General features: G+C 40.6%; 6 protein-coding genes across 20 annotated transcripts in view; 1 reads left to right on the top strand and 5 right to left on the bottom strand.

Moving 5' to 3' along the window:
- LOC131444301 (DNA (cytosine-5)-methyltransferase 3A-like) overlaps positions 1–46,060 on the bottom strand; it is a 56,465-nt gene extending 10,405 nt beyond the window's left edge. Inside the window, exons 1-19 of one of the 5 annotated variants that reach the window (XM_058614492.1) lie at positions 46,040–46,060; positions 45,849–45,938; positions 40,106–40,339; positions 32,096–32,203; positions 24,633–24,966; positions 18,775–18,821; positions 16,876–17,022; positions 10,173–10,568; positions 8,416–8,574; positions 8,081–8,188; positions 7,404–7,560; positions 7,133–7,279; positions 5,711–5,755; positions 5,278–5,357; positions 5,047–5,159; positions 2,897–3,080; positions 2,723–2,807; positions 1,454–1,599; positions 12–102 (exon numbers count right to left, since the gene is read on the bottom strand). In XM_058614492.1, coding sequence (XP_058470475.1) covers positions 12–102; positions 1,454–1,599; positions 2,723–2,807; positions 2,897–3,080; positions 5,047–5,159; positions 5,278–5,357; positions 5,711–5,755; positions 7,133–7,279; positions 7,404–7,560; positions 8,081–8,188; positions 8,416–8,574; positions 10,173–10,568; positions 16,876–17,022; positions 18,775–18,821; positions 24,633–24,966; positions 32,096–32,203; positions 40,106–40,339; positions 45,849–45,893 — 2,626 coding nt within the window. In that variant the 5' untranslated portion in view covers positions 45,894–45,938; positions 46,040–46,060. Of the gene's footprint in view, positions 1–11; positions 103–1,453; positions 1,600–2,722; positions 2,808–2,896; positions 3,081–5,046; positions 5,160–5,277; positions 5,358–5,710; positions 5,756–7,132; positions 7,280–7,403; positions 7,561–8,080; positions 8,189–8,415; positions 8,575–10,172; positions 10,569–16,875; positions 17,023–18,774; positions 18,822–24,632; positions 24,967–32,095; positions 32,204–40,105; positions 40,340–42,140; positions 42,310–45,848; positions 45,939–46,039 lie in introns of those variants that run through there. The other 4 variants (XM_058614493.1, XM_058614494.1, XM_058614496.1 and 1 more) reach the window with 4 other exon arrangements.
- Positions 46,061–47,686: 1,626 nt separating this feature from the next.
- Positions 47,687–85,677, bottom strand: dtnbb (dystrobrevin, beta b). Of its 9 annotated transcripts, none has more exons than XM_058615183.1 (21): positions 85,336–85,677; positions 82,871–82,913; positions 81,669–81,736; positions 80,550–80,630; positions 80,226–80,439; positions 76,273–76,358; positions 73,874–74,028; positions 73,641–73,746; positions 71,765–71,931; positions 70,260–70,384; positions 63,832–63,906; positions 60,283–60,373; positions 57,596–57,678; positions 56,146–56,259; positions 54,725–54,821; positions 54,430–54,450; positions 52,961–53,120; positions 52,695–52,784; positions 52,431–52,484; positions 52,074–52,097; positions 47,687–51,583 (listed from the first exon to the last, which is right to left on the bottom strand). In XM_058615183.1, exons 3-20 carry the CDS (start codon positions 81,733–81,735, stop codon positions 52,084–52,086), a joined length of 1,800 nt encoding a protein of 599 aa, XP_058471166.1. In that variant the 5' UTR covers position 81,736; positions 82,871–82,913; positions 85,336–85,677; the 3' UTR covers positions 47,687–51,583; positions 52,074–52,083. The 9 variants fall into 9 exon arrangements, with proteins under 9 accessions (XP_058471166.1, XP_058471165.1, XP_058471163.1 ...); XM_058615182.1 differs by having other exon boundaries at positions 57,596–57,684; positions 73,641–73,743; XM_058615180.1 differs by having other exon boundaries at positions 57,596–57,684; positions 85,336–85,676.
- Positions 85,678–90,390: 4,713 nt separating this feature from the next.
- On the bottom strand, positions 90,391–102,753 carry asxl2 (ASXL transcriptional regulator 2). The gene is made up of 12 exons (XM_058615909.1): positions 102,686–102,753; positions 100,471–100,553; positions 99,457–99,565; positions 99,071–99,212; positions 97,047–97,165; positions 96,421–96,541; positions 95,096–95,155; positions 94,418–94,578; positions 94,179–94,275; positions 93,952–94,057; positions 92,801–93,521; positions 90,391–92,608 (listed from the first exon to the last, which is right to left on the bottom strand). Exons 1-12 carry the CDS (start codon positions 102,740–102,742, stop codon positions 90,830–90,832), a joined length of 3,555 nt encoding a protein of 1,184 aa, XP_058471892.1. The 5' UTR covers positions 102,743–102,753; the 3' UTR covers positions 90,391–90,829.
- Positions 102,754–103,427: 674 nt separating this feature from the next.
- Positions 103,428–134,475, bottom strand: LOC131445284 (kinesin-like protein KIF3B). 3 transcript variants are annotated; one of them, XM_058616249.1, is made up of 10 exons: positions 134,396–134,475; positions 109,303–109,489; positions 107,857–109,201; positions 107,665–107,766; positions 107,384–107,506; positions 107,092–107,210; positions 106,500–106,616; positions 105,517–105,631; positions 105,009–105,187; positions 103,428–104,290 (listed from the first exon to the last, which is right to left on the bottom strand). In XM_058616249.1, exons 2-10 carry the CDS (start codon positions 109,431–109,433, stop codon positions 104,140–104,142), a joined length of 2,382 nt encoding a protein of 793 aa, XP_058472232.1. In that variant the 5' UTR covers positions 109,434–109,489; positions 134,396–134,475; the 3' UTR covers positions 103,428–104,139. The 3 variants fall into 3 exon arrangements, with proteins under 3 accessions (XP_058472232.1, XP_058472234.1, XP_058472235.1); XM_058616251.1 differs by lacking the exon at positions 134,396–134,475 and having other exon boundaries at positions 107,857–109,198; positions 109,303–109,597; XM_058616252.1 differs by lacking the exon at positions 134,396–134,475 and having other exon boundaries at positions 107,857–109,394.
- Positions 110,566–121,002, bottom strand: hadhab (hydroxyacyl-CoA dehydrogenase trifunctional multienzyme complex subunit alpha b). The gene is made up of 20 exons (XM_058616253.1): positions 120,849–121,002; positions 119,798–119,839; positions 119,610–119,680; positions 119,390–119,523; positions 119,142–119,280; positions 118,940–119,059; positions 117,884–117,986; positions 117,674–117,796; positions 117,478–117,596; positions 117,329–117,385; positions 116,488–116,597; positions 116,255–116,389; positions 114,768–114,939; positions 114,585–114,671; positions 114,352–114,492; positions 112,603–112,671; positions 112,307–112,502; positions 112,090–112,204; positions 111,389–111,534; positions 110,566–111,277 (listed from the first exon to the last, which is right to left on the bottom strand). Exons 1-20 carry the CDS (start codon positions 120,913–120,915, stop codon positions 111,132–111,134), a joined length of 2,292 nt encoding a protein of 763 aa, XP_058472236.1. The 5' UTR covers positions 120,916–121,002; the 3' UTR covers positions 110,566–111,131.
- On the top strand, positions 122,345–143,727 carry rps6ka5 (ribosomal protein S6 kinase, polypeptide 5). The gene is made up of 18 exons (XM_058616248.1): positions 122,345–122,618; positions 122,705–122,856; positions 126,163–126,234; positions 126,332–126,550; positions 126,653–126,768; positions 127,156–127,257; positions 127,477–127,560; positions 127,687–127,790; positions 127,883–128,033; positions 128,224–128,385; positions 129,969–130,094; positions 131,580–131,713; positions 132,765–132,858; positions 134,384–134,554; positions 135,843–136,034; positions 136,991–137,150; positions 138,828–138,991; positions 139,658–143,727. Exons 2-18 carry the CDS (start codon positions 122,787–122,789, stop codon positions 139,952–139,954), a joined length of 2,418 nt encoding a protein of 805 aa, XP_058472231.1. The 5' UTR covers positions 122,345–122,618; positions 122,705–122,786; the 3' UTR covers positions 139,955–143,727.
- The last annotated feature ends 452 nt before the right edge of the window (positions 143,728–144,179 follow it).

The following is a 144,179-nucleotide window of genomic DNA, read 5'->3' as shown; positions in this document are numbered from 1 at the left end:
TGCGGACGTACCAAAAAGACCTTTCCTGGCAGGATTGACTATAGAAAGGTCGTTGCACGGGCTTCCTCCTATAACTAGGTCAAAAGGACCCCACTCCTGTATCTGTGCGGAGATAAGATACAGAGTGAGAAACAGGGAGATAAAGACAGAGGCAGTGCAGATAACAATATGTGGTAACACCGAGGGGGAACTTGAGCTGGATTTCATACTGTGTTTATTAAAAACGAAGCAATTAAAGTGGAATCTCGTGGCGAGGTCGCATATTGAAACCACATTGAAGCACCCCCTCCTCCACACTCCACCCTTTTACAAGCACACAGGAGAACCTGCCACAGCCTCTCTACAGCTAGTGTGTGCTTTGTCTGCTGTGGGCTGTCGTGGAAATCAAGGTTGTTATTATTATAGTTAACGGAAGAAAACACTGAAACTGAATTGTGTGTTTATAAAACTGACTCAAATGAACTGAAATTGTAGTGAAAATGTGCTTCGTTTTCGTCTTTGTAAATTAATTTCATACATAGTCCGTTTGGGTTCATGTGAAGTGTGTTTCTTTTGTTTTTAGACAGCATTTTCATTCATTCGTAATAAAATGCTTTTAATTTGTCATTGTAAACAAGGCTAACATTTGTTAAGTAGTTAATTGGGTTGAGTTGGTTCAACTAAGTGAATCTTTTATTGTGTTTTTTAATTTCGCTCATGTTTTTCCTCAGATTGACCTCCTGAGAATCCTCAAACAATGTGATGTGTCTCATGAGGGTTATTCATTATAATTATTTACGTTATGTTTATGTGTGTCTTTAGTCTAGACTTTAGACTTTTTTACCTAAGTGCACACTTACTATATCCAACCTCCAGCAGTATGATGCACATTTTCTTGTAGACCGTTATATTTGATTCAGGGATGGTTGTTCATTTGTCCTAATAAACCTTCACCTGGCATCTTTTGCTGGGTTTTTTTTATGACAATACACACAGATAAAAGCTAATAAAAAAGAGGGAAACATCCAGTGAGCAGGACAAAAACACCTCATAGATGTCAGAGGTCAGAGGAGAATAACCAGACTGGTGTGAAACGATGAGAAACAGTAACTCAAACCGCCGCTCATTAAAACAAGGTTTGCCCGTTGGAGCAGATGTTCTTCAGCAGCAGAAGAGCAAAACAAACACTGCTCCTCCTAATATAGAGGCTATAATGTGAGTGTAGATTAGGATAAAGCCGCATAAATGAGGTTTCGGGCCTTCACACATGTTATTGTAGGACTTGTTTGGCTGTCAAGTGAAACGTTTTTAATTATAGCTTCGTATTTCGTATGATCATAGGTGACAGGTCTTTTTACTCAGCGTCGGGCCTTTCTTCAGATCTCGTGTCAGCTTTAGCGCTCAGCAGAATAACACCGACGTGTCACAGTCAGACCACTCCCCTCAATAAAGGAAACGCGGTCGCTCGACTTACGTGTTTGCGCGTGACGTTCCTCACGTCGCCGACGTACATGATGCGACCCTGATGCCGGACGATGCCCACAGTGATGGAGTCTTCACACACTTCGGAGGCTATGTAACGATCGACGTGGATGCCAAGCTCTTTCAGCACCAGCAGCCCTGAACAAGACGGGAAGCAAGGTCAGTGCACAGGGGGAATGAAAACAAAAAAACAAGCAGAGAAAGTCCACTTATGCTGCTTTTCCACTACATGGTCCCAGCACGACTCGACTCGACTGGCCTCAGCTTATCCATTAGCGATAGTACCTGGTACTTTTTTTTAGTACCTGCTCAGGCAAGGTTCCAAATGAGCTGAGCTGATACTATGCGTGACGTCAGACTGCCGGCCACTGATTGGTCCGAGTGTCGTTACTGGAAGAGTCATGAGCAAGACGTCCGACACAAGAATCAAACGCTGAACAAACTGAACAATGCTGAACTGTAGAACCGTTGAAGAGGAGTCTGGTGTATTTAGGGACAGCACTGCTGAAAGGCTGCAATCGTGAGCGACGAGCAGCGTCACAACCCCCGTTCAGTGACCGTGCCGGTCATGCAGGAAGTACTGAACTCATCTTTTTAATGAAATGATTCTAATTATTCAGTACATCGATAACAACTGCTTTACAAGTCACTAGTTTGTGTGTGTGTCGCATGTAAAACAAAGTCATAGCAGTTTCATGCAGCCGTGCAGTGATGACTCCGCCCACATTGAGGAGGTACTATATTGTAATGGAAAAAAACAAACAAACCGAGGCGAGACGGTACTATGTTGTGGAAAAGCACCATTAGACTGATGTACAGCTCTGTCGCTGTCTCTGACTTAAATAAAATAAGAATGGGTTTTGAGCAGCGCCCCAGTGAGGAGACATGAAGTAATGACGCCCGGTGAGTGAACCTGGCAGGAACTGTTTACTTTAGAGCGCCTACATTTGTTAATTAAAACATCGATATTTGCCTTCTCATATAGATAAAAAGGATGACGACATATGACTAAATCCATATTAAAATATTGAGTTGCACGATAATCTCCAACGGGTCGGGCAAAGTCCGCTGCAGACTTTACACAGGAGGCAGATTTATTCCCAATTAGATCATTTACTCTCTCATCTTCCTCACATATACAGTCATGAGATTATAGTTTGGTGTCATTTTGGGAAGTTTTGTGTTTACAGAAAACTTTTAAAGAAAAAAATAAAGGAATCCACATCGTTTCTATGTGGATAATACTTTTTCTTTGTCTGACCTGTTGCTATGCCGTCAAATAGCGACAGGACACGTATGGGCTTCCTCTTCTCCGCCATGACTGGGGGGTAAAGCTTTGGTGAATCCTGAAACACAACGGAGAGTGAAATTAGAGGTACGGGAGAAGAAAATGGTCAACATTGACACACTTAGCGGCTAAAGGCGCGTCACTTACGAAATCCTGGTCATGATTATTTGCAAAGAAGTGCTGGAGACGACAGGGCCAGTCAGTGCGACGCTCCAACAGACCAAGCGCGCCCTCCTTACCGCACATGTAGCAGTTCCACGGATCCTCTTTGATGGCGGCGTGTGCTGCTCCCTGGCCGACGAGGAGGTCGACACACTCCACACAGAAACACCTGAACAAAGAGAGAGGCAGCAGATCCTATTATCTGTGCAGACACATGTGTAAAGCATGGAAAAACACATATAAGTAGTTAAAATGTGTAAAACTTGATTGTTTGATATGTTGTTTTTCATTAACTCAGACGCAAGGTTATTATAGTTAACGAAAACTAACGAAATAACGAAAACTAAAATTGAAAAGACCTTTTTCGTTAACTGAAAGAAAAATTTAAAACGAGAGAAAAAAATGATGTAAACTGAATTTTTGGGTTCATATGAAGTGTATTTATGTTTTACAAGGTGTCATAAAATAATTTCTAGATCTTGAGATCATGTTGTTCTAATGTAAGCTGCGATGCACACGTGTAAATGGTAAACTTAATATGTTTTGTGAAAAGATACTGCATTAAATGTAATACAAAGGGTAATAATTGAGATTAGACCCTGAATTAAATTGAGTTTGACACCCCTGATGTAGGCTATAGTCGATAAATCTGCACAAACTTCAACTATGCAATGTTTTAGAAACTAAGATTGTTCATCGCAGCTGCAGTAACCTCACAGAAGTGTCTAATGCAAGCAGAGAATATCTCCGACTTTATACTTAAACGTAGACAGCGCGATAAACAACTTCATCATTGTTGCTTCTCCATCAAAAGTCAGAAACAGGCCACGCAGTTGCAGCACCAGTCTTTGCTTTACTCCCGCAGGGGCCTAGTTTAAACTGTTTTGAATGGGAGACGGCGAGTTTTCATCCAAATGTCATCATCGACAGAGCAAACCATTGTTTACAGACTGTACCAGCGTCAGTCTAACAATGCTCAATCTGTTTTCAGTGGTATTCTTTAGATCTTAATCTTAATAGTCTGGCTGTGTGAGGATTTCTCTTCAGACTCCCCCCAACTCACATACAACCACAATTAATATAATATTTGTGATCAGCTGTGTCTCCGCAATTATTTATAGTAGGTTGTCACATAGTGACGGGACAATATACAATATTATCTCTAAATGTGATTAAAAGCACAAGTTGAATTTCTCTTATTGTGTTGATCATGAATGAAGAAAAACAAAATCCCTTCTAGCCACAATGGGGACAGCTGTGCCTTTCCTCATGACTTATTATTTATTTATTCATTAATTCATTCATTCATTGTCTGTGATTGTATTGAATTACAAATAAATCTTTCACTAAAACATACAGTATATATCCCATCTGCGATGTCTCAGACCACAAAAATTATATTAAAACCCTTTTTTTCAGTTATCACATGACAAATGTTAGGGCCAGGATAATTGCGACATAAAATTTTAAAATCGCCCCATGCCTACTGTATAATGTTAGAGTGTTTGGAAGCTTAATTATTGTAATTACCATGGTTTCAAGCATTTTTAGGGCTATATTTAATGCTTTTTTACAACTGTGGTATGAATACACACACATATATACTGTATATATACTCAAAAAGATTGTTTTGCTATTTCTATGACATTAAAAGCGATGGAATTTTGCCATAAACAACCAACATTATGTTTTACAGGAAATACAGTCAGTATATCAAGCATTTTTAAGCACTTTATCCAAAATTCAAGCACTTCTCAAGCACTTGAAGTCTATTTTCTAATGCTTTTCCAGCACCTTGCAGCTGTGGTATGAATATATACAAACTCAAAAAGATTATTTCACTCTTTCCATCACATTAAAAGAGACGGAATTTCGCCATAAACAACCCAAAATTGTCATACCGAAATACTGTATTTCAAGCATTTGTTAAGCACTTCATCCAAAATACAAGCACATTAAAATTTGATTTTACACTAAAAAGCATGGATCAGCCCTGTCCCGCAAAAACAACTACAACATTCGACTTTATGGCGTTGATCACGTCTTGTGGAATAAAAGATGCTTGAAAATAACACATGATTTACATGACCCCTCCCCCCCCCCGTGACACAGCAGAAACCCAGCAGGAGACTCACCGACAACAGTTGTTGTTTCCACACATGAGCACCTCTCGTCCCCCGCAGCAGATCGTGCAGTATGACTGATAACCATCATCGTCGTATTGATATGCACATTCTAGGAAGCAGTTCTGCGAGGAACAACATGATTTCACAGGGTCACATCTGGTGCCGGCGCTTGAAATATGTTCAGTTTAGGATCAACTTGGAAAGGAAGTGTGAGTCGAGTTGACCTTTAGCTCAACTTACCTTACAGCTCTGGCACATTCCTCCAGCAAACAGTGGGTGCTCCAGGCCAACATTCAGACTTCCACAGGAGATACAGATGTCTGCAGAAAACGAAGTGCAATAATGTCAGAGTTGCACAGGCAGAGGTCAGAGAGGTGTGAACACGCTGCTGCTACACATTTCAATTAAATTATTTAAACAGCTGTGACACGGGTCTAGACCGACTGAGTATGTTTGGAGAGGAAAAAAAACACTCAAGAGAGTCAGGAGTCTGGCATCCCAGAAATGTTACTCCTTTCTCTTTGTTCTCTTATTGTTTGATTGACTCAGATGCACACAGGCCTCACTTTGCTTGTCAACAACAAGGCCAAGTACAAAGCGTCTGGGTGTTCATCCCAGGAGAGGCCCCCTAGCGCTGCCGCAAGCCACAGCACACAGAGGACACAGCACTTACCTTCTATGCTGCGGCACTTTTGTCTCACTTCATGAACAAGCCGCTCTGGAAATATGAAAAAAAAAAGAAAGGTTGAGCAGGATGAAGACTCAAAATCAAAACAAAATCAGGACGATTAAATAGCCTTAAATAGTCTTTACAACACAATCTCTGCTTTAACGTCAGACTAACAGTTCATCTTTGTAATTAAAAGAAGCAAAAACAAAAACGGGATTCACAAAGACGGAACTGAAAATAATTGTGATTCAACTGTTAATAATGTACATCCAAAACTAGATTAGTATCAACTGATCGAGAATGTAAAAACAAACAAAAAGTTTCAGTCACTTAAAAGTTGGATTGTATGTTATAAGGGCACACAATTTTAAAGATATCTTCATTTACACTTAAATCTTTCTTATTTAAATTAAAATATGTATCACTAACACTATGTTGAATTTTAACATGACTTTATCTGTAGCTGAAAATATTAAGAAAAGGAGGCATTTTAACAATAACAAACTATGTATATATATAGTTCCTATGAAATTTAAACTACAACCTCATAATCAGAAAACATTAATATCATATAACAGTTTACAAACATCGGGCAGATCATTTATGTAAATTCAGTAACACTTTAGATTAGGGAACACATTCACTTTTAACTAGGTGCTCACTAACATGCATAAATAGCACACTAGCCCTTTATTAATAATTATTAAGCACGTATTAACACCTTATTCAACCTCTATTACGACATGAATTAAGATTTTCCCTGATTAAGGTGTTAATACGTGCTTAATAATTACTGATAAAGGTCTGGTATGCTACTTATATGCACGTTAGTAAGCAACTAGTTAATGGTGAATATGTGTTCCCTAATCTAAAGTGTTACCGTAAATTCAAACCAACAAAAGGCCCTAAAATTGAGCCCTGTGGTACACCAAATTCTATGATGGACGTTCTAATGTCATTAATATTATATGATATTATCCAGTCTGACTTTCACTTCATCGTGACGGTTGGTTTTATGTGTAGAAAAACAACAACATTTAGGTGACTATAATACAGTTTTACAGGATATTAAGGGCTAACTCCCCGTTTTCACTTTTTAAATCACACGAGTATTAGTGCCAGTTTTGTGATTAAATTAAGTGGGTACTATTTAGGTAATACACTGCACTGATGAATGACTCACTACCACCATGTCTTGGAGCAATTTAGCTGAAGCACACTTGAGATTAAGCACAAACAAACATCTATTCATTGTCTTAATAAGGCTTTTTGTCTAGCCACATTACTCACTTTCATCTTAAACCTGTCACTCTAATGGACCTCATGTCCATCCACGCACTCTCACACCACTCCCGCCCTTCCCAAGGGAGGGAATAAAGAGTTCACGGCCCCCGTGTAACCTCATTTGCAGAGCACCACTCGTACCTCGTGTCCTCTCGTCGATGATGTCCTTGACCTTGGGTTTCTCTACTGTGCTTTTGCGAGGCTTTTTGGCTGGAGGGGGCGTGTAGGCTGCCGCTTCTGGCTCCACCCACATCTCAGGGTAAACCTCTTTGTATGGGTTGCGCTCCTCTGGGGTAAACAGAATATCAGTCAGTTAATATTATAGGCAACATTATTAATGACGTATTTAAAAACATGTTAGTAGTTTTTTTGAGCTTGTAGAGGAATCAGCGCAATATCAGCTTCCCCTTACCCTCTGGTGGCTCTAAGGCCTTTGGTCCAGTGGGCTGAAATCCTGTCATGGCCCAGTCAATCATCTGCTTGTTGAGCATTTCCACTGATTTGGAGGTTTCTGTCTCATCACTGTCAGGACAGGCCATGAAGACTTTGCCTGCCCGGCTGCTGGCCACCTAAGAAAACAGCAGGTTTATTTATGTGAGACACAAAAACCATCTGCTGATTCAGTGCGATCAGTGTGTTGGCTCCATCACAGAGGTATCGCCGAAAGAGTATCACGATTACACTTTTACTGATTTGCTAGGCAGACGGTTGTCAGGATTATTAATTTCTTTAATATAAAACTATAATGCGTAGCTTTTAAATATAAACTAATTTAAATGTCTGTAAATTAGGGCACGTCTCTCTCTGTATGTCGCAGTATAGCGGTGTTTAGATCTTTTGACACCTGGCACACCGAGAGTGATTTGTTTTATGTAAAGCAAGAAATATGACTGAAAAACACAAATAAGCGCCCATGAAGAGTTTCAGAAGTGAATTCTAGTGAATTGTTTCCCCCCCATTTCTTTAAATATGTCTTTAAACAACTCTACAATGCTATTAAACAAATGTGCGTAGCCAATCATTTCATAAAACCCTAAACATAATTCAAACTGAAAACAATATTTTGAATCACACTGCTCTCACACTCACCTGTAACACTTCATAGATGGCTTTTTTATACATGGGCTGCTTGTTGTAAGTAGGCTGGTGAAAGGCGATGTTAAAGGAACTTAAAGGCATGAGTTTCTCTACACAGACCTGCAAACATGAACACAAAATGTAATCAATATTCACTGCTGTGGGACATTTAAATATAGGAGTTCTGCGAGATATAGGGAGTGAGATTTATGACTTTTGTGGAAAACAGCAATCGCTTAAACCTATAAAACAATAAAGGGTATTATAAAATTGTGGGTGTCACTGTAAACAGAGAGAAAAAAAAAAATCACCTCATATTAATGTTAATGCTGGCTCTTAACACTCACCACTGAGAATTTTCCATCTCCAAACCACATGACCCATCGAGTTCCCTCCGCCGCTCTGCTCCGTCCCGTCATATACCATGACACGATGCGGCCTGGCCACCACGAGAAGCCTCGCAGCTTCCCCCAAACCAGGTCTCCGATGCCAAAACCACGACTGTCCTGCAGCCAAAATAAAAGACAAGTCATTCACTCTGCATTAACCACCGGACAAAGTTGTGAAAACACACAGGCTGCCTTGTGTTTTAAGGTTTTCGAGATAATGAAAGGCTTACAAATCTTGCATAAACATTTAAAAACATGATACATCTCACACACCCACACACTCACATGCGTACTTATAAATAAGTCCAGAAAGTAGCAGTGATTTCCATTATCCATTTATTATTCTATTTGGCTTAGAAAATATCAGAAAAAAGTGAAAATTGATTATCACAATTTCAGCAAAGGGGAAATTTAATCTTCAAATTGCTTCAAAAACCCAATATTTATCTAGTATAAGCAGCATTTGCTCAATATTAAGAAGTTACAAGGAGTTTAATGTTTTTGACAAATTGTTTCTGCTCTAACCTACAGTTAATATAAACAAAAAACAATAAAAACTCCCAAATTGTTCGACATAACTTGCCGTTTCCTCTTTAAACTTCCCATTATAAACACAACGTACTCATCAGAGTCTGTTTATTGATTCTGGAGATTACAGCTAAAGGTTTTATAAGTAGTTATGTAAAGCCTGGGCAAATTCACCGCACTCACAGCAATAAATTGTTTCAACGAGGGGGAAATGAATCAGCAAGACACCTGTTTTTCATGCAGCTGCATTACATCAAATGTACAGTAATGTACAGCAGATGTCCTCTGTATCACATTATGGCCATTACCACAGACTCTGAGGTGCATATTTGGCAAACGTCTACGCAAACTCTGACTGAAAGCTGCATCACACCACAGGTGAATGATTTCCCCAAATCACAAATGGCTATTTGACTCAACTCCAAGGATTAACCCCGATTTTAAGCGTAATCTCTTTTCTAGTGGACATTTCCGTTGTATCACCCTGAGTCTACAACCAGACGTCAGTGTACAAGTACAAAAATCACTATTACATAATAATTGATATTATCGCATCAACTGATCAAAAATGTAATATATATATATATATATATATATATGTGTGAGGTGGGTTAAAATATGTATCATTAACAGTATCATTTTTAACATACTACTCTCTGTAGAAAAAGCGACATTTTAACAACAACAACCTATGTTTATATAAAGTTCCTATAAAATTTAAACACCATTATAATCAGAAAACCTTAATATCACAGTATGACACAGTTTAAAAAAAATTGGGCAGATCATATGTAAATTCAAACCAACGTAGGCCCTAGAATTGACCCCTGTGGTACACCAAATTCTATGATGGACTTTCTAATATCATCATTATTATCATTATAATAAGAGAAACTCCAGTCTGGCTTTCACTTCATTGTGACGGGAAGTAGTACATTATAGAATATTAAGTGCACTTTAAATACTTAATAATGACAAATTTACTTTAAAAAAAACAAAAAAAAAAAAAAAAAACATATTCCAGTGTTATGGAGAGGGATCATCCACTAGTTTCACTAAATCCTCTAAAATGTAATGCATTCCTCTGGGCTCACGCATCATCGTGCTGACAGACAGACAGACAGACAGACAGACAGACACACGGGTAAAAACATAACGTCATTGAACGATGTTGAATTTAAACCTACCTCGTACTCAGACTCGGTGTCTGCAGACTTGGGGCACGTCTTGTCTCCACCTATGATGGCGACAGGCTCAGGAGTCGTGGCCACAGTTGGGGAAGCTGGGTCAGTCGGCTGCTGCTGCTGCTGCTGCTGAGGCAACTGCTGATGTTGTTGTTGTTGCTGTGGCAGTGACAGCTGAGATTGCTGTTGATACTGAGGCTGAGACTGAGTGTGTGTCTGAGGCGACGGTGGTGGCAGTGGCGGTGGTGGATGATGCTGCTTCGGCTGCTGCTGCTGCTGCTGCTTTGAAGGCTGCGGGTGCTTTATTATTGAGACCTCTTCTTTCTCGGCCTCCATTTCATTCTCCTCAAGATCCTTCATTGCGCTCATCGCTGACATCAGTTTGGCCTTTTTCTCTGCCTGAAACACAGACGGGGCTTTTACAATGACGTGTGCAATCTCTGACACTGAGCCATGATGTTACTTTTCAGAATATCAAAACAGCGGTGAAAACAGATCAGGAAATATGTCAGAGAAGAAAGAAAGAAAGCATCAGTGCAATCTTTAACTCCCATTACAGTGTTTGATACCCTGTGCTGTGGACACAACTTTATGTCCATCACAGGGCCACATAAAGACACACTCAAACCCTACAGTCCAGTCCAGTTAGCCTAATCCCCAAATCTGCACTGTGGGATGAAATCGGAGAACCCGGAGAAAACACACGCGCGCACACAGGGAGAACATGCTAACTAGCATGCTAACTTGTAAAGGTAAACCACTGCAAACCACTACACCATGTGGCTCTAAAACTTTGTTCTAAGGGATTTGGAATTTATAGTGTAAGGCAATCACTCTTTAACGGGTAAATTACATGATAAATTACACTGCTAAATGACATGTAATAATGCATAAATCACATACACCATCAAGAAGTGGCACTAAAGTGGCAAAAGCTTCCTCATTGGTCAGTATGGAAATATTGATCACATTCTGCATGAATGGTCCTGCAGCTGATCCTCTCAGTCTTTTTGTATTCCAGTGCGTACCACATTACAGCTGGAAAATCAAAGTAAAAGAAGCACTCAAACGTCTCCTTCCCTGTTTTCACTCAGAGAACAGAAAGGATGCGGGACACTAACAGATGCACAGCTTCATACTGAAGAGTCCTGGCATTTTACTGACTGCAGAGAAGCATTTAGAGCATTAAAAAGCATATTATTTATGGCGATTTTCAAAATTCAACCCCGAGACAGCAGCAGATCTGCAAAGACATCATAAAAAAAATGAAATGTTCCACATTATATCCTTAAGCCTGAATTAAAAATATGTGCTATGTATACATATGCATAGAATTGCAGTTTGGTGACCCAAGTGCCATGCTCACTTCCTGCCACGTTTCTGGCCATTCACTACTGTCAGTGAAATCGTAGTGAGCTGAACACCACGAGGTGCACCACGACTCTGCTGCATACGTGCAGGATCTTGACAGTGGGAGCCTGAGCACTTTTTGTAAACACGCCTTTATCGTGCCCATCCATCAGCAGCGGTGTATACAGTAACTCTATAGTGTCCATAGCTGCAAGGGGGGAGTTCACTGGGTTTGTGGTACCTGACACTGAACTGCTAGGTCGATCAGAGAGGACGAGACACAGCCGGGACTTAAGCCTCTCACAGTAAATCCCCAACAGCTGCACTCATTCTGATCTCTTTCTGCCAAACACACAACATTAGGACTTGCATGCTTACTTTCTTCTTCCTCTCTCATTCTCTTTTTCCCCTTTATACACACACACACACACACACACACACACGTAGCAGCAGCCCCATATGTAAACACGTGTTAGTCATAGTATAGGCTCCACGTGAGAGCAGCGCTGCCCAGCTGTGCTTACTTTCTCAGGTTCTCAGGTCTCTCACACACACTGTAAATGCACAGAACGACGGCGGCGAAGAAGAGGAGAAAAGGGGGCAAGTAGGAGAGAGACTGAGAGACAGTATAGCACAAATCCTCCTTCTTCTCTCCCAGAGTGACTAGTAAACAATAGCGCCTTTACAGGGAGGAGGTGCCTCGACGGCATGGGGTGGGGTATCTGTGCAGAAGAGTAGAAACATGTGCCGTTCAATCAAGAGGCTCTGCTGTGGTTTATAAATATCTGTACTGTAGTGCTGGATGGATGGTTCAAAGCCAGTGGCCATATGTGTTGGGCCTCTTGGCTCCAGCGCAAGCACACTGGAGTTAGTGTTCGACAGCCTGCTTGGATGTGTGGTTCCAGATGGTAAACTGCAAAAACTAACAAATGTCATTTACACTACTAAATGTGTTATGCGTATGGGGAGATCCGATTTGAAGTTATATTGCTGAGCAGGGGGGGTTGCAGTCTCAGTAAATGAGGTGATAAGAGTAAACTGCAAAGCAAGATTTTATACATTTAGTCCAGCGCCAGTTATCAAAATGTATACGGAACACAATAAGGCAGCCGAGCCATTGCTACTGCGTTTTTTTTCAGCGTGTTTTGGGTCAGCCTCGGTCTCCAGGGTTCCTGCTTCACGGAGCCAATAAGAAAGTGACGCTGAAAATGCCAGTGGGGGGAGGAGAGAAAAGTACAGTGGCTATAGGGAACCAGATATTTGTGTCTGGACGTCTTCCCAGTTGTAAATGCCCCCTTTTGGGGGCCTCACAGTGTGTGTGCAGCTCTACCAGCAAGACAGGCCCTCCGAGTCTAAAGGGGGAAAGTAGAAAAAAGGAGGTAGCAGAGACACAATGCGGTCTTTATCATTTACGCACGCCTGCCTGTCACTGACAGCACAGAAATACCACCACTTATATCTGCTGTCACGCTGTGCTGAAGACAAATACCAAAAATGACAGCAGACAAACTGTGGATGTATGAGCACCGGGAGGAAATTGTGCTTAAACAACCTCACAACTAACTTTTTCCTCTTGGAACAAATACGTATGTATGAAGGTAATGGAAAAAAAAACTTGAGTTACTGTACTTATAGTAATCACAGAATGTTTTTTTTAAAGGGTAAAGTGAAAACAGAAGCTCTGAAGCTCTGTAGAGACATGTTGGGTGCACAATAAGAGCTAACTTAGAGACGATGCAGCATGATACCCCGAGGGCTCAGGGGGTGAGAGATATAGGTCTCAGGGGAGTGCAAATGATACTTTAATATCCAATCTGGGCTGCACTTGTTAACAAAAAGGTCGCCTTTACTGCACACTTTCAGTTATTTATAATACAACAAGTGTCTATTATAAAGTTGTTAACTTTACAAGGGACATTTCATAGTCTCAAAGGGCCAAAGAATCAAAAGTCCAGTTGTTGTGCATAAGGTGTAAATGTGTGGACAAAGAAAGGGCAAGAAGCCTCAGACAAACTCGAGCACGAGAGAGCAAAGACGTTTAAGTAGCAGGAAAAGGTGCTACTCATTGTGCCATCACACGTGAAAAAAAAACACCCTTCAACGAACGTCACTTCCTCACGCGATGTGACAGCGAGCCTTTTGATGCAACACAAAAGAGTTTGACCTTTGAATGTGGCAGTTTCTCGTGTGCAACAGGCAAGAGAGAGACACAGCGGGGGCTGCTTTCTGTGCCTGTCTGGTGGATTATGCAGTGAAATAAGTCTTCAGTGCAAAGGGAGACGACGGACACACAGCAGAAATGTCCCAAGAGTCGCGACAGGTGTGGTTAACTCGAGATCCACCGGATCAAGGAAAGACTGAAAACGCACAAGTGGCAGGTTCTGTGGTGCAGCGATGTGGCCCTCTGAATTCATTAGCCCCGATTTTAACACAGATCCCTACAAAGGCAGTGCATTTCATGAGTGGCCTTGGGGGGTCACAGCAAAAGAGGCCATCTGGTTCTCATTGTGTTGCATCCTTTTTAGAGATAATTAGGAATATTACAAAGTCAACGATGAATACATAAACAGAATTCCCCATAAATCCACAAGTGGGCTTGTTAAGAAATGCCCCCCCCCCCCCCCGAGGAGGTGGCGGGGCTCACTGCACAGAACGACTCTTTTCAAGTTATCAAGTTACTGTTCTTACAGTAAATTTATGTGCCGAGTCAAAAAGAACAAAGTGCACGGTGCTTGCAAGGAAAGGGCTTTGAGGCCTGCATGGCCACTTCACCTTTTTCCCGGTTCAATGTTATGCAAGGTAGAATCTGCACTGAAAAAACAACGTCTTTAAGAGGCACATGTACTTGATCTATAAAGAAAAGAATGGTTCTTTGACATTTCTAGGCACTGTTATGAAACAGGAAATAGTTTCAGCACACATTCACCCCAAGGGAAAACTTTTTTTTCATGCAAAGTAACTTTTTCCCAAACACGGCTAAAGCCTGTTCACTCTTCCTTTTTTTTTTTTTTTTTTTTTTTTTTTTAAAGAGATGGTTTCCCTTTAAGCCGTGCGGAGCAGATGGTTCACAACAACTCTCGTGGAAATACCTGAAGTCAGCATATTCCCCTTGCTTAAGCTGGCTAATAAGACATGCACACTATCCCCCCTGTGTTATCAAACAAACAATGCAGTGCACATACCCATACACGCCAGCGCGCAACCCTCATAATCCAGTGTTTGGCTTGAGTTTTTTTTCACCCCCACACTCGGGGCAGAAGAGATCGCTTAAAAAAAAGAAAGCATGAACATTTCTTTGTCTAGGAATTCAGGGTCAGGTGATTGCCGACAGGAATCCTGGTTGGCTAGAGAGGACTTGCAAAATGTTGGCAGTGAGCCAAGAGGCTGTCTTGCAAGCAGGGCTGGAAATTTGCTGCAAACCTCATTTTCACCCTCATATCCATAGCACAGAGTCCATTTCCATAGTTGGGGGAGGGGTCGGGAGAAGAATAGGGGAGGAAACAAGCGAGGGAGAGACGGAGAAGTCCACTGTAACATTTAAAAGAAAAAAGAGAGAGCGCGAGAGAGAGAGAGGTCCTGGAGAAAGTGCAAGACGGCAGTAACCCTTTTCAGCCACCGTGTCCTCTTCCTGTTGCAGGAGCGCGCAACAGCAACATGTTCTGTGGCAGGAGTACAAGCAGAAGCCAAATAAGGTGATGCCTCACGTTACTCCTCAGGAAATGAGCTTTGATGCCAAAACAAAGTCTTTCTGCTAATGAGATCAAGGTTGCAAATCCCCTTAAAACTCAGCTTATTAAGAGGAGAATGTAAACTGCCACATATTTTTTTACGACATCTCCACGTGTGGAAATCCGGCGTGCCCCGCTAATTTGGCAATATTTCCTCCTTGGAGACATTTATATGACTGATCCCCCAGCTCTCGCCTGATGAGAGCAGAAAAAAATGGAAGAGCCCATGTTTATAGTACAGGGGACTCCTCATTATGCAAGAGATGAAGGTGCACTAAAGCTCATGCTGCTTTACACACCTAATGAGTAGTAAGTAATGAGTAATCTGGAGGGCAGGGTTGCTTTATTCCACATTAGAAATCAGAATGTTTGATTTAAAAAAAACATTCTGGAACTTTTAATCACAACACATGGTCTTCTATTACATTTTCCAGACGTCCAAATGTGATTTAATTTGAGATTTAAGGTTTCCTACTGTCTTTGAGATTCACTTCACTTAAACTTTGATGAAACTCCATCTGAGGATCATATGAGACACCTGAAAAGCTCAAAGTAAAACTCAAAGTAATGATCATGGTGACCAGACTCCCATTTGAAAAGTATGTTTACGGTCTCAATTTTTTAAGCTACAGTGGCCATATATTATTTTAAACTATATGCACAAGAAAAGCGTCATTAGAACTACATTTTACAATGTAACAGCAGAGACGTGCAATTACCCTGGGTCAAAAAGACACAGAGAACCTAGAACAATTTGAGAGTTTCAAGTACAAATTCCTGTTTCATTGCTTTATGACACATGGCTGTTGTCATGACATTGTTTCCTGAGCATTTAGGTTTAGTAGGGATGAGCTGATAGGATATTCAGTATCATTATTGGTCTGATATTGGTCAAAATCACTGGCTCAGATATCAGCAAAAGAAAAACGCAACCTTCAATGAGTTTTTCCTTCAAACTCATGGATCTGCAACTCAAACTGTAATGCAAAACTGGTTGTGAAATTTTAAAACTCCAAGCATTAGTATGTAGCAAAAGTAATGGTTCTATACCACTGCAGGGTAAGAGGGAAATTACCAGGGGGTGCCCCTAGTAACACAAAGGTTATGTCATATGCCATATTACCACAGGGCTCCCACTTAAATTCTAACTGTGGACTCATGTCATACTTCATTTTCGCTCTCACTCGCTCACTCCCCCTACTTCCTGTCTCGCCACACTGTCAAATATCAAATAAAGGCAAAAACTGAACCTCAGAAGCTTAAGCCATGTTTGACATCAAAACCTCTCAGAATTATGCAAACCTTAATTTACGGCAACAGTTTTATCCAGGAAACATGAATCACGTCAAGGCGATAAGACACATGTGTTCACCACAGCTGCGTGTGATTTCTCCTCTGCTAATACAATAGACAAGAAACAAAGCCAGGAAACACATGAGCCAACTGAGTCAACGGCCCTGGATACTCCACTGAAATAAATGGTACCTCCATGAGATATCAAATGACCCATCAAATACACTTGGCCGTAAATACACCACAAGCGCCAATCTTTCGACCCTGGCAGGTTAAGTCCACAGCTGTCACTCACTCTGCGGTCTCTGGTGGCTGGACAGTGCTGCGGTACTCACCTCCATCTTCCACTTGGCCAGCCACTCCTCTCTGGTCCGCTTGCTAATGTAATAAGGGTCACCAGCCTGGAAGGTTATTCTGGGCATGGGCCTCTGACGAAGGCTGATCTCCCAACCAACTCCCCTTCGCGGCCTGCCTCGACCTCCCTGTTTCAGGTGTTACAAAAAAAAAAAAAGTTAGCTACTTAATTTTGATCCTTCCTTTATGAATTTCACTCATAAGGGACCATCCAGATTTGTGGGAAATCTGTGCATCCAATTTGTCGCTGGAGCCTGTGCGACAACTTGAAGTGATGCGATTGTCTAATTTCTTAAAAATAAGATGACTCTGATGTTTGTGCAATTAGCCTTGTGATTGGTCAGGCAGCATGAAGTGATGCCACGGTGGCAACAGTCTCAAGGTCAGCAGCACCAAGTGATACGACGAGCCCCCCAAGTGTATTTGATATTTCAATTCTATACACCATTAGGTACCATTTCTTTCAAAGGCAAGAGAACCAAGCAGTCTTTCTGGACTCTACCAAGTGCAGAAACAGTTAACTTTTCACCACACATTTGTGAAAAAGCCTGCGAAAACAGGAAATATACTTGAAGTGTAATGTATAGTATGCAGGATTTGACCGTTATATCTTTTAAATACACAATTTAAGTTGTAAAAAGAGAGGTGAGAGTGTAGAGGGAGCATATGTGTGTGTGTGTGTGTTGCCCTCAGTCAAACAGACACACAGTATACATCATGAGAAGACAGAGAGAAAAACATAGGGGCAGCCATGTATCCCACCCTCCTGTGTTATTGGCTGTGGGCTGTACACCCACTGCCCAAAGGTTGCAGTCCAGAAACTTTCTGGACACAGAGAGATAAGAAGGAAATAAGAAAAAAGCAGTCAGAGGGCAGGGTCTCTGCTGATAAACATGGCGCTGCACACCTCTACAGGGTCGTCAATAAAGTTTGTTTAGTTAATAATTGATAGGGATAATTTTTATGAACCTATAAATGAACCAACTTCGAGAAAAATCCTGCATAGTATGCATTAAGAAAACAGTCATAACATATAAAATTTAAGGGAAAAAACACTTCATTCAATAGAAAACAAGCAGCTGATTGGGTTAGCTTAGCATAAAGACTGCAAACAGAGGGAAACAGCTAACAGTGAAAGCAACACAATCCACCTACTAGCAACACCAAAGCTTACAAAATAAAACATTATCTCATATTTATACCATCTTCTTTTTAGAGGATAATATGTAATTATCAAAGCAAACTTGATTCTAAAAACGTGGGAGACCACAGACAACAAAGCAATAACTGAATTTCAATGTTTTAATCCTGACAGACTGGACAATTGGATTTCCCCTTGTTCCTTGTCTTTGTATTAAGCTAGGCTTACAAACAAACAAACTAACTCCACATTATCATTTACAGACACATGTGAGAATGGAAAAAAATATAAAAATCTTCTCATAAAATGTATAAAAAGAAAGCAAATTGCAATGCTTCCTAAATGTACCAGAGTATTGAAAAAATGAAACCAAGCTAGCTGTTTGTAGCCTGAGCTAAAATAAGCTAATATAAACTATGCTAAAACTAAGGTAAGGAAATATAGCTACAGTCATACAAGACAAACACACATGTCCTACAATATTAAGACACAAGTAGGACATTACTATAACATCACAGGGCGGACTCTTTGTCCCATTAAAGAGTTTATGGTTTTGCTCAATCTGCACCGTGACCATCTATCATGGTGGCAAAGCAGAGGATTCACAGTCTGTGACAGGAAAGATGCTTTGTCACCAGAAAGGCAGCTGGAAAGTGTGGAAGTCACTTCCAGAGTTAAATTTAGAGTGAGAGGAAGAAAAAAAAAAAAAAAGAAGACACCAACAGAGCAGAAATCTTACCTCCGTCTTGACCGCATCACCTCCGTCCTCGTCCTTGTGCTCCACATCTAGAGAGAAGACAGCAACACAATGGACGGCCTGAATCATTTACAGGAGAGTGGAAATCGGTCACATGGCTTACTCCAGTGTCTATACTGTATGATAAACATGAGTGGCTTCTCATTCATCACATCTATTACCCCAGAGTGTTAAAGTCTGCCCTCATAGCATTACATTAAGTCTGATCAAATCAAGTTAATAAATCAGCAGGCACTGGAAAGCTCCTTTCTCATTAGGTTTTGAGCTTGATGGGTGTATAGAGGAGACAATGTTTACTTTGGAAAAAGACAAACTTCTGATCATGAGATACACAAAGACTATTGCTATTAGCACGACCCACAAGGCAGCAACATACGCCTTCATTTTTGTGACACTGGGACCAGTTTATAATCTCCAAAGCCTCAACTGCATCAAGACATGGACCTCAGCTTGCTGCTGCTGGGTTATGTAGAAGTGGACAGTCTAGAAACATGTATTTTTATGTTATTTTAAATAAGAAACTGTGTTAGAGCCTTGGTCACAACTCAAATGTATCTAATGTATGTGCTAAACTGCTGGGTTGTAAATTAATTATCTTACCCAAGTACAGATTTAGGTATTTCTGTCTTGATTGATTGATTGATTGATTTCTGTGAATTGTGGAGTTTTTGACTAGACAACAATTATTGTGACAGAAAGAATTGCACTTTGCAATAATACTGGGATAATGTCCAATGACTGTAACAATATATGTAGGAGCCATGTCTCATTTTTATTTGTGTTTCCCCCAACCTCTAGGGGGGTTGTATGTTATTTCTTATATTCTGTGCTCGGTTTTAAGTTTCTTTTTGATTTGTTTAATGGAAATAGAAATATAAGCGAACACTGGAAGAAAATAAATCGCTGATATCATTTCAGACAAGGGACGAATCTGGTCATGATTTATACCCGAGTGCAGGTAAAAACAATACTTTGATTTGATTTGTATACATAAACTTTCAGATGATGTGCATAGATATGAACGCATGGACATCCCACACAATCAACTAACTGTGAGTGTTTTCAGAAACTTGTGGCTTAAAACGATCACATGCTTGATCAGCAGATTAAAACTCTTGATGAGCATGCAAAGACATTTTGAGCACTTTACAATCGGAACAAGTGCTGAGAATCATGTGATACTACTGAAAGCAGGGATTTTAATGTTAGTGTCTGTAGAAACTTATGAATTCTAAGATATTTCTTTTGCGATACGCTTCTGTTTCATAAAGTTTTTATGAAAGACCTGTAATTAATGGACCATTTGCAAAAAAACATACTTAACTAGTTTAAAATAAAGATTTCATTAAATTATAATTTAACTGTTGTTTTTAGCTCCAAGGATGATTTAACAATAGATCTGTGTGATTCAAATTCTTTCAGCATACGTCCTCTCCTGAAATAGGTAACACAGAAAAGAAAACAGCCGCCGTGTCACCACCGCCAGGGTAAAGATCATCGAAATAGCACAGGAAACTTTTGAGAAACATGCGCTCAAAACCGCAGTCCTATAAAAATGTCTTAAACACAATAAAAGCTGCAGTTGGGATTTCCCATTAACTTAGCCATGATTTAAGATGTGGGGGTCTGTAACAACAAGGGCATGTTATTCATTCTTCAGCAGCTTTGTTTGCTTGAGTTCAACGAAGCAGTGCGGGGTTAGCCAGGGAGCATGGATACTACCCAACCGAAACATGATTCATCAAAACGTCAGGCGGCAGCGGAGAAACAGATAAGGACGCCAATGTCAGCTTCCTCCCAGGAGCTCGAATCAACGCCTCGGGCATTCCTTTCGAACCGAGGAAGTTGAAAGAAAGGTGTTTATCAAAGTGGCCAGACGAGGTGATACGAGTGTACGCGCATCATCCAATCAGCTGTGGCCTGAATTAGCACGATAGCACAGCCCGAGTAAACACGACTACCAGCTTAGTTCGAAGCCCGAAACACTATCAAAACACTTGAGAGGCTTAGGACAACTTTTGATTGCGCGTTTCCTGCACAGCCAACATTGGCCCGTCAGTGAAGTGTCCTCCAGACCTGTCCAAATAATAGTGGGCTCTCTCAGCAGCCTCTTGAAGTTGGTTTCAACTCCCTCCCTCTCTACTTTTCCATCCCTCTCTCCTGGTCTCATCGCCCTCATCGAGAATAAGTGACCATGCAACAAATCGGTGAGGCGGAGCCGACCGCCAAGGTCACTGGGTTTGTGATGGGAGCTGGCTAATGTTGCCCACAGAGAGTATACCTCTCCAGTTTGAGCAAGGTCCAGTTCTCCTATTGCGAGAGTTTAGTTCCACTGCAGCCGGAGCTAAAAATCCTTCCTGTGCCCTCCAGATGGATGAGAGCGACCATTTTTAGCAGACGATCGATCCGGCGCACTGCCCTACACCACAGTCGCTCCTCTCTAATATGAGCTAAAAGTATCAACACTCTCTTTATTCACAACATGTTTTGCAACACTATTCATTCCCTCCTATTTGTACATCCCAGTTCCAGTAGGATTTGCTATTTCGGGAACTTAAAAAGGGAAAGTAAATCTACCACACGACTGCTTTCCAACAGTCAATAGTGTAAGAATTAGTGACATCTAGTGGTGAGAGTGCAGACTTTAAGAAGTAGATGACTCCTCTACTCACCCCCTCTCTTTTCCAAACATGTCAGGGAACTACGGTGGCCTTCACATACCAGAAAGTATGTTACGTAAAAGTGCAGTGGTTCCCAACCTTTTTTTTCTTAAAGCCCCCCTTGCTTGTGTCCAAGTTAGACATCATAATGTCTAACTTGCGTTATTATTTAGTAGTGGGATATATACTGGAGTAGCCTAGTAGTCTGCAAATATAGAAAGAACAATTCGAAAACATTTCGACAATATTTATTGTCACTTTTATACAATTATAGATATAATAGATATGTAACACTGAACATATGTATTATTTTCTTCTCTCTTAAAGGGAAAGAAGGGCTGCATATAAAAATAAATTGATGGAATTAAATGTAATAATAATCTTAATAATCATAATTACTTAAGTTTTGAGAAATAAAATAAAGTATAGCAGCAGCTGGAGTTTTTTTTTTGACATTTTTTTTTCGTTTTAACAGTCTAATTTTAAACAGATTGCTCATATTGGGCTCTGAGAGTGCTTATTTTCTGTGACCTAAAATCAGATTTGAGTGGGTGTGTTTGGTCAAAAACTGTAATGGGGAAGTTTTCCATAAAAAAAGATCTGACACTTGTTCTAATTGTAACTAAAAATGTGTCAAAGGTGGTGTTCTACTGCTGCAATCCCCCCCCCCCCCCGTTGTGGGCCTAATAAAGGATTATCTTATTTTAGCTGAAAAGAAACCAATCCAACAAAAATAGAAAAGCACCAGAGGGTGAGATACCGTTTGGCTTTCCTGGATTCAACTCCAAAAACTCTTTGTCCCACGCAATTTCTGCAACGAATCAGCAGGGTTATTTTCTCTGACTTGGAAAAGCCCCCCCAAAGACTTTATGCATGTTTTCACTGGCTGAGTAATTACTAACTATTAGTTGAGGAATGCTCCTTTAACAGGCTTTGTAACTGTTTCTAAAACTTAAAGATCATACAGTCACATCTGTCTTTAATTCTCCGTTCATTAAAATCCAAGCAATCTGTGCAAAATCTGAGTATTAATGGTCCAATGTGTATATATGTAGTGATATAGAGTTTGTCATGTTCTCATAGACTGTAGCTCAGAAAGTGGGACGGAAATAGCAGGGGGCGACTCTGCTATTTAAAAATAACTCCGTTTGAATGTCGATGAGAAAATTAGCTTCTAATGCTCACTTGATCTGTAACGTCAGTACACATTTTCCTGAGGAGTTAATGGCCCAGATCACTACTTTCTTACTCTTCTGCAATAGAACATGATGTCGATTTTGTAGATTATAATCCCATTTCAGAGAAAGGAAAAGATGATAAAGCATTGCGCGCATAATATCATATAGAATAGGAGTGGGAATCACAGGATACGTCACGATACGATACATGGTCCCTGAAACCGATAATATCAAAATACAAAGATTTTGTGATAATCAATATATGAATTTGTGTTTTGTTTAAATAATAAATAAAATGGAAAATGGAAAAAAACGGATAATCTCTCATTTTTTTCCAATTTCTAATATTGTGCAAGAATTTGTGTGCGTAAACGAGCGTTTCCCACGTCGTCCAGTTTTATATCCAACGCAAGTTACGCGACCCGAAAGTGACACGAGATGTTCATAGTTTGGAACTCCCGTGATCAATGACATTTAAAAAGAAACGTTTAACAGAAACACGTGCAAGACATATTTTGAATCATAAGCAACGTAGACAACAAGCTACGACCCCGCTATCATCCAGAAAAAGACGTCTTTCGCGCTGGAGAAGCTACATCGATCTCTACGTGTGGTCATCAGTGAGACCAGAGCGCAGGGACTGTCTACAAAGTGCAACACCCGAGGTTTAAAAATATTCAGTAACTTCACCATAATACAGAGTAGTGTTGTCAAACTTTCTGTAAAGTTTACTGTGACCTTGAGGTCATGTAACTTGCTCTTGATGGAAAAATCAAAACTGGAAGAAACGGGAAACCTTTATGTTTTTTTTTTCTTTTTTTATCTGAGCACAATATCGGAAATTGGGGGGAAAAATAACTTTTTTAACTTTTCATTTTATTTTGAAAATCAAATGGATATCTGTTTTTCTTTTTCATTATACATTTCCTTTTGAAAAAAAATGAATGACACACGGATCCATCAGGACTTGTGTTTGCATGTGAGGTAACAGATCCTCGAGGCACAGAACAGGTGAGTTCAGAAAGCAGACCCAGTTTGTAAAGAGTTCCGGGCACGCCGCCATCCACCTGGCACTCCCCTGACAGGGAGGCGGCCACAACGGAGACCTGGCAGCTCCAAAACAGAGCGGCGTTGCCAGGAGACAAGTCACTCCTCCCCTAGATTTATTTACTGCGCTCCTCATCAAGGTCATAGCCAGTGTCTTTGCGGCTGAGCGAGGAGCGAGGGAGACGCGTGGCTGCGAGAGCGAGAGATAGAGTGAAAAGGAGAGTGGGAGTGGGTCGGCTGAGCGATATGGTTAATCTCCATCCTGGACTAAAAAGTACCTGTCATCACCGCTCACTCCCAACGACGCTACCTCTGATTTATATCATCTCTATATGCTAATTTTATCTACGTCTGCTCTGCGGCTGGTACATTATGATTATTATACTAATAATAATAATAACATTACATGTGATGAAATTATAATAATAAATGTGGGCGGCTTGCACTGAAGCGCGTTATGGACTTTTATGTTATCATGCAAAGTTGCTTGTCGTTTAAATAATGATATTGATATCAGGGGCAAACTGTTGCTGCATTGAGAACTGGAATAAGAACTGACTCCATTTTTTTTATAAAGGTTCTTATTATTTATGTATTATTAATTTGTCTGATGTTTATCGTTGAAGTGTATAATTTTGCAGAAATAAGTAGATTATTTTTCAGCTCTCATCTGCAGATTAATTGACTGACCAATTCAAGCAAAAATCTAAAATGTGACTATCAACAGTATAAAAATGTCTATTCTTTTTTGTTCCCAGAGCTGTGCAGAGAGATAAATGAATGCAAAACCTCTGCGGCCCGACTCAATCTGACATCCATTTCCAGTTCATTACTCAAACATCTTGTACCAGTCACATGCACATGACTTTTTTCCCTTGCTGGACCCGCGCAGCGCAGATCAAAAGATAGCTCGACGAGCAAGAAAGAAGCCAAAGCAATCAAAACAAAAACTCACATTTCGTTGGCCGTTCCAGTTTCCGCCTCCCTCTCTTCTTGTGCGGCGTCATCAGGCTTTCGTTCTTGTCTCTCCCCGAGTCTGGCTCTTCCCGACCGGACAGGAATCCGTTCTCCCGGGAAGGACTCAGGCTCCGACCCTGGGAGCCGTCCTCTGCTCGGCAGGAGGAAGGGCCTCTGGGGATCCCGTTCTCCACTTCCCTCCTCTCCTGTTTGGGGAAGCAGGCATCAGACGTCCTGTCCCTGTGCCCGCCCACATCTCCGTTGTGGACTTGTGCCATGGACGGCCTCCCGACTCCAGCGTAGCTGTCTTTGAAAGAGCCACAGCTCTCAGCCTGCCCCGGCACAGAGAGAGTGAAAGCGTTAACACGCCTGCGATCTATCAGCTTTACGGATCGCTATCGCCGTAGCAGTTTGTTTCAGTTTGACGTTGCAAAGGTTTTACAGCAGATATGACACATGTACCGCTGAACAGAGCGGAGTTGTCTGTGCAATAAATAAACCCACATTCAGGATTCGACACATCACACGGCACACTCGAATAAAAGGTCATCAGAGTGAGGAACAATGAAAACAGCTGGCATTTCAGATTCTTCAGACTTTACACGAGCCTAATTTCATCCCTTAAAAGAGGAACCGTTAAAGGGGCTATACGCAAGATATGCAACTAGAGTTGACAGATCCATGAAGGGCTTCACTCATACCTAAACATAAACAGCAGGGGTCACCTGGGGGCCACCGAGTGTCCAGTGTGGTCCCTAGGGGCCGGTCAAGTGAAAAAAAACAACAACCAACTGTTCAGTTGATATGAGCTGAAAATTATATCAGATTATTCCATCATGATATCACAATAACACCATTTGTGACAATATTCCACCAAATTTCTAACATAGACTACATATAAAAACAGTTTAAAACTGTGAATATAATATATAATAATATACAGTATTTCATTTTAACTTGCTTCCTTAATCACTGAGGACACACCATGATAGTTGACATTTCTTACATACAGCTCCTTTAAATATAAACAAATGCCTGTTAAGATTTAAAAACACACAGGAAGTCAGCGTTTCCCCAGCAGAAGTCATTTAAGGTCACCGTTCCTGTAGGACCCTTATGTTCTTATGTTACGACCAGGCCTAGGGGGAAAACCTGATCATGAGCAACATGAATAATGAGACTCCCTCTTCCCAACTCCCAAGGAACCCGCCAGCAACAAGCGAAACAAACCAGTTTAAAGGTTTATTAAAACCAAGCACAAAGATGTCTGCAGGCAGTCTGGCTGTGAGTGGTTCAAGGAAGTCCAGTGCAGGACCAATCAGTTCCCAGGATCCACCGAGACTCACACATCCACACTCAAAACATGCACACCTGCAACCCATCTCACACTCAAATACAGACACATACACACAAAAGGAAAAAGCTGTCACAATGCTGGGGTCATAACACTTACAATAAACAAACTAATGTTATTTATCTTATTTAGATATTTAGTTCTGTTCTGATGTTTAGTCCAACGTAGATTCCAAATAATTGCTCAGTTGTTACTATATTGACTGCTGTCATTAAAACAAACACATGAACACCATGATTTCTTTAATTTAACTCAAACTCACTTATTTTAAAAGTTTCATTTTAAATAAACACATTTTAAAACGAAAATTTTAAAATAAGTGAGTTTGAGACCCCTAACTGGCCCCAAACTGACCAACAGTGTAGAATATTTTTATGAAAATAACAATAACATATGCTTGTCTAGTGTTTTAACGACTATCGTGTACATGTTATTTTGATTGAATGTTTTGATTCCGTCTGTTTTTGTGATCTACAGATTCATTTTGCACCACAAACGAGTTTGTTGTTGTTGACTTGAACTATATATCTAAACAAACATGTTTTTTTTTTATATCATTTTTAGTTTGTAATCACTGAGCAGTTTCACTTGACCGGCCCCCTCCTGACCAGACTAAAAGTTCATTGGCCCCCCGGTCATTTTGAGTTTATTCCCCCCCCCCCCTCCCCCCCCAGAAAACACTGAAAACCAAGGGGGAAACACTGGAAGTGAATTGTTTAATTTCCAGACCGACAAAGACAACGAAACACAAGCCATCAGGTAGAGATGTTCCGATACCGTTTTTTTCCTTCCGATACCGATACTTGTGCTGTGGGTATCGGCCGATACAGAGTACCGATACCGAAACTAGTGTGTCATTAAAAAAAAAAATATATCATACACACGTACACTTCTTTTTACCAGTGATATGATTTTTTGTTTTTCAGCTTGTACGTTTGTTTTGACTCTGGTCCAAACACCACAGCACTGGCAGAGCTTCTTGTTTCCATGACGACTGACCGGGAAAGGACGCGCATGCGTGACATCATTTTTACATGACTCCAGATTGCTAAAATGAGTCTCTGAAGTAACGCTAAACTTTAAAAACAGAGGCATACATACGCAGGACACAGGTATGCTGGTTAGTTGTAGCGCTGCTCTTTTCGTTTAATAAACGGGCCGCTCCAGTTTGACTGTAGGCGCGCTAACGGAGCTAGTGCAGCTAACAACGCTAACGGAGCTAACTGGTAAATACTGCCAAACCGCCGACATGATGAGCTAACGTTAGCTCCTTGTCTACAGGTGTCGGGTGATCAGTTCTTCTTCACATCTCTAAAACAGCACAGCGCAACTGTTTTAAGAGCGGCGAAGAAGAACCGTGTCAGAGCTAACGGAGCTCTAATAAATAACGTGGTATCGGATCGGTGCATGGACTCCAGTTCTTGCCGATACCGATGCCAACATTTTCGGCAGTATGGGAGGCATTTCCGATACTGGTATTGGAATCGGAACAACTCTACCATCAGGATGACTGAAAACACAAAAACCGGATTGTTTAGCAGACTTAAGGGTTCTGGTTCCTTCCTTTGATGGACGCAGCCCACAAATCATGTCACGTCGTTCTGTTTTTTTTGTTCACAAAGACCAGGCAGCGGCACAATTAGAACACCAACAACAACAAAGTCCCTGAAAAAGTTACACACTGCAGCTTTTACGCCTCCTCTTTCATTTTTCTGCATCTGGACAGAATCAAAACATGCTTCTCGGCCTCTCGCACGTATTAGCCAGTGAATTACGGCGCTCTACATTGGGCGCCGTTAAATTACAGCTGTAGACTTCAAAAGGCGCGCCCGTAAAAAGTTGCTGTACGGCCGTTAACATGCGTGGTGAGCAATTGTTTTACATTACAGTTCATCAGGTACACCACCACTACCAGGCTTTCTGTTGTCGTGCACTCATCATTACAGCAGCATGGAAATATGGGAGGAATGTTGGCTGTTTGACAACTGAGAGGCTTTGTTTTTTTTTTTCCCCTCTCGTTCTGTCCAGTTTGGAACGCCCAGCAAAACTATTTCATTCTATGAGTGAAGTCAAAGAGAGCTGGACACATGTGAAGCTGCAAGATCCTCAAAAGACAAAGCACTGACAATCTGGGGGGGGGGGCAGATCTGTCACTTTCTCAGACGCTCACCGGTCCATGACAGAGAATAAAGTGGAGCACGTCTTTCCAGATCTGACTGTCAACGCCAACGCGAGAAGCGCTGAGGCTTTTATCTCGGGGTAAATTGTAGGTGCAGCGGTTTTGCGTTGAAGCCGAGCGACAGTGAGTGCCTCAGGAGGCATTCGTCTGTCAGCGACCTTGGCGCCCGCGAGATGAAAAGGTCACGCGTAATCCGGTTTGCGCCCGACAGAAGAGGCAAACGCGACGCATTAATGTGGCCCACGGACGCACAAAACGTCCATGGTAATGACGGGAACGCACACAGAGACGCGGACTTCAAAGTGAAAGTCGTACATCGTGCTGAAGTTGGCTTAAAGCGATGACTGCTTGCTATAAATATCTATTTGACACAACAAAAAACACAATTATGGTTTATTTGTAGTGTATTTGTATTTGTGTGTATACGTGCGTTATCCTAAACACATGTACATCAAGGTCATCAAATAAGAGGCTACATCGCCAATAGAGCTGCAACTGACCATTATTTTCACAATCAATTAACCTGTCGATAATGTTCTTGATTAATCAAGTAATTTTTTTAAAAGTTTGGTCCATAAAATGTCAAAAAACGTTGACCGCCGTTTGTCAAACCGGGAAATGGCGATGTTCTCGAATGTTTTATTCAGTCCATAAACCAGAATAAATCAGTTTTTAATGATTTCTCTGTTACATGGAGCAAAGAAACCAGAAAATACTCACATTTAAGAAGCTACAGCAATCGGAAATCTTGTTTTAATCATGAAAAAAAAACTTCAGACCGATTCACCGATTATCAAAATAGCTCTTTTTGATAATAATAAGTTTCAGCTCTTGTCACCAAGGGTGACACACACGCTCAAAGTCTGAAAGCCCTTTTAATTTAAAAGACCAGCCAAAATGTCGTCACTTCCTATAGTTTATGTTTCTTGCATACAAATACACACAGAGGTTTGTGCAGCTATTCTTCTAAGGACACTGCATTGACTTACCTTAACCCTAACCTTAACCCTTAGTGCTTACACGGCACAGATCAGTGCCGCAGGTGCACCCTTGGTAAATCATACACAACTCCTTCTATGTGTGTTTATAGGTCATATCTTCTTATGTGTTGTTTAGTCAAAGTGATGATTAAATTTGTACTATAATATTAAAACATGTTTTTGCTCAGCTGTGTTTGTTTGTTGAAGACAATCTTTTTCATTGAAAAAAATACACATTTTTATAGCTTCTGTATATATGTTTTAACATAGTAAGGCATAGTAAGCAGCCTAAATGTTCCGCATTCTAAGGGTTAACCTAACCACTTAGCCCTAAACTTAACCAGTCCCTCAGAAATGACTATTACTACTGGTCCTGACAAGGTCAGTGTTCAGAAAAGGTCCTTAAACGACAACAAATACAAGTACACACACACGCGGCAAAGAGGCAAGGACACAAACTGAAAGTCAAACACACACACACACACACACACACGCCGAGGTAATGTGGTCCGCGTCCCACGCTCACAAACCTACGCACAACTGTCACGGGCATGATTACGCAACAGATTAGTGACCCAGTGAACTGCGCGAGGCCCTTGCCAGAGGTCAGAGGTCACAGTGGGTAAATCAGGCAGGACAGACGGAGGTCAAAACAAAACATCATCTAACTAATCCAGCATTACCACACACCATGATAGCACTAGTGCACATTAGCGTGCTCAGTAAAACATTTAATCTGCACTAATTAGTATTAACGACGCATCGAGGAACATCTTCATATCATCTTAAACTGCTTTCAGAGATGCGCTGAATTTCAGAGATTCTCTGGGGATTGCAAATGTCCATAAAGGTCAATTTCTCCTCCCGGTTCCCTCAAATAACATCCAGATAATATCCAGAAATCCTCCTGCTGTTGTGAACCCATGTCAAAGAGACACAGTCCCGCTGTGTTTATGTCATATGTGAAGTCCAGAGGAGATCCAGACGCAGACGGTGACCTAAAGTTCATGTCTGACAGACTTGAACACCTTACAGCAGAGGTCTCAACTTAATATCAACTTATAATGAGTTATTTCTGGGGTTCTTCTGCTATTTATCGCTCCATATCAAAAGAACAACTTTTATTAAAAAAAAAAAAAAAAAAAAAAGATTGTAGCGTGGAATAAGCAGCTGTGTCTTAACAAGAAGGTTTCGTGTTTATGTCATTTTTCACCAGAAGGTCGTGGGTTTGATCCCTGCTCCTATATGCCGACGTGTCCTTGGGCATTTTTTTTTTTCTTAGAATGTCTTTTATTATTATTATATTTGCTTGTATTGTATTCTATTTTTTTTATAGACTTTTTTTATTGGAAGCAATTACAAAACAACAGAGCAGAGCAATGTAACAAAAGACTTCCATTCCTCAAATTTTCTCACATTTTTACCCCTCCCACATTCCCACCCCATTCAAGGAGAGCAAAACTCTGTCCAATATTGAACATCCAATAGTATCATATCCTGTGTCCTTGGGCATTTAAGCCATTTCACCCCAAGTTGCCGCTGTGCCAATAGTGTGTAAACGGTGTAAATGATGGATGAGTGAAAGAAAAAGTGTGCTGCGTGAACGGCGTGATTGGTATAAATGTATCGAACAACAAGACCAGATACAGTGCGATATAAATATTAGACAATTTCTCAATAGTAAAGATGTTTTGGGAAATGGAGCAGACAGGTGGTTCACCGGGTTAAAAACGCAGCATGAGTAAAGTTACATACAACATATAATAATAAGTTATTTTAAGGTAAATTCAAAATGTCAAGTTCAAAGTCACACTAAATTCCCTTTGTTTCAATTTCAAATCAGTGAGGATTCGTTTGAAATAATCATGATTATTACTATATTTCCCCCATAATCGAGCAGCCTTACTTTGCACACAGTGCCTGCACAACACAGCGCCATAAACATTAAGTTCACACATCTTCACACTGGAGCTGCACTGGTCTTCAAAGAGACGGTCCACATGTGCACAGTGTGACCATTTACACCATGAATCCATCTCCAGTTTTTTGTGGCTTTCTGGAAACGGCTATAAACACATCATCGCATGACATACTGTATCATATTAAGCAGTTCTCACTTCGGCCCTGCGTTAATGGGAGTTAGCGGTAGCTGTAAAAGCTTTGAGGAAGTAAAAGATCTTTGGGAAAACGTCGCGTATTCACACGGAAGTGTCACAGTTTCTGCCGTTAAATGGAACAAATACAAACAGAGAAACCTGCACGGCACCACATGTTCCCCCGTGGTGCTCATGAATAAACATCACACAGCCTCACGCAAACACTACACTAACAAGATTTGTAATCTGTTTATTATACCTTTCCGAGTCAAAAGCCTCTTGGGCCCAGTGTGTGTCTCGTGTTTTCCCTGAGATCTTTATCATGTGCATACTTTTAAAAAAAAATCATGTTAATTAATTCTCAACAAATCAAAAAGAGGATTAGGGGGAGGAAAAAAAAAACTATAAATACACACAACGCTATTCCTGTGGGGTCAGTTTATTTTCAAACAGCTGAGTTATATTACGAATCAGACGCTCGGGTGGAACTGTACATTTGGTTCCGGCCAAATTAAAATGCACTTTCTCTGGGTCTCTGACACAGACCGCTGGTGCAAAAACAAAAACAAAGTCAAGTATTAACTCGGTCACCTCATTCCACCAGGGTTTTACAATTTTAAACATTAACTTCTGGTCACTGCTCCGTCACGGGTCCAGACTGTAATATTAAGTGCCTTCAGCAAGTGCCTGAGCAACTGGCAAGCTGGTAAACACCTACGCGATCACAGAGCCAATATCCAATCTTGCCCGAGAGCAATATTTAACAAATACCAACGAGGAAAAGTGACAGAAAAATTGCCATAAAACAAGTATGAATGGACATAAAGATTCATAATAAGTCAAAACACTCACGGGAAAATGCTTGCGCTTTCTTCCTGGCTTGCCAAACTGACACGAGGCACTACTTTTAGCTGCCTTTTCTTCTGTCATCAGGTCCACGTCCAGTATTGTGCCGTCACCCTGCAAACAAAGAGAGCACACTGTCATTTGAACACAGTATCACACACAAGCTGAAGTAACAGTGCACCTCTTTTAATTAGATGGACACGTGTAAAGGGTTATTTTTACCCCTTTTTTTTTGAAGAATAAACTTTAAATCATTATGATGCTGATGTGTTTGTTTAATTCACATTCTAATACAGAGATGGATTAAATTTGACCTTTTTTTCAGATATTTTATGATCTTTTACTCATAAAACGTGTTATAATTGACAGAAACACTGTGAAAAGCAGCGTAGGGCTTTTATTCTTTTTGAAGGATGTGACTTTGACGTGAAATTTTTTGTCAATTATCTTTCTTTCTTTTAATCCCAACTTCCTCTGTTGTTGTGGGAATGAGACATGATGATCTGATGATCAAAAACACATTTATCTCTGGAAATTTGTTTAAAAAATTATATATTTTATGGGTAAAGTGGCCCTTTATGGCCTGGATGCACATACACACTAACATCTTCTCAAGTTTGTGCAGTCACGTGATCCAGAGAGGCAACACGAGTGATACGGGACCTGCAGGCAAACGCACTCAAACCGGCGCCTCCCCCAAAAACACTTCCAAAAAGCGGTTCCTCGAGTGTACTTTGGAGGCAGACAGAAACTTGAGTGACATGTTCCTTTGAACTAAGCTGAAGTGAAAGCTCTGCGGACGCGGCTCTGACCTTCCGCAGACAATTCCCTCTTGACACCGCTACAAAGACGCCGACCGACCCCCACCTTTCCCTCGCTGCAATTTCTCTCTGATTAATAAAACCCACGAACAAAGGCCCGTGTCCGCCGACACCACCACCACCAACTACCCCCGGGGTTTTGATGGGAGAAAAGATGATCCTAATGTACATGCTTTCAGTGTCAATATTGGCTGAATAGAACCACCAGCACCAAGTCTGAATGCAAATGAGACTCTATGCGGGGGGGGGGGCAGAGGACGATAGGCCCTTATTAAATTTCTCCAGTGCTGAGAGATTTCCCTCAAAAATAAATTCACATTATTTTAGGCAACATCCATACAATTACCCTTTCATTTATAAATGGTGCTTTCAAATGAAATAGATCCACAGGACAAACGCTGGCATAAACAGGAAGTTGATTTTCTCCTATGCAAGTAAATAATAAAAACAACCAAAGTACAAAACACTACATAAAACAATAATTTTAAAGCCCTGGTCCACTAAAAAAAGCTGCTTTTTAAAAGAGTGGACACATGTTACGCAGCATTCCAAAGTCTAGGTGCTACTACCTGGAAGGAACGGTCACCTCTAGTTTTGTACTTTGATTGGGGAACCACTAATAGCCTCTGATCTGCTGGCCTGAGATTACGGGGGGGGGGTTAAAGGTGCAGCAGATTAGCAATGTATGAAGCAGCCTCACCATTTAAAGCTAGAATGCTAGCTGCATTCTAAAATGAACTGGTAACCAGTGAAGGGACGCGAAAATAGGGTAGAGTTAAAGGTATAGCTGCCAAATTCTGGACAGTCTGCAGATAGTCAAGGTCCTTGTAGTAAAAGGCGACTTTTGGAAATGTTCCGTAGGTGGAAATAGCAGTTTCAGATAAGCTGTTTTGAGTGGTTCATTAAGGACATTTCCGAATCAAATACAACACCAAGATTTCTGAGGTCTGACTGGACAGACGGGCTTAAGGAATCGATATGCTGCTTGATTAGCAGGATTTTACCATCGGGGGCAATAACCAGGGTTTTTGTCTGAGTTTAGTTGTAGATAATTGTCGTTTAACCACTGCTTGATGCTAGTCAAACAGTTGATTAAGGAATGTGAGACATGGCTGAACCATGTAATCATCTGTCCCAAGGGAAGGAGTTATAATAGGAACAGTATAGGCCCCAGGACAGAACCCTGGGGTACCCCTCCATGGTGGCTCTGAAGCTTCAGACATAATTTCGTTTGCAAACACGCTAAAGCTGCTACTTGAGAGATAGGATGAAAACCATTTTAAGACTTTATGCAGTTGTCCACTTACATTTAAAAGTAGAACTAACCTGATACAACAATGGTGAAACATAAGAAGATTTCTGTTAAGGGCTGACGACGAGGTGAAACTGAACCGACGAAAGTCAAGACGCAGCTGATAAGAACCTGTCAGAAAATTAACTTGGGTAACTGTGTCATCATTTCAAAAGGCTCGTGTAGTTTTCGAATGAAAATAAGGACAAATCCTCCATTTTGGGGGGGGCTCTGAAATGGCGAGAAGGTGCTGGACAACAGAGCAGCATTCATGCATTTTTAAAAGACAACATAGCAGTATGGATGCAGCTTTATGTTGAGGCACAACAGGAGAGAGGATCAGTGTTAGATGACATGACTTTGTCTTTGTGTAACGGGTGGTGTTAAATATAGGACTGAATTTCAGGGGAGACCAAGGACACGCGCAGCACCTTCACAAACTCCAGGGTAATAACACTCTACACTGCACACGAGCAGTTACTCTGTCTTCCAACCTAATTTTCCCATCTGCTCTAAAACAAGTCAAAACTGTGTCCGAGTGCGGCGCTAAACTGCATTTTAACATGATTCAATAAAATACTCACTGTGGAGCAAATGGTGGTGTGTGTACAGCATATCTCTCTCTCTTTAAAGCTAAGGTATGTACCTCTTTTCGCAGTATTTACATTTAAAGTACAGTATTTTCATACAGTATACCTTGCATATGAATATCTTTCCATTCTTAAGTGCTTTGGGGAGTTCAGGACAGAGAGCTGTTGGTATTTACTGACTAGATTCAAAATTAATTATTTCTCTACCAACACAGCTTTTAATTATTGCAGGGTTCTAGCTAGCGCATTTTAGCGTGGCAGCCCGTTGAGCTATGATTTGCGGCCGAAGCGCTAAAATGAGGACCGTTGCGCTAAATATATATATACATATACACACATATATATGTGTATATATATATATATATATATATATACACACATATACAAAAATATATATGTGTATATGTATATATATATATATATATATATATATATATATATATATATATATATATACATATATAAATACACACACACATATATACACACACACACACATATATAAATATATATGTATATATACATGCTAATTCAAGACATGTATGTCTTGAATTAGCAACCTATCAGCCAATCAGAAAATAGCATTTCTTGTTGCTGGGGGAAGTCTGAAAATAGGTTTCAGCTGCAAGTACTCGTTCCACTTATTAAAGTGCGAGTTTGAAGTGTAAAGAGTAAAAACTTAACGTTTTAAAATCTGCCACAAATACTTACAACACACAACAGCATTCATAAGCTAAAATGCACACCTGCGCACACGCACGCACACACACACACACACACACACACACACACACACACACACAGACACACAGACACACAGACACACAGACAATGACCAATGCTGTTTAAGGGGACAATTTGGGGCCAAAAAAGGCAAAAATAGGTTTAGTGGAATATGTTCTTTGTGAGATTAACATATTACCTTCAAACCCCAGCCCGTGCATTACGAGATACCATCAAAAATATGCACTCCTTCACTCTAAAGCAAAGGGCGATAACCTAAAGATATGAACTGTTTTAAACATGAATGAATATGAATAACATTTTAAATTGACATTCCAAATAAGATAGATTTGCGTTCCTGTGATGTTTGACAACTTGTCAGGCTGTCGATTTTAAAAATGATGGTCTTTTGTTTGACACTTCCTGTTTTTCGTTATGCGTCTTCCTGTCCCCACAGTGCCTCATGTGTGCAATGGCTCTCTTCTCCCACCAATTCTCCAACACATGTAAGCTGCATAAAGACCACAAAGACCAAGCTTCTGTCAGACTGTTGTTCACCTTTGTGGTGGAAACTCTGCCACATAGTCTCGTTGAGACTCTTGCCTTCTCTCAACTAGATTCAGAATCCAAGAACTGAACAGGTCCATGTGTCTCTGCTCCTTTGTTCTGACTCACGCCACAGAGTGCACTATAAAGACTTATCTTCATGTTAGAATCAAACCCTTTGGCAAACTACATCTGCTAAAGAAGGTTATGCGATACCATCAAAAACCTTCAGAGCAGCAACTGATTGGACTTTGACGCAAAACTCAGTTTCCTGCTGCTGCCGTTTTCAAAATCAAAAACAAACTCTGTAGAAAACACCTTAACTTTACGACCATTAAGCAAATTCTGTCCGTGAATGAAGCTCTTGAGATCTTTAAAAGCTCCAGAACGTCGACTAAACTGGTCTTGCAATGAGACAGAGGTGAAGTTATCCTGGTGATGGATGGATTATTTATGGGCATAAATATTGAATCATTTATCACTGCTGTCAACATAATGTGATCTTCCATTGTGGGATTAGCCGGATGTGACATGTGTAAAAGGTTCTCAATGGAAATAAGATGAATGTGTATCTTTTCACTCTCTTTTGTGTCTCCATGTCCAAACAGGGATGTTGCAACAGAGCAGGCAATTGCCCAGGGACCCTAAGCTGAGACAGGGCCCGACAGCAATCCTTCCACTCAACCCTCCCTATCCCAAGCGCATCATAGGACTACGGTGGCCTTTACATGCCAGAAAGGATGTCATTTTTCTGCATTTTTTAATAGGAAGCATCCACTTCAAAAAGCAGAATGCACACTGGAGCTGGTTCGTAAAACAAGGCCCTTTCTTACAACTGAACCTTTAAATCAGGGGTGCCCAAACTTTTTTAAATCAAGATCTACTCTATCTACTCTAAGTTTCTAGTCTATCGAGATCTACTAGTTCACGTAGTCATCGCTTGCCAACAGCCTTTAAATGGCGTAATTACAATGTACACAATAAACCGACCCATCCAGATATACTGTAATAGAAAAAGTATTTTGGGAGTTGCTGAAACTTGGTGGAAGAGGAAGCTAGTTTCTTGTAGTCAGGGCAAGTAAGAGCTGGTTGCAAGTCTCAGGTAGGCGGCTCAGGTAAGTGGTCATCTGCCATTGTGGATCTGTCACAATGGTCTGACAATAGCGTTTAGATCAAGCATTGGCGTTGGCGCAGCACAGCCAAGACAAAAATATGACCAAAGAGTTGATTATTATTAAAGAGGCTACATCTCGCAATCGACTGAGAACTAGTCCACGATCGACTGGTAGATCGCAATCGACTCGTTGGGCACCCAAGATTTAAATTGTATAATCAACTATCCACAAGAAACTGTAATGACACCACGGTGGGAAACAACCAATGCCACTACAGCAGAGGGGCCCCGCTGGTCCCTTTTGCATGGGACTCCCAAATTCCCTTGAAACACTCCTGCGCCCAGTTCAAATCAAAAAGGCCGTCAACATTTTTGTTCCACGTGTAACAAAGCCCGACCTCTAATGGAACAAATCCATCAGCCATTACTGTCCGTCGGTGAAAACCTGATTTGCATGGCGAAATTACTGCAATCAGAAAAACAAATGACTAAAGAGGTTCTAAATAATAAGAAAATGATGGCTCTGTAGAATATTCATCAGTTCGTTTCTGAATCAAACTCCAGATGTTGCTATAACAGGCCTTCAAAGCCTTTATTTGAAACGTAGGTGTAAGTCTAAGTGTTTTTCAGACGGCGCCTGTTCATTGTGTCATTGATTAGCGAGCCTGGTGCTTTGGTTGTTTTGTTTTTTTTCTTTTGACCAGGGCGACAGAATTTGCATAGATAATAGCACGTTTTGAGTGCAGCCCGGTGTGCACGCAGCCTCATTTGGGAACCACTTATAAAAGGATGACACAATTCAGTGTCGCCTGACGATGCCTGCGGGAACAGCCTACACAACATCGACACATCCAATGCCAAGCCTGGACACACACACACACACAGTGAAAACAGCACAATGTTTTCCCACACAACTTCACCCACTTAAAAAAAACAACAGAAATGCCTGAAATATGATTTGTTGTAGCCTGGGGTGAACCTACTACACTGTCAATATCTCTGCACTATTTCTGTCTGGTTAGCCAGTTATTTAAAGCAATGTCTGTTGCCAGGCAACAAGACTAAGGGGCAGCACTGTGTAATGGGAACACAGAAAGAAGAAGGAGAGGACGGCTCTCTCCCAGTAAGAGAGCCATTCCGGCTCCAGTTCAAACCTAAGCCAGCCAACGCCCACGTCACCGACCACCATTACAGCTGCACATGTCACATAATACAGTGATGCGGCAACTGTGCAGCACCAGTGATGCTGCAGTCACACACACACACATACATGGGTGGTGATAATGAGTCTGTCTGCATCATTAAAGCTGACATGGCACTCCCTTCTGACATGGACTGATTGGTTAAAAAAAACAGATCATCAATGCCGATCAATGCAGCGCAGTCCATCCACATAAGTCTTTGAATTAGAGGGATCAATAGCGCATTTGCTTTGACTGACCGATTAACTCCATTCATAAAATCGTGGAAGGTTTTCACCCGGCTTTGACCTGACGTAACTGCAGCTGCAAAATGTCTCCGAAATTCAAGTCTCTTCCACACACGTCTCCTATATTTACACCAATTATAGATATTTTTTTGGAAAAAGGCGAACTACAGCAGTGTTGAATATTCTCCTTTTAAAGCCTTAGTGAGATGAAATGCTCTTTGTAAAGACAGGCAGACAAATTAATATGCAACTCATTCAAAGACACCAAAACATGAATTAAAGCTTTTCCACTACACGGTCCCGGCACAGCTCGCCTCGGCACGGCACAGCGCTTTTTTTCCATTAGCGATAGTACCTGGTACTTTTTTTAGCACCTGCTCTGGTGAGGTTCCAAGCGAGCTGACGCGATACTGTGAGTGACGTCACAGGAAGAGGCATGAGCAAGAAGTCCGACACAAGAATCAAACCGAACAACTGTAGATCAATTAAAAAAACTCTTAAAAATCCTGAAAATCTAGCATGGAAATGTATAAAATCTCAATATTTAAGAGAGGAGTGTGGTGTGTTCAGCGACAGCAACCGCAAGCAGCGCGCAACATCAAAACCCCTGCCGCTGTATTTCAGTTCAGTGAACATCCACACTGTGACACATCTGTGGAAATCTGATTTGAATCACTATTTTTCCCCCCCAATATGATACCAATATCACAACTGATACCAATATGTTTTGTTAAACCCTCTTATGACGAAGTTTTATCCATCTGTCTTCTGCCGTTTTATCCTCCACATTAAGGTCGCGGGGGGTGCTGTGCCAATCTCAGCTGACATAGGGCAAAAGGTGGGGTCACATCCTGGACAGATCGCTAGTCCCTGGTTTGTGAATTTAGGAGTTAGGAGTCTAGGAATTACGGTAATGAGAAGAACGTACGCCCAATCCTGTCAGTGACGACGGGATGGTCACAGAAGGGTTAAACTACCTCTAAATATGACTTCATCTCTCATGTGTTTTGGTTTTTTTTTGCCGTCTAGACTTTCTGGATTCAGAAATTGAGGAGAAAAACACAGTTCACCTGGTATTTAGATTTAGATTTAACTGAATCCATTCACAGACTGAGAGCGTGCGCTTTTTTTTTTTTTTCTATTTCAGTTTGAAGACCAATCTGGATCAAATCTGGATATTTAAAAAAAAGAAAAAAAAGAAACAAAAGAAATTTCTGGCAGTCTGGACACGGCCTAATTCACTGACTCGCCAAGCCCTTTAAAAAGGTACAGTGTGTAGAATTCAGCAGAGAAATTGAGATATACAGCTGCAACAAGCAACTTTACCAATAATAAAGTTGCTTGTTGCAGCTGAACATCCCTCACCTTAACCTTCATGGCGCCTTCAGCTACCATCAAAATTCTAATTCAAAAGCTGACCCGGTTCCTGATATCCATATAAAAAGACTTTATATACAAATAATTCAACCTGCATTTTACATACTGGACCTTTGGTTTCTTACCTTTCTGTTTCCAGGTGAGTTGGTGAAGTCGGAGCTTTTGAATGCGGCGGCGTTGGCGTTGGCGACAGTGTTGGACGGCATCGTTGGGAGTGTTGCGGGCTTGTGGGTGGGACGGTGGGGGTGATGGTCGTAGATGGGGGGGGGTGTCGGGTGAAAATAAAAGTCAAAAAAGGAACAAAACAAAAAAAAAGCAAGGAAATGAGAGACGATGATCCCTCTTCTCTCCGCGCTCTCCTGGGGGGGATGTGACAGAAGGAAAACGTTGTCAACAAAACACACAACTGAGATTTTGTTGTGACAGTAGGACTGAACGATCATCATTTTTAAGTCAACATTGAGTTTTAAACGACCACTGCATTACATTATCACATCAAAAATGTCCACTGCTCTGTATTCTCAAGCAAGGATCAGAGCTTAAAGGTCCAGTGTGAAACATTTGGGACACGCCAAGATCTGCCGATATGATTAATGACTAAAATAGTAGGCTGGAAACAGCTGCTACCTCCTACAGCTATTACTTGTTTTGCACATTTAAGATATATTATATCCACATCTGCTGCGACGAGTATGAAATAGACATAAAAACATAGGTCTCTGTTCACTTCAACTGAACCAAGTGCAGGAAGCGGACTACAACACAGGGCATTGTGGGTAAACACAACCAACGATGTCTGAGCCCATTGTTGCAGCAGCGTATATGTGTAGCATGCTCACGTGAAACAAAATAAAAACAGAAGTTGTCCTGCATTAACCGACCGATTCTTGATGCAGCGCCGCCTCAGGCGAGGAGGGGAACAGGTTGTTGCAACCCCAACTGAACCAAGACCCCAATCGTACCGAGTCCAACGGCTCAAGACTACTGATATCAGCAAAAAGTAATTCATTGATGGCACTTTTCCACTCTACAGTTCTCATGACTCTTCCAGTGATGACTCTCTCTGACCAAATCAGTAGCCAGGTTAGCAGGTGCTAAAATATAAAGCACCGGGTACTATCCCTAATCCCCTGGAAAAGCATAAAACGAGTCGAGCTAGCTGCAATAGATTCAAACTACAAATAATACAGATCGTTATCCAGATTTAGAAGACAGAAATACTGCAAGGATCAAATACAGATGTTTTTAATGCAAATTTCCTCAAATCACTTTGATGTGAAGTGTATATTGAGTCATAAAGAGGCACATATTTGAGCATCAGGGTCATATAGGAAGCTCACACACTGCTACTGTAAATACAGTGGGATAATGTATCCTGGCTACTCTCGCCTACTGGGCCTTTATGCTAAATGTAGTTTTTTTTGCTGCTATTGAGCAGCAAACCAACTTGAAACGTTGCTGTAAATCAAATTGAGGATGATTATAATGATTTTAAAAGTGTCAATTCGTGTCATTGCACAAATGTGCCTTTACAGTATGACTTCACTCACACACAGGATGTTTCCCCCAAAGGGTTAAATCCAAATTGATGACAATCGCCTCTGATTTATTTATCCTCAGGACTAATAGTCCCAGCCCCTGCAAAACACAAATTGTGTTGGAAAAATACTATTAAAATAAGGCCATTTTTGATTTTAAATTCGTATATATATGCACATTAAAGTGCACTCGCTGTAAATGGCTGATTTGCGTTCATAATACGGGTGGAAACGCGTTGAAATGGCAAAGTTTTGACGCCTGTTATGTAGCAGGGTGAGTGTGCAACATGACCCACCGGGGATTTTACAGGCCACGGCCACTGGAGGATTAAACACCGGCTAATTTTTTATTAATGAGGCCGGTGTTTGAAGGAGCCGCGATCCTGCTTCTGAGCTGAGGATTTCAGTCAAGCTCAAGTGCACATCGCGATGACCAATCAGCACATCTGCACACACACAGAAAAACAGGCAAACGCCGAATCGCTAGTTCCCCCATTTCCATCGAGCGTCTTCCGCTCTCAGCTCTTTCACAGCTCTGGCTCACATCAAGCTTTCCCTTCCTGTGTGCTTTCAGTGCCGGGTTAAACCGATGTGAGTGCATGAATCGCTGTGTGTTCGTTACCCGATTTTCCCAGGTCCCAGGCCTGACCCTTTTTGTCTCGCTTGCTCCCGGAGCCTCCTTCCTCTTCTCTCCCCGTCCTCCGCCTCCCCAGCCGGACAGCTCTCTTCCAGATGCGCCGCTCTCACTGCAGCGGCCTGCACGCGTGTGGATGTGTGTGCGTGTGTGTGTGGCAGCCGCTGGGTCCTAAAGCCCGCCGTTCTACAACTACAGCACCGCGTGCAGAGGGGCGGGGCTGGTGATTAATAGAGGACCCCCCTACTAATACTACTGCTTCAACTACACCTACTATTTCTACTAGTAGTAGCTCTACCATTACTAACACTACTGCTGCTGCTACTACTACTACTAGTATTACTAGTACTGCTGCTAGTATTAGGGTTACCACCATACTACTATATATCTGCAAATAGTAGTACTGCATTAGTGTGGCACCACATTACAATCACCTGTGCTGCTACTATTACTATTTCTACTACTTCTATCACTATAACTAGTGCTACTACCACTGCTGCTACTACTACTATTGTTAAAAGTACTACTTCTGCAATCACCACCACTTGTGCCATTACTACTATTATTATACAACTACAAGTACCACTAGTAGTGGTAGTCGTAGTAGAAGTAATGGTAGTAGAGTACTATACTTACTAATACTATTGCTGCCATGACTACTTCTACTACCTTCTTCTACTACTACTAATAGTACCACTATTAACAGTAGAAGTAATAGCAGTGGGGTACAATACAATCTAGTATTACTACTAATCAACTGTTTTCAAATAATTCTGCGTAATGCAGCTTTAACATGGTAACATGGCTATTTTTATTACTTTTTATTAAACCCAGTCCTTGATTGCTCCTGAATTCTGTTGTATGTTTTGTACAATGACAAAATAAGAAGAATCTAATTTTAACTTATAATATATAATAATCAAAACAAAAGCCACATATATAGGGAAAGAAAGCAGATCAAGCAATAATGTAAAGCAAACAACAGAACAGAGCAAAATAAATAGGTGACAGACAGCTATATTTAGCCAATAACAGGCGAGCAGACACACAACGAAAGTCTCAAAGGCCACGGCTAATATTATACAGCCTCCAAGACGCCAAACGCTTTATTTTGAAGGTTTTAAAACCCGGCCACAGTTCTAACACGGCCATGCTTCATTTCTGTAGTGGACAATTTAATGGGCCAAATGTCTCTAATGACTGCTCTGGTGGGTCTAAGTGCCGCTCCGTGCAAAGGCCAGGTGCCCTTTTCTAGTTCACACTGGCTCCGTGCAGTCTGTGTACATCAATGTATGTACAATGACTTTGTTTATGCTGATTTAATGGCGCAGGTGCCACAGGTCAACAAGGCCAAATCTTGTCTGTTCTTTTGGGCATTAAAAGGGAAATTTACAACAAGATTTGTGAAATGCAAGTGGGAATTAAGTGGGAAGGTGTAAATTATCAATTAAAATTAAACGTTTGTTTCCTGTCTTTGGCTTCATTTACAGGCCCCCTGGTGGCAGCTTTGTGAAACATAAACCATCCATGGTGATTATTATTACAGATTATTCCATTTCCATGTTGGTTTATACAAGTCTTGCTTTGTCCAGCCCATACTAATTTTATATTTTTTGTGTGTGTGTAGGTGCAGATACTTGAGAACATACAGTGTGGTTTTGTGGTGAGTGCTTTATATATAGTGGTCGCCGCTGACATTTGCAGACTTGCACATTCCGTTTTTACAAACCCCAACTATTTCATTTCACAAAGCCACATATGAGCCCTCTGTTGCAATACATGTATGAGCACTGGTTGCACGAACACATTTGACATCGCCAGTGTTGTGTTAATTAACGTCGGCAATTTGTTTTGTCCATTCGCCTGTCCCTTTGTGGTGACAGCTTGAGGACATTTCTTCTGACTCAAATGTGGTTAAAATGGAAAGATCAATTGTATTTTTGTCCACAGTATCTCGCAAATACCTTCAGCGCACAAATAAACTTCATTTATATGTTTTTTCTTTCTCTTGAAAGTCTTAAAAAGTATGGAATTTTGAAACGCTCTTCAAAAATATCGAAAAATGTTTTTTAAGCATTTAAAAATAACATGTGAAGAAAAAGAAATAAAAACACAAACTGGTCACATACATTTCAATGTCATTGTGACACAAGAAGCTTCTGTGAGTTAAAATAAGATGAAGAGAGGTTAGGTTCAGGATGAGTAGTACTCTTGATGAGAAGAGTGAATTCCATATACATTCATTCATGCTTTTAAAGTTCCATCAGTAAAACATAGTTTACGATGAATCCTACATTCATTCATGCTTTTATCAAATTAACTTTTCTTCTACACAGGCACAAGTAGGCACCTAAAACTACTACTACTACTACTACTGTTAGCACTACTAATACAACTACTACTTCTACAATTACTACCAATACTGTTGTATATATAATATATACAATATAGTTGTAGTAGTAATGGTAGTAGAGTACTACGATAACTAGTATTCTTGCCACCATTACTACTACTATTAGTTCTATTATACTATGACAACTTCTTCTTCTACCACCAATATTACCACTACTAATAGTACAAGTGTTGTAGTTTAATCCAACTAAAATGACGAGACAGGAAAAACATTACAACACAGCTGCAAAGCATTATGTGTAATGCAGTCCTTCAATGCACAGACACTCAATCAAGTTTCTGGCCTGCAAATACCATGACAAATATTAATAGTAATATTTGATTAATATGCAAACTGAATATGGAATATCAAATAAAATGTACCTTTTTTAACTAAATATTTTCCATGAATCATTTTCAATCACAAAGCACTATATATATATATACACACATTATATCATTCACTACTTTTACCATATTTGAGTTACTGTAAAATCCAATTAGTTATCATTACTAAAGAAAAGTATGCAAACCGGTTGCACTTACAAAAACAAGTGAAGAGAACTAGGTATTTTAAGTTGTACTAACTAGCGTTTCCTTCGTAGAGTACACTTATAAATGAGTTTAAGCAACTAAAACAATCAAGCAGTATGTACTTGATAACTTATTTTAGATGTACTTTCGACTCAGTAGAGATTACTCAGAATTTCTATTTTAATCTACTAAATCATTGCATGTGAAATTAACTCGTGTTTAGTCCATATAACACACTTATCTAAGTTGGACTAACTTCGCATTTCTACGTCATACTTACTTGAATGGCAATCTGACGTACTTGCTGAAACCATGCAAACCAATTGCACTTAAAAAAACAAGTTACTTCAGCAATCTAAGTGCCTCAAATATCTATACAGGAATGAAAAACAGGTTCCAATCTCCTAAAATAATCTGAATAATAATTAAACATAATAAATCAAGGTCATCACACAGTTAAAAGTTCAATTATATCAATTGTTTTTTTTGTTTTTTTCAAAGATTGCCTTTAATGACATCAAAACACTTTAATACTGTAATATCAGGGAGGTAACTGTATGATATTGCTCATACAACATGATGTAATGCATATGACAGTCCAAACAAGAGGCAAAGTGCCTCGGGTAGGTTCTGGAGATTATCCATTACAATACCTCCCTCAACAATGATGGCAGTGATGGCAGTAGACACTGGGTGAAGGTGGGTCTCATCAGTGTCACAATCCTGTCATAAACCAAACAAATACATGACATACTGAGGCTGTGTCCTTACCACGACGACCCCGGGTTTGAATCCGTCCTGGACCATTTGCTGCATGTCATCATCCCTTCTCTATGCCCCTGGATTTACTGTCTCTCTCCACTGCATTTCAAAATAAAACACAAAGAGGAATATGTACATGGTCTTTACAAATTTCCCCATAACTGTGTGTGCTCATTTAATATGCTCCTATTAGAACTTACAAAGCAGGTGTTGTAGAAGTCACTGGGGTCTTTACCAAGTAGAACAGGGAGGCCTGTGAAAGTCTATTATGAAACAAGTGCCACTGTATTATTTGACAGTGCAGGAAAGAAGTTACTGATTGGAGAATTCATTTTTAAGAAACAATCCACAGTACACACCGTAATGAAAATTGTTGGCCGAAACGGAAAATCAGTAAACACATGGCCAAACACTGAAAACGAAACACTGAAAGAAATTATTATGCCAATTGTGTCCTATTGTTTTTTTTTTTTTATCTTATTTTGTTGTTATGGGGCTGTGTGTACTTACCTCACTAAAACTTAAGGCATTGCAATTATAGTATATTATACTATTATATATTATATATATTCAAAGGGGGAGTGCACAACGCTAACGTTCGCTAGCTAGCGACAAACGCTAACGTTAGCTAGCTAGCGACGAGCGCTAACGGTCGTAGCAGTAATTAAAACACATTCAGAGACAAACTTGCTCGATAACTCACCGTATTATTCTTTAAAATAATTTTAAAAAAGACGGTGACTCGAGTTAGCAGGCTGGCCTCAGTGGCCCCGGCCTGTGTGCTGTTGGACTTGTGCGTTGCTGAGCGGGAGAGACTGAATGTTGATACTGCGCATGCGCAGTGGGAGTGAGACTGTGTAAAAACTTACTATTGCTAGTAAGCTTAACTCTAAACACTAAGTATTTTTGCGTTTTTCACCATGCAAGTAACTGTTACTTCATAAATACAAGTCATAAGTACATATTGAGGGACAAGGAGTAAAGTGAACTAATGTTTGTATGTCAGGGCAGCTATTGGATTTTACAGAGGTGTGGGGAACACAAAAGCAATATTCCAACTATATATATATATATACATATATATATATATATAATGCAGAAAAGGGCAATCAATTAATAAATAACGCAGGATATAGAGACCACACAAATTAACTTGTCTATCTATCTATCTATCTATCTATCTGCATGGATCTAGTGGGCATGTGTAACACATACACTATAGGTTTCAACTCAACCTCTCAGGTGCAGTTACAAAAAGATGTCACTGTCATGTCACTGTCATTCCATCAGTCCCTCTGCGTCTACGCCATACAAGCCCACTAGACGGAGACACAGGGAGGTAAATGTCACAGGTTCCCTGAATGCATGAAGGCTGCAGGCTCACAGACCAAGTCCCTGTGGGGCCCGAGGGCGAGAGGGGTAATGTTACTGCCGCAGGACAGTCTGCTGGTGTCTCCTCTCCTCTCCCCCTCATAAAGTCAGTGGCACCGTGCGCTGTGAGGTCATGTGAGGACAGCAGCTGCGGCAGATGCAAGACGATGCCTCGTGTCCTTCACACAGGAGCGGTGTCGTGCTACCCACTGGTGGACGCTCTCTCTCGGCCTCCTCACAGACGCACTGTCAACAAACCATTTTGTTTTTCAGGTTAGACCATTTAGGAGGGATGCAGCTATTTTTATCCTCCTCTGACCCAAGATCAGAACAGTGAGCCACAGAGGACAGAGGACAGAGGACCTATCCAGACACATTCTACGTCATCAGCTGATCACATTTGACAAAGTCAGTGTTAATTACAGTGTTTGATGAAGTGTTTTGATATGAAAAAAAAGCACCATAGTCCGCAGTCGTCAGAGACATATTTTAAATCTTTTGTTTTTAATATATCTCACATTTGATTTATTTACAAAAGACAGTGGCTTCGTGACATAAAACTATGTGTTGTAAACTCAACATGAGAAACAAATGAGTACCAGAAGCAGAACCATACAGAACACAGACATAGATAAATAACATCGGGGGGAGCGCTGCTGTTGTTGTTGTTGTTGTTGTTGTCTTTTTGCAAACAATAAAAGGCTCAGTGTGTGTGTGTGTAACTGTGTTTTACCCCTGGTTTGGTCACACAGGGTGAACGGTATTGCCTCTGCACTGGTTAAAATGACACCAGCGACTGTCTATCAGTAGATCTGGAATGTCTCTTCTATCTGTATTGATTATTAAACGGACACCGTTAAATGTGAACGTTCAACGACTGAGCAACAACAACATACCGATGCAGATATATTACGTCGTTATATACCTGGGATGTGTGTGACACACGATGTCCGCAAACAGTTTGGCACAAATGTAAAGGCTGAGCAATATTTTTTTTTTTTCCCCACGGAACACATTAATAAATAAATAAATGAAATAAAAACCTCTATAGTCACAGACTAAAACGCCGACATAAAGGCTAATTGATCATCTTATTTGCTTTTTTTTTTACAGCACTTTACAGAACAGCTACAGGCACAAACTGAAAGAACGACAACAAAAAAAGGAGCTTAGTTATGCATTCAGATGTGTGACCGCAGGGAAGGGGAAGACAGTGAGTTGAATTCTTTTTTTTTAACCTCTGCATTTGAATCATTTCTCGATCTTTTGTAAGCGGAATAAAAGGAGCTTTCTGATTTGAATTCGATGGCATTTCAGTTCCTACACTTTGCTTTTTCGCATGGATTGAAAACCGGGCGGCGATGCGAGCGCGCACATGAAACTCATTACAACGAATATACTCCACTAATACTTGCAAAACCAGGAGAAGAACAATAATAAAGATGACACACAGAGAGAAGAAAAGGGGAGCCAATGAAAAATACCACATTTAAAATGACAATGTTTGTTTTTCTTGACACAGTGTTACAGGTTGGTGGAACCTTATACCGAAGCTTACTGTACAAAATTTTAAACAAAAACAAACAAAACCTTCCCGCTTCCTGTACTTTTAGGTCAGTCACATTTCCGAAAAACTGCCGCCACACATTTATCTCATCAAAAACCAGACGCGCTGCTGCAGCTCGTCTTGAATTCGAGTCGTATGCCGACACTGAGGGACAAAGGACATTAAAACCGGAAGACAAAAAAAACCAAAACGTGACAGTTACATAAACCTGATCTCTGTCCGGCTCAAATTAAACCTCATCTGGAGCAGACGGAACACTTTGCTTTTTTCCGTATGAAAGACACTAATTCACTCACAGAGACAAACTCTACCCGATAACATGCTTTCACCACATACTGCAGCACTTCTCCTAATCCACTTCCTCTACTCCACGTTTTCATTTAAAATAGCGAAGAGTTTCATTCCAAAATGAGGGAGAAATCGATGTTCAACTTTAGGACAAAACGTTGTGACATTTCAGAATGAAACCCTTCATTTTAAATCATCATTGACATTTCCATCGTTATTATTACGCCACATTCCAGCTACAGAGAAGCTCTGCGTTCCCTGAGCGCCTGCCGTCATTGCGCGTAACATTTCGACTAAGTAAAGCTATCGAAGCGTTTCCTACTCTCTTACGACTACCGCACACCCTCGCATACTCTATTAAGTGTCCATTCTGGGAGCACAAAACTAAAACTCGGAGCCTACGTCGTCACTACTAAACATCCTGAGGTGCTTCCGAACAAATAAATACTGAGGCTATACCAGCTAGTCCGTGTATTCTGGAAAAGGAGGGCGCCATGCTGCGCTGAGTGTTACAATGCCCTTCAGGTGATTCGCTTAGGTTTTTCATTGGGAGGAAACAATGAGCCTCGGCTCATTACTGTGCCCTGTTATTTGCAAAGGGAGGCTCGCGGAGAGCGTAGCAGCAGCAGAACAGTGTGTGATTCAGTGAGTGTGTTTACGTGCACGTAAAAATTCTGCAAACCAGCTCTTGCGTTTTACTGGCCGAGGTCAGAGAGGGAGGTCAGCTTCTTATCCACAACATACTGCAAACGTCTGAGAATGGAATCCTAATATTACTTGTCTATCTGAGGTCTCAAACCCACTTAATATCAAGTTATAATGAGTTGTTTTTGTGAGTTATTTGAAACTATAAATAAATATTGTTTTTTTCCAAACTAGGCTGAGTTTGAGTCCTCTGCTGTATATCTTGGTGTTCTGGCTTTTAAAAGGTCATTAGGGTTTATTGGGCAAAATTGAATAAATTACCCATAAGAGTATATGTATAGAAATGCTTTAAAATAAAAAAGAATTTGGTTTCCGTAGCCTTAAAATATGTGCTTTAGGCAATTTTTACACCATTCTGTGTCACCGCGTGAGCTACGCAAACAACCGGTCGCAAGGGAGTTACGTTTTTGAGCTTTAGACCGGTTATTTTGGTACTAGATAGATAGATAGATACTTTATTCATCTCACAGAGAAATTCACACTATTCTTAATGGAAACACAAAAAAAAATACATACTGGACCGAACCGTTCCACTGCAGTCTCTCCATTAGGTGTCACCAAATTTGAAATACTGGTTCAACATTTGGGCGGAAATAGCCTGTATCCAGTTAGCTTAGCATAAATACTGAAACCAGGGGCTAGCTATAGCATGTTTTGTTTTTATTTGTTTATAAAAATGAAGTGTAGAAAACACACGTTGTGGTTTGCCGAGGAATAGTTCAGCACATTCAACAACGTGTTGTTTTTACACTTGTACAGCATGCTAATTATTAGTTAGCTGTTACTTGTGCTGGTAGATGAGATTTTATTGCCTTTAGACAGCATTTAGCTAGCTGCTTTCCTTGGTCGATTGTGTTTGTGTTAAGCTAAGAATCTGATTTCGTTTTGCCAGAGCACAAGGTGACATAAAAATGCTAAAGTAGATTTTATGTTGTTCATGGTCCCTTTAAAAAGGAACGTTGGGGGAAACAAGTGATCTGCGAGTCAAGGGTTTCAGGGATTATGAATCAAACCATTTCTTTTTTGGATCGTTTTTTGCTGATTGCCTGTGAACAGTGAGCGTGAGACTCTAGAGAGTCCCTTTATTACACTATGATGGAGCCAAGTTATCTGTTTTCTCATGTTCCCAGGCTTAAGTTAAGCTTAAACTGTGTCCTGGCTGCAGCTGGATACAGGAGAATTGCACTGGTCTCATTCCTAACGGCGTGTCCTGAGAACGTGGACGTGCAGTAAACACACTCAGCGTGAATCCTGAAGGCAGGACACGTCTGACATGACAGCTGTCATCATATAACCCACAAAGAGCTGGCGTATAGCGCGGTACAGTACCGAAAATCCAGACATTAGTGCAACTTCATGCAAAAATAATAAGAATAATTATGAAAAAAAAAAAATATATTAGCACTGGAGCGATGACGGGGAACATATGAAAAGAAGGTAACCTCCGTTGTCAGGGTCTTCCCAAGGTCATGTGTTTACAGTATTTTATATACAGAATGACCTCCTGAGGGAGGAAAACACAGCGAGCCATTCTTTAGCAGTCATGAGGGAAATCGTTGGGTAATTACAGCAGGTTTCTTTTTTTTTTTTGTTAACAGGACAACACACATACTCGCTAATTAGAAACTTTTTTCTTTTTTTTCACATAGTGAAATCCTGTTAGATTACAGCATGCATTACTCTACGTGCTAATGCCAGGGTTGTTGTTGTTGTTGTTGTTGTTGTTACTGATTCTTCAGATTCGATGACTGTATGTCCTTACAAGATGGGGTGGTGTTCTCTTTCCCTCAGTGCTTCTATACTCTTACTGTGCCTGCGTATTCACACACAGAGAGGAACAGATTCAGTATCGCTGGCAGACCCGTGCAGTCTGGATGAATTGCTTTTAAGACATATAAATATGCATAAAACAAGCAGGAAGTGTGCCACAGTTCGTCCCTTGCTACTTTTAAATGCAGGCGTTTGCAGCAGCAGCACATTATAAAAATAAAAATTGAAAAAAAGCGCTACATCAGTATATTACTGGCTGCTAAAATGCCATGCTAATCTTTAGAAACAACAAAACAATGCAGTCAATATCAACTGTAGCTACTATTTCTCTGTGTGTTGCGAATCAATTAACATCAAGCAACTTGTTCCTATAAAGTAAAAAAAAAAAAACGGCCAGAGTTGCAATCATTTTATCACATTATCTGAAGGTCACGAGTTAATGATCCTCTTGACTCATAATAATTAATACCAATTATCTCATCATCGTCACCACACAATGTTGTAGTACAAATTGAATTCATTATAGTGCCTACTTTTTGTTCTTCAGTCTGCTTCAGCTGAAAAAAAAGAAAGGAGATGCATGTTTATATGCATACTTTTGGGTATAATCCTATGGATGGACACAAATACTACTACATTCTGTTTTTGTGTGGCTTCATTATATATTATATATATATATATATATATACATATACATATATGTATATATGTATACATACATATATACATATATATGTATATATATATATACATATACATATATGTATACATACATATATACATATACATATATGTATATATATATGTATACATACATATATACATATATGTATATATACATATATGTATGAAAAAGTCACATTTGACTGCATTGGCATGTGCGTGCTCACCTCTGTCCCCACCGTTCCTCATGTTGGTCTCCTCCTCGTCTCCCCCGTCATCTACTATAAAAGCAAAAAAAAACCACCACAGGCTTCAGTTGCCGTGATGTGAGGAGTCCGTCCAGACACGCAGATGTGCGAGCGATAACAATTGAGAGGCCGATAAATTCTTTAATAAAGAGTCAAAACCCAGGAAACATGAGGGAGAATACAAGCCAGATGGCAGAGCAGGCGTATCTCGTAAAAAAAAAAAAACGCGCGTTATGGACTGACCTGAGTGGAGCTCTTTCACCAGCGAAGACATGGTGTTTGTGATTGAATCAGCAGCAACTAATAAATCGTTCCGAAGATTTCTAGGTACACCTAGAGACAGAGATTTAAAAATCAGGGTTGAAACATGTGTGGGTTATATCTTTGGAGTGTATGAAAGTACTGACAATTGTTTTTACTTGTCTCCCCATGGCTTCAATATTCACTCAGGATGTGATACATGAGTCTGTAATGAATGCTCTTTGTCTCAGGTGTTAGTTTGGACTCACCCTGAGCAAAGGCCTCCAGCACGTCGCCTCCCACTCCAGCCAGGCAGTCCTGTGGCGTGTGGGTTGGGGTTGATCCAGCCGATGTGGAGCGTATGGGCATGGGCATGGAGCAGCCGGCACCGTGACTGGGGGAAGAATGAGGGGAGCCTCCGGACTGGGACTGCAAGATAAAAAGTGAAAAGAAGAGAAATCTGCAGTTATAGTCGCAGTATCATCAGCGAATCGTGCGACATTTACTGGATCTCTTGACATTTAGAAGGGAATCAAGTTCAGCGTAGTACATGAAGTACAACAATTTACAGATTTGTACAAGCCGTTTTCAGACATGAACTCGGATATAATGTCCACAAAATTGGAGTATGAAGAGCACAGCAGGTGATTTTCTGGTGTTTTTTTTTTCCACAAACAGAAAGAAACATTCACAGAAAATTCAGCCAGCTCGTGCACCGTGAGATTGTCCCGCTGCAATTCACAGATGGTCCCACTCTGACATTTTCTGGCAACTCGAGCAGGAACGTCGCGGGGAAAAGTTCTGGAAAATGTCCGACGCAATGTTTGCGAACGTTCTCACATACAGAACAACCCCTCCAGACAATTCCAGGATAATGTCCGGACGCCAGCGCATGTCTGAAAACAGTTACAGAAAAGAAAAGAAAGGACAAGGAAAGGAAAGAAAAGAAAAGGAAAGGAAAGCTAAGATCCTATTATCTCTTCATCGAACAAAGCTGATTCTGGAACAGCTGCGTTTCGGCGCAGAGCGCTGTGTCACAGCCGCAGATTTCGGCTTTAAGAAGAGATGACCTTTTTGATTTTAACGGTGACTTTATTAAAAAAAAAAAAAAAAAAACACAGGCACAGATGTGACCAAAAGATTTTAATCCTTGAGGGGGAAAACAAACAAAACAGTGGTATATATTAGAAGCAAGAAAATCTCCTAGTAATCCCATCCTGGCTGGCTAAAATCTGCATCTCTACAGCGCACCTTTACTGCGTCCAGAGGGTAACGAGAAGCATGTGTGGGGCCTGAACTTGAGTTGGGAGCTATACCTCACAGAGAAACGATGACTGTGTGACTCTGGGACTAGTGCAGGCCCGGGTCGATGGCTCGGAGCCAGGCGGCAGATGGCCTGCCAGACTGCAGTCACATTAGAAGGGAGGTTGTTAGCGCCGATGAAAGGAGCAGGAGGACCTGACATCCAGGTTGAGGAAAAACACAGTTCTCTCAACTGGTTTTGCCGAGACCTGGCTTTAAAGACTAAAGTTTGGTGGCTGTGAACTTTGTCCTCGTAAAACAAGTCAGTGGGACCCGATTAGATAGAGCAATCCTATCATGTGCCCTGACATCCATGTTGAGAGCTACGACTCCCTTCAATCGCATCTGCTGAAGGCAGGCGTACCGAGGCATTAAACTAAGTGCCGCGACTCGCGCCAGGTATTGACCGTGGCAAACTGAATTAAGGGCAACTTACAGCCTGCTTCTGCTCCTCATCCTATCAGCCAGCAAAGGTAAGCAGAGAGAAAAAGAGAGAGCAAGAAGAGTGAGAGCAGCAGAGTTAACGCAGTGAACGGCGAAAGAAATGACTTCTGCATGCACCATATGGCACATTAACATAACTTACGAGTCTCAGTTTTGATCTTTCATCAAACATGCCACCAAGATTACAAAAAGAAACACGTGTTTAATAGCTTTGGCAAAAACCTGCGAAGTGCTAAAGAATCCCACTCGTGGAGAATAAACCTGGTGGAATTGGGCGATTGTCTTACCTTCAGCAGCCTCATCAGGCCCTCCAGCTGCACCATCAGCTCCCGTCTGCTCTCCTGCAGGGCCGACATGCGCCGCTCCAGCTCGTCCTTCCTGTGTCTGCAGCAGACGGAGAGAGATCGGCGACGCATTAAAGAAAAATAAAGGAACATGGATATGACAGTCATAAAGCATGAAGCAGGTGCTGTCATGTCGCCCGGGGTGACACCAGTCTGGTTTGTGATCGTGGGAGGAAATTTGTCTGGTCTTTTTTTTTTTTTTGGTGGTGAATCTGTTGCTTTTATGGGAAAAGTTTGGAGACGCTGACTTTATATCGTTTTGGCTAAAAAAGGACTTTCTTTGCCTCAGGGTGCAGTATTTAAATAATCATCCTCATCATCTACAGAAAGATAAGATACTAGATTTTTGTTACCTGCTTGATCAGAGTCTGATATCCACGGTAGTACTCGTCATTTCCCTGTGATTTCAGCTCAGTTGTGGTCTAAGACTCTGTCTCTTTATAGTGACTGCTCCGGCGTATTATCACCCTCTGGTGTTCACACAGTGTAAAGACCTCAAAGAAAAAGCAGCCAGTCATCTTTATGGCTTTAAGTCGTCCCAATCGGGGAACTTTCAGAAACATCTGTGGACCGTGAACATCCTCACGCTGAGTAGGTCTACGTAGACGCTCGCCAGCCACTTTATTAGGTACACCTGTTCAACTGCCTGTTAACGCAAATATCTAACCAACCACAAACCTGCTGGTCTGAGCATTAGAATGGATAGAATTTAAGTGACGTTGAATGAAACATGGACAAGGATGGTCTTAAAAAAAACGACTACTTTATTATAGGAGTACTGTATACCTAATAAAGTGGCCAGTGAGTGTATGCGTGAATTAAGTGAGGGATAATGCATTTATTTGGACTTCATTTGAATTAGAACATGCAAACTCCATGCAGAAATGCCCTTGCTGCAAAGGCAAGAGTCCTTGTTTAAGGTTATATTACATATAATTGAATGCTCTCATCTATAATTAGTTGCTGTATTTAAGGTTGGCCCTGTAATTAATATTTAAATGATTAGATATGTCACAACAGTTGAACCTACCCGCACCCAAAATTCATTATTTATGGCAGGCCGTACAAATAGGGAGTCATTCAAGGGGCAAAGGAAGCTGTAACACGTCCTCACAGGGTGGGTCTCTTCCAAGAACTAAACCCACGGTTGTCAGCGTCCTGCCGGCATGATAAATGTCCCTGCTGCAAATTAAAATTTAAAAAAAAATCACCCTCCGGAATAAGGAAGACATTATTTGAGCTTGAAGAATGAGCTCAGCTTCTTAAATACAGCAGCCCTGCAGTGGTTTTTACTGCCTTGTTTTCATTATATACAGCATAGCGTCTCCCTTTCGCGGTCAGAGGTGTCGCCGTGTCCATGATACCTGAGGAGCCGCAGTTCAGTCAGGAGCGTGGGGTTCTGCTGGGCTTTCTCAGGTGTGGGCTGAGAGGCTTGTTCATGCTCCAAACGCAGCCTCTGGATCTCCTGGAGGATCTCTCTGGGAAATAACAATGATAATAATTATTATAATAAGATGTTAAGGCAGGGGTGTCAAACATACGGCCCGGGGGCCAGAACCGGCCCGCCACGGGGTCCAATCCGGCCCACAGGATGAATTTGTTAAAAAAAAATGTATTTTCATATTTTATTTTATTTTATTTTATTTTAACATTGCTTTACTCAGTAACGGATGGGATTTAAAGCAAAGTGCTGTACTTCCAGAAAAAACATACTTAAGTAAAGGTAAAATTACAAAGTACACCAAAAACGAGCGAGTAAATGTAATTCATTACTTTCCACCTCTGATTCAAATGATAGGAGATGAAAGCGCGATTTGCCAATAAAAGTAATCAATCCATTCTTGCCTTTGAGATGCACTAAGATGATTATTTGGGAATTTAAGAGAAAGCTTCAGTAAACAATAATGTTTTTCAGGCCTGATTTGAATGTGCTGAGACTATTAACAATAACTATTGTTATTTTAAAGCATTTATACACTTATACAAACACACTTATTCAATTTCTGCCAATAAACCCTTGAACTTAGTACAGAGATTCTTTCAGTGAGCTTATGTAGCGCTACATTCATGTAAAATAAATAAATAAATCAATGAAAGTCCTGCATATATTACAAAAAAAAAAGCAAAAAGGTGACCTAGGGACTGCTAAAACGTCTCGATGAATCGATCATTAATCGATTACTTAATTAAACGAGAACTATTTTGATAATCGATTCATCGGTTTGAAGCTTTTTTCATGATTAAAACAAGATTTTCGATCGTTTAAGCTTCTTAAAAGTGAGTATTTCCGTCTTGGACAAAACAAGACATTTGAGAACGTCATCATTTCCAGGTTTGACGAACACCGATCAACATTTTTTTTTAGGGTTTTCTGATATTTTAAGGACCAAACGATTAATCGAGAAAACAGTCGACAGATTAATCGATTATGAAAATGATCGTTTGTTGCAGTTGTAATTCAAAATCAACTAATAGTTCATTTGTATTAACGCTCATCAACAATCATCGAGCTAGGTCAAAAGGTCAAAAACCCGCATAATATACGTTATAATGGAGTAATTTGCCTCATAAACACATTGTTATTGTGAGCTATACATCGTTGCATATCGACACAGACACTTTTATTTTTCTAGTCTGGCCCCCTACTGGCCAGACTAGGTCATTGGATTTTGAGAACCCTGATCTATGTGATGGACAAAAGCTCCAATATTGCAGTACATACAGTAGGTAAATGTATTCCATTGCACCTACTGTATGTCAACCAATCAACACACAATTAACATCTGTTTCCGGTGAATACATTTGGAACCCTACCTGTTTTTGTTCTCTAGTTCTGCGATCAGCTGCCTCTGCTGCTTGTTGGCATCAAAGTTGAAGCTCAGGTCTGTCGGAGGACACTGTTGCTGGGGGTGGGGGGGGGAAGATCACAGAACGCCATTAACCACAGTGTGTGTGTGTGTGTGGGGACAAAAGTCAAACACCAGCAGCTAATTTCTGACCACAGCGAGCGGCAATGACGCTCGGCTGGAGACTGATTATGCTCCTGCATGCAACAGGGAGCCATTTTAGGTCACCTTTATCCTTCTTCATACAGCGACGTGGAAATCTAATTAAACCCGAAACCCAAAGTCACACTTTCTGCCTTAGATTACTTTTTTTTTTTTTTTGTGAAACCAAACCCTGTTCTATTTCTGATCTCATCTGTGGTAGGTTGTTTTTTTTCTGTCTAGCAAAAAAAACCACTCACTGTGTTACTATTCAGTTATTACCTCCCTATATAGAAGCTTTTACTGGACATTTCTCCACTCGCACACTGGATTCTGATTTCTTACGCTCGGGGAATTCACAGGAAATCAATGCATGCATCATGAATGGGTTCTTTCTCTTGGCGGCGTAGCAGAGATGCATGGAGACAGCGCTACTGCCAACACAAGGTTATTATAGTGAACGAAATATAACAAAAACTAAAATAAAAAAAAACATTTTTGTTAACTGAAAAACTACAATTTTATTTTTGACGAACCGATAACTAACTGAAACTAAACAAACTAAAATTGTAGGGAAAATGTGCTTAGTTTTCGTCGTTTGTAAATGGATTTCATACATACAGTAATCCTTTAGGGTTCATATGAAGTGTATTTATTTCTTCTCTGCCGGCAAAAAGGTTGTATTTTCATTCATTATAAAGTGTTATCAGTTTGTTTTTGATCACAAGGTGGGAAATAATAGGCAAGTTAAAACATAACATTTGTTATGTTGTTGTAGATATGTCTCATGAGGATTAATATTATTATTTATGTTATGTTCATGTGTGTCTTTAGTCAGTTGGCTATTTGATTTTTACTTGACACAACTGTATTATGCACATTTTGCACTTCAGGCTAATTTCTTGTAGACTGCTATATCTGTCCTAAATACATTTTTGCTTCGTTTTTATGACACAATACTTATTATGATCTTTATGCAACACTAAAACTAAGCATTTACAAAAAATAAAAACAATACAAAAACGAGCAAACCTGCTCTAAAAACAAATTAAACTAACTAATTTAAAAAAAAACAAGTAGTCAAAACTAAATGAACACTAATACTAATGAAATTTCGAAAAATGCACATCAGTTTGGGCTGCTGTAGAAACATGGCGGCACAAGATGGCTGCCTTCATTAAATCAGGTTATGCATACCAAACAGATATTTTAAAGCAATTATACACCTGTACAAACATACTCATGGGTAGTATATTTAATTACTGGAAAAATATGTTTTCCTAAATGTTAAATTCCTGTGTTCTTATGTTGACTGTCGACCAATCAGGATAAAAATATGTATAAAAACAATTGTGACCCTAAAGTAGATAACATTTGTTTCCTATTTTATAATGTTTGAAGAAAAACGATCAATCTGCTGGGAAATCAGATGCTTCGTCCTCCACTATTCCATATTATCAGAGGTGGAAAGCTATGAATTACATTTACTCGAGGTGCTGTAATTAAGTGTTTTTTTGTGTAATTTTACTTTTACTTAAGACAGGTGAACGATGAGGTCAGGTGAACGATGAGGACAGCTGAACGATGTGGACAGGTGAATAATGAGGACAGGTAAAGGATGAGGACAGGTGAATGATGAGGACAAGTGAATAATGAGGAGAGGTGAATGATGAGGACAGTTGATCGATGAGGACAGGTGAATAATGAGGACAGGTGAATGATGAGGACAGGTGAACAATGAGGACAGGTGAATGATGAGGACAGGTAAACAATGAGGACAAGTGAATAATGAGGACAGTTGAACGATGAGGACAGGTGAATAATGAGGACAGGTGAATGATGAAGACAGGTGAACAATGAGGACAAGTGAATAATGAGGACAAGTGAATAATGAGGACAGGTGAATAATGATGACAAGTGAATAATGAGGACAAGTGAATGATGAGGACAGGTGAATAATGATGACAAGTGAATAATATGGACAAGTGAATGATGAGGACAGTTGAATGATAAGTACAGGTGAACGATGAGGACAGGTGAATGATAAGGACAGGTGAATGATGAGGACAGGTGAATGATAAGGACAGGTGAATTAGCGTTAATTAAGTTCCCTGAGTGAGCGAAAAAGTTGAAGCATATGTGACCTTTGACCCATTTTGACTGATACATTATGTGTTTCCATGTTTTATTTTGTCAGCACTTTAATTTGTAAAGGTTTGCCTTTAATTTAAAACCATTCATGTGAGATTTGTGTCCCCTTTTTGCATGACACAAGAAAGAACCCCAACATTTTAAACAAGCTACTTCTTTACTTTAACCTGAGTACATTTTTAGACCAGTACTTCCACCTCTGCATATTATGTATGACTGCATGCTACGCTTTTCACCAGCGGGGTCACCACTTGTCTTCTCTGGCCACGGGGTATAGTGCATAACAATGATATGTCATGGGGCGTTAAACCTGAAATGCAGGTTGACTGAATCCCACCCAGGGGCATTCGACGAGACACTCACTGTGGAGTTGCCCGCCTCGGCTGCCAGGCGCGCAGCGTAGCGAGCGATGAGGCGGTGCTCTTCATCTAGCCGACTGGGACTCTCCAAGACACTGCCCAAAGTCAAAGACAGAGAGACATGTCACACATACAGTATATACACACAACAACACTGACTCTGTCGACGACAAAAGCTCTTTTGTAAGTAGGAGGGGAAATTCAGTGCATGTCATGTAAAAAGAAGAAATATGACAAAGGAAACTTTATAATAGAGGTGACCTTAATATGCGACTCTTGGCTTTGACTCCAGTGTTGACAGACAGTCTGAGATAATTGGTCGTTACAACGAACTGGGATGGATATGAGGGAGCGCAGCATGCCAAATGCATTTGTGCTCGTGCCAGTACCCAAGCTGGCCATTTCATTACTGATTGGAAATGTCAAATACGGCATGAGACTTTTAAATGATGGCGGGCGTGGCATATGGCGTGGCAAATGACAGAACATATGCTGCCTTTTTTCTTTTCTTTTTTTTCGAGGGCTGAAATGAGGAGTGATGGAGAGCTTGAAATGTTGCCGAGGCGCCACCTAACTCCGGCTGGAGAGCGAGCGATGATTAAGATCATTAAATGCAATCTGGCCTCGAGCGCGCCGCTGCATCAACAACCCCGCCACAGTCACTGCACGGTTCACTAGCCAGAAAAAAAATAAAAAATCAACCTGCAACTGCAAAACAGCCCTTTAAACAACATTTGTAGTCAAATCTTATCTCTGGCAAAGCAAGATTAAAAAAAGAGCTACCAGTGTAATGAGATCATTTTAACTACCCCAGCGCCTATCTCACTTTTTTTTTGTTTTCTTTTTTTCCCCCACTGAAGATATCTAAAAATACTCAGCAGATCAATCAACCCGTTACAAGATAATGTCACCTGCCTCAGGAAAACTCTGCAGCGGGGGGGACAAGTGAAATCACTCTGCGGAGTGATGTCAAAAATGGAACACTTTCTAAATAATTTACGGCCTCGCCCCGAGGCTTACAGCAGACACACACGGCCCGAGGTTTCCTACAGAATTAAAAAACATTACCCGACACTGTGGAGCTGCTCGGGGTTCGGCTCAGGGGAGGATGTGACCCGGCACGGTCTTGTGGAGTCAGACTGTGTGTCTGTATCTTCAGGCTGTGAGTCCAGAAGCCCTCTGGACTAAACATCTAGGTACTTTTTACTTCAGCCACACATTTTCACTTGTATTTAAATGTAATTGCACCATTAATGGTGAATTTTGTACTACTAAAGGTCCAGTGTGTGACATAGAAACGGAGTACACTACTAATACGGTAAGTATGTTTGGATGAGCGTATAATTTGACGAGAAGAGGGCGAGAATTTGTTGTAATTGGCAGTCTCGCCATTTCACACTGGACCTTCGAGTGTAATTAAGATCAATATTTTATATGAATATAAAAGAGTGCAGGTTCACAACTTGTCTGCCACTTGTAACGTCTCCTGGGACCGACTCCAGCTTTACCTCTTGACCCTTAAAGAGTAAGCCGTGTTGATGTTAGGAATATTAATGAAATGTAAATTAGTAAAGATTGTTGTTATTAAATTCTATGTTTTACTGGTTGCAGTCGAGGTGAACTGCTGAATCAGTCCTCCATCTCCTCGAGATCCCTTTTTTTAAAATACATTTTATCTTCTGCTGCCACGGCTCCGCGTGACTGACAGGTAATAAATACCGCGGTGTCGGTTCACCCTCGGAGGAAACCGGCTCATCGTGAGTATTATTGTCTGTAGGGAAGAGAGAGGTAGGAGGGAACAGATGCCATGTCAGCAGAGCAGACAGTATCACAGAGTTGACTGTGCAGGCTGGAAACACACGCGATTTTTTCACACGGGGGAGCGTTCAACCGTGTCTTTGTTGGAAAGCGGAATTTAAAAAGGTCCACGAAGCAAAAGTGGCAGCAGCAACATTGGTGTTGCTGTTCATTTTGGGAGCTCTTGAACTGAGGCACAGAGAGCATTTGCATTATGCAGGAGAGACATCTCCGACTCACGGGTTCTCCATGTGAAAGCAGGCGACAGTGGGTTCATATGTTACACGCCAAACCGAAGCCCCGGAAGCAACGTGGTCTTCCATTCAACACGATGCACAACACAGACTATTTTGGAAGCATCCCAGTGGATTCATGCGACACTTTCTGCCCCTAAACGTGCCACCTCTGTAGCCGTAATGCCCCTCCACGGCAACAGCATCCTCCCAGAGCAGCTCTGACTCACAGAGCAAAATGTCAAGACAAAGGTTATGCGGCTTCTTCGTTACTGCCACTGTGAAACAAAGCTCGGGAGAGTGTCGAACTTCCACTTGTACACGCCGCAACACGTGACGCCACTTCCACCGCCTGCCCTCCACGGGGGTCCTGATGCAGAGCATCGCTTACCGGCCTCGGGTGTCCCTATCTTGTCAGCTTCCGTCAGACCTGCTCTAATCTGGATGCCGCGGGGGCCCACAGAGAGAGAGAAGGACATGACTGCACTGCACAAAAACGCAAGAGAAACCTTAATCTAGTATTGATTGGCGGCATCTCATTTCTTTCCGAAAATGCGAGAAAGGAAATCTTCCCGCGGCGATAGATGATAAGACTTTCTCTTCCAACTGTAACGTCCATTTTTAGCCCAAGGTGAGGGAATGAAGGAAGCTTTTGGCAGATTTTAGGGGTACAATCTACAGATCTTGAGGCCTATTTTTGCTAGGACATTTTTTGCAGTGTGCTTGCTGCCCTTCAGCTGCCGGGGTCCTTGCAGTTGTACTGTATGATAACCATGTGGAATGTAAATCCTCCACGAAAGGCTTTTTTTCTGGATTTCCAACGGAACGCTCCTCTTAAACGGGGTGAATTGTCACACCTTAGTCTGTACTGTGGACTGTGACGTCTTGTCCCTTCTAATGTGCTGTGGGACGTCCAGAGTCCCCGAGCACTCGCGTCTCCGGGAAGGATGTGACAGTGAGAAATAACACTGTACACAAAAGAGAATTTCACGTCCGGCACGGACTTTGCAGGACGGAGCGCGGACGTGTTACAGCTCCCTGTGCGTGGCCTTCATTACCAAACACGCTGAGTAAATAATAATAGAACTCGTGGCCTTTTGAACTCTGGAATGATCAGGCAATAATTAGGCTGCTTCCAAGGGGCCGTCGACCTGATAACACTTCACACGATCGGGCTCCAGTTCTATCATCGTGTATTTGTCACATCAGCCCTTTTATGTGGGAGCGCTCGCGCACGCATGCACGCACGCCCTTCACGACAGCATAACAAATTCCCCTCTAAAAATACACTCACAAGGGCAATGCTGCAAAAAAAACAAAAAAACAATGTGTGTCAAGTGTGAGAGTCAAGTCAAGTCAAGTCTGGAACAACTAACATCTGTAGGAGATGACATCTGTTCTTATTCCCACTGACGAGGTGCGAACACGTCACACACTGGAATGAATTTATTAATAATAACAAATGTTAACCCAGTTCTGTGGAATAATCTAACAGGAATAATGTCTAGGGGGGGGTTGCTTACCTTTTGGAAGGTGTAGGTGCCCCGGAGGACATGAGAATTGTGTCGTTCATGTTGTTGGCCACCGGTTTCGGCTGACTAAAAGACAAGATTAGAGGTCTTTAATGCTCCGCCGTAGAGGCCTGCGGTGCTTGTCACCGGGGGAGTGGAAGGGAGGACATTTGCATTGGATTCTTATTCATAAATCAGGGCTTCACTTTAATCCAACAGTAATAAAGAGGGTTAAAGAGGGAGGCAGGTGACAATCATGACAAACTCCAGAGAGGCAACAAGTTAACTCAGGATTGTTCTGGAATAATTGACTTTTGCTCTGGCAGCGTAGACGTCTGCAGGCTATTAGCTTTAAAACAAATTAACATAAGCGGCAGCAGCAGCAGCAGCAGACAGGAAATCTAATTAAAGTGGAAGTCTGTGAAAAACGAGGGAAAAAGGGTGACATTGTGGGAGGCAATTTGTGAGAGTAAACAAAGCAAACGGGGGCCATCTGGCGGTGCAGGATCGGTGGCCCCCGACGAGCTCGTCCGAGAGCCCCGCACCACAGAGTCTCATTAATGGATCGGAAATATCTCAGGTGCCCCGTCTGCTTCACACTTCACCCGTCTGTGTGCATGCAGCTCCTCGGTCTGCGCAGTATAATGGCTCAACGCTCTCATTATCACATAAAAGGCACACAGAATTGAGTTCAATCATGTTCTGTTTGTCCAAAGAAACTATTTATATCCACATTGTGCGGAAAACACTCATCAGCATGAAGAACTGAGAGCCGCACGGTCATTATTTTTGGCTTCAAACGAAAATCAAGCAAGAGAAATGTTTGGACTACTTCTAAAATTGTAATTTTGCAGTGTTTAAAGTACATATTCCCTACATTAAAGAGGGTATGTCCTTTTTGAAAGACATACTGCACTTACTGGTTTCCTCTAGCCTCACAGATTTAAAAGACAACAACACATGGATAGCCTCACATGGTCAAAAGTCCTAGTTTCAGGTTTCTATGGCAATTTACACAAACAAAATCCTGAGATAATAACAAAGAAACAGCAGCTGTCACAACTCAAAACGAGAACTTCACAAGCAGAGGATTAAAATCCCACTACCATGCGGGTAATCTCACACTGGAGTTAATAGTTCCTCTACTCTGAAAGGTGAACTCCAGGCGAGAAGAAGACGAGACGCGAGGCGCCGCCGCACTTACCTCTGAGAGGAGAGCGAGCACCTGCCTGACTGGCAAAATACATCCAACGGCTGCTGTTGCCAGATGCCTAACCTGCCCTCAACTGAGCAGGCGAGCATCTCAGTGTACTACACTCTCGCTGCTGCTGCTGTCTCCAAGGAAACTCAGCGGTCACGTGACTTTATGATGGCGTAGATTCTCTCTATCTCTCTCTCTCTGCCTCACACACTGCCTCTCTCTCTTTGAAGCTCGCTGCTCTGACTCTCTGTCTTTTAACCTCTCTCGAACAAACACTGATAAATGAAGAGAAATGCCATTTTACTCAAAACACCTCACTTTCAGCTTCTAAAAAAAAAAGCACATGTGCAATACATTGAAATCTTTTTTGTAACATTTACATTCCATGTCTTTTATTTTTAACTTTACCTTCAATGATTCACATAAGTCAAAGCTCCTCACAGCTACCCTTCTATAAATAATCATCAGTCCTTGCCGAGTGCACAGTAGGGTGCAATAAAAAAAAAGAGAGAGAATTAAATTAAACCCCTTTGAGTTGCTCTATTTCATTCCCGTCTAATATTTTGATTATTTCCTCTGAAGTTGTCCACGTCAGTATATATCTGCAGCCATATGTGGTTACTGAGAACACACACACACACAGTCAGCCGCTGCTCAGAGGTCAAATGAGAGTGAACTGACAAAACAGTTCGGAAGTAAGAGATCAGAGTCTGCAATGCGCTAAGCCGTGTTCTACACCCCCGTGTGCGGCGAATGACAATGTATCTGGTCCTTCGTCCGCCGTATGTCTGAGGGACGCATGACATGGCAGTCTCCAGTCACCCTCAGACGGCTAAAATTAAATATGCAAACATGATGGAGCGGCCCCCTCCTCCTGCTGGCAAGCAGAGCTTGACTTTACCCGGCGAGGCTACAGGTTACCTTTGCCAAAACAACAAAATAATGAATCACGCTCACAGAAAAGTGAATTACACGCCTGCGCTCCCCCAATTTGAATGTCCCTGACGGAATTTGCATTGACCTCAAGAGTAGAAAAAGACGTAAAACAGAGGAGGGGAGTTTAAAATATTCAGGGATTATATATATATATATATATATATATATATATATATATATATATATATATATATATATATATATATATATATACATATATAAAAAGTGGTTGCTATGGCACTGAGAATGTGATGCCAAGTCATTTTTAAACAATTTCTTTGGTTTTTGGCAGCAGAAGTCTGAGAGTAAGACTCAAAGAATCTCGCTGACAGTTTGAGTGGAGAGGGTGGAAAAAAAAAATGAAAGAGACGGAATCCGCTGCTTTCACTTCTCTTGTTAGTCTTCGCCTTCAGATGTCAGTTAATATTTGAAAAGTGCGGTATCGGAGTAGCTGCACTTTGTCTGGAGACGACGCAAGAGGTCCGACAGCTGGGAAACTCATGTCCACTCAATTTGGAGTTTTGATCAAACCTGACACTCTACCCTGATTCTGCCATCACCACTCACACAAACTTGCTTTTATATCTAAGTGAGGACACAGCATGCATTCCTTAGTCCCTTAACCTCACCTTAACCATCACAACTAAGTGCCAAACCCTAACCCTGGGTCTTCACCCTGAAAAAAGCCTTTTAATGTCCCCACAAGGTTAAAACATCCTCACAAATATATAAATACAAGCACACACACACACCTGAGAGACCCAGCTCACAAACGAAACATGAAATAACACCGAAAATGGGATTCTTTAAGAACAGCGACGGTGCATTTCTCTCTGTTATGTCCCGGCAATTCATTGAGTTAATGTTAAAATAAAACTGGTGGTTTGGCAGTCTTCCCATGACTAATTATCTGATGGATCCAGTTTGAAGATCTCTGTAGCCAGCAGGGAAATCAACAAGGGAATGGTCAGGCAGATAATTACTGTATTCACCCATAATTTCTCTTAAAATCGACCGTTTAACAACGGAAATTACTCCGCTTGTTTTTCTACCTTAAGGCTCCAGGAGCTATAAGGTTTAAGGTTTAAAGAAACTGTTCAGCTTTTTTTTTGGGAAGTTAGATGCCAGAAGATCAATGCCAGTCTCATACATGAATTAAATATGAAGCTACAGCCAGTAGCCAATTAGCATGGCTCAAGTGTAAAGACTGGAAAAAGGAGGAATCAGTTGACCCGGCTTTGTCCGATACCAACATACAAGTTTAAACACTGTGTAGATTATGTTATGAGTTTGTTATACATTTAGTTTTTGCAATTTTTGCTTGTTCATTATTTATGCCAAGTCAATTTCCTAGCTTTGATATTGCTCTTTAAATCCTATCTATGTTTATTGTGATGCTGGTTGGTGTTTTTTGTGCTAACATGCTTGAAGCATAAAGATAACCTGATAAAATGATGGTTTACTACCACTGCGACGACTACTACTATTGCTAAAAATGCTAATTAGTGGCTTTCGCCTAATTTTTGTTACTTAATGAGTATAACAGGATAATATTGAGCTTACAAGGTGCTTTAAATGTTGTTGCGTTTGACAAAGCTACTTCCTGCTGTTTCATCGTAATGCTAAACTAAGCTAACACTGCTTAGTAAAGCATTTGACATATTATCAATTCATTATTTAAATTAAAGTTTCACATATTATTAGTCATATTCCAGGCTACAAGAAATAATTTCCCCGGTGTCTATATTATTCTACATAATTATATGCCTATCTACAATTTAAAGTTAAATATGGAACAGAGTTGTCACTGATGAGAAATGGACTACATATTTTAAAAAGCTAAAAACATGTTTATTGTCACTACATGGTTTATCAGAAGTTCTATTTAATCACCACACACAAATAAAAACTACAGTATAAGTGCTAACTTTAGTTTTTTACAGTTTTTGCTAGCTGTTTCCATTGTTCATGTTAAACCAGTTTCCTAGCTTTCCTAGCTATTACTACTGCTTCTAATAATAACAATAATAATAATAACAACGAACTACAGTATATTGCAGATATAAATGTGTATAATATGTTGTGTAGTTGTACAATGTGTATAATTGTTGAGCTTAGAAGGTGCTTTTCTTTGTTGACATTGACAAAGCTAGGCTAACAGTTTTCCCTTGTTTCAAATTGTTATGCTAGGCAATGTTGACGGAGTACTCTAATGATTTATAAGTCAGTGACACTTCAATCTGGTCTAGAATTTGAAGACACACAGGGTTAAATATGGAATAAAAAAACGGAATATTCATACAGTGGCTTATGAAAAGCGCTACGTCATCACCACGCACAAATAAATGCACCTGGAGGCACAAGCTGGCGTTTGTTTTCCGCCGTTAAAGATGGAGACTTTAACCCCTGCGTCAGACAAGGACAGAGTCAGACAGACAGATGAGTCTCAGGGGTCAACAGTCACATCCATTCTCCTAAAAGTCAGTGAACACAATCGGTGACACAACCTTGAAATGCCATTTGTGAGAACATGAAAATGCACTTTGTCCATTTGGGTTTCAAAAGGAAAACAGAAATAAAGCATTTCCTGTCATTTCTCTTCAAAAACACCCTTTGTATAGTTATAAAAGAGGTATACAGTACAGTTTACTTTGATATTTGCTCAAGTATAGCAGTTTTAATGCTTTTTATTTATTATGGCAACTTATAAAATTATAGTTTAAAGGAAAAATGTGTCTAGAACTGCTTATAAAACCCCTGGTTTAATCTCTTACAATCCAATATGGTACTGTAAAGCTTCTAATGTAAAATCTTAATTTGAAAAATAACAAATCGGACATGAAGAAAAAGCAAAATATAAAGTTGCCAACAGTGAAAATACTCAACCAAAGTCCTGAAACTACTCTCTATTGAGGTTATGTACAATACCTTTATCTTTTTATATGGAACTTTACCCAAACAGTACATTGCAGTTCCCAGAGAGAAAACAAAAACAATAAAAGACCTTTGTGCCACAAAATCTAATAACACCAAGAGCCTCAAATGGACAGAACTCAATATTCTCTGAGCCTCCATCATCTGAAATAATCAACAGAGGGAAAAAAGGGACAAAAAATGACACAGATTACCACTTGCTCAGGGCACCGTAGAGACATAATCCAAAACAGTTTTAGCCACAAATTGTATTTTAATCAATATTAATCTACTTGTGTGATGTAATTTCATGGTAGACAGACTATACCACGCACAGGCTAATCCAATCAGCTCATCTCTGAGCTAGAAGAAGCAGTCGGGTCAACAGCTGATTTTCCACACACACTGTGATGAATTTCATCTTCATTTCAACTTCATCTCAAAGGCATCGTTTTGGGCCCGGCGTTGCACGGATGCGAGGCGCCAGCGGGCAGAGCGCTGACTCTAAGACGGTGGTACACGTCGCAGAAGTGAAACAGGGAAATCACAATGACGTATTTACACCGTGTCTGTTTTTCCCGGCATTTACTGAGCTACTTTCTCCCCTCGTGGTGTAGCTCACTATGAGTTACTCACTGACACTCGCCGGCAGCACTACGCATACACACAGACAGCTCAGATTGATGGCTGTGACTGGAATATGAAACAGGACTCTGTTGTGAAATGTGCCATCATGAGAAAGCTATCATGAGAGAGCAAGACGGCGCTCGTCCTATTAATGCCACAAACGACTGGAATCATCAATCTTTTTTTGGGAATCTGAAACATTAGATCGTGTCTTTGTTGGAGGCCACAAAGTGTCTGCGTTTCAGTGATGAGAAAAATATGAAGTGACCTCAGCATTGTGAAGTGCTGCAGAAGCCTCTCTGTGGTGGAATTGATTATGGAAATTGTCCTATTTTTCAGCTGAAATGTAAATGAATGTGCAGGGTTTAAGACAGCGGCAGAATATAATGCATTTCCTATAATGACTTCGAGGAGCTTCAAAGCCCCTGGAGTGTGAGATTTATACCGTCGTCCCCGTTTCATTGCCAACAGACTGATGAGGACGACGGCGCTTTTTAACGGCCGCAGCGTCTGAACCTGTGCAGTATATCAGCTTTTTCCGCGTTGGCAAATAATCAGGGGCTTGGCGCCGTCGCGAGATGGCACTCGATCACTCATGTCCGGGACAGCGAAATGGAAAAGGTGGAGGCAGTTACATGACAAGTACAGACCGTAGATCATGAGCACAGTGGGCCGTGCTGTGCTGTTAATCAACAAATGGGCTGAGTAGCCCATATTAATGACACAAACAGAGGTAACAAACACCTCGGGGCACGGCACTTACACGGTGTGAGTGAGCTCCTGTGGTCGCTCCGCCTGCTCGGGGAAAACAGGATGGGGTGGCTCTCCGATGGGGACGCAGCCGAGAGATTTGCTGATTGCGTGGCTCAGCTTTTTGGCCGGAGACTTCTGCGAGGAGGGCAGGAGCAAAACAAAAAGAGCCTTCACCTTGTCTGTGTGTGGTGCGGCAGCTTCAGCATTCATTTGCATAACTGGGTCAAGAGTCTGTTTACTGTGGGTCAGACGTGTGCGCACAGGTCGCGCAGACTGTGACTGTCTGAGCTTGTGTTTACATACGTCTAATATTTTCATTGATTTTTTATTCTGGAGCACCAAATTGTAATAGCCATGCAAAGAAATTATGCTGGCCTTCAAAAGAGGCTTGTTTGTGCAGATAATTCTATGCTACTCTGTTCTATTCTTTGTATTTAAGCTTTATGTTATGTTCAATCATAAAAGCACTATATATACATTATATTGTTCATTCATTTTACCATATTTGAGTTACTGTGTAGAGGTGCGGTGAAACACGTACAAAAGTAATATTCGAAACAATATGTATAATGCATAAAATAATAATAACAATAATAATAATAATAATAATATTCAAAGCAAGTAATAACTTACTTCCAAATAAAATAATGATAAGGGTGTATAGTTTCAAAAGTCAGTGTTTTCTTCTGCTACTTTTTTTGCAGCATTTTTTTGTTTGTTTTCAAAGAAAATAACATTTTTAAAAAGCGAAATACACTTAAAGTGCAACCGCTTACCCGTTGAATAACACAAGAATCAATCAGACTTCATTTCACTTTGGGTAAAATAGGATTATACACCCTAAAAGACGGCTTATCAGTGTAATATATACAAAAAATAACAAATGTGCTGTTGGGGGAACAGCTTTATAAAATCTAATCTAATCTCTAGGATTGAAATAAAAACACTCTTCAGATAAACAAACAAATTGTGCTGATTGACAGCGGTAGCTACATAATCTTCCCTGCTTACGTTTGACTCATGTCGTCCCATGTACAAATAGTGACCTTGGCAACAGACAGGAAAATGACTCCTGAATGAGCCGTTACATTGTCTGTCATGAGACGGAACGTGGCCATTAATTCTGACAAATACACAGAGGGAAGGTGAATTCGGAAAGCTGCCAAATGCTAAAACCAAACATTGCCGACAGGTCAATAAGCTGGAAGCAAAATGGCACAATGGAAAGTCGGGAAAAACTGGAGGATTCCACCTCGCTTCATCGACTCAGGTATTTTATTCTTCTCTGTAACATAATGACTGAGCTTTGAGGGGAAACTGGCAACAGTGTGAATTCAATCAATCCAAATAAGTAAAAGCGTGTAAAATCCCTCTTTGCCGTGAGAGCACAGGAACCGTTTACTCACGTTGCTGGAAAATCATTCCACACTCACAGAGTGATATTGACTTTTGAGTTGTTTGTAATTGGGAACAACGCGGTGTGAAAAATTGAGAGCGATCGGGGAGTTGTCTTACCCAAGACGAGTGCTCCTTCATCTGGTGCTGGTTGCTATGGGGACCATTGGCATGGCCACGCCAGAAGCAGCTCTGACAAAGCTGGTAGCCATGGCACTGTTGGCACCGATACCGGAAACCCATCATGCTCTCACTCCGGCAATAAGAACATTCCACCGGATGGAAGACTGAGCAGTGAAAAAGAGGATTTTCAGTCTGAGACACTCACAGCTTTCCTGACAAGAACATGCAGTCAGTTGAACACCAAGTAGATTTACTTAAAATATGCACTCAAGTCAGATATTGACTTTGTTTTTCAAATATTTGTTAGGTTTAGCTTCTATTGTACTGCTTTTTTATTCGCTATAATTATGAATAATGACTTAAATTCCTTAAATTCAAGGACTGAATGTGCTGTAAGAGCGGCTTCGCCCACATTTATTGATTTGCAGCACGCTCTGCATCTGGACAAGCAGGTTGTCCTTGGGATCTCGGTCAAAGTCAGTCTTTGTCATTTTTTCTTTGGTGAGCCAGAGATCTTGGAATTTGCATTTCCCAGGCATCACGTTGTCATTTGCTCTCTCATTGCGTGACGTTACTCGCTCGCCGTTTATGCGCGGAATCACATCAGAGAGAGACGTCCACAACACCGCTAGTACTTAAAACCCCATGTCTGTTCTGCGTAGGCCTAGTCTACGTACATCAAGCAATGCAGGGTATGAAACGGCAGGGAGACATTTACATAAATATCAACTTCCTTGCATAGAATGATAGCGAGTACGAAAACAGTGTGGGCTTCTTACTCTTTATGCAAATAAAAACATTCACTAATCCGCAAAAGAAAGTACGATTTGAAAGTCTACAACAGAATTTTTTAAAAGTTATTCCCCACCAGATTCATTTGTGTTAGAATGGGAAGAACAAAACTAAGCATCGCAGCTGTATCTGATGCTTAGATTTGTTGGGAGTTATCACTGTCAGACAGGGCTACAACGATTATTCCATCAATCAATTATTTATTAATTAAGTTAATTGTCGATTAATCAGTTTGAGTGTTTTTTTTTTCAATAATGAAAAGAAGTTCCTTTGATTTTTCAGCTTGTTAAATGTGAATATTTTCTAGTTTCTTTGCTCCACATCAGAAACAAATCATTCAAACTGAGTCATTTCTGGTTTGTGGACAAAACAAGACATTCGACAACTATTTTGATAATCGAATAATCAGTTTGAAGCTTTTTTTCATGATTAAAACAAGACTTCCGATTGTTTAAGCTTCTTAAATGTGAGTATTTTCTTAATTTCTTTGCCCTGGATAACAAAGAAATCATTAAAAGTGAATCATTTTGGTTTGTGGACAAAACGAGACATTTGAGAACATCATCCTTTCCAGGTTTGACGAACACCGATCCACATTTTTTAAGGTTTTCTGATATTCTGAACACCAAACGATTAATCGAGAAAATAATCGAGAAATTAATCGATTATGAAAAGAATCGTTAGTTGCAGCTCTACATATTTCCTTAACTTAAGATGTTCCTTCTTTCAGGACAGTTTGGTCAAACAATTTTCAACAGCTGGTAAAACAGCTGGTCCATAGCAGCTATTTTCAGGTATTTATCACTTCTCGTGTTTCTAAGAATATTTGCATTGTAATCCATTCGTTAACCTCACACCACATTATATTAGTGTCCCAATTAAACAAGCGACTCAGCTGCTGTATGATATTTTGATGCATTCCGCGACACATGCTGCAATAATCCCTCCTTTGTGGGACAGAAATTAATTTTAGACCCGTGCGAATTGTCAAGGTTTAAATTCAGAAATCAATAAAGTTCAAATCCTCAACGCATACAGCATTTTCTACCAAATCAGCGTCTGCATCCGATCCACACCGTACCGTTTTCAACATTAGCGAGTCGGTGCATGAGAGGCAGCCACACGAGACACTGAGGAGGAGGATCGGCCATCAACACGTCCAGAAACGTGTTCAGCATGATCTTCTTCTGAAAGACAAACCCAAGCACACGTGTCTCCGGTGTGAAAAGTGTAAATTATACACACTGTAATATAAAAAATAATAATAATTATGATGATAAATAGGAGGATCGTGGGGTGGTTGCAATGTCCCACCTGCTGAGGGAAGCACGTGCGCACCGAATGCTCCGTGTAGCCGAACGAAGGGCCCTCGAACACGGCTGTGGGCAGTTTGAGAACCTCCCGCAGAAACTGATCAAACTTGGCAAACACCATGACTCCACTCGAGTCAGAGATCTGTGAGAAAATATCTGAGAGAGACAGCAAATATCACAGTTTACTCTCCAACAACACACAGTCTGCTCATCCACAGTGCACATATATACTATATATATATATATACACATATACACTTTAAAAGTTATTTAAAAAACTTGTTATTTTACTTTTTATTATGTAGTATGTAAGTACTGTACTTGTAAATCACATCTGTTACTAACTAAATAAAAATTCACACACCGGAAACAGTGAGTGATGAGGACAGGTGAAGTGGCACTAATTAAGGTGAGAAGGTTAAAGCATTTGTGACCTTTGACCCATGCTGACTGATATGTTATGTGTTCACATATTTTATTTTGTCGGCACTTTCATTTGTAAAGGTTTGCCTTTAATTAAAAAACAACTCATGTGAGATTTGTGACACAAGAAAGAACCCCAACCTTGTTAAAAAAGTAACTAAGTCACTTTTACTCCATAGTAAACTTTAAACAAGCTACTTTTTTTACTTTAACTTGAGTACATTTTTAAACCCGTACTTTTACTTAAGTACATTTTTTATCAAAATAGTGGCACTTTCACTTGAGTAGAATATTTTAGCACTCTTTCCACCTCTGCCTTTCAGAGGTCATACAGTGAATAAGTTCTGTTCTTGTGTTCCAACAGTGCCCCCCTGTGTTCCATTTGAGCAACTACAGGGAGACTTCTGCACCTTATGCATGGAATATGCTGCAGAAAGACTGGAAACTAAGTTAATTTCATTGAGCGCTTACAAATCCAAACTGAGAGTTATTGAGGCTGACTCCACGGCATGCACTTGCTTTTCATAATGTGCTTATAAATTTAATCTGGATTCTTTTTTTTATCTGTTTTCTGCTTGTGTGTTATCTGTGTAAAACCGTTGAGTGTTTCATATTTTCATCTCAGCCATCTACCTTGAAAAAGAGGTTTCTTAATAGCAATGGAATAAAGGTTAAATGAAAAATAAAAATAAATATAAAACTCACAACAGAATATAAAAGCTAAAAGGAAGTGGTAAAAAAAGGAGAGTACAAAAAACAAGAGACAAAATAAAGTAAAGTGCAGAAGTATAAGCCACACCAACAAGATCCTTAATCCGCACCCCCTCAAAAAGGAATATAAAACAAGTTTCTTTCATGACGGTCCATAAAACACATTTGAAGGTGTATAAAGAAAGCAGTTTCTACGTGGTAGACCTATTGCTTTAGTTGCTGATGTGATATGACAAGAGGCTAGAAATACACATAGGTAGTCTATCTAACAAGGCCTTGATTGTTAAATGCAACATATGCATTTTTCCTCCTCTGTTGCAGACAACCCGTTTGCACAAGTGCACTTGCCTTGCCATAATTACGCAACGGTTTGTGTTATGAGAAAAGCGGTGTCTGACATCTGAGGTTATTACGGTGATTTCATTCGCACTGTTGCAGGAAGCTGAAGAATCAGCATCTTTGTAACCAGAGAGGAACGAGTTGGCAAAACGTCTGTACATAGTTCCCATTTTTTGGCCTGTTTTTGCACATTCAGACAAAGACTCAAACATATGTCACCCTAAATATGTTTTACTCGTTTTTAAATTGTTACTACTGGAGCTGAAACTATTAGTCAGTTACTAAATTAGTCGCCAACTGTTTTGATAGTCAATTAATCGGTTCAAATGATTAAAACAAGATTTTCAATTGTTTAAGCTTCTTAAATGTGAGTATTTTCTTCATTTCTTTGCTCTGGATAACAAAGAAATCATTTTAAGTAAATCATTTTGATTTATGGACAAAACAAGACATTTGAGAACATCATCATTTCCAGGTTTGACGAACACTGCTCAACATTCTTTAAGGTTTTCTGATATTTTATGGACCAAACGATTAATGGATTCATTGAGAAAATAATCGACCGATTAATCGATTATGAAAATAATCGTTACTTGCAGCTCTAGTTAGTACACTTTTTTTTTTTAACATGCAGTAAATTGCCAAATAACTGCCAGATATTGAAAGTTATTCTGAAGAAATGGGCAAAAGCAATTACTTATACAACATTTTATGTCAACCTATTATGGATACAATAAGAAAAAGGTCTAGATGGACATTTTGAGGTTTAGGTGTAAAAGTGTAAAAGTGACAACCAACCTACAGTTTCCTACAAAATACAGTTAACCTCTGCATGTTTTTGGACTGTGAGAGGAAACTGGAAAATGACATTTACATACAAAAAAAATTCAAACATGTTACATGAAGAGTAGATGAATATGCACTCACAACGTAGTTTGTCCACAATTTTGCCTCCACACATTGTTGCCAGCATTGCTTTCATTGAGAAAACTGTCAACTTGCCATGGCTTTCACTGCAAGGAAAAAGAAAGAAATTGCAAGTGCATTAAAATCAAAATCAGTGAAGAAAGAAAAGGCAACATAATATTAGTCTAAAATCAATACTTTTGCTTCTATAGCCTCATTTTGTCTGCTTCATGTACAGATTCAGTTCATTCATTCATACAGGAAAATTACAGTTGTCACAGCAGTTCATTCACATCGAACCACACACGACATAAAACTACAACTAAATTAATTCTGCTTATGCTAGAAATAATACATACTAGAAAATACTCAGAGAATGAATATAAAAATACTATATATGTAAAATACTATGTAGTGTTTTAAAGATGTCTATCTATCTATCTATCTATCTATCTATCTCCCCAATAGGTTTTATAGGGCACATGAAAATTAATCTATCTACATGTCTATGTCATATCTAGAATGAAGCTAGTTAGCTAACTAGCTATCTAGCTACCTACCTACATTCCTTAAAAACAATTACTTCTTCAGTCCGATATTTTGCAAAAAAAAACACGTCATAAACTAGTTAACAGTTCTTCAAATTCCCCGGTTTTATAGGGTACATGAAAATTAATCTATCTACGTGTCTATGTCATATCTAGAATGATGCTAGTTAGCTAACTAGCTATCTAGCTACCTACATACCTTCCTTAAAAATAATTACTTCTTCAGCCCGAAATAGTCAATTATGTGTAATTTTGTGAAGAACATTCATCTAATTTGAAACTAATCATGTCATTTAACCATTTAATGAGTTAAATCAAAGGATAATTTGCACCATACTAAACAGCAAAGAGTACAAGTATTATAAAGATATGGGATGGCAGCCTGGTTTTGGTTCTATCTCAATCCAGACTAAATTAAAAGAATGAAAAACAGGTTTTATGATCTTCAAAGGTTATTAAAAAAAGGAAACAAGGAACTGAAACCACTAAAATCAATCTATGAGAAAGGCTGCACTTCCTCACATTCAGAATATGTACTTTTACCTTCAGGGACAGAATATAGATCTATCAAAGATAAATCAAAACGTCATTTCTTAATAAAAATGCCCTATGACTGATTTTAGGTTATTCCTAGGTTTTTATATCAGTTCTTTATATCTTATTTATTCATGATCTCTGGATTTATGTTTCAGAAATTCTGAATGTTTTTTTCATTGAATTTTAAATACTATTGCACTGTGACAATTAAATAAAAATAATCACGAACTACACTTGAAACCCCAGCTCAACATGGTATATAAAGGTCATTTATTAATCCACCTATGAACTACTTAACCCTTAGAACACAAAGCATTTCGGCTGCTTTTTTCCATTACTATGTTTAAAAGTACAGTATATACTGAGGCTATGAGAATGTGCATTATAGAGTGTCTTATATCCTTTATTTTTTATTTTTAACCAACTATACAAACACACCTGAGCAAAAAGTACTTAAAATGTTTAACCCTTTAACCCTGAGCGCATCACCGACGACACTTTTGCATTGAGTACTTACACAACAGTTTGTGCTATCGGAAAAATTCCAACGGTTTCTGAAAGCTGAGAAGTTGCACATTAAAGACGGCATGTGGTTATTACGGTAATTAACTCTGGAAAAAAATGGGCAAAGCACTTACTCACAGGAAATGTTTCTCCTAAGTCCAGGCTTAGGTGTTAAAGGGTTAAGATCGGATTGAATTTGTGAAATTTGGAAATGCGTCACAATTCAAAGTTCGCTCTGCTCGTTTTTATGAATAAAAATAAAATAAAAAACGGTCTAATTTTGTGACCTCCGCACAATTATTGCTACATTATATCACTTCTAAAAAATTGGATATAAAACGAATCATAACTTTGACTCAACAACACTAAGCGTACGCCTTTTTCACTTGCTGAGAGAGAGAGAGAGAGAGCGCTCTGGCTTCCGAGCAACAGAGTAAGTACATGAAAGCTCTTCTGTCTAATTCAGTTTGGACCTCAGGGACAGACAGCGAAACCACTTCCTGTGATCGTACACAGTCACTTCCACTGAGTTTCCCACAGATATGGCTGCATGAATAATCAGAGTGGCCTGCCTGACTGATAAAAGTAAACCAATTGAACGGGCTCATGAATGGACCGGGGGCGAGCGGCCAATCAATTTTTAAGCACACACGAGGTAGAATAATGAAGGGGGAGCTTTACGGTTAACGATAAACCCCCGTGCTTCAGGATGTAAAGTGTTCTGAGACATTAAGAGGAGGAAGAGACATACAGTAAAACATCACTGGGACACTTCAGCTGATGGAACCTCTTTTAACACAGTGCACTGATTCAGTTTGAATGATTTCTTAGTTGTATTAAGCAACTATACAGTTGTAGCATGACTTGGCTCAACTTTACTTCAGCCATTTACAGCGAGTGCACTGCTTGTAGTTTGATGTGCATTATTTTATTAGTCATTTTTCAACACAATTTGTGTTTTGCAGGGGCTGGGACTAATTGTCATCAATGTTGATCTGATTGTCATCAATTTTGATTTAACCCTTTCAATTCAATTCAATTTTATTTGTATAGCGCCAAATCATATCATAATATCCATAACTTTACATCAAGGAGAGCAGAGAAACCCAACAGTTCACACAATGAGCAAGCACTAGGCATCAGTGGAAAGAAAAAACTCCCTTTCGAGGAAACATCCTGCGTGTGAGTGAAGTCATACTGTCAAGGTACATTTGTGCAATGAAATGACACTTTTAAAATCATAACAATCATATCCTCAATTTGAGTTACAGCAACCTTCAATAGCAGCAAAAACAAATCTCTAATACCGTACTGTCTATACCTACATTTAGTGTAAAGGCGCAGTAGGCGAGAGTAGCAATGATACATTATGCCACTGTATTTACAGTAGCAGTGTGTGAGCTTTCTATATGACCCTGACACTCAAATATGTGCCTCTTTATGACTCAATACACACTTTAACCAAAGCGTTTTGAGAAAATATGTAATAAAAACATCCGTATTTGATTTTTTGCATTACTTCTGTCTTCTAAATCTTTGGTTAAGGACTGAACAATTCATCGGTTTCATGTCGTATTATTCGCAATTTGAAACCATGCAAATAGCTCGTCACAAAAGCTGCCATTCAGAGAAAAACAAAGGTTAATTCCTACAAAGGTCCAGTGTGTAAGAATTTTGATGACATCTAATGTTGAGAGACTGCAGATAACGGAGGTGATTCAACACGAAATGCAAGTTCTGGCAAGTTTGTAGCGTCCTCCATAAAGCCTTGCCTAAAGTTCATGTAAAGGGCTTATTCTAAAGCTACATTCATGCAAACATATGTATAGTAAATTCAATTTCAGCCTTCCTAATTGTTTCACACTGGACCTTCATATTTATGGTGCTTTTCCACTTTAGGTCTAGAATGGCTCAACACGGCTCGACTCTACTTGTTTTTTTGTTTTTTTTAGCTTTTCCACTCTAGATAGTACCTGGTGCTGTTTTTAATTTTTAGTAGCTGAGCCGATACTAAAATGTGACGTCGACGGACTGCCGACCACTTATGGGTCACAGAGTGTCGTCACGGGAAGAGTCATGAGCATGACATCCGACACAAAAATCAAATCGAACAATGCCGAACTGTAGATCAGTTAAAAAGACTACTTTGCGTTCTTTGATGCCATGTTTTTTCTGTTCGCGATTCTGACCATGGAAGCTGGGGAAAACTTGGGGAACGAGTTCCAGACGGACAGCGACTCCAAGCCTGTGACTACTTCCAGTCGCCAATCAGCAGGCAGCTTCCTAAGGCCCGTCCATGGTCAGAATCGCAAAAAATAACTTGGCGCAAAGAAGAAATCAGGGAGTGCAGAGACGTGAGAAATTCATGACTCTGCGGATTCTGACCTGTCGTACGTGGCCACCATGAAGTTGAGCAGCAGCCCGATGGACTGTTCCACGTTGATCTGGTGTGTGGTGGGCAGCCGCTTGTTGAGCTGGTAGTAGATGGAAGACAGGATCGTCTCCAGCCGCGACACGTTGATCTCAGCGTTGTGGTCCAGTGTGTTGAGCCCGTTGTCGCGAAAGGCTTCGATCATATTCCAGACGTCCACCAGATGAACTGTGAGCGACGGGGGGTAAACAGACAGAGTGTGATCGATCAATCAATCCAATTGATTTGGTTGCACCGTGTCGTATAAGAAAACAGGGGAAGGAGAAAATGTGTCTCACGGTTGCATCTCTTCTGCACAAAGCGGAGTTTGCAGGCGGTTCTGTAAGTCGACAGTCTGATCACGTCAAAGTTCTGAGCTCCTAAAAAAAAAAGACAAACAAAGCACAAACTGTATTTTTTCCCACAACAATGGAATGAAATGTTCTTTTTAATGTGTACACGGATTATCTCTCTCTCTAAGAGACTAAGATTTTGGAGGATAGGTGGTAGGGCGAATTTTGGGTTCAATTCCTGGCTAGGCTACTCTATATATGAGCTTGAGCCTAACTTGACACCTAACCCCATGTTGCAGCGTGTGAATGGGTATGAAAGATGTGTGAATGGGTGAAAACTGTAGTGTAAAGCAGCTCATCAAGAGCTCATCTATATAAATACAGATCAGTACCAACTCTTCTTCTTCTGATTTTATTTGGTAGTAGCGAGTAAAGTATTTGTACTTCGTTACATTACAACACTGATTATGGTGTTTGTAATCGGTGACCAGCAGCAAACAGTTTCCTTCCCGAGGTAAAAACTGTGTAATTATATGCAGTATTTTCAACCAAAATGAATGTACAAACTAAGTATTAAATCCATATTAAGGTGTTTCCTCCTTTGAGTGATGGATTGAGTCAGTCTGACATCAAATGTAATTCTAAAAAGAATGGAATTATGATAGTTCAAACCAAGGAGGATCAGAGGTTTATGACAGACCAGGTGATAAATGAGGAGAATTAAGTATTTGGGTCACATTTTTAGGAGTGATTTATCTGATGATGACTGGCTGTGCTTTAACACGGACACAAACAATCAAAATAAAAAACGGATAGGAATTTTAAAAAGGCAGTTTTTGTTAACCATAATAACCTTGAATGTGCCGTAACCACGATTACTGTACCGCCGGCTTTTGTTTGTATCTCTTTTTTATCATTTTTCTTTCAACATTGATCTTGAAATAATAAGCGTAACAATGTAGAAACACAGTCTTGTCTCAGTGAGGACACATTTGAAACACCGTCTCTGCTGCGTTTGTGCGGGACGAAGTCTGAAGTGATCTTTCCTGTGCCGGCGACCTCGAGACAGTCAGAGAATTACACACGACGCGACGATGAACAGTGAAAAGAGAGATTTGCACTCACTCATCTCCATGAAGAGCTGTCTCTTCTCCACCATGGCCTTGCCTCGTTTACTGCCTTCCTCGATCATTCTGGAGCACATCACGCATCACGCAGCACAGAGAGAGGAGATGCAACACACACAGATTAAATAAATATGTAAACCTAACATTATGGTCTTCATGTGTGTGTTATTTCTGAACTTCCCAGATTAGGATCCAGTGTGTTTTTTTCCTAACCTTGAACATAAAGGGCTATATTAGTCATCACGCTAGTATCGTCATATAGATCTGGCTTTGTTTGGTGAGCTAACACATGATTAAGAGGTTTTAATGACAATTCTACCTTTTTTTTAATTAGACTAACTGTCATAAAAATGTGAAAACAAAGGTGCACAGGGTAAATACCAGCAACATACAACAATTAATACACAGCCAACAGTAACGGCAAAGAAATCTACCTTAAAACAATTACTTCTTCAGGCCTGAATAGAGTAAATTCTATCTATCTATCTGTAGCTAGCTAACTAGCATCTTTCAACTATCCATCTAGCTAGCTAGCTAACTCTATCTATCTATCTATCTATCTATCTATCTATCTATCTTAAAACAATTACTTCTTCAGGCCTAAAAAGAGTAAATTCTATCTATCTATCTATCTATCTATCTGTAGCTAGCTAACTAGCATCTTTCTATCCATCAAGGTGGGTAGCTATAGCTAGCTTTACCTACCCACCAACCTACCTTAAAAAAAATTACTTCTTCAGCCCTAAATAAAATACATGCTGTGTAATTTTGTGAAGAACCTTCATCTAATTTGATAAATGTAACCGTTTAATAGGTTAAATTTTAGGGTTAAAGCATTGTAAGATATGGCAGGGGTCTGTAACCTGTGGCTCTAGAGTCGCATGTGGCTCTTCAGCACTTCTGCAGTGGCTCCCTGTAGCAAATTTATTTATTTATTTCTATTTATTGCAAAGTGGGTCACATTTGATTTTATTAACTCTCAAATAGACCCACATAGTACTGTGTTTTTATTTCAATGTAGGCCGACGTGTTTTTTCATCACTTCATAAGAGCTTGGTGTTTTTCCTTTGTTAACAGGTTAAAATCTATCTATCTAAAAATAATAAAAGTATTTCTTTTTAGCCCGTAAGTAATAACTCCAGCATTGGATGCGTGATTTAATTCAACTTTAAAACAAAAGTTTTAAAAAAAAGTACTTACCTGCCGCTGAATGTCAAACGTCAAAAAGCCTTAAACGTCGACCCTGAGGAGAAGAAGATGAAGAGTTATTAGTGAGGGTGTTTTTTTTTTTACATTTCTATATAAAACATAAGTGACGATAATACACAACATCTTGAAGGACTTCCTTATTAAGTCCCAGTTTAAGTGTTTGTCTCTTTCTCTCTGCTGCTGCTGTGGCGGAGAGATATTGGTGAGCTGTAGCTGGTGATGAACACTCCAGTGCTCGTCCACTGTGCAAATGATAATTCTCCATGACATCCACCCCCCCCCCCCTCCCCCCATCAGCAGTGACTGCATCCTGTGGGCTAATGACACCGACTGAGCTGCGAAAGGAACCACTTAATGATAATGGACACAGAAGTGCACATTACGACCCGGGCCGGTGACGGATGAGTGTGAGCCTCGGACTCACAGGAGGGAGGGCCGACGACGTTCCAAAATATGTCTGGGTCACGTTCGGATGCTCTTCTACCTCCAGAAGGTCAGAGAATGTGAAGGGATTCTTGGTCATTTTTTCTTACTTGTATCATCACCAAGTTGTTGTTGTTTATTGTTTATTTTGGACGTGTTCAAGGTTGGAATTGTGGCAGCAACGATTATTCGTATCAGTGAATGAATCACATTTCTCATATTTCTTATATGTGAATATTTCCTGGTTTCTTTGCTCCATTAGACAAAGAAACCATTAAAGACCGAACCATTTTGGTTTGGGGGACAAAACAAGAACATTTGAGAACCTCATAATTTCCAGGCTTGGTCAACATTTTTTTTTAACATTTTACCAACCAAACAGGTACTCAATTAATGGAGAAAATAATTGTGAGTTGCAGCTCTAGCTGGGGGAGAAAAAAAACACTTTACACTTTATCCAGATGCAAATCTGTACTGGGAATCTTGGTAATTCAGCAAGTGATACTTGACTCTATTGCCACTTTTCCACTACATGGGTCCGGCACGACTCGACTCGCCTTGGCACAGCTTTTTTGCTTTTCTCGCTTGGAACATCACCAGAGCAGGTCCTAAAAAAAAAATCACCAGGTACTATCGCTAATGGAAAAGCAAGATAACTGTGCCATGCCGAGGCGAGTTGAGTTGCGCTAGTGGAAAAGCGGCATAACCAAGCTAAATAACCACTTTTTCTTTTCCAACATCGATACCGATTTCACAACCTAAAGCATCTACCGCAATCAGTCCAATAAAGTCCATCTTTCTCATCCCTTCATAAACAAAAAGCTTCAAAAACACAACGCTCCAACTGCATAACAAATAATTAAAAAGCCAAATGTACACAGACTGTGAACATCTATGTGAAATGTATCCAATTTGGGGATTTTCTTGGACCAGTATCCTCCATTTCAGGATGAAATGTTCTCAAATAATGGTCATATTTATTATATAATGTTGCATTGGGTCCTGGAATTGGCAGTGAAACAATAAAACATTAATCTGGGTCCGTGTAGGTGGAAGAATATGTCGGAGGAGCACTAATGGACGGACAGCGGGAAAACATTTGCTCAAGTGGGAGAAGCAACAGACACATGTCAGCAAAAAAGAAGAAAATAACACAGCGGCTCATTGTAAATATTCAGCCTGTGAAGTAACTGCAGAAATTCATGAGTAGGCAACTCGGCACTTGGTTTGGCAGAGACGCTGTGAGCTGCGAGGGCCTGACAGTGAAATGACACATGCATATTAATACTTGTACCAAATATAATAAGATTTGACCATGGATAAAAAAAAAAGAAAAGTGAATTATTCATAGACACAAAAGCACACATGCAGATGCTCAGCACACAAATCATGAATTCATGTTTTGTTTTGACTTACATGTAAATAAATGATCCTGAGCTTCTAATTAAACGTAATAATCATCATAATAAATGGCCCTTAAAAGGTGCATTTCCTCTTTTTTCCTCTCCCTATAACCGCACCTTCAGCTTCGAGGTAATGACAACATCCTTTGAGTCAACATAAGGACTGGGCTGCTGCAGTATCTGCCTTCCGCTGACATCATTCACTTCTCCGTTTGTTCAAGTCTGGATTCTCACTCCGAGCAAATGCTGCAACACTTCAAAAAAAAAAAAAAAAAAAAAGCAGCCATGTTGATGATTTAACTGCCTTTTTTTATTACCTCATGCCTGCAGAGGGAATAAGGCTGTCTCGACATAAACATGAATATTTATTTTTGATTTTTTTGTTCTCCCTTCAAACCTGAACGTGCTCATTCCACACTGGCGTCGAACAAGCGGCATCGTAATAATAGAGAAATTAATTGGCCTTTTACCGGAGGAAAATCACTCAGGTTTGCGTTTATAGCATCATCATCATCATCATCATCAGAGGACCAGCAGCATCAGCATCAGATGAGGAGGAGAGGTGGTCCGGAGTGGAATCACGCAGGATGTGTTTCTTTCTTACTCCGTGATTCACAGCCGCACTCTCACCTTTTGATGAATCCACGCGCGTGTCCGCCGCCGCCGCCGCCGACGTTACAGCTGTCCGAGCGATGAGAAACGGCTCACACCATCCATCATCTTCATCATCATCATCATCACCAGCAGCATCATCATCATCACCATTCAGCCTCCGCTCGCGTCTCATTCGGCATCAGTCTCGGGAACTCGATGCGGTTGTAGCCGCACATAGAGACGCTGAGCTCGGCATCACCACCACCACCAGCAGCAACAGCAGGGACCCAGCGGCGGAGGAGCAGCAGCAGCAGCGACAGCAGCAGCAGCCGGATCACAGATGCCATGCGCGGCCTCCTACTACACTTTATTACGCATGTGCGCACGCACGCTGATTTAAAGGCGCGCGCGTCTACTACAGCTGCCGTTACCCTGAGTTATAGATAGATCTACTCGGCATAGTAGAGAGAAGACAGGGGCGTATTCTTTAAAGATAGGGCCCTACAAACACTGTCCTATCAAGTCTGCCTGTTCATTCATCTAAGACTGCAAGTATGAGTACATAATGTGCAGTTTGAAAATAATAAAAGTAATATAATATGTACCAAATGCTGACATGGTAAAGCAAATTCATGTTCTACAAAGGTTGCATGAAGGTTGTGACAAAGTTACATTGGGGGAACGTTAAAAGAGAACGTTCTACAAAGGTTGCATGAAGGTTGTGACAAAGTAACATTAGGGGAACGTTAAAAGAGAACGTTCTATAAAGGTTGTATGAAGGTTGTGACAAAGTAACGTTAGGGGAACGTTAAAAGAGAACGTTCTATAAAGGTTGTATGAAGGTTGTGACAAAGTAATGTTAGGGGAACGTTAAAAGAGAACGTTCTATAAAGGTTGTATGAAGGTTGTGACAAAGTAACATTCGGGGAACGTTAAAAGAGAACGTTCTATAAAGGTTGTATGAAGGTTGTGACAAAGTAATGTTAGGGGAACGTTAAAAGAGAACGTTCTCTAAAGGTTGTATGAAGGTTGTGACAAAGTAACATTAGGGGAACGTTAAAAGAGAACGTTCTATAAAGGTTGTATGAAGGTTGTGACAAAGTAATGTTAGGGGAACGTTAAAAGAGAATGTTCTCTAAAGGTTGTACAAAGGTTGTGACAAAGTAATGCGAGGGGAACGTTAAAAGAGAACGTTCTATAAAGGTTGCGAGAAAGTAGCGTTAAGGGAACGTTAAAAGAGAACGTTCGCTAAAGGTTGTACGAAGATTGTGACAAAGTAACGTTAGGGGAACGTTAAAAGAGAATGTTTCATAAAGGTTGTATGAAGGTTGTGCCATGGTAACGTTAGGGGATTGTTAAGGTTGTATGCCGGTTGTGACAAAGTAACATTAGGGGAACGTTAAAAGAGAACGTTCTCTAAAGGTTGTACAAAGGTTGTGACGAAGTAATGTTAGGGGAACGTTAAAAGAGAACGTTCTATAAAGGTTGTATGAAGGTTGTGCCATGGTAACGTTAGGGGATTGTTAAGGTTGTATGCCGGTTGTGACAAAGTAACATTAGGGGAACGTTAAAAGAGAACGTTCTATAAAGGTTGTGACAAAGTAATGTTAGGGGAACGTTAAAAGAGAATGTTCCATAAAGGTTGTATGAAGGTTGTGACAAAGTAACATTAGGGGAACGTTAAAAGAGAACGTTCTCTAAAGGTTGTACAAAGGTTGTGACGAAGTAATGTTAGGGGAACGTTAAAAGAGAACGTTCTATAAAGGTTGTATGAAGGTTGTGCCATGGTAACGTTAGGGGATTGTTAAGGTTGTATGCCGGTTGTGACAAAGTAACATTAGGGGAACGTTAAAAGAGAACGTTCTCTAAAGGTTGTACAAAGGTTGTGACAAAGTAATGTTAGGGGAACGTTAAAAGAGAACGTTCTATAAAGGTTGTGACAAAGTAATGTTAGGGGAACGTTAAAAGAGAATGTTCCATAAAGGTTGTATGAAGGTTGTGACAAAGTAGCATTAGGCGAACGTTAAAAGAGAACGTTCTATAATGGTTGTATGAAGGTTGTGACAAAGTAGCGTTAGGGGAACGTTAAAAGAGAACGTTCTATAAAGGTTGTATGAAGGTTGTGACAAAATAACGTTAGTAATGTTATGGGAACGTTCTGGGAACCCATAGAGAACGTTCTATAAAGGTTGTAAGAAGGTTGTGACAAAGTAGCATTTGTCATGTTGTTGAGGTTTGCCCAATGAAGCACAAGATCCATCTTTCCAAAATGGCTGCTGACCAGCAGGTTTTATGGGCACAAGTATAGTAATTTAATACAGTTGTCCAGATATTTTGCGTTTAATGGTAAAAATAAATAAATAGTTTTTTGTTTATTTTTAAGCACAAGCTTTTAATTGATAGTTTGAGGTCGTTTTGGTGACAAAAAAACACGGTTCACTCGGTTGGTGAAGTGGTTAGCATTCTTGCCTTTGCAGACAAGCTCGATTTTAGTTGAACTATTGCGTTCACCTGACATTAAGAAAACCGTATAACTGTCTTCATCTGACTAAAATCGGACTTTTAATGTGCACGTTTACGCGCTGACTGGAATTATTGTGAATTTGTAAGTAAACAGTGAATTCAGCAGAAGCCTTTAAGCTTACATATTGGGCAAAGGATCACCTGAAAGTACATGCGCCGGGCGAGTTGTTGTTGTCGTCGTTTTCCTATAAAAACAAACAAAAAAAACATGTCACAGTCACATCAGTACATGTCATAACATTTATAGCTTGTGCCATCAATATCAATGAGTGCAGATTAGACAACACAGATTAAACTGAATTTAAAGGTGCACTGCAACCTTTTTTTTTTTTTTTTGAAATTGAAAGAGACAAGAGTTAAACAAAAAGACATCATAGCTGAATTAAAAATAGTGATGCACAGTATCAATTTCACACCAATATCGTTGCCGTGAAGCCGATTTGTCAGCAGAGGGCAGTGTTCATTTACTCACAAGCGTCAACTTAATGTTTGTAAGTAGATTTTTTGTGAGGCAGATTTTAAAGTTTGGTTCCGTTTCAAAAACACCAATCAACATTTTCTGAAACAACTGTTTTCACAGAGTGTTAAACACTGTGACACACCAGTAAACGACAGGAGACGCACAGCATAGTTCTTTCTCTTCATTATTTATTCATAATAGTCTATAACTCTTGATAAAATACACTTTGTTTATGAGTGCTGATTACTATATTACATTCACCCAGAGATTAAATGGAGACAAAATGACATAGGTGTGTTAAAAGTGACAAAACGTGACAATTTCTTTAAAAAAACGGCAGTGAAACGGTGCCTGTGAAAAGGCAAAACACACACTTTTAACGGGTGACTTCAGTGACAGTGGGGCGCTGCCGCCTGATTTCATGTTTGTGTTCTCATCAACAGAACATTTTTGAGCGGTTTTTTTTGCCAAGTTCTTTTTGCAGTGCAGTCCTCAAACCTACGTGGAAACAAAACAGTATTCTACCATCACGCTCAACCAACAAGATTATATTTAAGTGGGGTGAATGAAACCTTGTGTGTGTTATAATGTGTGTCATAATCAACCGACTTTAGTGAAACGACTAGACTAAATCTGTGGAAACCTCTCTCAATCTTAAAAAAGTTTGAATTGTCCACACGACAAAAAACACGTCCTTCTACACACGTTTAAAAGTTCCCTCTGAATTAATCCACTGACTTAGAGGTTGTGTTTTTTGTCTTTGTTTCACACATGACACAAATATCGACGGCGACACGGATACATACAGTGGACTTAATCCGTATGATAAAAACGTATCAAAATGTCTGATACCTGTGTTAATTCCAATTACAAAAGTTATTCTCTGTTTGTTGGTCCGTCCAGTTTGAACGAAACTAAAGGATTAAAAAAAAAAGGAAAGCCAATATATTATTATTATTACAGTAAATACCCTGTTGATTTGTCACAAACAATTAGCAAATAGATTTTTTTTATATTAAAATATATTAATTAAAATATATTACTTTAACTAGTCAGACAATAAAAACAACTTCTGATTATTTATTATTCTTATTTTTTTTAAAAGGTGACTTTGGCATATTACCGTGGAAGTGATTGCTATAGCACAGGCCTCCTGTACACCTCTGGATTTATAAATGATGCATTTCCAATGCAATATCTAATCATGAGCGCGGCAGGGGAAACACTTGACACTGGCCCGTTTTACATTTTAACGCGTAATAATAACCGTAAAGCACGTCGGTGTTTACACCACAAATGTGCTGGTTGTGCTTACGATAGTTTATACGACATTAACACCGAGACTGTGTGCAATAAAAAAGGCCGCTATTTAGTGATTCGCCTGCCTTTTAATCGGTGCGACCTCCAAATCGTCGCATTGTCGAACCAACGCTGAATCATCACATGATAAAGCATTTAGCGTTTTAGCACAGATTACTGTTTCCCCACAGCTAAAAATCATTCTGTAATCAACAGCTGGATATGCTCAAACAAAGTGTACTGCACAAATGACACATCTACGCTTATAAGCATGTACGAGCAAATATATACACTAACTTAATTTCGCCTCTGCTGACGTACGCATACGGACGCACACGCACAAGGTAAGCCAACGCCAGCGACAGACACAATATCTACAAAGCGCCGTTTAGAACGGAAAGCGCAGGCTCACGTAGTAGATGACGTTTGACCTTAGCCTGGAATGGAAAAGATCAGATTCAGCCAAAAGAAAGCACATATAACAATTCTTATATAAAGTGATTCTCCTCGTCTCTGTGTTTTAAAGTAAGTGCTTTACACAGTTGAGTACAAGTTGATTGTTTTTTCTTTTTATAAATTTCTTTACTAATCTCTAAAACTATACATATTCTTTCTAGATCCTAAATCTGTGTGTGTTCAGAAATAAATCTACAGTTTTGTCTTTTATACATATATATGTATATATATATATATATATATATCAATATAAAATAGTTACTGTAAGTTGCACTTCCCTGCCATGCGTGCATAAATGCCAAATAGGAGGTACTTTACAACTAATGATTATCAATAGCGCCCTTTTTTTTGCCTTTAAATCACGACTGATAAGGCCTGGTAATAAAAAGTGTGAGTCTAAAAACACAACAGTCATTATTCTACAAAAATAGCAACATTCATTTTTCCCTCCTTTTTTTAAAAACTACACTCACACACATATACATACATATATATATATAGATTTAAAAAAATATATAACACTAATCCTAGTCGAGTGCAAACATTGCCAGATTTTATATTTGTCACACATCTGACAAACTACTCATCTGATTGACATTTCTAAATTGCACAGTACAACTTTTCTCAGATGTCGCTGAAACAAAAGACCATCCAGTGTAAATCCTCGCCTCTCTCAGTGACCACATGACCCAACGTGCTTCATTCCGTTTTCTGTATTGATCCTGAACGACCTGCTCCTTCCCGGTGCCGCGACTTGAGAACAAATCAAACCAGCCACGACCTCCGGGTTTATCATCGTACCACTAGACACGAGACGCACAGTTTGGAGGGCCCGATGCAGTCGTCGTGGCAAAAGGCGCCGCACCCTTTGCACATGATCATCGCCTTGAGTCGGCAGTAGCATTTAGACTGGACGTCCTCCATGTTGGAGCCCTCGATGAAAGACTGCTCGGGTGACGGCTCGTCCTGGCTACCGCGGTCTAGCGAGTGATTGGTGGGTATGGTGGTGACGGTCACTGAGAACGACATGACGCTCCCGCCTCCCTCGGCCTCCGATGGGGACGCCGAGGAGCCGGTGCCCGCGGCGCCGCGGTTCAAAGTGTGAGGTACGGACATGCTGATGGTGCCGCCGAAGCACGGCGCCACCGCGGGTTCCTGATTAGCGAGCGTTCTCTGGGTTTGAAAGGCAGGCGGCTGCTGGTGACTGGGGTCCACTTGGGGAAGATATGGCTCCGAGTTCCCTTGATTACTATTGCAGAGTTGGAGGTGCCTTCGGTGTGACTGAGAAAAGGCGCTGGTGTCTTTGGCTGTCGCGCCGGCGCTGTTGTGATCAGCACCAGCTGCATTGTCCTCTGATCCAGGTTCAGTTTTTACGCTGGAGCAATGCTGAAAGCCTGCTGCGTCATCAGACTTGGCGGACGAGTATCCTTGCTGCTCCGTTTTAACCCCAGAAACAGGTGAGAAAACCTTTCTGACTGCTTCTTCCTCCTTCACCGCCTCCTCTCCTTCTATACTTTCCCTTTTTAAACACGTGTTGGGGATTACAGACTGTTGCAGCCTTTTATTCTCTGTTCCTCTGCCGTACGTGGACACATTTAGTAGGTAATGTCCCGTCATGGCAGGCCTGGGTATCCGCTTACGGCCCAAAAAACCAACACAAATCCTGGACCGGTCCTGATGACTTTCTGTATACATCAGTTGATGGACTTTCAGCTGAGAGTGCTGAGGCCCTAAAACACCATAAGGCTGGCTCTGCTGGACTTTCCGCTGCATAAGAGCCTGTAGGATCTGGTCTTGGGTGTCCTTGTTAGGAGGTTCCCTGTGAGGTCTCGAGTATTCTGGAAAGATTCCAGCTCGTCCTGCTGTGTGGAGCTGATGAGACATGTGCCTATCGGCCCTGTGCTCAGCAGAGAGCGCCATCTTGCCCTTACTACCAGAGGACGAGTGTGACATCTTCACCTCCAGCTTGGAAAGTGGTTTTGGGAGGATTTGTTCCAGTGGAACCTCTTTGCCCTGCAGAAGCTGCGTGACCAGCGGGTTGTTTGCTGGGATACATGAGCTGTTCCTGGATGATGATCCACTTGGAGATGGGTTTTCCTGTACCTTGGGTGTCTGCAGAGACGAGGAGTTATTTTGAACGCTGTCGTGTCCCACACTGACAGCGCCAGTAAAATGACCTTTCTGTGCATCCTCAGGTTTGATCGAATGAAATGCCTGAGACCCAAAGGAGGAGTCCAGGGGTTGAGAAGGAGGTGTGGTGCTCTGATTGCTGCTGGTGCTGGTCGGTAACCTGGTTGGTGTGTGCGGTGATGTTGGGCTGGGGCTGGGTGATGGCTTTGTCTGCTCACCGCTGCCTCCTCCTGGTCCCGGGCCTGGCACCGCTCCCTTAGACATTGATGAAATCGCGGCAGCCGCTGCTCGCTGTGCTCGGGCGAGCTGTGCTTTGGCTTTGATGTCAGCCAGAGTACGAGCACCGGTGCGGCCCGGGCTGCTGAGCGGAGCGGGTAGCGGCGTCCTGGGCGAGACTTGGCCAGGTGAAACGGGAACAGGGAGAATTCGTGACACTGGGATCTGCAGAGTAAGAAAGAAAGATGTTAGAGAAGCAAATGAGAAACATCCCTGAGAAAATGGAGTCGACTCTACTAAAACCTAGGTATCAATGCAGAGTGATTTAACCATGAAGAGAATGCTGATCAAAAAACATTTAAAAGTGGGATTAATCAGGGTTTTTGACCAGTGGAAATGGGGGTATAACTGTCCTACCTTTAGAGGCGGAACCTTCTGATTTGTTGGTGTCGAAGGGCTGGATATGGATGATGCTGAGGGGGAAACGGAGGAGACTGAAGACACTGAGGAGACTGAGGAAATGCGGGGCCTTTTCTCTGGTGTCAGTTCACCCTCTGTCTCACTGAGGGATTTCCTTTTCAGAGGCTCTGAGGGGACACCACGCTCAGAGATGACCTCTTCACTCTCAGCGGGCTTAACCACAGGCGGAGTGTGATCCTCTTTAAGATCTGAACTCGCCTTTGGTAGCGGGCTCTTCTTAACAGGCGACTGGGGAAGTTCAGGTTTCTGCACCTGCACTTCCTCCTTCTGCTCCTCCTCAGGCAGCGATCCGGCTGCATTCGGTTCAGTCCGTCTCTCCACCTCTGGCGTTTCCGCCACTGCAGGTGGCGGCTCAGTCTGCGCTGTTGCGCTCAACCTGCGATCCTCGGCCTGTTGCGAGCGTCGTGTCTTCATGGGCTCCATGGTGGGGACGGGCTCTTTTTCAGCAGGCAGTGTCTTGAGGGGCTGCGGTGAAGCAGTCCGTGTTTGCTTCTTCTCTCTAGCAGTAGTATCGGCCTGGCTGCTGTCTTTTCTGCCCTTGGTTTCCTCTGGTGCTTGAGCAGTTACCGTCTGACGAGTGGGAGACTTAGGCTTGGCAGACGTCTGATTCAGATCAGCCTTTGTCAGCTCTTTGGATTCCTCATAGCTGAGCCCAGAACTATAAGAAGAGGAAAGTAGAAAAAAAAAATTACATTTCTGAAAATGAACACATACATGTATTTAACACAAGACTTTTACATAGGTTTTGTGTGTCAATTTCTATATTTTAGTTTGCAGTATTGTTTTACTGATAGTGCCGTTGTTTGATCGACATTTATGATCATTTGTTTTGAGTGGTTTTGAACTGTATATTGTAATAATCTATCCACATCAATCCACTCTCTTCTCACACAATAAATTACCCCATAAATCCAGAGGGTTTTTATTTAAGCTAGCAAAGGGTCAACTCAATTTTACTTTTCTTGTTGAACACCAAGCAATTCAATGTGATGTGACTTCTTACAACTTAAAAATCAAATCAATCTGGTACATCTAGAATCACAGAATCCAGAAATGACCCAGATTATCAACCACGGAGGAGAACCTACTTTTCGCCGTAATAATTTTCAAAGAAGGCCTCCTTCCACTGCTCAACTTTCTTTTCCTTCTCAACTTCTTGACGCATCCGCAGCTGCAATTCAGGAGTGAATTCCCCTACAAAGGAAAAAGCAATAAAAAAAAAAAATGAAATTAAACTTGTAAATCTCGGTGGTAAAAATTGTCTTAAAATGTCAAGTGAGTGTCTTTATTATCACTCGGAAGCCGTTACACTTACCCTCAGACAGCCTCTCCTTCCAAGACTGTGCAGCTGACGTGAAGAACTCATTGTTTAAGGCAGAACTTGTGACCTTGAGAAGACCTTCCATGCTGGCCTGGGGAGAGGAAGTGCAATGTTACACTGATTTATACACAATACATAAAACTGTAATATACTGAATTACGACATCAATATTACTCTTGACACAGTGAGTGCTAGATAATGCAAAGGAAACATGAAAAGTAGATGTAAGCCACCTGCCGGTCTACTTCAGGCAGAAGTTTGACCAGTCTCTGCTGACAGTCTGAGGGCAGGACTGAGAAGGTGTGCTTGTTGATGATCGCCCGCAGGTTGGTGTTGACCAAAATAGAGTCTGGAGTCTCCACGTCTATTTTACACTTGGTGCGTTTTATCTGCCCTAACAACACAAAACAAACAAACACACAAGGGGTCAATCGTGCGGCTGATATCGTGAATCATTTATTCATAAATGTGGGCGTGTTCTATGCTGCTGCAAGACATCAGGAGATGTCAACAAACAGGCAAGCACGTGTACGTTTGCATGTGACTTTTAAACAGCTAAAAAGCAAAGGCTGATGTTGCTCTTCCTATAACCACCATCGACATATCGAGAGACCTCGATCTAATTTTGTAATAATTGTGTTTAAAAAGTAAAACAGTCAGTATGACAGCTACTTATTAACTCAAAATAAACTAATGTCGTCTGAGTTAATAGCAACAAATGAAATGCTTTTGGACAGTAGACATTGATGTTCAAGAGAAAATATTATCTATTTGATTTTAGGTCATAATTAATAAGTGTTTTGATTTTCATTTAATTTGTTGATGATGAGGAAAAATGTAGATCATCAGCCTTTTCTGTCCTATATGATTTCCAAATCATGCTTTTAAACCAAAGCAGATGTCTGATTTACCTGCACGAATGCGCCCTGGCCTCGGCGAAACCTTCCTGGGCACGACTGGATGGCATAGGTCTGTTTGGAAAGAAGAAGATGAGAAGGAAGAGAAGCTCTGAGAAACTTAAAGGTGATATGTTATGTTAAAAATGACAATGACGTGCTTTTTGTGGGCTGCAAACCAGTGCTGTTGCCAAGTGTCGGAAATCCTGAATGATATTGGACCTAAAAAGCCTCAATACCCCTTTCAGAAATGTCTCAACCAGGGGAGAAGAAAAATGAGGCTCTGCAGTTGACAAGCCTTAAAATAAAGACGGCTGAAAGTGGAGAGGGTTGACGACAGACCATGACAGACATGCCTGTGTGGACACCTTTCTCCTGGACAGGGAAGCAACACAGGGAACTTCAGCCAAGGTTAACCTGAGTGCTCAAGCAGAACAGATCTGTGCCACAAAAGCACCCTTAGTAAATTGTCATGAGAATAATCTTCTTGTTTGGTGTTGAGTCAATGTTATGATTTATTTTACTTTTTCTTTTTTAGCAATATTTATGCAGAAGTCACAAAATGGACTGTTTTTCTTTTATTTTTGTCCATAAAAACGGGCCGAGCGAACTTTGAACTGTGACATATGACCAAATTCTACCAAATTCAATCAGAGTCCTTTTTTGCTCCGGTGTTTATCTAAAAAAAATATATAATTTCATCAGACGTCAATATTTTAGGGAGACTATGCAAAGTTGCAGAAAGTAGGAAATCAAGGAAAGCAGCTTTGACAGACCACAGTCTCTCTCAAACACTTGATGGTTGGTATATAACATACTGTGTATAACCGTGTAATTTCCTCCCATCATGTGATCATTCTCCACTGCTGCTCTAAAGTAAGACACACTTTCACACTCAAACTGTTGCTGACATGTGAAAATTAACCAAATAGGTTCAATGTTTATAAAATAAAACAGACGCTGGAACAGTTATGTTATGTTGTGTATATGTTATATTCATGCAGCCATGCAGTGATGACCCCACCCAGGTTGATGAGATACTATATTGTAATGGAAAAGTGGCATTGCATACAGTATGTGTATGTAACACCATGTCCACCGTGTATTTTCTGCATTTTCTGAGAATCTGGCAACCATATCCCCAAAATTTTTAATTAGGATTGCTTAAACATTTTAATTTTACGTTTTAAAACGGTTTTTTTTCTCTTCATTAACGTAAAGCAACAAAAACAACCATCAGTCGTTTACCTGCATAATATAACAGTGAAATCTCATGCAATGAAAATAAAAACGACACCTCAGTTCCTCATGTATATAACAATGTAATAGCTGCCATCTACCAGTCTTTGCAGTAATGTTGTCGGCCATATCTTTAATGGATTTTAGGAGCAGTCTGGGACTGGAGGCAGTTGGCATTCCCCCCTGCCTGCGCTGGTTTCTCTGCTGCTGCTGCTTCAAGGCCTGGAAACAAGCAGAACAATGAAGGAACAATTAGCCAACAGTATGCAGGGAGAGTGGGAAAATGTGAAACGCTCTGTTTCCCTGCAACAAACCCCACCAGAGCCACTTAATCAAATAATCTTAGGTTACGTAACACAAGCATACACCATCTCTTTTTGAGGGAAAAAAATAATAATTAAAATCTTTACACAATTATAAATGACCAGCACAGATGGAGTGAATTACGATCAAATTAAATCAAATTAAATGAAACACGAAAAGCAAAAAGCAGGTATATTAAAAGAACATTAACACTGTAAAATACTAGTACCACACTAAGACACGTGTGTCAGTAAAATGTATCAGTGGGGTGGCAGGGATTTCATGTGAGAAGGAGGGTGTGGCAGAAAGTCTTAACATTTCAGGTTTGTGCTTATGCACAGACTGCACGTACACATATATGCGAATTCCGCTAAGACACAGCTTGAAGCGCATGTAAATAAAATAATATGGAGCACAAAAGTACCTGTTTCAAAGCTTTCTTGCTGTGTTTCTGTGAGGGGGAGATGAGTTTACTGGTGGGGACAGAAGGAGACGAACATCGAGGCTGCGGAGACGACGGCTGTGACTGCAGCTTGGGGGGAACTATGGAACACAAAAGCACGCAGATGTTACAAGACTCACTTCCTGGGGGTGGTGTGCCGACTTTATCGCATCACGCTTTTGTTTGGGGCGAAACTGAAACCAACGCGGTGCACACAGAATCGGGTTGCATTGCCTTTGCAAGAATATCCCATTACTGAAACATCTCAATAGTAAGACAATAGTCAAAACAACTCCGCCCCGTGGATTGGAAATAAACGCTATTCTACATACCATAACAATTCCACTTGTTATTGACTTTGTGTCTCTTTGCATTGATTTGATCACATTTAAAACGATATGGGAGCCCCCTCCTCACCCACTTGCCTGCCAGTAGCTAACTCGTGCATAATGAGGAAGTGGTCACGGGTCGCACCGGATAGAATGCCGCTTCCTGTTTTAACAGTCACTATGCAACATTCAAGTGGCAGAGAAAAATAATGAGAGTCACTGAGAGCACAGCCGGAGGAAAAACAATATAATTGGCACTCGCTGAAAGGCTCATTCACAGATGCTGCACTTCAATCAGGCACAATCAGGAGTGCAATTCACAAAAACAAGCTATGATTTGACCCCCCCCCAGCAACACTAAAGAGCAAAATCTGCAATAACGCGATCAATATGTACAGATTCCATACAGACACGTAACAGAAACTATTGTAAACATCATCTTTAAAGAAAAAAAACCCACCTTTTGCTATCATCATGTTTGACTCTCAGAGTATTTTTTGGATGAGACAAACGCTGTCATTTAGGTCTGCCAAGCGGTGAAGCCACTTTCTCTCTCAACTTGCCTCATCTACTGCGACTTCAGCTGGTTTTCTGTGTTTCCGGAATGACTTATAAAAACAGCTGAGAAGGGGTGTCAACTTTGGGAGCCATAATAAAGCTCCACAACCAGTAAAAAAGGGTCAGATAAACAGAGCTGTGCAAATCACTCACTGCATCGCTACTCATGAGGCTACTGACCATGGAGAACAGAGTGCCAGAAATTTAAACTATTATGTAAATACGGACTTTTTTTTTTGCATTTTAAATAAACCATAACTCTCTCTACAGTTTCACCAAAAAACTGAAATTATTGTTATCATTGATTGATTTGTGCCTAATTACAGTTATTTACGTGCATTGCTGAACAGACAATTTAGTTTTAGTAGTTGAACGTTATGCTTGATTCATTTCAAGACCAGTGAGTCGGCTCAAATTTGGGTGAATTTGAATTCAGTTTGTTGAATTCAGCCCTTCATCATACAGTACTGTGCAAGCGTCCTCAGCAAAACCACAGTGACCATACAATATGATTATTTCTCAGCCATTACTTTATTGGAACTCATCCAGAAAATACAGGAAACATTAAAAAATGTAGTTTGATGTACCCTTGACACTGGCTCTCTTAATGTTACGGGTTAAACTTGTGTTTGTCCTACTATTTCAGGTCTATGACACCAGGTTTATTCAAGACATGCTTGAGCATTACATACACATATTGTACAAGCTAAACTCATTGACAACTGGCTCATACAGAAGACCAATCATTCATTCATTCATTCTCTACCGCATTATCCTCCACAGGAGGGTCACTCTCAGATTCACACCGACGGTCAATTTAGAGTTTCCAATTTACCTAATCTCCGTATATATGGACTGTGGGAGGAAGCCGGAGAACCTGGAGGAAACCCACACACACACAGGGAGAACAACTCCATGCAGAAAGGACCTTGTTCCAACCGGGGCTCGACCCTGGGTCTTCCTGTTGCAAAGGCAAGAGTGCTAACCACTACACCAACCGTGTGTCCCGCAGACCAAATAATCTAATATATAAAATCAGTCCCAATCACTGCTGATGCCTGGAGACTTTTGCACAGTAATGAATTACACTAATGATCCCGTGTAAATGGGGCACAATACCTCTCCGCATCCACCTTCCTCTCCTGCCCTCTTGAGTGACGGCACTGCTGTTGTTTTCCGTGCTACGGGAGTCGGAAAGATTGTCACTGCTCTCCTCAGAACCGTCCTCAGACAGCTCATTCGCCACATCTGAGATGTCCTTCTGCATTGGGGAAAAAACAGGGCATACAGAAATTAAATACAAGAGTAGACAGTCACCTAAAGGTTATAAAATGAACGCTCATCACTCAAATCATGATACTATTATCAAAATACACACATTTCCCTGTCGGCAAACACCAAAATGACTAATTAGCGAGACAACAGTATTTGCATCACAGTCAGCTCACTCACCATTTTGGCTTTCAACAGCCGAGCAATGAAATCTGACATTCTGTTTAACTAACCTTTAACGTGTAGACTCCCATTCTGCCAGGAACTTTGTAGAAGATTCCCTCCTCACCACGAGAGTTAGTGTGCAGCATTGCATTCAGACATGCCAGCGGTGAAGTTCCACTGGATCATGAGAGAAAAATGCAAATTACACATCTGTTCCCCAGAAAACGACACTGCTGGGCGAAAGAGAGCGAGAGAGACAGAGAGAGAGAGAGAGAGAGAGAGAGAGACGCAAGAAGGGCAAAGGCTGCTCTGATATCTGGGAAGATGTTGCTATCATGCATCAGGAGAATGTGTGTGAGTTAAGGTCAGATTCACATCAGTTTTGCTGTGAGGGAAATTTGCTCAATAGTTTATGTGGAATCAGTTGCATAAAACTGATGTATGGTCAATATAATCCTTTTTTTCTGACATGAAAATACCTGTTGCATAAAAGACACAACTACTAACACACAGATTAGACAAAATCCAATAATTAGAAAATCATCATTGATTGAAATTACACGACATAGACTCACAATTACTGCTGGGTAATTGGCAATTATTGCCATCAACATTGCATGGAAGACACTACTATCTTATGATGTGCTTTTTTTGTTTTAACATCTTCTCTGGGGAAAAAAAAACCATGTTATTCTTATGCAACAGGTGTCTTTGGGGCATTTACGTGAAAGTATTAGTCTGACACTGTGTCTTTATGCAACTGAAACTATAACATGTTATTGTTAATAACATGCAAATGTTTCAACGAAACAGGGTGGCATTACAGTGAATTTGTTAAGGTAAGTGGTAGTGGTGGGGGTGGGGCTAGCTTTTTCTTACCTTCTGGATGAGAACAGTGACAATGAAACGAAAAGAGATGAAACAATTATTAATTGAATAAGAATAACTGCGACGGTGTGGTCAAGAGAAAGGAAAGTACATGATATGAGCATTCAATAACTGTGGGGGATTCATGTAGTGTTGTGGGGAAAATGTCTCCTTGCAGAGAGAGTTATAGTGGGGAAAAAAAAAAAATCAACTACCTTATTTCTTTAAGTCTTTCTCTTTGGATCACCTGCAGGATCTCTTTATGGCTCATAGGTGTGTTTGGGTATTTCTCCAAAACCTACAATAACAAAACATTATCCAGATACATGAAATGAATATACAGTCCAAATAAGAGTACATTATGCAGGCTCAAATATATTTCTGCTAAAGCCTTTTACACACATAGTGGCTTTTAGACTATTAGACATTGCACAAATACCACAATATGCCAATAATAATTAAGGCTGCAATGACTAATCAATTATACAAATGAATGACCATGTATTAAAACAAATCTTATTAAATGTAAATATTTTCCAGTTTTGTTGCTCCATATAACACAGAAAAACATTTCCTGGCAACAAACTGATGAATTAGTTATGAAAATAATGTTTATTTTTGCAGCTCTGGTAATGATTAACAGGTGCTTAATAAATAAACTATAATTTCCACACAAGGCTGGAAAAGTGTCATTTTAGGAAACAGAAACAGAAAGAACTACAGCAGTATCACTCCTTTAATAATAGCTAAATTTAAAACAGGCGGATGGCAACCCACCTGCATGTACTTTTAAAAGCATAATTATTTTGGTTCACATTCATATTTAGATATTGTATATTAGTATTATACATTTTGTGACCTTTAACCCTCAAGCATCAGTTTATTTACTACCATCTTAAGTCATTAAGGACAAAAATGTCCATTTCCAAAATACAGCTAGACAAACTTTACAAATTGTTTTTCTTTCCCTGTATAAATCTCTTAAAACTACATCAGCCCTGCGAAGACTAGCACTAGATTTAAAATGTACACTCCTGATCAAAATTTCTAAATAAGACCACTTGAAAATTTGCAAGAATTTACATTTTGCACTGTTGGATCTTAAGAAGTGATCTAAGTAATGCTTCAAAATGCAAAAAGAAGCAATGGGAGTGAGACAAAAAAATTTGAGTAAGCAATTTATTGTAAACAACCATTAAACTGAAATAGGCTGTTCATCAGCTGATCAAAAGTTTAAGACCACAGCCAGTTGCAATTTTTCAACTGGTCTTAACACTACAAACTTCTTGTGACATCAAGTAATCAAACTGTCATTTACAGGGTTAAATTTCTCAAAATGATTGAATGTTTGGTAGTTTTGAGCAGGGCTGAAGTTGTTTAAGATATCTATGCAGAAAGAAAAAAGTATAATAGTTTTTTGAAGTGGAAAAATTGTCCTCTAATGACTTAAGAGGTTAGTACATTTTAAATCTGGTAAAAATTGTTTTCAGTGTTCCATATCAGAAAAAAAAACATAATTCCAAAAACTTTCTTACAAAACAATTATGCCATATGCACTAACACAGCCAACATGATGACCAAATCAAAAGAACAAGTTTGTCAAAAATTACACGAGGGTTAAGGCTTTAACGAATTGTTCTGTTTTTCTATGTAGTTTAGTTAATTGGAAAACAAGTCCATAAATAAAGTCTGACATGGAAAAAATACATGTGTTTACAGGTATTACATTTATAGAGTTTGTTGCGTTATTTGCGCAAAAACATTTACTGTGTTTAACAAAATGACAGTGATGCTTTCAAACATGACACTTACTCAGAGTTTTTGACATATCGTGCTCATTAGCATGCTAAGCTAGCTGCTAAGCTGCGGCGCTAGCGGCATTCACTTCTGCATCTTACTACACGTTCACGTGTCATATATCTGTCATTTACGTTATCTGTTTTGTGGCTGTTGTTGTGTCGCAGGGCTGCGTTCACACGGCGCACACAGGTGTGCTTGCAACTGGTGCCAAACAAACTTGTCGACGAACTGAGTTGTGTTAGCACTAGCTAGCGTGGCGCTAACCTGGCTAACACTGACGTGACCACTTCATGGCTACTTTCTCCGACTTGAGACCGCGACGGACGTGTCACCCGCGCCGTCCAGGCAGACACAACACACGGGAGGGGTGTGTGAGAGTGTGGGTGTGTAGGGGGTGGAAATGCTTAAGGTGCGATTTTTAATCCTCAACTGTGACAGAACCAGCGAGGCTCTGGGCAGCTACTGACAGCGGCGTTTCTGCCGTGTCTCAACCGTCAACACAGGCCTCGCGCAAAGTAACGCAACATTTCGTCTCCACCAGCGGGTCATGAACTCATCAACACAGTTGTACAAGTGGGAGCGTTCAAAGAAAACAACCACAACAAACGGCGCAGAAGAAACTCAGAATACCGTCTTTGCGGCTTCCGCCCACGTCCTCCCCTTCTTCCTCTTCTGTCGCTCCCTCATTGCGGATGTCTTAGTGTTGAGTTAGTCTTGTTTCGGTGAAATGTTGCTTTCGTTACCGCGTAAGATCCCCTCCATCTGCCATGTTGGATTTACTGTAAAGAGTCACGTGACTCTGAAGGAAACGTCATCTTACTGTACATAGCTGTCATTTGAAAAGTTTTCCCTCCCCACACATTCTGTGTGCGTTTATTATTCCATCTGCCATCTTCAGATTCATGGCCGGGATCAGAGGAGGACTGCAGAGCTGGTGAAAACACACCACAGTAGGCAGGTTCAAGATCATTTTCAGTCTTTTTTTTTTTTATTTCCATGAGTATAAGCAAATGCACAAATGCTCAATGATGAAAAAATAAGGCAGCTGATCAAGAGAGAGCACTGCAAGCTTTATTTACACCTTTTTTGTTTGGCGTCACATTTACGTTATAGCTACAAATTCAAGCAACAGTGCATCAAGCACACACACCTTAAACCAGAGCGGCTCATAAAAGTCTGGACCAAACAACTCCACGATCACCCTCCAACATCACACTTTTGGTTTTTTTGTACATTAAGAAAAACAAAGAAACAGTTGGCCAAAGTTCCAGTGTGTAAGAATAGGTAACAACTAATGGTGAGATTGCTCACCATCCACTCAATTATTCCTTGTTTGCGCGTCGTAAACGTCATGACACAAGATGACACAGAGAGTACATTTAACCCTTCTGCGTACCCTTTAACCCATATGTATGTGACCCCACTCTATGACAGCTGAGATTGGCAGCTGACATAGGGCTGCCATGCCATGTGGAGGATAAAGCAGTAGAAGATGGATGGATGGATACCGAAAAGCAGAGAAATAGAGCTTTGCACCCATATACTTGTCATTACGGTAGCCCACAGGACTTTCCGGAATGATTCACCAGAGCGTCACACGCCAGCTTCTCAGTACCTTATATTCTAAACGGTTGAATAACTGCCAGATATTGAAAGTGAAAGTTGAAAGAGGTCATACATTCTACATTTTTAGGGATGATATATTCAATCCCACCCCCTTTCCCTACTGTTACACACTGGACCTTTAAACTAAAGTACAATGAAACTAAATTGAAGTATTTAAGTGTAATGTCACACACTTTTAGCTGTGCTATTTGGGTAGACCAGTGTTAAGTCCAGAGATAGGAAACAGTCAGAACTCACTCATTCACACGACAGGCAATCTTTGGAAATGAATGGAGGATGTTTGTCGTCAACTACATGCTCACTAAAGTAATTCCTATGGAGTAATAAACTCAAAACCAAGGCATATCATATGCACCACCACCTCTCCCTCTCCCCATGGTCCCTTTTCAGTCTGGAAATAACATGGTGCCGCGTTGAACTCCTACACGTACAGGTCTTAACAGGTCTATGGACACGTATTAAGGACTCGTATGAACTGGACCTTCTGGTGGCAGATAGGAGGCAGAGGACGGCCTCTGCCTGTGAGAGGGACAGAAGCTCTGAGACGCCGATGTCAGCATGGTGGAGGATGATGATGACGGCACAGATGCTGCTTGTGGTGCCTGATACCTGTAGACCATAACAAATGTATATTTGAATTGTTGGAGTAGAGAACACAATTAAATACAGTATATATAAAGTATGTGTAATGTAAATAGTAAATGTAGATGTAAATAGAAATTTCTATTGGTCTATTGTTCTTGTTTTTCCACTTTTGTACATCTTATTTTATTCTTTGCAATACAATTTTGTTCTTGCACTACAACTTGTCTAAATCTAATTTCTAATTTATTCTATTGTGTTCTTCCAGTAGCTCCGATGGTTTTCATCTATCTATCTATCTATCTATCTATCTATCTAATCTATTTTATAGCAACATGGAATAAAAAGTCTAATCTAATGTAATCGATATAACATATACCAATAAATGTGTTTTGGATGTTATTTATCACCCCCAAACTAATTGAACTTCAATTATTCTTTCTACTTCTATGTCATTTACTTCCAGTTTCTTGGATGTTCTATTTTAGCAACTACCAAGCTTTTACAATTTATTTTCTACTTACTATCCAAGATGTGTTCAAAATTATCCCCAAAGCCAATTAAATTGGTTTCATCTGCAGATAAAATAACAACAACAGCGGGCCCGACACTGCACCCTGAGGAACCATCGTTTCACAGCATCATCAAATGTATCTGTAGGATTTTTCCAGGTGCAAAGCTTCATCATATCAATGCTTCACGTTACGTTCCCATAGCACAGTTCAGTTAACAGCCTTTCTCTTACCAGGAATGTGATTTCCTGACCCGTGAGGACGCGGCGCTCCTCTCTCTGATCGGAACGTTCACGAGGAGTTCTGGCATCAGCCTGGGGGAGAAGGCCCTCTCCAGATGAGCTCCATTCAGGTTCAAAGCAAACATGGTTGGCGGAGACATGTCTAACTCCAACAGCATTAAGTTCTCAGCCTGTGTAAGAAGAAATGTCAGTAAAGGTACAGTTTTAAAAACACAATATCACATGTTTACACCATTTTCTACTCAACCCAATTCATATTTCAACAAATCAATCAAAAACTCTACCATCGGTTCCAAAGTGACTTTTGTTTAAAGTGTTATGTACTGAAACATCCTCAGCTACTGCCAAGTTTTATTAAATCACAGTGATTTTTCACTGGTGTAAGATGCAGCATTTTAAACTATGGATAGTTGCCATGGCTACAACAAAAACCATCCTCACATTTCACACATTTTTTTTTTTCTTCCTCTGCTGTACTTGTGAATGTCTCAGCACTGACCTGGTATCTGGATGGGGCCCCGGTTGCCGTGGCAACAGCCATTTGTGCATATTGGCTGATCGGCCTCTTGTATCCCACGGCGGAGAGAGGCCTCTTCTTAACCCGAGTGGTTGCACTGAGAAGTGGAAGGTTTAGTTATTTAAAACACACTCCATGTTCAGACGTTGAGATGCAAAGTTCTCAAAACCAAAGAAATAAAATTGTCTAAATGTTTGAAATGCTTCAATATTGTCAAAATGACACGTATATTATGAAGAAAAACTATATATTTGGGTATCAAGGGGGATTTAGAGACCTCCACTGTGGCTTGTTTAGGGTAAAATTATGACTTTGATGCCCCCTGCTGGTAGCAGGTTGCGACAACGTAAGAACTTCAAATGATGCTATAATCACACATTAGACCAGGGGTGTCAAACATACAGCCTGCAGGCCATAACCGGCCCGCCAGAGGGTTCCAGTCCAGCCCGAATTTGTGAAAATGTCACGTTACAAAACACTATAATTTTTCAGTTCCAGATATCTGTGACCAGGGCGTGAAACTGTTTTGATTGTCATTTGAAATCGGCACAAAGAACCATGCTGATGCATTTTCTGTGCCGTTCACCTTCATTTAAGGCACAAAAAAAGCTTCCGGCTCTGCCTGTGACTAAATATTTCGTAATATAATATAATTTTTTCCTCAAGAAATTTCAAGTTTGTTCATAATATGTTTAAAACAAAGGGGGAAAAATTGTTGACACCCCTGCATTAGATAAAAAATAAACTATGTCATGTCATCTGTCACATTTAAGAACAGTGAATGCATACTTTGGAACACATTGGAGTTATACTGCGTCTAAAAATAGGCACTAGATCTGCACTGCATTGCAGTCTTTATACATAGCAGTGAAAGTTTTTTTTTTCTCTCTCTCCCTTATTAATTAACATAACACCAGCCGTGTCTTCCATCGGTATCGCCTACGCTGTGAAATGACTTCACTGACCTCTCTGGTGGAATGACCGGCCTGAGTTTCCACTGATCCTCCTCACTGTCAAAGTGCAGCCTGTTCATAATCTTGTTCTTTTCCTCGGGAGGTATAAAGTTCTCTATTAACAGATACCTGCAAGAGGCAACGCAGGCACACGTCAGCTGAGTTCACCCACGGAGTTTCGGTTACTCCAAAATCCACTCAATTATTCATAGAATTGAGATTTAATGTAAAAAGAAAAAAGATTATATTGTTGGTATTGTACAAAATAAAACCACCAGTAATAATATAATAACACTACTCAAGACAAAGATATCTCAGAAAAAAAGTAGTTACACATACAGTATGTCGCTTACACTGTATGATATATTACAATAATATATCACATATTAAATATTTCATTGCAAATATAAAAGAAAGTTAACTTTTTTGATACTTGCTATACTACTATCATTTTGGGATACAATCAACAATGTTTGTACAACTGGTGTAATAAAGATTGTACATTATTAAGTTACCAAAATATAAATAAATTGAATTAAGTGTTAAATTAAACATAAATATGGGGATGTGAAGACATAAATACTGAGTGTGTACTAAAACTCACTTGAACTTGAGTTCTCTGGTGAGCTCGTTCTGTGTCTGCTCAAGCTCCTGTCTGGTCACAATGTGCTCATCGATGACATCTCTCATCTCCGCCCTCACCAACTGCAGTTTAGCGTATATCTGTACATAAACATGGGCAAAAAAATAAAAGAGATCAAATCTAATAGCCGCCAGAAACCAAGGAATTGAATTACTCCCAAACACCCGAAAGTACAAGGCCTGACCGGAGAAACTCCCTCAAAAATCTTATTTGCAAACAAGATTAACTGCCCTTTGTGGGTGAGTCATCGTACCCTCTTCAGCTTCTTTGTCTTCAGTTCCACCTCCTGCTGCAGGGAGGAGAACGTGTCTCTCATCTCCAAGGTCTCCTCGTCCTGGAGCATCATCTGCTGCTGGATCTCTCTCTCCCGTCTTATCTGCAACTCACAGTCAAACGTTCAACGACGACCACCAACCTCAAACAATGGACACTGATCCGCTTATTTATGAGACACGTTCAAAGAATTCGCAAGAATTCACTGAGTTGATATTTTAGAAGGAATACTGGCGGGGAGAACTATAAACTAAAAACTACCTGTTCTGCAATTTCTTGCCTCTTCAGTTCCAGCATTTTCTGCTGTTCATTAGTGTGATCAATGATAGTCTTTCCTCCCACTAACAGTTTGCTCTCCATGGTCTGTGAACAAAGACACACAATCAATTATTCATGCAAATTTTTCATCATTCCACCGGCACCACGTTTATGATTTCCTCCCCCCTCCGGTACCTGATATTTCTCGATGATCTTCTCCAGAGCTTCTTGGTCCCACTGCAGCTCCTGCACACTCCTTCGGTGCTCATGCAGGGGCCTTAACCGCTCACTGCTCCCCTGGCAGATCAGACTCTTGGGCCTGACGCTGCCCTCTCTCGTGAGATGTTTCAACTCCATTTCGTCCTGAAGACTCTTCCAAACCTCTGAATCCCTCTCTTTCAGGATCTCGTCCTCCATCCCTGCCATGTTTTTACTCAGTCGTCTGCTATTCCTTCTCCTCCTCCTCTCCTTTGCGAGCATCCCTTGCTTCTCCAGCTGCGCCTTCAAGCGGGCGATCTCCTCCTGGAACTCCCTTAACAGGGCGTCTTTGGGGTCCTCGTTGATCCGAGGTTTGTTCTTTATGTTCTTGGCCCTGCTGGCGTACCTGAGCGTGGCCAGGGACTCGTCAAAGTTCTTGTGCGAAGGCCCCACTGTTGCGATCATCACAGTCTTGGCGTTGCCTCCCAGCGAGTCCTGAAGCAGGCGGGTCAGCTTGGAGTCTCTGTACGGGATGTGGCTGCTCTTCCCGTCCACCAGAGCTGAGATGACGTTCCCCAGCGCCGACAGGGACAGGTTGATTTTGGCCGCTTCCTTCAGTCGCTTCCCTTTGGCGCCCGTCTTGCTCTGGCGCTCGCTGCCCGCCAGGTCAACCATGTTCAGCTTCCCGACGCGGATGTGGTCCTCGCCGTCTGGTCCCACCTCGCTGCACTCCACGGTGATGCCAAATATGGCGTGGGACCTGGAGCTGCGTTCATTCATGTTGGTGAAGCCCACAGACCTGGACTGGTTGCCCAGGTTCATCACGTGTTCAATCTCGGTGGCGTTCTTGGTCACCACTGAGGACAAGTCCTTCACATACACCCCGAAGTCTGGACTCTCCTTCAGCTCCAGCTTCTTGTTGTTGTCTTTGCACAGCAGGTCTCGGACCTCCTCCTGGTAGATCTCCAGGTACGACGACCTCACCAGGTACTTCTGATTCTGAGTTCTGGAGATCTGTGTGAAAATGTGCTGAAAAGAATTCGGTATGACCCCACTCTTTTCCGGGTCACCGGAAACGCCTTGCATGGTGTGCGTTTTACCTGTCCCAGTTTGCCCGTAGGCGAATATGGTCCCGTTGAATCCCTGCAACACGGACTCCACCAGAGGTCTCACAGCGTCTTCATAGATGTCCCTCTGCTTGGACTCAAAGCCGTGCACGACATCGAACGTGAACACCTTCATGGGCTCATCAGGTGGTGCCCTCGGGTTCCTGATAGTGATCTGCCCCCGTTTCTCATCCACGGCCAGGACGTTCTCACACCCCGACATCTCCTCTCTCCTGCTGAACGGCCGGCAGCGCACCACCACAGTCACCGCCTCGCCGTGTTTGCTTTTAGACATTTTGATTCCAAGAGTAAGAAGAAGAAAAAAAAGTATCCTCACCGCGTTATAAAGCCATGATGTCGTTGCGATGCGATGCGACGCGACGCCCGCAGTTTTGCGCCTCCGTACAGGTGCAGAGAGAGACGGGCGCGCCCCTCATGTGAGCCAGTCTGAGCGACTCTCACCGTCATCCTCCTCCTCCTCCTCGACGGGACCCAGCGCCTCCTCCTCCGCCCTCAGCATCTGTCTGAAAGGATGCGAAGTCACAACAACATGTAAAAGGCTGACGACGATGCTGATGATGAGGAGGAAAAACACAGCCCTGCCCAGCCCACACTGCCTCACCCCCCCCGTGCTGAACACACCCTGCTCCGCTCTGCTCTGCGGACAATGGGAACCATGTGCCATGTGACGTGCGCATGCATGCGCGTACAGGATTGGAGCAAATTTACGTTACATATCGTGTATATACGTATATACAATATATGTGTGTACATATATATATATATATATTTCTGTATATATATATGTACATATATACACATAATATATTAATATATATATAAAAAGCAGATTATTGTGTTGGTTGCTGGGGAAATGATTAAAGTAGGATTAAAGTATTTTAAATGACACCTCAATAACAGCAAAACTTAAAAAACATAATGGACATTTTAAATATACTGTGACGTCAAGCGATGGCAAACGTCCTCATTGTATCTCCATTAACATGAACTATATCTATTATTAGTTCCATTTTTTCTTCTCTTTCTCCTTGTTTAGTAATTATTTGTTATTATTGTTTATGGGTTTGAATGACTTTCTTTCCCCTGTATATGGCCATAACAGTGTACGTCTCTTAATGCTGTTTCTACAAAGACAGCAGCTGTGCAACTGCAAATACGGTTTAAAAAAAGGCATTAAAAGCAACACACCAAACACTTGCATACAAAAACACACATACATTTCAATTTATAGACAGATTTTAAGTCATCTTTTATCTATAAGAGTAAGCTGGTCTTTATACGCTTTTAAAGAAATCTTTTTGTTGATTATTGCAATATAATTGTTACTATCATCATTATTATTATTAACATTACTATTTTTAAGTAATATGTTCTGTTTTGTGTTTTCAATGTTTTTGTACGTGGACCGCATAGAGAGTAAATGTTATCTTAACAGCAGTTAATGGAGATTGAAATAAATAAATAAATAAATAAAGCTCTCACAGGGTCAATTCACTCCCATAAGTTAGAAGGTTAACCATAAGCTTTTAAAGGTTTCAGACACAAGGAGTACAAAATAACATCCCCCCACAAAAAAAGGTTCAATAACAAAAGAATTTATTCAAGCTTTGCATTTACATTACCACTCAGAACAGGCCAGAAAAATCTTAGAATGTACAGAAAGAGACACTTGCTGAAGCAAACATTCATCCGTCACCAGTTCTCAAGTTGGAAAATATTTTAATTCCTTTGCCTCTTTAGTGTCTCGACACAAGTGGTGTGTGTGTGTGTGTGTGAATAATTGCCATATGTAATAAGTGCCACTCAATCTAGACACTGTTGGGTAAATCAATGTTAAGTACAATATAAAAACCACTTTAGCGATGACGCACAGTTGTCAGTTTATTAGGTACATGGAGCTAGTATTAATGGAGGCTACACACATTCTTTTCGAAGGTGCTTATGTTTGAACACTCCTAAAATATTCATACCATGAAGTTTAGGCTAAATTACAGTATCTACAGCCTCCAAAGTGATCACACAAAAGCTGTACCTTTTGGACGTACCTAATAAACTGGCTGTGTGTTTCTCAGAATGTTTCCCTCCACTCATGATATATGAAGGTACGAGTTTTATTCGTTGCTACGGGCACGTGTGGCGAGTCGGTCACTTGTGAAACCTCTTGCTAGAGTCGTTGGCGTGATCCAGTAAGAGTTGGCATGGAGTGAAATGATTCCCGTAGACGGCTTCGTACTTTCTCATCTTCTCCACCAGCTTGTCGGCGCCAAAACTGTCCACAAAGCGGAAAGGTCCTGGAAGCAGTGACATATTGGATTAGGATTATAGAATATACCATTCCTGGGCTTTCAGATTCATGCAAAAACACTAGGAAATAAGAAAGAAGATTAAGGTTTAGTTCTGACCTCCGAGGCAAGGAGGGAATCCCAGACCAAACACAGCCCCGATGTCTCCTTCCAGTGGGCTGTTCAAAATACCCTCCTGCAAACACAGTATGGCCTCGTTGACGAAGCGGGAAACGAGCCTGTACTGCACGTCTGAGTCCGATGAACTGTATAAAAACAGTATTTAATTGGTAAAGATGTTAAATACTGAAGCAGGGACAGTATATGTAAGAAACTGACTGATAAAAACCGAGCACAAACTGTTTACCCTTTGACAGGTGACCTCAAATAACCCAGCATGACCCCGGGCCGGTGTCAGCCTCAGGCAGAATATAAGAAATTAAATAACTTAACAAACGGTGGTGTGGTGTTATGGTCTGTTAAGTCATCCACCACCAAGCACCGTATAATGGAGCTTGTAGCGCTTCAACACAGCGAATACCAGCAGAGAAACAGCAGAAATGCTGAAAAAGCCTCAGTACCCATCTCAAAAATGCTCGACCAGAGGAGAAGCTAAACGAGGGTCTGCAGCGGAAGTACCTTTAAATTATCACTCTTGTCACCCTGTGTTCACCTTTACATTATTAACATACAAAAGCCCAATTATTTCCACTTCAGTAAATTAAAAAAACCTAAATCTAAACATTTTAAGACCAATTGCTCAAATTATTTTGTATTACAGGAAACGATTGGTGCAATGTTCAGTGTCTTATACAACTTACACAGCAGGATTTGGAGTCATCCTGTATTTCTCCAGGATTTCTCCAATGTCTGGGTTAACCTCTTTGGATTTAAGTCCTGGCTGGTAGACGTAGCAACCCTTCCCGGATTTGCGTCCTAGGCAGGAAATACAAGCATTAAATCATATCACGTCTAGAGTGACGCGGCTTCATTAAAACGAAAATTACGGCACAGTTCTTCCGACATGGCCACCCGTACCCTTGAATCCCTGGTCGACCATGGTCTTCAGAACCTCCACGTTTCCGCCTCCAAAGCGAGAGCCGAAAGCTTTGCCGAGATCCTCTGCCACATGGGCGGCTACGTCGATGCCGACTTCATCAGCCAGTGTCGCTGCACCCACCGGGAAACCAAAGCCCGTCGTGAGTCCGTCCAACTTCTTGGGGTCAACTCCTTCCTGCAAATGCAAGAAAACGATTAAATATTATATAGTATATAATGTATAAATAAAAGCAGACACTGGCCTTATAATGATATAACAGGTTGAAACCACAAACCTGAAGTACTCGTACAGCTTCAGCCAACATTGGAGCCAAACACCTCGTGGTATAGAATCCAGGCCCGTCCTGCAAAAACAGTGCAATTAAGTTACAGCTAAGGTCCTTTTCTCCGCTAGACTTGGAACGATTGGGGGTTGCAACCTTCAGCCGGTCCGAGTTTGCTTTCACACTGCACTTTAGTGAAACAAACCGAACCTTTTGAATAGCATGTTCCCCTCTTTGCCTGAGGGGGCGCTGTGTCAAGAATTACTGAAGGAGAAGACAAACAATGAAGACAAGTCGCTCATCTGTTGGTTAATGCAGGGCAACTTCTGTTTCCGCCACATTAAGAGCAAACCATGGAGCTGCATCAAATCCTATAGGTCTTGGTTTTTTTTTTATTTCGTTTTATGTGAATATACTGTACATTTACACTGTAAAATCTGATTTAACATGTGTGTATGTTTTTATACTTGTTTTTTTATACTTTCTACAGTATTTTATTGTTTTATTGTTTGTTCTTGTGTCTATTAGGTCTCCTGTTTTGATATTTTATTTATTCTATTGATGTACAGCACTTTGTTTTAGCTGTTGTTTGCTTTATAAGTGCTTTATAAATAAAGTTGGATTGGATTTTGGTTCGGTTGCGCATTCCAACACCCCAACATGTATCAATACATAAATCATGGAGCTTTTAGCTTTAGCTAAATATAAGCACTTTAAAAGTATTACAATATAGCAATCAAAAATAAAAACACCTGCTAACTGCAGTGGGAATTCACTCCAAGGTCAAATTTCTCTGCAATAGACATGGATTTTTTTTTTATTACTTCCAGCTCCAGCTTTGGAACACGTTAGCATGATAGCTTGAACAGTTCTTCTTCTACGATTTTATTTTGGCGGTCTATCCACTGAGTCTGCACCTTTACTTGCATAATACAAGACATTAAATTACTGCCGAGTTTGAAAGATATAAATGTGCAACTACCATTCACTCGCCTAATGGTACGTTCTCCTGTTGTGTATAGATTAACTTCCCTCTGGAATGAGTTGCCTTTTAATATTAGACACGCCCCTTCACTTCCTGTTGTTGAAGCTCGTCTTAAGACGCACTTCATCTCCTTGGCCTTTGACACAGTGTGAGCTGTTGGTGTTATAGAGAACTGCTGTTTTCTCCGTTTTTATTGCCTTGTGAACGTGAGATGTGTTTTTCACTTATTTCATTTCTTTTTTTAATATACTTTTCACCTGTGTTTTAAGTCATTTTAACGTTATTGTACAGCACTTTGTGCAACTGTGTTGTTTGTTAAATGTGCTCGATAAATAAAGTGGATTGGATTGGATCCCACCACATTGGTTGTTTGTAATCTGTAATGGGGATCATGACTCAGAGGTGGAATAAACAAGACTCATTTAATGGGAAATGAAAATTAACTTTAAGTCAATGACTATTCAAGATATTAAAAAGATACATAAAAGTTAACAGTTGCATTTAATAAACAAAAAAAACAATACCCAATAATAATAATAATAATGACCACCTAAATTTATGGTGCATCCATTATCACAAGGTGGCAGTGTCAGCCAGCATTGAGATAGTGTACTTCATATGTGACATTTACAAGGTTTCTTGAATGCACCTCATAGCTGCATTACTTTCACTAGCGCTAATGCACTGGAGTATAATAACACCATTGTTCAAGTAGCATTTTTACTCGTAACGCCCATCCTTGGTGAGGCACAAAAAAAAAGGAGGCACAAACTCACCCCAACCACGATGATGACTTTGCCCTGTTTCAGGCCGACTGCCACCGCAGAGGCTATCGTGTCCTTCGACGTCTGATCAGTGCTTATGATCTCAAGGAGCTGCATCTTGTCGACTGGAGAGAAGTAGTGCATTCCGATCACCTGAGCACACAGAGATAATACTCAGCGTCATTGCGTTATTTCATTTCGATGCCAACCATGGCTTTTAAATGACGAGGCTCTCGAGTACCAACCTTATCTGGCCTCTTGCTGGCTGCAGCGATGTCCTTGATGGGCAGAGCGGACGTGTTGCTGGCAAATATGCAGTGAGGGGAGACAACCTGCAGGAAAATGATGGTTATTTCACGGTCGCTGCTCGACGATGAAACTATTTCAAGGGCATTATCTTTCTAACAGCTTGTTAAAGTCCTACTTACAGCTTCCACCTCCTTCAGGACTGCGTGCTTGATTTTAATGTCCTCAAACACAGCTTCAATAACCATGTCGGCCTTTTCAAAGCCCTTGTAATCCAGCTGGCCCGTCAAGTTGCACAGGATGGAGTCCCTCTCAAATGACGTGATGTTCCTTTTCTTGGTTTTGTCATTGAACCTAGTTAAGAAAAAAAATTAGCATAATACATTTTCAGAATCACCATAACTGACCATTACTTCTTACCACTTCTTACCACTCATAACTATTTACAGTACATCCTCCAACCATTGTGTTTTTTGTAGTTGTGGAGGAAAACAGCCTGTGATGCATTTAACGTGCTGTTGTAAGTAGTTTTTATGTAGATATATACACTTATTAAATGTTAACACCGTATTTTCAATAAAGCAATATAAAAAAAAGCAATTTAAATGAAGCCCATGACAATTTTTTTGCTGAATCTGGCCACAGGTGATCATTTTAGATTCCTGGTTTATGTGAAATACTGTATAATTACTGTGATTAAAAGGAATAGTTCCGTTTTTTTTTTTGTTTTTTTTAAAGTGGAGCTATATATTGTACTGATGCTTTTTTGTGCTGTTTTTTTGGAGAGGAGAGAACAGATCACTTTTCCATCGTTTAGATGAGCACAGAAAACATGTTGTAACCCATCAATGAATACAGTGTTTTAGTCAAACAGTTAATTTACCACATTGTTGCACTAAAGTGTGTAGAGATCGAGAAAACAGTGGGTTTTTTTTGGTCTGAGAGGCGTTTTAAGGGACCAGAAATGGTGTTTTTTGAAAACGCCTCCCATAGTAGGAAAATACACAACTTTAGGAAAACGATGATGTCATATTCCGAACTCTCTCTTTCATTGTCTTGGAGACTGTTTGACAGTTTTACCAACTACTGTCTAGAGCTGAAACGATTAATCGACGAATCGATTATTAATCGATTACTAAATTAATCGACAACTATTTTGACAATCGATTAATCTGTTTGAAGCTTTTTTCAGGATTAAAACAAGATTTCTGATTGTTTAAGCTTCTTAAATATGAATATTTTCTTCATTTCTTTGCTCTGGATAACAAATTAATCATTAGAAGTCAATCATTTTGGTTTGTGGACAAAACAAGACATTTGAGAACATCATCATTTCCAGGTTTGACGAAACACCGATCAACATTTTTTAAGGTTTTCTGATATTTTATGGACCAAACGATTCATCGAGAAAATAATCGACAGAATAATCGATTATGAAAACAATCGTTAGTTGCAGCTCTACTACTGTCATTATAAAAGTAAGTAGGCAGTTATGCTTCCTTCTGGATGTACACTTCATCTTACTCGGACAAAGAAATTGACAAAAAACTTTTTGAAAAGAAAAAGATAACTTATGTTGCGTGCCGTTTCGGTCTGGACGTGGCCTTATAAGCTGCTGTAAATAAACATCCTGTGTACCAAAGACAAGTGATCTAAAATCTCACCCTACCCTTTGTAAACCTGCTGCTCTCCCCTGGCCAGTCCAGCCTCAGTGGTGTCCTTAAGGATTGTGTGCACACCTTTGTCCACAGTCACCTGAGCCACACCTGCTCCCATTAGACCTGCTCCCAAGACGGCAAGAGTCCTGGTGGTTAAAAAAAAAAACAAGAAGAAGACTGAATTAGATTAACAAAACAAAATGAGTTGCGTCAATCGTGTCGATCAAAGAGCCATTGCACTTACTTCACATCTCTTTCGGGAGTTCCAAAGCGGTTCTTCTTGCATGCGACTTGACCATGGTAGAGACCGATTAGTGCGGCCGATTCTGAGGTTCTTCCCAACTGACCGAAATTCTGTGACAGCCACACAAATCAAAATACATGTTAACACATTAGTCTGATTAAAATTTTCCTAAGTCGAATTTGGGTGATTATTATTAGGAGACGGGCTGGCCTGTGCGTTTGTGACAGTCCTCATAATTATAATACTAATAGAAGATGCCAGTACACAGAGGAATAAGACGACAGCGACATAATTGTGGTGAAAGTCGGGCCAGTAATGGATAGATGCCCTTTTATGCTCACACTAAAGACTAACAAGCTAAAAGGCAGTGTTCTGCCCCCTAGTGGACAAGAGGTGGACACACATCTGTCAATAATGCAGACCTGCCAACCTTGAAAAAAGAATTTTGAGTAGCAACTTTATTGTCAATGTTATTGTTCTTATATATGTAGCTGCAGCGTGCGCATGCACCCCAAAAATTATCCAATTTTCAATGACCTTTTGGTTTGTCACACATAATTCATATGCATGTCTCACATGCTTACTAAACACTTCCCCACTCCCCACTGAATTCTAATTCTAAACCCATAGAGTTGTCTATATTACTGTGGGCTGACGCACTCATGCAAGTAAACAAAATGCGTATCTTAGAGGTTGGCAGGTCTGATAATGCTTACTGGACGTCCGTGTTTGAGCTACAATGGGATTGTCCATGAAAACACACTAAGTGACGTTCACTTACACGCAAAAAAAAATACCACAAAAACTCAATTTAGAGACGATATAAGCCAAAAACCCTTACCTGAGACTCAGCCAGGTACCCAGCCACAGGGCCTTGTTCTACTCCAGCTTTCACACACTGGAAGGAAAAGGCAACAAATGACATTTTAAGACTGGATTTCCAAAAAAAACAAAAAGACAAACTAAGTCTTCGAAGAAGCGTTTACTTACTTCAATGATTTTTAGAGGTGCTGGATAAAGTCCCTTGCTCTGCTTCATAACCTTACCATGGACAGTTTTGTAAATTTGGTTGCGTACAAATCCAAAGCTCATGACGTAGTCTTGAATTTCTGTGGCAAAGGATATATACCTTAGTGTCGGATTCCTTTTAAATAAATGTTATTTCAACATATACAGCACAACTTACTCTGCATTGTCCCTTTCTCTTTACGAAGAGGGATTTTCTTGTTGACGATTCCTTTCGCACATTCGATGGCAACTTCTTCAAGGTAGTCTATCGTTCTTTCTTCGGGACTTTTAAGGCCGGGTCCTAGAAACAACATTAACAATCAGTCAAAATTACAGATTACATCCATGGGTGGGAATACTTAGAAAGCACCAACTGTTTTGTTTTTACCTAGAGGGTCTACGAGTTGGTCAACAAGTCCCATCTTCTTGGCTTTATCTGCTCGGATATTTCTTCCCGTCAGCATCATGTCAAAGGCACTGGGTAGACCGATCTAGGAGGTAATAAAAGAGACGATGCCTTAACTGAGCCACCATCAATATGAACAATGCTGTGACTTGGTTTGTGCCTCTCATGGGGACAGTGACAACACGTTTAAACCGTGTAATATACTTCACCCTGAAAAAGGGTCATTTTCTGTATCCTAACTGTTTCAAATATGTATTATAGAGCTGAAACAATTAATTGATAACTATATTAATAATCGATGAATAGGTTTGAAGCTTTTTTCATGATTAAAACAAAATTTCCGATTGTTTAAGCTTCTTAAGTGTGAATATTTTCTTAATTTCTTTGCTCTGGATAACAAAGAAATCATTAAAAGTTCATCATTTTGGTTTGTGGACAAAACAAGACATTTGAAAACATCATCATTTCCAGGTTTGACGAACACCAATCAACATTTTTTAAGGTTTTCTGATATTTTATGGACCAAACGATTGATCGAGAGAATAATCGACAGCTTAATCAATTATGAAAATAATCATTAGTTGCAGCTCTAAGGTATTACATACTTAAAATACAGCAGATGACATCTGGTGTAGTTATATGAATTATATACTCTAACTTTACATGTGTAAGAAACAACGAATATGCCCACGAATATCATACAATACAGCGATACAGAGTTGTTAACCGAGTTTTTGTATAGAATTATATGTTCTGATCAATATTTAAACCTTAAATATTATAACTGACTAAATGACTGAATATCAGAGCCGTTAAAAAAAAAACCTCACAGACACAACACCACAATCTAAGACCTTAGACAATAATTTCATAATGACATGATATTGATATAGAGTCCAACCCCCGTGGGAACCTTCTAGTATGAATAATATTTGTACTTAAGAACAAATAAAGTAATTGAAACACCAGAAAACCTGAATATCTACACACTGATTTTGGTCCCAGCTCGAAATCTGGGATCGGACTTTTGGTACCAACCATTTTGGGGAGTCGCTGAGTACCACCAGCTCCAGGGAGAAGACCCAGCATTACTTCAGGAGTACCAAGTACTGTCTTCTTGCTCTTTGTTGCAATTCTGTACTGGCAGGCAATGGCAAACTGAAATGCAACACAAGACCACACGTTAACAGTTACCCTAGTGAATTATTTTTAGTTGAATACTGAAACTGTTGATGTTTACCTCGAGGCCTCCTCCTAAGCAAGAGCCGTTGATGGCAGCGACGATGGGCTTCGAAGATTTTTCAATCTGCTCAAACATTTTCTGACCTTCCTGAGAGAGTTTGGCTACCTCCTCCTCCGTCTTGCAGCTCTGGATCATACTGCAACACATATTAAGTGTTTAAAAAGAAACCGACACACGCCCAACACCGATGACAATGACATTAATACTACAGCTGACATGTTTCAGAACAGCCAGGTTTCTCTTACTTAATATCCGCTCCTGCGATGAAGCATCCAGGCTTTGAGGAGATGAGGACGGCGCTCTGAACAGCATCGTTGGCCCACAGCTCACCCATTACCTCGCTCATTTCCTTTTGCATTTGGACTGACAGGGTGTTAACCTACAACGAGAAACAATCATCAGTTTCCCATTTAATCCCAGGAGTGAAAACTAAATCACTCGCTTTTTAAAAAAAGGAACCCGCACCTTGGAGTTTGGGTCGTTGATTCGTACAACAGCAACATCACCCTTGACTTCATAGTTCACGTGTGTGCGAGCTTAAAAAAAAAAAAAATACAGAGAGAAGATAATGTTGTGGGGGAAACAATTGTGTCACTGAAGAGGGTAAATTATTAGACATTTACTGCACAACTTTGTATTGATTTTGGTATTACCTAGCATGGCAGTAGCTACGGAGAAGCTGCGATACCTACTGCCTGTGAAAGAGGAAAATGAGATTAAATAATACATAGTCAAAAGACACTGTCTTAATATAACAAAATTACTAAAATACAAAAAAGTTGAATATAAAACACAATATAAATACACATAACCAGGGATTATTCGATTATTAATCAACTATTTTGACAATCATTAATCGATTTTAGAGTGTTTTTTTTTCATAATTAATACAAGCTCTCTGATTTTCGTTATTTCCAGGTCTGGAAAACATTTAATGAACCAAAAAAATAGTTCTTTGATCGACGGATTAATCGATTAAGAAAACAATGGTTAGTCACGGCCCTACACATCATACACATACACTCTATAAAGTGAGGTGTTGCACTATAGCCTAAATTGTTCACTATTGCAGACGAAATGTCTTCATATGCGACATACACAGAAGTATATGAGACGCTCATATAATATTGCCCTGACCTCAAACGGTCTCGGCCATGCTGTGCAGACGAGTGGAAAATGACCCTTCACCTAGATTCTCCGCCCACCCGTGACACAGAAAGTTGCCATCACAATGGCGAATGAATGACACAAGTTTTCAAACAAGACACAGAAATGAGACACAACGTGTCTCAACTTTCGTGACAGGGATACTTTTCAGAGAGAAGTGGAATCGGTCCGATTAAAACATATTTCTAGCGCCGCCTCTCAAACGTAACTTGCGGGATTCCGTAGCCCCAAGCTAGGCTAGCCATCTGGCATTAAAAACAAGTTTGTACTTTGTTTTAATCGCTAAAACAAAAAAGCTCTACTTTGATGGGTATTTCAAACAGACTTCCACTGAGACATTTGTTCGCCGAGAGAACAAAACGACCGTGTTTTAACGATGCACTACCTCGCACGTCTGCAGTGGCGTATCTTAAGCTAACAGCTACTCTAACAAGCGAATCACCGCCGCAAAACACTTGGCACATTCCGGGTTTTTTTTACAGTGTCACGCTGCTGATACGCGTAATATTCTTGGTAATAAACACATGCAGTCCCCACCTGTTAAGAGAGCAAATCTCCTTAATGTCAACCTGGAAAGAACACCAAGGGCTCGAGCACCAGCCATCTTGGGAGCGGAGGTCAGTAGCAGTCGGTAGATGTGAAGCTAGTAGCCACCACTAGCCCGCTGTCACTCTGCACTGAGCGCGACTTCCTGAAACCTGGAACTCTCGGAGCAGCGCTGAATCGGACCTGACGATGATTGGCTATGATTGAAAATACTCGCATGCCATTGGCTCATTCCTGATGAGCGCCTATCTCATTGGAGGTTTAAGAACTACAAAACTCAACCACTTACAGTGAAGCGAAAAATACAGTTTGTTTTGATTTAAGGCATGGAAAACATTAAACAAAACTATTTTTTCAGGAAAACATAAAACACAGTCGTTATTTATAATGTTAAGTAAAATTAGACTAAAATTAAAGTAATAGCGAGGTGCTACCACCAGGTGGAGGCAGAAATCAGACTTCAACCTGCTTCAACTGATTCAGTAATACTTTTTTTTTGCGCTTTCAGCACTTAAATTACTTTTACATGTTTTCTGAAGCAGAAAAAGACTTTTAAGACTTCAGGTTTAAAAAGAAAGAAAGAAGCAAAGCTCACTATAAGTCAAATGAAAACACAAACTGAAATGGACAAAATGGATAACGAAAATAACCAAATTAACTTGAACTTTGGTTCTTATCTTATCTACATCTCTGTATGCAGATGTTAGTACCTCTTCTGACAGGAACTGGTTATTCTTCTTATATGTTGTTACTCAATTACAGTTTCATACCACTGTCTACTTGTAATGTGACCAATCTAAATCTTCTCAATTGCTTTTTAAAAGTATATAATTTCAAAGTAACTACTACTACTACTAACACCACTTCTGCTGCTGTTGATAACAATAACAATAATTTATAGATTTATTTATAAGGCACTAAACTTTGCAAAATAACAATAGTATAAAGTAATCAAATATAGACTTTAAAACGGTTAAAATAGTATTACAGAGATGGAAGATGTGCCAGCTGGTTAATGACAATGTTTTACCTCAGTACAGGAAAAGGTTATGAAAGTATATAGACAGAAAGTATTATAATTATACAATAATTGGTATTATTTTGTCCTTCATTAGAGAAAATGCATGATTATACAATCAATGTATAGTTATTTACTTCTACCTGAACAGAATAATGTGGTTTAATGTTTGATTCATTTCTGACTCTGTCTCACATTTGGGTATAAAATGTGAATTCAGTTTGTTATTTGCCAAATAAATGACAACAACATTTTTTAGTTTTACACAAATGTTTTGATATATTTCATATTTTTATGGCAGGAGGTGTAATACATTTGTTAAACACTGTATATATGAGTTTAAGTTTCCTAACTTCAACAAAATAGTAATACACAGTATGTGTGGCACTCGCAACCAGCTGATGCCTTCAGCATATTTTCTGAGGTAAATCTAAAATAAAGTTACACGTCTGGTCTAGATTCAGGTGTTTATTTTTAAATGCATTTGATTTCGCTTCAACTTTCACAGGTTTGACTAGTGACACGATGTTGTACGAGGCACGTGAACGCAGCACGAGTCCTTCTTTTGAGAAGGGCGGGATTATGTGACGTCGCAAATAAACGGGATCCAATCAGAAGCCAGATTGTCATGTAGCAACACCAATCAGCGAAGAGGGACTCGCTGGTTGCGAAGGTGGTGGTAGTGGTGGTGGTGGTGGTGATGTGCTGGAGCAAGTGTTCCCTCCAGGCTCACTGGATGCCAGGTTTGACAACGACATTTCTGCCCATTTATCTGCCAACTTTAGCGCCGAACTCATAAGGGCTTCTGTTATCTCGCTGTATATTTCAGCTCTAGCATGTTTCTATCGTAAACTGCGGCGCGAGTTGGAGGCAGCTGTGCGTGACAGGCATCTTTGAAGCACGAAATTACGATGCCATCCCCGATGGAGGGATCTTCCAGAGAAGGTGACCTGTTTACTGTGAAACATGAGCTGAAACATGGTGAGTGAGCTGCTTTTGAACTTTTCATGCTGCACATTTTTATTTATTTTGTGTGTGGTGGTGGGTTTATCTGCCGGAGACACGTGTCTGTCTGAGGAGACATGTTAGCAGCTTAGCTCGAGGAGGAGTAAACTGTCACTGGCACTATTGGGCGCTAACGTGATGTCCAAAAATGGCAGAGGAGAGGCTAATGAGGGTGAGCGGTAACATTACAACATTATATGACCGCCCTCTCTCTTGTCTAGTAACGATAACTCACGTAAACAAATGTTATCTAACAGTTCCACTCGCCCTATCTGACTCCTGACTCAACACAGGTGATAATAACATTAGCATAAGCAAGTTGTTAACGTGTCATTAGGTAAAATGTGACATTTGGCAGATATTTCACTGGGTTTATGTCACTGTCAACGCTGTCATTTGTTTCCAAACGAGTTGTGTTTATTGTTATGTTTGAGCTGTTGCCGCTAACCTCTGCTCATCATAGGCACTGAAGAGCAGCTGCAGTGCAGTCAAGAAGCTAACGTTAGCTTGGTTTTTGTATACAGGGGTGAACCTTCACTGTTAAATATGAATATGTATTCATGAATATTATTATATGTTGTATGCCTGTAATACTGACTGCACTTTGTTAGTTTTGTCTGTCTGCAGCTCTTGCTTTGGCCAGGCCACCTTTTTAATCTCACTGAGGCTTTCCTGGATTAATAAAGCTTATAATAATTGTGATAATGATAATTTATCTGTAGGTTAACCCTGTTTGATACACGGTAGTAACCTCTTGGTGAAACTGTGTCACTATTTGTTAGTTGGGTGACCCACATTAAACATGCACAGGATGCAGCAACACTTTCATTTACAAGGCTATTTTGGGTTAACCACCTCTACATCAGCTCTAAGTTAGAAAGCTTAAAGAACACTTATGTCAGAGGTCTCAAACCTGTGGCCCCCCCAGTAGATTTCATATGACCCGCCACTCAAGTCCAATTTATATTTTGCATTCTCACAGATTAATATAGCATCATGAATATCTTTTTCACTGTGAACTACTGATACAGTATATCCTCCCAATTCAAAATAAACACTTTTATTTTGACATTCTGTGAAATACTGTCACAAATATCCCAATATCCCATATCCCATAATATGTGATGCTCATTTTGACCAGGATTATTAATCTCAATGGATATTTCCTGGATAAATAAAGATAAAAAAAAACAAGCCCCAACAGACTGTTGGAGACCGTTTACTGAATTGATTGTAAGAGGAGAAGGGAATAAATGTTGACCTGACCCATCTGAAAATATGACTCCACATCAGATTCATTTGTAGTCATTGATGCCGGCTCCATTCATTTGTAGTTGAGTTTAAGTAATAGTAATATACAGTCTACTAAGTGAATGCAGAGGGGCTGCTGAGTGAAGTTGAAAACTGCCTCAGCTGTAACTGGTTTATAATGACACATTACTGCTGTTCAGGCTGCAACATGACTGTGCTGCACCCCACCATTCATCGCCCTGCCCTAAATAATGCAGCCTGTCTAGTTATCAGTGGCACTTGCTTTTTTTTTTCTTCTCAAATGTCAGATTTCATTCAGAGTTTAATCCACTGAATCAGCTCAACTTTGCATCCGTGTTGTTACATTTGAATTGATGGAGATAGTGTAGTAGAGCTAGAGGAAGCACATAGAGAGCTCTAAAACATCGTATTAGGTATTTTGCACTCAGACAGACGAACATGAATGAACACATCAATAGATAAATAGCCTCCTTGCTGTAATAAAGTGAAAAGCATACCGACTTAATCCATACAGACAGGCCAGACCTTTGTTTTCTTGTATATGCATTATTGCAGTATCTATAAACACAAGTTAATTCCCTTGAGCAGATGTGTAATATCAGTACATATTACACAATCACTGTGCCTTTCTTATTCTATCTTCCCGCTGGGTATGAGTAATAGTTATGATAATCACTTTACAAATGAAATGTCAATCCACTGTTGCTGTTGTAATAACTTAATCTGAGGATATTGATATTTTCTCCCGTGTACAGACAGAAGACAAGAAGAAGTTCCTCTTGTGTAGCAGGAAGCCACAGTCTGGCTGCGGAACTCTGTTCATCTATTAATAAACACCATAATCAAACTTGGGCAACAAGTGTGTCACGTAACCTGAACCTCTGACCCTTTTTAATTATCAAGGACAATCTTCTTTATTTGAAAGTATGTAGTATGCAATTGAATTTCCTCGGAGTTGCATCATTTATTCTCGCGTGTGTAACAGGAGACACATGCGACGATGAAATTAGCTGCATCAGTTGCTCAGTGGCCTATTTCCAGAGTGCGAGACAGAAGGAATGTGTTCACTACAATGGCTATGCATGTCTGAGATCACGGTATGTTCAATCAGCTGTGTGTGTTGCGAGATTATCTTTTAATGCTGATTATTTGATAGAGTTCAAACTGATTGTGTGGCGTGTGCTGCTGTCGGTCAGGTGCAGTCACTTTTGAAACCTAGATGTTTTTAAAGCGTCTGCTCTCTTTTTTAAATTGTTGCTCCTCCAGTCTTAAGCTCTCTTTTCCATCTCCTTTATTTATTTATCTTTTTTTTTTTTTTTTCTTAGCTTTGCAGCATTGGACTTAATTGGCTTTACATGTTCACCTTGTGGCGGCCATGAAAGGTGATCGGTCCTGAATGTGTTTACATCATGGCTGTATTTACAGGAATGACTGTGAACAGAGATTGATTGCTTGATTGATTGATAGAGATTCTATCACTATGGAGCAGTTGTATTGCAGCAAACTTCTAACAAAGGGTTTTCTAAAGTATTTTTATACACTACATTTCATATAATACAGTCGCATCCAAATGTGTACGTCTTCAAAAATGGTCTTTTGTTGTACGTGTTGTCGTTATTGGTGAACGTTATACTAATTATCCAGTCTCATGTGGTGTTAGTTATTTAAAATTATGCTCGGTTTGAAATATATGCACTTCACAAGCGAAAGCACCGTCAGTGTAGTGAATATGACCCAGATCAACAGCAGGTGGTGAATCACCAGTAATAATAATTCTACCTCATGTACAACGGGCCGTCTTCCAGTTATTGCTACACACTGGTGTGTTGCTTTCTTGGCGAGATGAAACGGCCCCTTTCATAGAGTTCACTCATTGCCTCTTTCTGCAGAAATGTCAGTAATGTTTGACTTTAATAAGTGTGCCGTTTGCTTTTGTTTCTTCTTCTTTGACTTGTTATTGAAACTGTGTAACAGAAAGCTTGATTTTTATCATCTGTGCTTCGACTTCAGCCAACCTTACGGGCCATGTAGAGAGAGTGGGCATTGAAAACTTTGAGCTATTAAAGGTGCTGGGCACAGGAGGTGAGTACTACAGTTCCGTTACAAGGCAGCGTTTCAACGTCTTTGGAATGATTAAAAAGTACGACTAAATCTTTCCCTGTCGATGTTTGACCACCAGCATATGGCAAAGTGTTCCTGGTCAGGAAAGTGAGCGGCCACGATGCGGGAAATCTGTACGCCATGAAGGTGCTGAAGAAGGCCACGATTGTACAAAAGGCGAAGACTGCGGAACACACGCGCTCAGAGAGGCAAGTGCTGGAGCACATCCGCGAGTCTCCGTTCCTCGTCACACTTCACTACGCCTTTCAGACGGACACGAAGCTCCACCTCATTCTCGGTGAGGATACTTTTCACATTTTGTGTCGGTAAAATGAGCCAAATGTCACATTCTAACAAAAAGTTGACGACCCACATTGTGTTATGATGTTTTTTCTTATAGATTATGTAAATGGTGGAGAGCTCTTCACCCATTTAGTTCAAAGGGTGCGATTTAAGGAGCAAGAAGTGGCCCTCTACAGTGGAGAGATAGTGTTGGCACTGGAGCATCTACACAAGGTAACCTCCATATTTAACTAGGGCGGCAGCAAGTACATGATTTATCAAAAATTTTGCCAATCAATCAATAATTAAAACAAGCGTTCCGAGTTATCAGCTTCTTAAATTGTATTATATTATATTACATTAGGCTTTATTGATCCCGCACTGGGGACATTTTCATTGTTACAGTTGTGAATGGGTTTAGAGTGTTTTTGTGAGACATATTTTTCTGCTTTCTTAGAACATCATAATCCACAAACTCATTTTTTGGACCAAACAACTAATCGATCGTTCAAGAAAATAACATTGACATTTAAACACAATTAAACTGTCTCTTCACAATGTACATTTAGTCCATAACTACTTCATAACCTATCTTCTTTTTTTTTTTTTTTTTTGGTGCAGCTTGGCATCGTTTATCGGGACCTAAAACTTGAAAATATTCTACTGGATTCAAATGGTCACATAGTTCTCACAGACTTTGGCCTCAGTAAGGAGTTTGATCAGGTACAGTAAGTCTCAAGTGATATGTGTAGAAGAATTCTCAACCCCCCCAACAGCTTTTCATTTTTAATATCAACAAAACTGTAATTTAAAACATTTAGTTGGGAAACCAGGTCTTTTAAGCTGTCTACAACGTCCAAATGGAGACTATTAATCTCTGTGTTTTATAAATATTGTCTAATAAGGGCTTATTGTTGCAATTGTGTGCTTTGTTTTAAACAGGTGGACAGGGCTTTCTCTGTCTGCGGCACCATTGAATATATGGCGCCAGAGATTGTGGAGGGAGGAGAGTCTGGACATGACAAGGTAATTTGTAGAGGGTTTTTTTTTTTTTTTATCTCCCCCACTCTTCCCTCCTGATGAGTGCACTCTCCAGTGACTCTTTTAGTCTCTTAAATCTAACTCACGGTTGTTTGCGTTCGTGCGTTTCAGGCAGTGGACTGGTGGAGCCTTGGCGTGCTGATGTACGAGCTTTTGACTGGCGGATCGCCCTTCACTGTTGACGGTCATGAGAACTCTCACACAGATATTGCCAAGTATGGATTCTCCCTCCCGACCGCCCAGCCGCAATATTCGTGTTATTTCCTAATCGCTCAACAACACTGACCACAACTGTCTCATATCACAGGAGGATTTCAAAGAAGGATCCTCCTTTTCCCAAAGATATGGGACCGCTTGCCAAAGACCTCATCCAGCGACTCCTCATCAAAGATCCAAAGAAGAGATTAGGTTCTGGTCCTAATGGAGCAGGGAATGTAAAGAAACACGCATTTTACCAGGTGCGTCTCATTGCCTGTCTTGAATCTCTCCCAGTGTTTAGAAAAACTAAAACAGCAGTGTGGGCTGCAGCTAGTTCACAATGGGGCCACTTGAGTGAGGAGCCTTTGTTTGTACTGTGTTAAATAAAGATAAAGAGCAGACTGCAATGTTTTTTTTTTTTACCTCTCTTTTTTTTTCTATTTACTTTAGAAAATTAACTGGGAGGACTTGGCTGCCAAAAAGGTGCCCGCCCCATTCAAGCCAGTGATTCGGGATGAGCTGGACGTCAGCAACTTTGCGGACGAGTTCACGGAGATGGACCCGACCTACTCCCCGGCAGCCCTGCCTCAGAACTGTGACCGCATTTTCCAGGTGAAAAGGGAGGGAAGGGTGTGTGACCAGGTTTTTTGTAAGAATTTTTTGACATCTAATCTTACGAAAAACACATGTTCACAACAAGGGTGCCCTTTGAATACTAGAAACGGGGGTTGGTGGCGCTAGATGGCCGCCCTCGTAAAGCAAGGCCCTTGCCTGAAGTACACATAAAAGGCTTATTCCAAGGCTAGGGAAAGAAGAAACAATTTTTGTTTTAAGGCGATTATACACTTGTACAGACATACTTAAGAGTAGTGTTTTTTAATTTCTATGAGTAAATCCTTCTAGGTCTTACGCACTGGACCTTTAACAGACAAGAATATTCCTTTGTGTGTCTCGCAGGTCACTGCACAGGACAATTTTCTTTCTTTTTGCCTGTCTTTTGTGCCGGTGTTTGCCCGGGCTCTGGTTGCAGGCAGAGTGAAAATGTTGACATGGTTGGGAAAAAAAAAAAAAGTGGCATTATACGTTATCCACTTTTTGTTTGTGACTATATTTGACATAGTCAACAGCTATTGAAGTAATCAAGTGAAGTTTTGAATGTCCTCAAAAGGTTGCTGTAAGTCAACATGAGTCTGTCTGTGTGCATTGGTATTCAAATTGACTTAAAGGGTCTTTTATTGGTGTAATTGCTGCCATATGCAGCTCTCATTGAAGTAACAGATGTGAATGACTATTTTTGATGTAGCTTTGAACCATAATATGGCCCGCGACACCGTGCCAGCTGATGGCTGTCTGATGTATTGCATGAAATTTCAACTTTGATTGCCTTCTGGATCCTTGAGCTCGGCAGATCAATAGATCCATTAACGGGCTTTTCTCGTGGAATAAAAGGTTACACTTTGAGAGCATCACCACGTCTGTCTCGGTTACGCCTTCGGTCTTTGATTGCCAACTTCATCTTGGCTTTTTTTCGCTCTCAGCTGCCATTCACATAGTCTGAAATTTTGCGGTCTTTATAATTTGCAAGCCTAGCAATCTCTGCGATAACGACAGCAATCCCAATTTTAAGCCGTGCACTTGCTCCCCCACAGTGCCTCACAAAACAAAATTAAAATTGCATTAAGAGCGCCAAGATGTAATTTCACAGCAGAGCAATCAAATATTCAAGCCTGGCAATTTAGGGCATCTCATTCATTCAACATCCATCCTTCCGTCCATCCGTGGCTGTCACTACATACCACACAGCTGTGTGTGTGTGTGTCAGGGGAGAAAGGGAACGAGAGATTAATGCCAGCTCAAAGCTCTGGGCTCCTCACAGCTGGAATTATGCAGGCGGTGCTTCACAATGACAGGTCTGACAATAGGAACAGCTGGACAGCCACTGTCACTCACACATCAAGCAAAATTGGGCTCATTGTGGAGCTGACAGGCTGGTTTCGATAAAGAGACAGTTGAAGGAAAGCGCACAATGACTTCAAGTTATACAATAACATTATGGAAATATGTTAATACATTAGTTTGTCCTGTAATAAACTTCTCTTAGGTTATATATAACAGCGTTTCCTATTTTCTCTGCATTGTCCAGTACGTCTTGGTAAAAATGTAAACATAAGGAGTTTGTGTTGCTTTCTGTGCAGGGCTACTCTTTCATGGCCCCCTCCATCCTGTTCAAAAGGAATGTGGTGATGGACGACCCTGTCCAGCTGTGTGGGGGCTCAGAGAGGCCAGGCTCTGCTGCGGTGGCCCGCAGCGCCATGATGAAGGTAAGATAAATGGACTTGGATCCTCCCGCACAAACACACTTAAGCTAATGGCTGCTGTCGCTGACAGATGAGTCCTTTATTTCCTTCCTTCCTCCCCATCCCACTAAAATTATTTGTCTCTACTGTACTTCAGATAGAGTTTTTAGCCTGTTTATCGGCATCATAAAGTGCAACATAAGGCCTAAGTATTATTAAGTATTAAGTGGCTGCTTCACAAGTTTACCTTTTCAATATTTGTAATCACATTTGTCATGTGAGAGATAGAGGTTTGAAATAATGGGTGTTAGCCAAGTGTAATTTATCAACAAAATACTGTATTACAGTACAGTTTATTCTCTTTTATTCTTGGGTACAGTTTTCTTTATATTCTAATCTACTTCCCTCTTTATTTTCATCTTTATTTAAATTTAAATTCAAATTTTTATCTTGTTTTTAGCACAACAGGGCGCAGTTTTCATGTCACCGACAATGTGCCTCGTACAATCTCGTGTGACAAATCAACACATTTTGACTCTTGAATAACCAACTTGAACAGTAACCTTACAAAGTTATGGAGCTTGTTACTAATAACAAACTATTAAGTCACTCACATCATAATAATAATGATCATCCAGTCAAACTATTTAAATTATCTTTACAAAATTGTGCTGACAAACATGTAGGCTACAGAAGTTGCATTTCAGCAACAGGAAGTTGGATAACAATCTTTCTTGTGAGGCATTTGTTTTGCTAATTCAAATTATTTAAATTAGCTTGTGTTATTTGACAGTCTTCTTGTGCTCATTTTGACTGTGATGTTTGTTTATTTATGTGCACGGTTTAAAGAAAATCACACGACTTTTAATGAACACTGCAGTTTAAAGTTGAGTCAATTTTAGTGGTAAAGTCGAGTGGACTTGTTTTCAAGTCTCTACCTGATTAATCTTTTTATTTCACACGCACTGTACAAAATGAACTTACTGACTACACAGAAGGAGGGAAAGTTCGGAGTTGCTACGTTGCTATGTTTTCCAAGCCACTTCCTCTTTTTGAAAAAGAATATTTTGAATATGTTACACAACAGACAGTTTACGAGGTTCCTCATAGAGTAGTTTTCATCAGGGGGTGCTGATTACCAGGGAACGTGCATTAAAAAAAAGCATTGATATGGAATATTTATAGTAATATTTGGTATATAAGCAGAAATAATTCATAATTTAGGGCGGATGTTTATGCCTGTGGGTTCTATATGTGGGTAGATGTATTAAGGACATGACCTCTATAATATAAATAGTTATATGTGTCATAAGCTGTTACTAATAAAAGCAATGGCCTCCATTAAAGTATTCTCCACAGATCAATATACTGTAAATCACACCAAAGAAGACATTTAATCGAAAAGACACAAAACGATTGAGGTTATTTGCAGTTGTTTGTCACTCTGATGTCAGTTCACATTAATATTCGACCAGAGAACTCTTGTTTGTTCCCCCCCCCCCTCGACAGGACTCGCCCTTCTATATGAGTTATGAGATGGACCTGAAGGACAGCGCTCTGGGAGAAGGCAGCTTCTCAATCTGCAGACGCTGCACGCACAAGAAGACCGGGCAGAAATACGCCGTCAAAATTGTCAGCAAGAGGTACGAGCGCACATCCGGCTCCCTCAGACACGTTAGTCATCAGCGGTCGTTATGGCTCCTCTGTGGCGTGGACCGTTTTTGCTGGACATGTCGGACAACCGCCTCCTTCTCTCTGTGGCAGAAAGTGGACGCTTGTTCTAAACAACTCGAACCAAAGTTCTCCGATTTTTGTTTTGTTTTGGTTTGATAAAATGTGAGTGCAAGAGCTGCCAAAGTACAAGTACAAGTGACTTTGGGGAAAGTAGAAATAATAGTAATAAACATGTTCACATCAAAAGGAAGCTTATTTGTCCACTCCCAAACTTGAAAATAACCCTCTAAGGGTAAAAACACATACAGTTATTAATTGATAACTAAATTGTCTATTTAAATAAAAAATTTTTTTAATAAATCCTCCTAAATGTGAATATTTTCTGGCTTCTCTCCTCCATATAACAAAGAAATAATTTCAACTGAACAAATTTGGTTTTGTGAACAAAATTAGACAGGTTTTTAAGAAACATGGATCGAAATCTATCAACATTTTATGACTTTTTATGGCCCAAACAAGTAATTTATTGATGGAGGAAACAATCAAGAGATTACGACAGCCCTGAAATGCACTTCTGCTCTCAAACTGACTTGTTTTTTGTTGACAGGATGTACTAATAATACAGCGTGTCCTTTTCACCGCAGCAGTATATTGGAATGTGTCCATGTCGGTATCGAAACTACACTCCTCAGACACTGATGGAAAAGGCTTCTGAGATTATTTGTAAAAATGACAGAGCACAAGAAAATGCATATAAACGCCACATTTAAAATGTTATTGTGTTATAGATGCAGTGGCAGGGGATCGTTTCCTGTCCACTCACTTCTTTTCAAACGCCTGCTTCAGCAAAATCAAAACCTTGGCACATTAAACTGATCCTGTTTATTTTCAAATACGCTATAAAAAAAAAAAAAAAAGAAGGCAGCAAGGACCACACTGCAAACCTAATAAGGGAGACAAACGCTGCTCACCCTCCCTCTGCTGTGTATTTATTTATATTGCATTTTTCTGTCTCTGTAGAATGGAAGCACAGACCCAGAGGGAAATAGCGGCGCTGAAACTCTGCGACGGTCACCCCAACATTGTCAAGTTACATGAAATTTACCACGACCAGGTAAAGTTCATCGCCGTGGGTACGTTTTTGAACAAATAGAAATTCTGGTTTTGCCTGTGGGGATCGGAGCCTTATTAAGTCCTGGATGTGGAACAAGGCAGATTAATGGGGGGGCGCTGGAAGCCCTCGAGGTATTTCTCTGTATCTCTTTATGTGTTGTCCCCATAAACATCCCCGCAATGTGCTCAATATTTCACTTCACGCTTATTTTTACACTGCAGCTGTAAAAGCGGAATAAAAACGACCTATTTTTCCTTGCGCTGCTAAACGAGCCCCACACTTGACCCGAACGGCGCGCGCATACGTTCCAAATGCAGCTTTTGCCGCCGTTATTGGGAAGGTGTGTCTGCGTCTCTGACTGTGCACAGGTTCATTAGCTGCAGCCCTTCAAGCCCACGAGCACCACTTTAGCCCTGATGAGCTCAGTGGGGTTATTACTGTATCTCAGAGGCCCGTGACCCAGATCAAAGGAGCGCTGCCAGCGCCTCGCCTCGACAGAGTCCTGCCTTTGTTCCTCAGACCCCAGCACTAATGAAAAACTCTCCCCCGCTGCTCAGACAAACTGTTCCTATTCCCACTTTGTTTGGCTCCTTTCACATTTAATCCAGCATTATTATGTTTAATGTTCGGTTTTGCTGTAAGTATAATGAAACGACAACAAAACAATCCTATCCACGTTATCGCAGCTTTGTTAAAGGCCACATAGACCGGAAGCTCCAATTAACGCTGCGTTTGTGTGTGTATCTGCGTCATTACCTCGTTTATGAAACCCTAAAGTTTCAGAACAAACAGTTCAGCCACTGCTGAGAAAATAGGGTTTTATGGTTTTCCTGGGCTCTGCGAAGCGGATCGGCACTTCCGTAATTTGATCTCGTCATCAGAAAACCTCACCACTCCTCTCACCACCGTAGCGCCTCCCGGTGCGGGCACTAGTCCGGGCACATCCGGTTGCGTACATTCAACCGCAGAAGAAGAAGAACTACTCTCGTTGTAGCTGCTGAGATGCAGAGCATCCACCGTGCCAGAGGGGGAGCTGTGTCTCTGAGAGCTGGCCTATCTATTGCGTCACTTCCAGGTACCTGGCCAATCACAGGACAGTGGGAAAGCTCTCGTTGGCTGGCCAATCACAACACAGTCCACGTTCTGGGGGTGTGGTTTTGGTCTGAAACAGCGCGGCTGACGAGAGCGTCAGTGAGGAGATATTTTGATCGGCTCGTTTGCAGCGATTAGGACGTTTTTAACCGTGAAAACAAGTTAATATATGTAAGTAGACCTCCATAACTAACATATATGTGTGATACAAGCATTCGATGTCACCTTTAACATAAATCTGTTTTGATGGTTCACTGTTGATACAGTGGTTAATTAATGCAAACATGTCAATATTTGTACTTTTCCAACTCTTAAAGGAACGTTTGCACCTGTCACACTCAGGTCAAAGCATAACGGTTACGTATGGGTGTCGCACAAGTTGGGGGGAATTGTAAATATGCTGTGTGTGTGTGTGTGTGTTTGTTTGCTGCAGCTGCACACGTACCTGGTGCTGGAGCTGCTCGGTGGAGGGGAGCTCTTGGAGAGGATTCGCCGAAAGCAACATTTCAGCGAAACCGAGGCGAGCCGCATCATGCGCAAACTGGTGTCTGCCGTCAGCCACATGCACGATGTAGGAGTGGTGCACAGGGACCTTAAACCGGAGGTACTGGACTTGTGTATTCTGGAAGAAACGAGACAGTTTGGAGAATTGATTTCCTTCTGCATCATACAGATCGATTAAGATTAACTAGAAGGCTCTTTCTGGAGTAATGTAAAACAAAAAAATCAGACAGTCACTCACTCACTCACGCATGCCAGTTACAGGTCTCCAATCCAGTGATTGTACACATAAAAATGACAAAAATACAAAGTATAATCATTGTATCTTCAATTTCAACCAAATGAAAATCATTTAACCTACATTTCACTGGATCCTTAAATTGTTCTACTCAACTCGAGCTGAAACAATTACTCAATTATTAATCAATCTCTAAATGAATCAGAAACTATTTTAATAAGCAATTAATCGGTTTGAAGCTTTTATTCATTATTAAAGATTTCTGATTGTTTCAGCTTCTTAAATGTGAACATTTTCTGGTTTCATTAAAACTGAATCATCTTGGTTTGAGGACAAAAGCAAGACATCTGAGAACATCATAATTTCCAGGTTTGACCAAACAATTACTCGATTAATCGATTATGAAAATAATCGTTAGTTGCAGCTCTATACTTGACACCTGAGCCTCAAAATGTCTTGAGGTTTGTGTGTTTTTTTTTGCTTATTTTAACCATAAAAGGGCTCGAAAATGTCCTGTCAGTAAGTGCTTTTGCCCATTTTCCCAGAATATCTTTCAATATCTGGCATTTATTTACAATTTACTGCACGTTAAAATAGAACAACAAAAGTTTTATTGAGAAAAAACACGAACCCCAGATTTTGCGTGTTAAATTTGAGATTTGAATAGTAATTAAATAGTATTTAAAATAACATTTGCTTGAGTTTTTGTCCAAAAACTGGACAAAAAAATGGAAATTGAAATTTCCGTTGGAATTTTCCCGATAGCACAAACTGTTTGTTGTAATTACGCTAATGCAAAATGCGCTTAATTTAGATTTTTCTTTCACAGATCAAACAATATATGTTACATGTGATTTTTTTACATGCTTCTCTCAGGCCCACCTGCAATACCTCCAAGGCCCATTAGTGGGCTTCATGCCACAGTTTGGGAAACACTGGACTAGATCATATTATTATTTTTTTTTTAAAAAACACAAAGAATTCAGTGGTTTTCTGACATTTTGACAGTTAAAACTGTCTTCATATAACTTAAGTAAGAATCTGGTCACATACTGTAAGTCTTTGATATACAATGCAGTACGCTGAAGTGGCCAAGTCCCCCCCCCCGAGCAGAAAGAAATAATAGCCGCCCGTGTCTGCAATTGCTCCACAGAACCTGCTCTTCACAGACGAGAGCGAGAACTCCGAGATCAAAATCATAGACTTTGGCTTTGCCCGCCTCAAGCCGCCAGACAATCAGCTCCTGAAGACGCCGTGCTTCACGCTGCAGTACGCCGCGCCAGAGATACTCAAATACGACGGCTATGATGAGTCCTGTGACCTCTGGAGTCTGGGGGTCATTCTGGTGAGTGTCATGCTCAAGTTATACCAACATACAAGGCGCTGGATCCTTACCCTGGCAAAAAAGGCATGAAAAATCACATATATTGTATCTTATATCTATTTTTAAACAAATGAAATGTACTGAAAGGAAAGTAGGTGGCAATAGGGGTATGATGTTGAACATTTATGCAAACAAACACATATCATTGCATGATATTTATCAGCATGTCCTCTCCGGCTCTACCACCGTCGGGATCCTGTGGTGAGCTGACACAGTTTTTATCGTTCGCCAAAGAACGAGGAGCCACCAACACGCGACTCTCGGAGCCAGTGAAGGCACAAAATGTCACTCTTATTCAGCCCTTCACTGCTGTTCAGGAGGAGGAAAATTAGGAGTAGGAGCATGTACACAGAGATACAGGGAGTTGAGGGAAGGGTTTGTAAAGCTGGCCAGTCATCTGTGCTGAGCTTAGTCTCTAAAGCGCTGATTCGCACCGTTGCCCCCCTGGGGGAGTTATAGTAGTAGTGTGCCTCATGCAGCTTTGATGAAATGGCTGCTGACAAGCTGTGCGCACAATGCCCTGGAAGCAAAGCATCGAAAAGAGGGAGAGAAATAGAAAAAGAGAGAGATCCTCGTCTGCTCAAAAGGGGCCGTTCACAACTATAAGTCGTTTTAATGAGAAATCCGAGGGCAGATGTACACAGGTGTGGTTGTTTTTAGTGCTGGTTCAACAACATGCTGCAACACCACGTGGAACATGTTGGAACAACACAAAAAGCTCTTCATTATTTCAACATTAGATGTTTTTCCCCCAGTTCAGTGAACAAAAATAAACACGGAACACTTTCTCCTCCACACGACGGCTGCACAAACTATCTTAGATGTACCGCTGAAGATAAAACTGCTTGTTCCTGTGGGTGTGACTTGGCAGATGGTGTGTTTTTTATTTTTTTTTATTTTTTTTGCTCTGTCTGCAGTACACCATGTTGTCAGGTCAGGTGCCTTTCCAGTGTCAGGAGAAGAGCCTGACCCACACCAGCGCTGAGGAGATCATGAAGAAAATCAAACAGGGGGACTTCTCTTTTGAAGGAGAAGCCTGGAGGAATGTGTCGCAGCAGGCCAAAGACCTGATACAAGGTGATGATGCAATGTTTTTTTTTATTATTATTATTAATTAATTATATACTAGTTTATATGTTTTAAATCTAGGGTTCTAAAGTTTAGAAAAGCGAGTTATAGCTGGCTTTGAAAGTGAAGGAATCCAGCCAATACATTGCACCTCCCACTTGGCCCCTCTTGTAAAAGCTCTGGACCCAAAACATTGGAAGTTATTATCTGAAGTGGAGCTGGGAATTTTGGCTGCATGTTTCAATGACTCACTCTTATCTTTAGGACTGGCTGTCACAACTGATTTCCTGAATCTATTCAATTCAGATCCCGATGTAATTTGATTTTATTTATTTATTTATCTAATGCTGCAAGTTCTACTGAATTTGACATGGTATTTATTTAATGTGACCAAACACCTTAAAAAAAAACCCTGTTCAAGTTCAAAATATACACCCAAGAAGTGCCTGAAGTATTTAGCAGAGGGTGCTGTGAGCGAGCTTGACCTGCATCCGTGTCCTTTAGCTCATCAGAAGAAGACAAAAAAAAAGACATTACATTGTTTTTGGGTGATAATTTACGGAAGAGGATTAGGGCCACACAGGAAAAACAGAATTCTCAGAAAACTCATCATTTCTGACTTTATTCTCATAATTCTGACTTTAAACTCATGACTTCTGACTTTATTCTTATAATTCTGACTTTAAACTCAGAATTTCTGACTTTATTCGCAGAATTCTGACTTTAAACTCAGAATTTCTGACTTTATTCGCAGAATTCTGACTTTAAACTCAGAATTTCTGACTATATTCTCAGAATTCGGACTTTAAAGTCAGAATTTTGACTTAATAAAGTCAGAATTCTGAGTTTAAAGTCAGAATTTTTTACTTTAGTCAGAATTCTGACTTTAAACTCAAACATTAAACTCAAAATTAAAGTCAGAATTCAGAGTTTATTCTCAGAATTCTTATAGTCAGAACTCAAATATGTTTTCCCTGTGTGGCCCTAATCCTCTTCCGTAATAATGTAGCGCCACCGAGTGGACAATCACGACACCGGAGCATCTGAACAGCAGCATGTGGAAGTATTTGGCTGACCGCTCGAGCTAACGGCTAACGATATAGCGAGCATCAGGAGTTTGTCAGGTTGTTCCAAAGAAATCGGAAATCTTAACCCAGAATTAGGGATGGTTAACCCTCTTATGACCATCATGATGAGCAGGCTGCCTGGATTTATTTTGATTTCATGGCTGTAGAATTTTTAAAGACCTCCACACGAGGGTCGCGGGGGTTGCTGTGCCGATCTCAGCTGACATAGGGCGAGAGGCGGGGTCACACCCTGGACAGATTGCCATTTGAATTTTCTAGATATCACAAATCGTGTCAGCGATGATCACAGAAGGGTTAAAATGAGGGTTTCAAGTTATGACTGGGCCCATAAGTTACGACGAGATCAGAAATGCATTATGGGACAAGACCAGAACATGTTTTAAAGCTGATCAATGAAATATTAAAATCAGTTTTACTCTAATTCATGACCGTCAGCATTTCTTATGATTCCCTAACAAACCGTTATCAAAAAAAAGAAATAATGTAGGAATAATTTCAGTGCCAGGAAATGTGAGTAAACAAAGCATTAGCTTCAGCTCCCAAAGTAGGTTAAACTACCTGATGAGGAAAATCACTTCCCGTCTTCTTGTCCCCGCAGAGCTGCTGACAGTGGACCCAAACAAGCGGATTAAAATGTGCGGTCTGCGTTACAATGCCTGGCTCCAGGACGACAGCCAGCTGTCCTCCAACCCACTCATGACCCCGGACATTCTGGGCTCTTCCACCGCCTCTGTGCACACTTACGTCAAAGCTACCTTTCATGTAAGAACAGACCATAGATCCCTTCCTGTTGTTCTGAGCAGTAGAGATTCTTTTTTTTTTTTTTTTTGATGCACCGTTTAAGTCAGTTTTATAACCCTTTTATAACCGAAAATGAAGAATTAATAGATATTAGATCTTTGAGTTGATTCCATCAAACGGAAAACAAAAGCAATGATTACAGTTTTAACATTTTATGAAACAATAAACAATAATAATCTTAATATCATTCCCATGAATTACCTTGAGAGCCGCGTAAGCAAAAAAAAAAAGGGGGCGCAAGAGAGCTGAAGCTGCACAATGGACAGAGATTATAGTGGGATTGAGTTATCATTATCATTATTACAGAAGTTAAGTAAAGTCACGAAGATAATCATAGATTAGAAACTTTACTGTCACAGTTTCAAGCGAGGGTGTGCTCCATTTGCTTACCCAGCTGTCCCAAGTTGTCGATGGTAATGATACTAAACCCACCAATTTCATGGCCACAAATTAGAGTTTATAGAGATTATTAGAGATTATTTACGATTGGTGCATCCCTATAAACATAAATCATTCATACAAATCTAAATAACTGGCTCATCGGTCCGTGTACTTGACGGCCAGCTGATTTTCAACGAAATCGAAGCCGTCTCCCGTCATATTCATATTCATATTTTTCTGTCCCAGGCATTTAACAAGTGTAAGCGGGAAGGTTTCCGCCTGCAGACGGTGGACAAGGCGCCACTCGCCAAGAGGAGGAAGATGAAAAAGACGAGCACCAGCACAGAGACGCGCAGCAGTTCCAGCGAGAGCACCCACTCCTCGTCCTCGTCCTCCCAGTCTCAGGAGAAAACGTGCCCAGAGGGCGACGCCGGTCTGCGGCCTCCCGACAGCACTCCTCCTCTCACCACACCTGTCCACACACCCGTGGCACCGGGAACAGACTCCGCGCCACCGGCCTTTCACTTCTCAGAGGGAGAGTGAGACGTGAGAAACCCAAGAGATTTCCGACAGTTTTGCAAAACAGGAGTAAAGGCTCAGACCGGAGTAGAGACAACTCTCTTCCCTTTATCCTCCGTCCCCCCTCCCGGCAACCTCCCTGCCTCTGGCTCAATTGCATGGACGTCTGCACGTCTCCGAAAAACCAAGCATGCAGCAGGAGCAGCAACCGTCGCCTCAACATCAAGTCAATTAGCCGCCACTAGCAATAGCCTGTTCATTTTCTTTCTCCGTCACCGTCACACACACACACACACACACACACACACAGGCAGACTGTCTCAATCAGGGACTGGACCAGGGAAAAGTTGTCACCGATGTCCAAAAATGAAAAGGGCTGCACTACTGCCACAGGTCCGGACAGACGGCAGCGTTTGTCGACGCCTCCAGAGCTTGTTTTTCTTTAAAAAAAAAAGAAAAAAAAAGGGAAAAGTCTTAGTGTTTACATCACGGACGCTTTGTAATTATATTTGTCAAAGGGAGGAAAAAGGAAATGTAACTGCAGCGTAACCACATGGGTCCACTTTCCCGGGAAGAAGACTCTGCAAGATGGAGCCGGGTATTTATATGTGAATTTTACAGACTGAAATGTATTTATGATAATAAGCTATATTGTTAACTTATTTATGGTTCAGATGGATCTGAAAAAAGAAATAATAATGGATACAGTAGTAGGTCTTTCGCGTCTCTCTGTCGTCGTCGCACATCAACGCTTCTAGTTCAAGAGTAACGCAAGGAGAGATTAACGCCCGTATAATGAATTGATGTAACATTTCAGTTAAACAGAAACAAACACAACAAAAACAGCCAAAATCCTTATGTTTAAGGATTAAAGAAGAAGAAAAAAAGAAGAACCAAACGTGGGTGTATTATGTTCTGCCAAATCTGGGGTTTTATTGTTGTGTGGGGGAAACTTGCCGCCTGCGGGGATGTGACCCAACAAGAAGAGCTATATTTAGATCTCGCTCTGCCTCTGATGTGGGAGCGAGACAACTTCGAGAGCCGCAGCTGCTGCCGCTCCACACAGCCTGATCCTTGATTTGGGACTGAGACCAGCAGTGGATTTGCGCACTTGTGTCGTATATAAAATTCTATTAATTGTCTCGCGGCGGCCAATTGGATTGAGCAGATTGTTACAAGCAGGAGAATCTCCAGATCGGCTTAGCGGTCGAGAGTTTACGGAGATCCCTCCGCGATGTCAGAGAGCGCCTTCAGGCGGCTTCCCTTTTTTTCAAATATAGCAAGATTAAATAACAGGGGAGGGGAAAAAAGGAAAAGGTTTACTGTACGTGCCAAAAAGATTCAATCAGGTAAGATTCAGTGTTCGCCACCTGGAGTCTTAAGTCTAACCCTTTATGAAAACATCAGGTTTGTGAGGACAGACCTTTAAAAACGAACATTTTGTTCACTTTAAACACTGTCCCTTGCTCCTATCTACTGTGTTTTATTTCCCACGTGACTGAAAATGGAAATCTTTGCACAGCCAGACAGCACTAACATTGACTCTGTCCCCAGTGCATAATGTGAACCAAAACATCAGCTTCTTACTCTTTTTTCTTGATTTATCGCGAGTTTAGCCACTTGCGTACTTAAATGTCCCTGATTTCATGCAGGATTTTAAAGGGTTTTTTTTTACACTTAAGTGTAATGGAGGTGGACTGATTTGGGTAAAATGCCTTAATCATGATCTCTCTGACTTGTATTGTGATAACTTCAGCACTTGGGCTGTATGGACTGAACTTTGGGGCTGGGTATCGAACCAAAATATCAAAATTTGGACTCATTCGCCTTAGCATGCAGCATGCTGTTTGAAAAATTTATCATTAAAGATTGAATATCTGAATGTTCGATCAATACCCAGCCCAATATTGACTTAAAACAAGAGCATTATAGCGTGAGACGCTACTCTAAAGTGAGGGTGAGAGATTAAAGCGCTTAGCTGGCAGAGAACAGTCAAAACTAATTTATTTGTTCAGCCCAAAATAAAAAAAACAAACAAATTTCTTTAATGGCCTGAATATCGTAGATGACGTTACAAGACTGTGTGATTTAAAATGCTCTGTTGACTGTTCTGTTTTTGCACGTATGTGTCGATCTGTATCGATGATAGAATTTTGAAAATACTGTGTTCGGTTGTACAAATGTTTTTTTTTTTGTTTAAATTTTTTATGTGAATTTGCTTCTTTTTTTTTTTTTTCCTGTGTTCAACACGTTCAAACACACACACACTCATCTTCTTCCATCTGAATGCACTCTGAATCGGAACCAAAGCGTTAGCTGTCGGCGCGGCCGCTCCGAGCCGCACGGGATATTTATTTTAATGCAAAATATGCAAATGAAATGCTTTCATTGTCATCTATTTATGTTGTTATTTTTGTCTCGTTTTTGATGAAACGTGCGGGATTTTGTCACCCATTCCTGACAAAATCGTCTTATTTAAATATCTGGCTCATTATCATGCTTACAACTATGCATCTCTTCTCACTTTTGCCATTTAAATTAAAAAAAAAAACCCACCATGTACTGTACATGTACTGTACTTAAATAAAAAAAAAAAAGATAGTGACACACGCTCCACTGCTTACAAGGAAAAAAGCTCGAATTCTTGCTTTTAATCACTTGGAAGCTGTTGTCTAACTTAGTTCGCATGAGTTCCCTCCCCCGTTGCTGCCTCATTAAGCCTCTTCTCTTTTGTTTGGGTGTATAAATAGCTCGAGTGGAGGAAGAGGAAGAGTGTCCTATATTGAGCTCCCCCCTCTGGGAGCCGTGGCTTTATTAGCTGATGATGTGCTGCAGTGCAGTTTGTTCCAAAGAGTAAAAATACTGTACTCCACTCGGCTGCCACTGTGGGACCCGGCTCACTTTCTTTGGAGGGGGGGGAAACACCAGTGTAGCTCAGAAATGGTTCGGTTCAGTGCTGAATTTCAAAACCAGGCTCCCTGGATGAACAATTAAGACGTTTTTTTTGGATGTCACTGAGGGAAGGAAGTGTTGTCTTTGGAATCTCAGTGAAAGTATTTCTTTATCGAAAGTGTTGTTGTTGTTTTTGAGGTCTGAAAGCAACTGATGAGCTACACCGTTGTATGTGAGGCTTTGTTAATCACAGGGCTGCCAATGTGGCCATTTGTTTGTTTATCTTTTACTATGGGGGTCATATGGAGCTGTCCGTGGTGCTGAACAGGCCAAAACCTCTTGTTTTTGTGACAATAGAGAGTCCACCCATCCATTTTCTACTGCTTTATCCTCCACATGAGGGTCGACAGGGCGATAGGCGGGGGTTACACCCTGGACAGGTCGCCAGTCCATCACAGGGACACACAATCTCACACCTACGGTCAATTTAGAGTGTCCAATTGACCTAATCTGCATGTTAAAACCCACACACACACACAGAGAACATGCAAACAATATAGTGACTTCATTTTCTTTCTTGATTAATTGGCTGTGTGTGGTAGAAACAACATGAAAAATGTTGATTCATGTTTCCCAAATCTCGTGTTTTGTCCAAACCCCCAAATCTATGAAGTTCCCTGTCATCGAGGAGCAAAGAAACTAAACAATTCTCCACAAGAAAATTAGTTTTTCAATAAAAAACGCTGAAACCTTTAGTTGGCAATTCATTTATTTTGTTGATAACTAATCTATTAAAGGGCAGCTTCACCCATTTTGAACTTAAATAATAAACTTAAAATCATTATGATGCTGCTGTGTTTGTTTAATACACATGATTTTTCAGCTCTTTTACTCAAAAAATAGCAGAGTATAGGGCTTTTATTTTTTATTTATAGTGACTTCTAATGTTGACTTTTTGTCAATTTTATGATTTTTTTTACAATCTTTAGAGGTTTTATCTCAGATCCACTGTCTGATGATCGACAAACACATTTATCCCTGGAAATTACTATAAAAAAACCAACTATATTTTGTGGCCCTATAATAATAACAACACAAGTCGTAATTATTGTGATAATTATGATCAAAGAACCCTTTAAAGCATTGATTCCCAGACAGAAGCTTTGGGTTACTTGGATAAAATGATCATGTAATGTGACAAAAAAGGATTACAAAGCGTTGTGTGTGTCAGTCTGCTGGCTGTCCACATGGGAAGTTGATAAGGAAAGCAAAAGAAAATGTGACGTGCGTGTCATTTTTCTGTCGATAAATGACAAATTTGAGCTGGAATTCCCCTCTTTTTGTCTGATGTTTTTAG

This window comes from Solea solea, chromosome 18 (genome assembly GCF_958295425.1).
Source record: "Solea solea chromosome 18, fSolSol10.1, whole genome shotgun sequence".
NCBI classification, from domain to species: Eukaryota; Metazoa; Chordata; class Actinopteri; order Pleuronectiformes; family Soleidae; genus Solea; species Solea solea.
The sequence above is the reverse complement of the archived record's forward strand: the minus strand, read 5'-3'. Positions and strand labels throughout refer to the sequence as shown.

Bases quoted from the DNA above. Each gene is read 5' to 3' on its own strand.
- dtnbb (XM_058615180.1), bottom strand. From the start codon at position 81,735: ATGATCGAGGAAGGCAGTAAACGAGGCAAGGCCATGGTGGAGAAGAGA. The intron at 73,747-73,873 runs GTGGGACATTGC...TTTGTCTTTCAG, and splicing joins GCACGTGCTTCCCTCAGCAG to AAGAAGATCATGCTGAACAC. The intron at 54,451-54,724 runs GTAAGACAATCG...GCTGGCTGATAG, and splicing joins GCCTGATGAGGCTGCTGAAG to GATGAGGAGCAGAAGCAGGC.
- asxl2 (XM_058615909.1), bottom strand. From the start codon at position 102,742: ATGAGGGAGCGACAGAAGAGGAAGAAGGGGAGGACGTGGGCGGAAGCC. The intron at 95,156-96,420 runs GTAGATGGCAGC...CTTTCCAAACAG, and splicing joins CAACATTACTGCAAAGACTG to ACCTATGCCATCCAGTCGTG. The intron at 94,579-95,095 runs GTAAATCAGACA...TTGTGTTGTTAG, and splicing joins GCCAGGGCGCATTCGTGCAG to GGCAGATAAAACGCACCAAG.
- LOC131445284 (XM_058616249.1), bottom strand. From the start codon at position 109,433: ATGACGGTGAGAGTCGCTCAGACTGGCTCACATGAGGGGCGCGCCCGT. The intron at 107,507-107,664 runs GTAGTTTTTAGT...TGTGAGTTGCAG, and splicing joins GGCAAGAAATTGCAGAACAG to ATAAGACGGGAGAGAGAGAT. The intron at 107,211-107,383 runs GTACGATGACTC...GTTTATGTACAG, and splicing joins AGACAAAGAAGCTGAAGAGG to ATATACGCTAAACTGCAGTT.
- hadhab (XM_058616253.1), bottom strand. From the start codon at position 120,915: ATGGCTGGTGCTCGAGCCCTTGGTGTTCTTTCCAGGTTGACATTAAGG. The intron at 117,797-117,883 runs GTAAAAACAAAA...TGTTGTTTCTAG, and splicing joins CCAACTCGTAGACCCTCTAG to GACCCGGCCTTAAAAGTCCC. The intron at 116,390-116,487 runs GTAAGTGCAATG...TTTAACCACCAG, and splicing joins ACTCCCGAAAGAGATGTGAA to GACTCTTGCCGTCTTGGGAG.
- rps6ka5 (XM_058616248.1), top strand. From the start codon at position 122,787: ATGCCATCCCCGATGGAGGGATCTTCCAGAGAAGGTGACCTGTTTACT. The intron at 128,386-129,968 runs GTGAAAAGGGAG...CTTTCTGTGCAG, and splicing joins ACTGTGACCGCATTTTCCAG to GGCTACTCTTTCATGGCCCC. The intron at 134,555-135,842 runs GTACTGGACTTG...ATTGCTCCACAG, and splicing joins ACAGGGACCTTAAACCGGAG to AACCTGCTCTTCACAGACGA.